This window comes from Genypterus blacodes, unplaced genomic scaffold, assembly GCF_046128005.1.
Source record: "Genypterus blacodes isolate CSIRO-AG114 ecotype Tasmania unplaced genomic scaffold, CSIRO-AGI_Gbla_v1 ptg000234l_1, whole genome shotgun sequence".
Lineage (NCBI taxonomy): Eukaryota > Metazoa > Chordata > Actinopteri > Ophidiiformes > Ophidiidae > Genypterus > Genypterus blacodes.
Window position 1 is genome coordinate 278,564 of NW_027467032.1, and position 143,672 is coordinate 422,235.

A 143,672-nucleotide genomic window follows, 5' to 3' on the forward strand; every position below is an offset into this window, starting at 1 on the left:
TCACCTGTAGCCGGCGGCTCCTCCTCCTCCTGTGCTATGCTAGCTGCTGCCGCTGCTCCTCGCTTATGGACGACGACGCGCAAACTAAGTCCGGAAACTTCTTTGCATTGTTTTCCTCTTCTGAGCGCCACTTTGACTTTAATAACGCAGCAGCAGCAGCAGCATCTTGGTAAACACGCTTCAGGCAGGCGTGTTAACCTACGAACCTCCTGGAACGCGACTGCGGAGGTGTTCGATTTGTTTCACTCAGCGTGCCTGCCGGGCGGTGCATCAGCATCAACTTTTATAATTATTTATAATAGCTACGACAATTATTCAGACATTTCTTTTTATATATAAACTTTACTGTACTCACATTATAACGTGTTATGATAAATTCACTCTATTTATTCCGCACACCCACTGACCATGTTGTTGTTTCAGCTCAGTTCCTAAAATGAGGAATTAATTGTGTGACATTAAGTGATTTGTTGTGTACAGGACTTTTGTTGTTTTGATAATCTGTCTCTAATTTTCGGACACCACATCTAAATCTACATTATTATGGTGTAGCTCATAAGATGCGTGAATGTGTAGGTTAAGAGAAAGATTTGAGATAAATTGAACCTCGCGGGTTTCTTCTCAGTGTGCGGGTGGAACTTGACCTTTCAAATCCATCTCATTGTTTAGAGAAATGCATTCAGCAAGACGTGTGGAATAATTGAGTATGGGTGTGTAGCCCACGGCTGTATGTGCCCCGCGTACAGTATGTATGTGTGTATGCGCAAATCAAACCGAATCTAGTGCTGTGCTGCACCACATCAGTTTGATTTGTTGGGGAAGCATCATTAACAAAACACCTATATGAACATGTGTATTCATATAGGTGTTTATGGTGATTTTGTAAGGTAATGAGTCCACTGAGAGAGAGAGAGAGAGAGAGAGAGAGAGTGTTTGTTTGTGTGTGTGTGTGTGTACGTACAGCTTCTGTGATTCCAGATGAATTATTACATACATTTCTCTCATGAATGAAAGGTGTGTCTGTAAGCCACTAATACTGCAATTCATTTCTGCTGGGCTGCTGTTAGAAGGGAACACTGTCCTCTTTGTTGACACCAAAACAACACACACTCAAGCCCACCCAGCAGACATGGACAAGACAAATGTTTCCCCTGATTCCATGTCGTTTCAACTCTGTCTCCAATCCAGAGCTCATCTCTATTTTCCAAAAGCCTACAAAGGTTCACCTGGGAGAGTTTCAAACCTGAATCTCGTCTTTCTAATGTCCCCACTGTGTCTCGTGTGCGTGGCCACTGCCTCTCTCTATTGTCCCCTGGATGACATGAATGTGTCATCTGGTGAAAAGCTGAGATCTGGCTTGAAATACAGCCTGTACTCTGCAGTATAGCATCTACAAAATCACATAGCCTTTCCCCATATCATTCCTAGTGATATAATGGTGTGTAACAAAATCTTTAAGACGTTTTTTAGTACTCTTCAAATTCACACATTCACAGTCAGTTGAACCAGTCCTGGTATTATGAGAACTGGATGAAATGGCTGCTGTACCCCTTTAATTATCATTGACACACCTCACCTCACTGTAGAGGGGAAGCATTGTCCTCACTAAATAGTGTCAGTGTGTGTGTGTGTGTGTGTGCATGAGAAAGTGAGTGCGTGTGAATGAGAGAGTGTGTGCGTGTGTGTGTGTGTGTGTGCTCAGTGTGACTTTACTCATCTCTTCAATTATAGCCATCAATTTATCTCTTAAATCATCACTATAATTAATAGAGCCACAGCTGGTTTGTGCAGATAAGCATCATTCTGTTATAACCGTGTGTGTGTGTGTGAGTGCGGCGTGTGTTCGTATGGGATGCATACAGTTCATCTGCTTAACCTGTGCGTGTTCTTCATTAACAGATGACCTGACCGCTGAAGGTAAGCGCTTTGCTTTTTGGTGCGTGGCTGGTGTGCGTGCGTATATGTGTCTGTGTGTGTGTGGGTGGGTGGGTGTGTGGGTGTGTGATATGGCAGCTTGTTACAAGAAATTATAGATGAATGAATCGGCATATATTTGTTGTAATCCATTCATAATCACTAAACACACACCTCTGTAGTCTGAGGAGACCTGATCAGCACTGCAGGTAATATCTACATTCGTCATCTACAGGACTTAATATTCAATACCAGTTACTTCTTTTCATTCAGAGAACAATGAACTTGGGGATGGTAAGGAAACACGATACACCATTTCTCAGCCTGTGTGTGGTTTCTGTTGTTGTGCTTCTACCTTGTGTGTTACTGGACATGGGTGTCTGTCTCAGAGACTGAACCTATACTTCACTGAAACGGTGGCTTGCTCCAGTGATGGATGTTGTCGTTTGAAATATCGTTTCACTCAGGAGACGGATTAATTGTTGGATATCAATGCCATGTAATAGTGAGAGATGTATGTGTGGCAAGGGTGTGCTCACAGCAGAAGTGCTTAGTCTGGGCCAGCGTTCCTCAATGTCAGCTGGTGCAGATTTTCTTCATTGTCCAAAATGTGAGCAGGGGCTGCAGAGGGGTTACAGTCAATTACACCCAGCAGGCGAATCCCCAGAATCCCCAAGTTCCATTTCCAGAGCCAAGGACGATGCGTGGAGTTAATTTCACTTAGCAACCCTCATCCCAAACACAGCAAGCGTCCAGTGTAACAGTGTAAGCGTGTAAACATTCAAAAGTGTCCCCTGGGTGCCATTCCAGTATCAGCCTTACCCACTTTGCATTCTAACCAAAACCTTTTAAATCATCCCGAACAGCTGAACTTGGATCTGTCCTCAGGGGCACTTTTGATTAAAAGATCAAATTAACTATGCCCATAAAAGCAGAGAGAGGAGGCGCTGACGGTGTGACTCTCTGAATTTATGGAGGCGCGTGACCTGATCTGACACGTGACCCTGGATCCATTCTCTGAACAACTGCTTTAGTCCAATGGATGTCTAACCGGGACTCTACTCACTCAGCTTGATTGGTCGTCCGACGTGTCTTTATCTTCTTCCTGGAGCACTTAGAGTACATCTGAGTCAGAATCTGACAGAAAAAGACAAACTGTTTGTGTACGCTGTGTACGGTTAACAACACTCTGGCTTCTTCACAAACGAAGCGAGTTCTGAACTTGACTGTTGATAACTCATTAACGGGTTTGTGTTTTGGGAGGAAAAAAAACCAACACATTTGTTAATTAGACTTGGAGAGAAACGAAATGTGTTTTTTGAGCGTGTGAGTGTTCCTCACCTGAAGTCAAGATTATCATTGGGCCAATTAACGCTTGTGTTTAACAGCACAGTACTGATACTGTATGGACTGACATGTTCCCCACTTTCTCTCTCTTGTTTTCCTCCCAATGCAGAATTGCCTCCTGATGGTAAGAGGAATGAATATGTTAGCGTCTTTGTAAAGCCAAATCACCCGACGAGTCAAACAAACACCTTACAGAGATTGCAATTAACTCGGGGAAGAAGCCAGTGAACTCGTAAGAGCGGCTGCTCATTTTCTCATCCCCTCCATAAAGAGTGCGTGCGCTGTGACGGCGAGACACGAGACTGCAGAGCCAAAGCTAGTGTGATGTCTTCAGACTTCTCATTATTCCCTGAGGCCAGTCACTTCCAGGCGGTCCTTGGTCTCCTGTCATTTATCATAGGGTCCCATATGGCTCAGGCACTACAGCAAACTGAAGGGTCTAGCCTCAGAAAGATTGTTGCTTACCTTCAGTTTTACACATTAAGAAATAAATCTCTGTAATCATCAGGTAGTCTGAATTTGGTTGATTTCCTAACTTGTGTATTTTTTCTAAAGTGATTCAGTGCAAAATCTCAGAGATGAAGCAGACTGCTGATGGCGGTTTGCTTGGACCCCTTGTCTCCTGTTATTGTCTACACTCTACGGTTGTGTTGTTTTGCATGGTGTGTGTGCTAACTTGCCCTCTGTGGTCTCTCTGATGCCCATCACAGACCCGGGACAGGGGTCTCATCCATCTGAACAGTGTGGTCTTATCCTGATGAGGCCAGAGAGCATCTCAACAGCAAAAGGTCTGGCAAAATGATTTGCCATAAAAAATTTGGAATTATTTTCAAAATGAAATTAGTGGCCCTGTAAATGCCCAACTGGAAAACAAACAGTTCATCTACTTTATTTCATTGCTGTCTTACGTCCTCATTCATGACAGGCAAGGACGTCACCTTTTTGGCGAAGGTTGACGGATCAAGTCTATTGAGGAAGCCGGCCCTGAAATGGCTGAAGGGGAAGTGGCTCGACCTGAGCAGCAAAGCAGGAAAGCACCTCCAGTTCAAAGAGGGCTACGACAGGAACGCCAAGGTACACATGCTCCCTTTTACACACAACATCCAGCTTCACCAAGTACTCACATTTATTAAGACATGAAGCTTATACAGGATTTACTCCACAGTGTCTCACAGGTACTTGAAATCAGACAACTATTGAACACACAAATGCACAACAGTTACTGATCTATTACTTGCAAACAACTTGCAAACATTCTATACACAAAAACCAAGCAACACCTTGATTCATTTTCCATTTGGAATTTTACAAATGTCTCTTTTGTCATTTTGTGGACAAAGTACAAATGGCCTTTGTCACATTGAAGAAAGGACCAAGACCAAGAGCGTCCAACATCTACAGACGAGTACAAGTACAAAATCAGACCAGAGGATTTATCATCAAACTACACTGGTGTCTCTGCACTGTGTAGCCTGTGAGCACGTGTGTGTCCTGCACAGGGTGCTAATTTAATTGGCCCTGTTTCTAGCATATCATTTCCTCTTTCTCTGTCAGATGTACACTTACGAGATGAGCATCATCAAAGTAGTGGATGCAGACGCAGGTGGCTACCGCTGCGAGGTCACCTCCAAAGACAAGTGCGACAGCTGCGCATTCGAAATCTCCGTGGAGGGTAAGTCTGGAGACAGACACTTAATCACATTATTGTCATCTTCCATTCAGCGGATCCAGTATTACTACGTAACTGGCTTTGTCAGCCAATAACTCAGTGAGTGCGATACACATTAGGTCCTATCATTTAGTGGCCTGGCGAGGTCATCAGTCCATTATTCCTTTGCCGGCTCAGCCTGCTGTGTAATGAATTAACCTAGCCAGGCTCTCACCAGTCTCCCTCCTTCTGTCTGGTTTCAGCTGTACAAGAGGAGCAGCAGGACAACATCTTGGAGGCGTTTAAGCGATCGTGAGTGTCAGCTTCGGCGAGGGTCTATTCAACATGTCACCCGTCACACTGTCTCCCATATGTCCCTCTGTAGATGGCTGCCTCTGGGCATCTGTCAGTCTCAACCAGTGTCTCTGCTCACTTCTGTCTGTGCCTCAGTTGTAGCTGACTTTGGAAGAGTCAGTTTGTCTGCCGTCTCTGTCTTTTCGTCACGTCTCGCTGTGTCTGCTACCTTTTGTTTCACGTAAAGTCCCTAATGCTTGAGCTTGCTATGGGTTTTGTCACAGTGAGAGACTGATATGTGTGTCAAGTGTATTTTTTTTAAATAATTACGTTTTGTTTCTGTTGTTCTCACCTCACATACTGTGTTTTTCTACATGTGTCGAGGGAGCCGAAACCAGCCGACACCTTCACGCTAACACCTTGAGTTTGATGTTTTTAATATCACTTTGAAAAGTAATTTCCTCCCGTTTGAGCTCAAGCTAAATAGCAAGGTAAGATGAGAAACACAACATGCAAAATGACAGCATCGTATTGTGTTTGAGACAGGATGTCAGTGGGTATATTCGCAGGATGTTGGGAGAGAATGTGGGAGGGAGAGAGGACGAGAGGCTGGTGTGATACATCAAAAGCGAAAAGTTGGTTAAAATTCCTGAGCGTTGCTGTTCAACACCTTATTATGTGGAGGTCATGAAGCTTAAGCATGCATAGAGCTCAGGAAGGTGATTTAGGTCACACGACTCTGAAATCCGAATGAAATCCGAAGGTACACTGTTGCTATGTGGATGTAACAGCAATAAGAAATGCAGTTTTAGACAACAAAAGTCACGATTGAGAGACATTGACACAGCTAATACGACCATTCTCATCACTGCAGGGACAGAAACGTAGAGAATGAAGGAAGGTTTCAGTTTTACTTCTTGGAAACCAAATCTGAGCAGCGTGGTGCTAAGAGGGAAGGTCACTCCCTATGTTTAGCAGGACAGCTGTGAACGCGCACATGATGTAGATTGCAGGAGAAGTTGTATCAGCATTTGTTCTCCTCAAACTCTGGTAACATTCCTAGATAGACTCACGTGGGGAAAGGGGTCAGGACATTTCAGGACAAGTCAGTGAGCCAGTGATGTCATTTGTCCTCCTACTTGTTCATGACAATACCGTGACCGTTATGGCAGCAGGCAGGATTTCCAGGAGAAACTGCACGTTTTTCAAAGAATCGTCTGGAAATTGAATTGATTCAGAGCTCAGGAGCTTGCGTCCATTACACCCAAAACAATTTGCCGAGTGAAAGGAACAGTCAGAGATTCTGTCCTTTATGATCAAATAACTGCAACCTCCTGGGGGAGTCAACCAGCAGTCCCATACCAGGTAGTCCTGCTGTGTTCAGGTACACACAGTATGTAGTGATTCTTTCTAAGCTTCAGTAATTGGTCCTTGTGTACTCCCACCTGTCTGGACTTCTCTCTTACAGCGTGCCAGGACTTAAATGTACACAACAATTTGCAATACACATACACAACTTACCCAATGAGACTATACTATTTGTGTGTTCCTCAACTGCACTGAAGTTGTTGGTGCAAACGCATAAAGTCCGCACTCACTCCTTTTGAATTTATTTATTTCTGTCTGCAATGAGTTCACAAACAGCCTGGGTTGTCCTTCAAACGCGCCAGTCCCCAGATCGGGTATATTATAGATATTTTTAGTTCTTCATGTTATCATTTCACAGACTGGATGTGCATCTTAGAGGGCTTCAAAGGGATCCAGTGAATATGCTTTGGATTCCATCCTCTGATGAGTCTGAGTGTGCCTCAGTGTGAGGCGTTCACAGTACGGCCCACCAGTGTTTGGGTAAGTGTACCGCGGGTGCCAGAATGGAGTAAATTCCAACATCACTTGTCAGTCAGGTGGGGCACGTGAAGCCTCAGTCAACCTTGGTGCAGGTGGTAAAATCATTCAAAGGCATTTTCATGTTTTAGCCAGTGGCCAGTTTGCTGACGGAAAATTCATCAGTGACACTCAGATCCGCTTTCATTTAAACATCAGTCTTGTTTAGCCGACAGTCTTATTTTGAGGACAGAATGAAAGCTACTCTACAGCCATCCTGCAAGTCCTCCAATGATCCCATCATTTGATGTTTGATGGTTCTCAGGCATTTGCTCCAGATTCCAGTGCTAGCAAACGTTGTCATCATGCTCAGCCAGCCGCTTGGTGATTACGTGTCTGCGCTTGACTGAGAGTCTCATCAGTCTGGAAGAATCTACTCTAGTGTCAGGAAGGCAAGGATAACACGGATGGATGTTATCCTTGGATGAACTGTTGTTCCATAGGATGGACATCACCGCTTTGGATTTATTGACGTTTATTTTATCTGGCTGTGGGTTTCAATAAGCCAGCCCATACCAGGAAGACATACTCCACCCCACAGAAGAGCTGCCAAAGCTATACATAGAGGACAACAACAAGCATTTGAGCCTGTGCACATGTACTGTATTGGCATGTGCCACTCACAGTGCATTTTGCCTTGTTGACTGGGTGACTGATAGCGACACAGCACGCGATTTTTTCCAACCATGCAAACATGCACTTTCATGTAACGTAATACAGGTTCCTGTCGCGTTTGTTCCTTATTCAAGAGATCAACTCCATCAAATCTATATTTTCTTTGAACTCTTTCAACGCTGGCAGCCAAAATAACAAATACTAGCTGGGGATTTTTGTACACAACCATAAACTTCCCATAGGAACAATATTGATGAATAAGCCCCTGATTTCAATCTTCTTTCTTCCCCTTAGCTTTGCATCTCATGTCTCCTGCGATATGCACGTACCTCTGTTTGTGTACCGATGAGGCTCATTTGCTTGCCGTCTGATGAAACACTCCTATTTTTACGTCTATCTGAAAACAGGGTGAAAAAGGGAATAAGCATTAACCACAGGCACTTAATCATTACAACTCCTGTGTGTGCTGCTGTATTTGCTAATGTCAGCTTTGTTGGCATATAATTGTGTTTTGTAATTCACGTGGTTATTTTTAACTCTGTGTAATGTGGATGGAAGGGGATGGATTATTGAATATGCCTTGCTAATAGTCCTTCTCACTATCTGCTGGCAGGTCACCAGTGTAATAAACAGTTCAGCTTTATGAAGTACTATGATGTCATTAATCCCCATGTTCATGACCTTTCTTTCTTTCTACACCAGTGGAGATGCCGGTGAGGATGCTGGTGATTTAGACTTCAGTGCCTTGCTCAAGAAAAGGTAACAACTGAGATATGCTTCAATAAGTCCAAATCCAATGGATAGTGCTCAATCAGTCACAATAACCAATTCAACCTCTAGGGAGAAGAAACAGCATGAACCGAAAATAGAAGTAAACGTGTGGGATATCTTGAAGGCAGCAAAGCCCTGCGACTATGAGAAGATCGCCTTCCAATACGGCATCACGGACCTCAGGGGCATGCTGACCATGCTGAAGAAGATGAAGGCAGAACCCAAGAAAAGTGACGGTGAGCGGTGAGACAGCAGAGAGCGAGCGCTGGGGTATAGTCGACTCCATCCATTAGGATCTCTGAGGTGGCAGGTGGGAAGTGAGAGTTCTGGAAAGCGGCAGGTTGTAAATAGCGGCAGAGTTAACAGGCCTCCAGGGAGAGCTTAGGCTGCCGAGATGACAGGTGGAATTTGTGTTCGCATATGCCTTCCTCGGGTTAGCACGTACAGATCATTTGGGTATTAAAGCAGTGATTGAACCAAACTGCTCTCTTGTCAGCTTTCCTGAAGAAGATGGATCCGGCCTATTCAGTGGATAGAGGCAAGAAGATGCATCTCAGTGTGGAGGTGGCCGACGCCAACGCCTCAGTCAAGTGGCTCAAAAACGGACAGGAAATGAAACCATCAACCAAGTGAGCCAATTATCATGGCGGTGCACTGTGTGTGTGTGTGTGTGTGTGTGTGTGTGTAAAGCATGCTGAAAAGTATAAGTCTGAAGGGGTAAAGAGCTTTGATTTGTATCTTGGGGGTCAGAAAATCCAAATTTGGGTCAACGATCGGTCGGACGATTAAACTCGGCCTCAGATTCACAGTCTGAAGAAAAATGAGCTAAATTTATTCACTTAGTATTACAGCAGTTAGAAATCGGAGGTTACAAAGGGGGGGCAGCTGAGGTGGCTCAGGCGTGGAAGCTCATCTGAGCACGTCCAATTATAAGGCCTCCACAGGACGGTGCCAGAACACTCCGGAGAGAGATTACATCTAGTTTGGGAATGCCTCGAAATCCCCCAGGAAGAGCAGGAGGACATGGCTGGGGACAAGAACGTCCATCCCGGGGCTGTTTTGCTTAGTGTGTGTGTTTGCCTCTGCGACACAGACCTGTAACCTCCACCTGAGTGAGGAGATGCAGCGTGAGTGGGGAGCTGGCTGTCCTTTGCTCTGCTGGCCTCCTCCATCAAAGGATTCTTCTGGTGTTTTATTGACGAGGGTGCAGCTGTTCAGAGGTACATCTCAGTGGCTCCATCTGTCTGTGGAGCTTCGTGCAGTTGATTGAACTCTTCCTGTTTTGATTAAGTCACAGTTATTTTAGCAAGAGTTTGCTTTAAATGAATCAATTACTCGATGACAGTCATTCAATCATTCAATCCATTTTCCACTGCTTATCCACTGAGGCAGCATGCTAAGCAAAGTAACCCAGATGTTCCTCTTTCTGGCGATGTTCTTCACCTGTTCCTCGGGGATCTCAGAACGTTCCCATGCCAGATGAGCTCTATAATCCCTCCAATCATGCTCTGGATCTGGCCCATGGTCTCCTCCCAGCTGGAAGGGGCTGGAACTCCCCCCTAGGGAGGCATCCAGGAGGCATCCTGATTAGAAGCCTGAATCATCTCGTTTCAATGCTTTCAACCTGGGCTTTGACTTCAGGCTCAGCTCTCTCTTCACCACCACAGCTCCATACAATAGTCTGTGTCTATAATGTAGAAGCACATGGATCAGACAATAGAAAAGGTTCAGCAGTTGCTATTTTACTTTTGCTAATTTGCTACTAATCAAAATCGAAGGAATTAGTGCAGCTCATGTTGTATATGTGTGGCTTCCTGGATGCAGTTATGTTGGTATGAACTTCACTCTATAACTCTCAAAACACTACAGATATGATGGAATATAAGACTCATTGAATGTCCCCTTTCAATTTGAACCTGCTGCTATATTTCACCCCAACACCTCACAACCACCCTGTGTGCCACTGCTCAGCATGTGAACACTTACAAATCGCACCTGTGGGAATATCTCCCATCTATACCATCTGCCTCACATGACTCCAATGTACCATCAGCTCTGTGGTGTGTGTGTGTGTGTGTGTGTGTCGCTGGGTGAGCATACAGCCCTGTAGCCCATTCAACAGTGTATGTCTTCTGCTAGTGTGACTCACTGTCTAATTGTGTCTGGATGCACTGAAAACACTTATTCATCACTCTTTCTCTCCTTGTTATCTGTCCTCATCTTAAACTTCCGTCCTGATCCCACCGTGTGTCCAGGTACGTGTTTGAGAGCGTGGGCAACAAGCGGACGCTCACCATCAACAAGTGCAACCTGTCGGATGACGCAGTCTATGAGTGTGTGGTGGGGGAGGAGAAGTCCTTCACGGAGGTTTTAGTCAAAGGTATTGTATATGACTCAGACTCAGTGGCTTTGGAGGAATCCCACTCTGTCTTCCTGCTCGGTTTAGCAGACGCTGTCATTTGCGCGTCGGGAGGTTTGACAGCTCTGTTCTCTCCTCGTGTTTGCATTTGTCAGCTCTTTATTTCTACGCTTTCATCTGTTGTCTGCTCGCTCATATTTAATGCGCAGGGTGAAATTTCGACGCTTTGTTTGTCGTGTATCTGTGTCATTGTGCTCTGCTACTGCATGAATGTTACATCCTATTTAGTAGAGTTTGAGTGGTGTGTGGATTTCTGTGCCAGTTTTCAGTATCTTATAATTTTGTGTGAATTAAATGTTTCATGCCAAGATAATGAATAAAGTAGAAGTATTCCTCGTTATGTACTTGAGTTTGGAACAGAATAAAGCATCGGAAGGGGGAATGGATCTGACAATGACAAATAGCTGAAGCTTGCAGAGCTTCAACCATCACACAGTGCAGATACGCAATGTGACTCTCACTGCCTCAGGAGACTTGAAGTGCCTCTCACACCAGCGCTGTGCTAAAGTGGCTTTGATGAGGACTTCAAGAAAGTGATTAAGCTGATGGTGATGTCATCGAATCCTTAAGAGGGCAGACACCGGTTACTTTTTCCACTCATTAGGGCTGGAAATAGTTTCACTCTGTGTTTTAGCCTTTAGTTGAAGTCGCGTAATTGACAACTGAGTGCTCAAGAGAAATTGAGAAAAGCGTTCTTGTAATTTCTGCACGCAGCAACAGAATATTAGAGCGGCTCATTCTCCGCTGTGTTCCTGCCTCTTGTACCGTCTTTTTTAGCCTTAATATGATTTATATTTGTTGAAAATCATGACAAATCTTTACTTTCTGTTTTCAGAGCCTCCAGTAACCATCACCAAGCTGCTGGATGACGTCCATACACTGGTGGGTGAGAAGGTGGAGTTTGAGGTGGAGGTGTCAGAGGAAGGAGCCAATGTGAAATGGTGAGCTGGTGTGTCGTTACCAAGATACCTCACGTATAAAATACCTGCGGGAATCATTGTGGCCAGCCTTCATCTCTTTTTTAAATGTGCGTCTTGTGTGTGTGTGTGTGTGAAGGATGAAAGATGGAGTTGAGCTAACCAGAGAAGTTGCAGGTTCAAAGTACAGGTTTAAGAAGGACGGAAAGAAGCACATACTGATCATAAACGAAGCCACTAGGGAGGATATGGGAGTGTATGAAGCGATCACCACCGGTGGAGCATCAAAGGCAGAACTGGATGTGGAAGGTTTGCTCTCCACACACACACACAAATACACACACACACACACACACACACACACACACACACACACACACACTCACACACTCACACACTCACACACAAAACAAGTCACCATGTTTTCGGCCAACCAACAATTGAAAGAGAAAACAGCCCATTGATGACTTAATGTGTTCTTCAGAGAAAGAGCTGGAGGTCCTGCAGAGCATCGCTGACCTGACGGTGAAGGCCGCCGAGCAGGCCATGTTCAAGTGTGAAGTGTCCGATGAAAAAGTGACAGGAAAATGGCTGAAGGACGGCGTGGAAGTGGAGGCCAGCGATCGCATCAAAATGACGCACGTTGGAAGGTAAACAAACTGCAAGCTCGCATACTGCAACAATGGCAAACATGTGGCAATCTGTAAAGTGCTAACATCAACACACTGATGCACACACTCAAAGCCAACACACACACACACACACATAAGGTATGCGGTTGCTTCCAGTAATCCCTCAGTCAAGGCTGCGTGTGACAGCAGACATGACAAGGTGACGGCGGCAGCACAAGGTGAAAGCCATTTACTGTGTTTCTCACTCCGCGCCACTGCATCATGGAGTGCGTTGCCAAGGGAGACCCATGGTTGTGTGTTTGCTCGACTACGGGTCACAACTACTAGTGCTGTCTCCTTGGTAACCTGTCTTCAGGACCCACAAACTGACAATTGATGGCGTGAAGCCTGCGGACGCCGGAGATTACACCTTCGTCCCTGACGGCTACGCGCTTTCTCTTTCCGCCAAACTCAACTTCCTGGGTAAGAAAGAACGACAGCAGAGAAAATATTACGACGCATTTAATGGCTCTTTAAAGTCAAAATCTGAATAATTCATGTTTTTTATCCCGTTTTTTTCCACAGAAATCAAGATTGACTACGTTCCCAGACAAGGTAAGTGTGGATTTTATGCATTATTGCTGTAATCCGACGGCTCACTGCACTGTTCTGCACGGCCGCTCTGCATTTGTTCTCCTCTTACATGACAGGTGAGGTCACAGCGATGTAATGGTGCTGCTATATAGGTCCAGTATCCGTCAAATATTGGATCAGCAAATCTGCGTTGGCTGCTGCCTGTATGACGGCGGTGGTTTGTTTCCTTCAGCCTCCAGCTTCTTCACTCCCAATCTGTCAACCACCAGTGTATGAAAAACTGCTTCAACCAGCTAACGAGGGAAACTTAGGCTATTCAGAATTAAAATGAAGCTGGCACAGAGAGGCACCAAACGGGAGCCCACTTTTGGGGGCGAGCACAGTGCCAGTCACTAATTGCTCAGTGTTGTTTACAAGATTTTCCACTGAAATAGCTGTTAAAGCCTTTTTGGCATGAGCAGGATCAATTTTAAAGATAGGGAATACTGGCAGAGACGCAGCCTAGCAGAGGATTTAAAGCAAGAAATAAATAAGCGTACCAATGTTTTCCCTTCACAAAATGTTATTGTGTTTGCGTTCTTACAAAGATCCTCCCAAGATCCACCTGGACTGTGGCGGCGCAGGCAATAAGAACACCATTATTGTCGTGGCTGGGAACAAACTCCGCTTCGACGTGGAGATCACAGGCGAGCCGGCCCCGACTGTGTGCTGGATGAGGAAAGACGTGGTGAGTGAGGAAACTGTCTCGCTGTTCCTCTCGAATCGCTCCATCGTTGTGTAGTCGTCACACTAAGCCTCTCCTGATCGGACAGGTGATAGCGGAGGCTGAGGGGCGTGTCCGGGTGGAGACGAGGAAGACCCTGAGCAGCTTTGTCATAGAGGGGGCGGAGAGGAGCGACGAGGGACTGTACTCCATCACTGTGAACAACCCAGCCGGAGAGGACAAGGCCGAAGTGTTTGTGAAGATTGTGGGTCAGTGGCTTTGACTCTTCCAGTCCCTTTCCTCTCTTACACCTTTCCTCTCCTTCCATCTCTAATTATAACCCGTCTCTCCAGATGTGCCCGACCCTCCCGAGAATGTCAAATGCACATCAGTGGGCGAGGACTGCGCAACGGTCACATGGGACCCGCCCGGGTTTGACGGTGGAGTTCCAGTGAAAGGTACAGCAGCAACAAACTACATTTCGGAAAGGACGACGGAGCCGACGAGCTCAATTTCACTCCTTTGTCAACGTTTGGCCTCTTCCAGGGTATCTGATGGAGAGGAAGAAGGTGGGCTCATCCAGGTGGACCAAGCTGAACTTTGATGTGTACGAATCCACTACATACGAGGCTAAGAAGATGATCGAGGGCGTGCAGTATGAGATGAGAGTGTTTGCGGTCAATGGCATCGGCATCTCTCAGCCCAGTGCAAACTCACAGCCCTTCATGCCCATCGGTGCGTCGCCGTTTGTTGTTCCCGTCCGTCCCATTGACACTTGTTACTAACGTATTAATGACCTCCTGTCTCTCAGCCACCACCGGTGAGCCCATTCGCCTTGTAGTAGACGATGTGACGGACACGACCTGTTTACTTAAGTGGCGTCCTCCGGAGAAAATCGGAGCGGCCGGCATCGACGGATACATCATCGAGTACTGCAAAGAAGGAAGTAAGTTTCTGCGTAACGACCACACCTGAATCTGGCCATTATTAAAAAACGAAAATAAATGTTCTGTTTACGTCCTCCAACTAGGTCACTGAAATCGTTTGTACGTTTAATGTTTGTATATTTTTGAGATGTTTAGCAGGGTGACATGCTGGAAAGCCTCTTCAACTTGATGAAGACAGACGCAGGTTGTTCGGACTCATGACCTTTGACTCCTCTCTCAGGCGATCAGTGGGTGCAGGCCAACAGCGAGCCAGTGGACAAGAACTTCCACAGGGTGAAGGGCCTCACGGCGGGCGAGAAGCTGCTGTTCCGAGTGGTCGCCGTCAACATCGCCGGCCGCAGCCCCCCCGCCACTCTGAAGCAGCCGGTCACCATCAGAGAGATCGTGGGTCAGAGATTTGTTCTATGTCTTTTTTGGTCGTACTCTCAATCGGGCTGTTGGAAGATGTAAAATATCTGCCAAACCCACATGAGTTAATTTAAATGTTGTTAAGTGAAGTAAGTGCTTTAATAGAGTAGCGCCATTCATACCTAAGTGCCACTTAGCAACCATGTTGTTTCGCTATTGTTCAAGAACAACACTGCCAGATCTAATTACCAGGCCTGACAATGGCTGCAGCTGCAACAACACCGTGAAGCTCAGAGGTTACTGCTTAATCACACACCAGGAGGAAGAATGCAGCTCCATCACTAGCACCCTGGTCATACACACTTCGTACCTGTCAAGACTTACACACATACTTCAGACACACATACTCCATACACACTCTGTACATGCCAGGGGTTTTTATATATGTTCCCTCCCCCCCACACTGCCCACTCATCCACATCCACAACACACTCATGCTTTCCTCCTCGGCCTCCTGTGTATTCATCACACAGAGAATCCAAAGATCCGCCTGCCTCGCGAGCTGAGAACGAGACTCATCAGGATTGTGGGCGAGAAGGTGAACCTGGTCATCCCCTTCCAGGTTAGTTCACGTCCATATTCACATCCACAGCCACGTCCGAGCTCGAGCGCTTCGCTTTATGCAATGAGCTCACAGCGTTTATAGGAACAGTAAATAGTACAGCAGCTCTGAGTTCTACTCCTCCTCCTCCCTGTTTTCTATCTCTGCCTTCTCTGCTCACGGCAGAGTAGCCAAAGTGCTTCAGTTTTTGGAGGCACCTAAACGCCAAACCCTAATGTGTCACTGTAGTTAAACACTGAAAGTACAACAAAACTGAGCAAACCAGCCAGGAAATGACAAATATAAAGAAGCTGATTAGCTGTTTATAATAAAGAAGTCTAACAAACAGGTCATGTAAAGGCCACATTCCAACAACCAATCGATTACAATCTCGGCTGAAATCCAAAGTGGAGCTGTGAACCTTCTGGGCAGCCAGGCAGCAAAAAGTTCAGTCAAAGCATTACAGCATTCGACAGCAACGTACAAGTTATGAAATCAGTAACATCGAGCGAAACATAAGTAATAAAAGTGAAAATGATAAAGTAAAAGTGAGCAGAAACTTTGGTTTGATATCCGATCCAGAATCTGGACCGAGCGCCTTTTTTATCACTGGTGGAACTTCTGACGTGGCTAAATTTCCACATTTAAGGAGAAGAAGAGCCACGTCTCCAAATGTTCCCAAAGAGTTACTATTCCTGTCACCACTTTGCAAGTAACTTAAAAAGGCTCCTGACACCCACCCCCCCTCCCCTCCCCCCATGCTGCCTGGATAATCAAATGTGTTACACGAGACTGTTGTTATCAGCGTGAAACAAAGACGAACTGCCACTTATGGCACCTTCGCAGTTTTTGCAGAGTTATTTCACTTCTGAGGTTGAATCACATCAAAGTCTCTCTCCATTGGATGTCTTTTCTTTGCCTCCTTCTCGTCATGGTAACCGCAGGGAAAGCCTCGCCCTGTGGTGACCTGGTACAAAGACGGTGTGCCCCTGGAGGACAGATCGGTGGGGATTCGGACTACAGACGTGGACACCATCTTCTTCATCCGTTCGACGGAGAGGGTCCACTCCGGCATTTACACGTTGTCCGTCCAGATTGAGAACATGTGCGACAGCGCCGACATAGACATCCAGGTCGTAGGTCAGTGGCATGTTGCACGTTCCTCTGGTTAAGATCAGAACACGGCTGCACGCTTCACACTTCACACACCCACGTTAATAACCTGCTTTAGAAGAGGATGATGGCTGGAGCCCGAATCTGTGACATGTCAAGAATTTTTTATAATTTGACGATAATTCCTCATTTCTTACTTTTTTTGGGATCAAAGCGCTCATTCCTCTCTCACACATAATCCTGACTCCTGCGCTGCCTCTGGTGCTGTGGCTCGTCTCAGGTCAGGGTTCTGGGTGGATTATTTGGTGGGGCTCTGGTGGGATTATATCTATGTAGACTGGGATTAGCCTTGGATTTCGTTGGGTTGGGGGTCGTGTTGGGCGGCTACTGTGTGGATTCCTCTACCGAGGGGACATCGAGCTAATGAAAAGTTCCAGCTTCTCTGATCAGCAACTCTGTCACAGCGCTGCTTCAGCATCAGACAGTGTAGCGGAGGATTAACTGCTCACTGGCTCTACTGTACCCGGCGCAGGAGAAGATTAATGACACGTATATTACTATGATGTACAGTACTTCTGCACGACCGCACGGGCAGTAGAAGGCACAGAGGTGAATCGATGATAAACTCTCTGTTGTGAAACGCAGGCGGGCTGTTTCTTCATTTGTCAGTTTCATGCCTGCACATTGTTTCTTCTGTCTCAACACGTCTCTGTTCCAGTTTCTGTGCAAAACATGTAGGCGAGCATTTCAAAAGACAGCCGCATACAACGGGAACTGGCAGCGTTTCTGTGAAACGATGTGAAGCGAGTAAAGCGAATCTTGCAAAGTTAAGATCAGAGGTCAACATCGAGCGCGCTGTTCACGACCTAGTGTCTCCCTCTGAGGCAATAATGAGCAAATCCTATAAAGCTGTACGTGTTTCTCACAAACCGGAAAAGGCGATCACGATAGCTCCGACTATAACCAGAGAAATGGCAAAGATCATCTATCAAAGACTTCAGTCACTTCTTCTCTTTGTTTGGGGGAAATCTCAGTCCCCCCTCTTCAGTCCAGCCACGCTTCCACAAAGATCCATCATCCCAAACCCGGAAATGAAACAGTACGACACCGACGCCATCCAGCCAACGGGAAAAACTTTCAGGGTTTTGATTCTAGCTTTGAGTGTTTCCAGAACCAATTTTTCAATTCTAAACGTCAGATTACTCCAGACACAGTCAATGGAAACCTTACTGCAGTTGCTCTGCTAATCTGTAGAATGACATCGATGCAAATCTCTCTCTCCTTCCCTTAATCTTCCTGCACGTCTTCCTAGTTGGCTCGGAAACTGAACTTTCCTGAACTCTCCGCTCTCTTGCTTCCCTTCTTAATTGAGCTCCTTCCGCGCTTGCAATCCTCTAGCAGTGCACCAAATCAAATGCAAAGTTTATCCCAATTCCTGTCTGCTCTGACAAGCCCACTCTCCCCCCCCTCCCCCTTAGAGAAGCCCGGCCCTCCCATCGCTGTGAACGTCAAGGAGGTCTGGGGGTTGAATGCATCACTGGAGTGGAAGCCGCCCAAAGACGACGGCAACTGTGAAATTATCGGCTACATGATTCAGAAGGCCGATCTGAAGACCAATGTAAGTCACACACACACACATCACACAGTATCAGTGATAATCAAGGTCCATACGTTTGGGGTATACATATTGACAGTATTTATCTTCTTAGTATACTCGCTTTATCAAAATTTTGTGACATAAGATCAAATATCAACCTAAATCTCTCTCTAGTATAGTATGGAGTCTCCTTTCTGGTCTCTAGTCTACCTGAGAACTTGGAATACAAGGTGCAGAGGGTTGGGGGCCCTGTTGGGACTGGGTTGGAGTCTAGTTTAAGGAAGGGGTGGATTTACCTGCAGGAGTGGGCGGGGCTTATCTCATATCTCTACCATGGCTCATGTTGTGGCTGTGTGGAGATCTGTCACGTAATTCCTGGTGATAACAGGTAACACACGGCACAGAGCAGGAGAACATGACCTCTGAGGGCAGGAGATGCTCCAGGTTATAGATCTCCCCCGCGGCTATAAGCCTCTTAAAATGACTCTCTCTCTCACACACGCACACACACACACATGTATCAGGAATGGTTCACGGTCTACGAGCACAACCGCCGGCCCAGCTGCACAGTGTCCGACCTGGTCATGGGGAACGAGTTTACCTTTCGAGTGTTCTGTGAGAACACCTGCGGTCTGAGCGACGAGGCCGGCGTCAGCAAGAACACCGCCATCATCTCCAAAGCAGGTAACGAGCCCCGCCGAACCATAACCACATCATACGACTTCCTGTGGCCAAAAACTGAGCTGCTGACAACATCATATTCAATTAGGAGCATAAAGTGAGCCCATAACCTCTGAATATTATGGTATATAACAGGAACACCACTGGCACAGACAAAAAACATGCTAATACGGTGGAGATGCGTCTGATTAATTGCTGGTTGTGGTTAATTACTCTCACATTTGTAAAGTGGAAGTGACTTTCCACTGTGATTATGCTAAACAGAAATATTTTGACACAGCGTTAAATAATATTTATTACTGCCGGTGGATTATGAAAGCAACCAGGCTGGTAAATTAACACCTGCCACCAGCCAAACGCTGCCACTGTTTACATGATGCTGCGTTTGCTTACTCGACCGCACAAACCTGGCAACCAACCAGAGAAGCTCTGCTGCGTTCCAAAACAGTTATCTGGCCCGTGAAAAGCTGCGAGAAGTGGCGGCTATGGGATCTGACCTGTAGAGGAGAGAAATGAGACGTTCCTGCTGAGTGGAACCTTACGAGCAAAACTATACATTTAACAATCAAGTATTCCAGTGGAGTGTTAAATGATAATCTTCAATCTTGAAAGTGTGATTCACAAAAGCCAAATGGTAGCATGAGCATTAATTTAAAGGGGACTTATTGTCTTTATATTTATCATCTTTAGAGTGTAATATGCTAGAGAGTGTGTGTAGAATATTGTGAAAGTTATAAATGTTATCAATGAAATGTATCCACTATGTCAAACTTTGAACATTTACCTGCTCACACACCTGGTTAGAGAGTGTGTGTTGGCCTCCAATAACAACCATCTGAATATATTGGTAATTTAACAAAAGTGTAACCATGGTGATTATCAGACAAACACATGTAGAGACAAGCCAAGTTCAAATGAAGTGATAATGTGATAAATACATACAACCAGAGATCAAACAATAACCAAAATGATATAAATGGAACCATGTATTCCAGGTTTAGATTAGGTTTGGACTGAGCAGCAGGTTGTGCGATGTTTAAAGTGTGTAACGTGTCTTCAGGTTCGGGCTACAACCGTCCCCCCTTTAAAGAGAAGGACATGAACTGCTCCCCCAAGTTCACCAGAGCCCTGGTGGATAAGACCGTGGTTGCAGGCTACCCCGCCGCCCTCAGCTGCTCCGTCCGCGGCAACCCCAAGGTATCTGGCTCTATAGATCTATACAGTGAAAAGGTTCATCTTAGTGACGTCGCTGTGGTGATGGAAAGGACTATTGGCGATGAGTGATGTAAGAGTAGAAGAAGGAGTAAAATGATTCAGTTAGAGAGAAGGTTAGACACATGGCGTGCTTTCATGTGTTGTTGTTGCTTGTTACTTCTGTGGGGGCGTGAAGCTTAAAGTCAAACATTAAGAGCAGAACAGTCTGGAGGACTTTTGATGTCTTAACAGCCGAATATTTCCCTGACTGGAGCTAAAAAAAGACGCAGAGCACAAAGATCTTATACCGCCAAATCGGCAAAGATTTGTTAAGCCAAACTGCTGACCTAATTATACCTCTTTCCATTCCTCCTCTTCCCTCCTCCTGCTCTACCCCCTCAACATCCCAAACACGCCCCTCCTCCTCCGTTACCCTCTCCACCTTTTAGCCGAAGATCATTTGGATGAAGAACAGCATGATCATTGGCGAAGACCCCAAGTTCCTGATGCAGAACAACCAGGGTGTGTTGACCCTGAACATCCGCAGGCCGAGCACGTTTGATGGGGGCAGATACGCGTGCAGGGCCGTCAACGAGCTCGGCCAGGACGAGGTGGAGTGCAGGCTGGAAGTTCGAGGTGAGATCCCTGGAGCGCAGTTCCCAGAATGCAACAGCGAGAGAGAAAGAGATCGGTCTGAGTCGGGGAAGGGTCTCTCTCTGATAGTAAACCTCCACAGCTCCACCGGTGCCTCTCACCGCGTAATCGTCACCTTGTTGTGTTTGAGCTTCTGGCCGTGATGTAAATTTCTCTTCTTCTCTCTCCACAGTCGCACAAGAAAAAGGAGAAGCGGCGAAGAAATGAGCGCCAGCGCGCAACAGCGAAGGATACAGTCGAACAGCAACAGTAATGGATTATGTGTAACGGCGTAGTCATGAATAAATATGATTAGAATAGATCACTGGCGAGGCTTTAAAGCCAAACCCCCCTGCGCCTTTTATGCTTTGCCTTTTCGCTGCCGCTATGACAAATGCCACATCAGTAATGTGCCATAAATTCTTACAGCAAGCCGCCACCTTGTCACATCCTGTGAAAAGCTTAAAAGACGTGTAAGAGCACCACCCCACGCACATGGATGGCTCTTATCTGTGAAGTGGACCCGTCAGTGAACACACTTATAAAACAGCCTTTCATCCATTATGGCTCCGCGTGTTGTCTGTTTGGTGTGGTGGACGTTTTTATAGGGTGAGATGAATTTACGGCGGTAATGCAGCCGTCCAAAGCCACGGCGGTGTGACCGACTGCGCGGTGCGGCGTGGCGTGGTGTTATATGTGTGTGTAAGGTGACCGAAAGCCCGTCTGCCTCTGTGGCGGCTGAACGAAGGGATCACGACTCACCCAGGCATGGCCGACTTCATCCAGCAACCAGGATTAGAAGGGTTCTCACACGCAGATATGGACTCGCTGTATCCTTTACACACACACACACACACACACACACACACACACACACACACACACACACACACACACACACACACACACACACACACACACACACACACACACACACACACTCCCTCGTCTGGCCCGCTCACACTACACTTCTCATGGCGTGACCCCTACACGCAGGCCTTTATGGATACATGGCTTGCACTTATGCACATGCAAACACAAACACACACTCCCGAATCAGGGTCTCATTAGCATGGCACACTAGAGACTAATTAATGCACCCATCAACACTGCCCTAATTAGCTCTCCCACGTCATTACTGAGCAAACGAATTACCGCTAATTTACACTCCCGCAAAACAAACACAGCACCATCTCAGCTGGGAGAGTCCGCCGCGGCTCGCATCGCAAACCAAATTAAAGCCTCGCTGATGTGCCGCGAACCCCAGCCGGGCGTCCCATGTGACCCCCCCAGCAACACCCCCCAAGGGCCCCCCACCCCTTATTGAACCATCTGACAGGAAGAAGATTTGGGACAGATCAAACTGGAGACAGAATAAAGGAGGGAAGTGTGTGTTTGGCTGTCGGGCTGCAGAGTAAATTCATCCCCCTCCTCTGGAGACATGGAGGTACTTTAGTCTCCAGGCCGACTGCACCAGGCCCCCATCTGCTGTCTGTCCAGCAGAGGGGGTAAAAGCACAGAGTCAAAGACCACAACTGACCATCATGAGGGTCCCCTGAGGGAGAGCGGCGGGTTCCTCAGAGTGATGATGTCACCGATGCATCTTTAAATAATACACTCCCCCTTCAAGGCTTCCAAACTGCTGCGTCCCTGTCCTCACACTCTGCCTTGGTTCTGTCGCTCAGCACTTCTGAGTACAAAGCATTTCCTCTATACATGGCAGGATGTTGTTAAAGTTGCCTTGAAATGGGGATGAGGGGACAAATACCCTGATAAAGCAGAGAGAATCCTGCTGATACCTGAAAGTAGGCCGCCATTGGCTGCTTAGTTACCAAAGCAGACCTGCAGTGCAGCAAAATCCTGAACTTTTGATCCCCCTTGAGCAGTAAATGCTTCTGTCAGTGTGTGTGTGTGTGTGTGTGTGTGTGTGAGGATGTGCGTGTGTGTGTGTGTGTGTGTGTGTGAGTATATGTGTGTGTGTGTGTGATTTGTAGATTACGTGCAGTGTTGATATAATCTTCTTTTCTGCTAACCTGAGACACAGCGTGGCGGCGCGTCGCTCCGCTGATTGACACATGAAACAGTGTTGAGAAGACTCCGCGTGCTACTTTGCATGGAAGTTTGGGGAGAAACAGATTGTTGAGAGAAGCAACGTGTAACCTCAACGCTCCACCTGAGCTTCATCCCGCTTGTCTGCCTCTCCAACGCCACGCTCAGTTGCTAAGCAATCAAACTAATTGTATCCACTGGCGTCGTCTGGGAGCCTTAAGAAACTTTCAAAAGACGTTACTGTCTGCGTCTGCCTCACTCTCTCGCTCTCTGTGTCACACACACACACACACACACACACACACACACACACACACACACACACACACACACACACACACACACACACACACACACACACACACACACACACACACACACACACAGGTAACAGTACAGTAACCTTTAAGTTGTAAACTGGTGAAAAATACTGGTGGCATTTTGTTTTCCGGTTACTGCATCTTATGTTCGCCATGTCTGCATGAATAATTGATGAGGGATGGTGTCGCAGACGGCCTGGAGTAAAGCACAGACGTGTTCACACTGTACACACTCCAATATTAGAACAGGCACTGCCTCAGCTGAAAGGAGACAAAAGAGAGTGACAAGACAGACTCACCACCAGGCAAACTGGAAGCAGACTCAGTAGGGTGCACCAGTGTCACTCCTCTCTCTCTGTGTGTGTGTGTGTGTGTGTGTGTGTGTGTGTGTGTGTGTGTGTGTGTGTGTGTGTGTGTGTGTGTGTGTGTGTGTGTGTGTGTGTGTGTGTGTGTGTGTGTGTGTGTGTGTGTGTGTGTGTGTGTGTGTGTCGGTCGCTGTCGAAGACAAGAGATACCAGGGAGACAGAAACAGACCTCCCAAAACAGTGGGATGGAGGGAACTATAATTATGCAAGTAATTATACATGAAATCACAGACAGAGAGTGAGAGGAAGAGCAGAGAGACGGAGAGAGAGAGAGAGAGAGAGAGAGAGGAAGAGCAGAAAGACAGAGAGAGAGAGAGGAAGAGCACTGGGGGGAAAAGCCTGCCAGTGAGTCTCATCCATGTAATTACAGTATAGGAACTACATGAAACAGAGGGAGAACACACACACACACACACACACACACCCACACCCACACACGGCTGGTATAGGAGGGTCCATCTACTGTATGTCCTAGTGTAAACAATGTCTGTCCACCTCCCTCACCTCCACCATGCTGCTCTCGCCTCCTCCTGCTCATCCTCCTCTTCCTCCTCCCCTGTTGTCTTTGTTGCCGCTCTCCGCTCTATTGAATACCAGTGTGACTTATACGCCGTGTCATCGTGTTCATTGATTAAAGAGCCCAAACCCTCCCCGAGCTCGACGCCCATATAATGAGCTCCATGTATCTGCCGGCGGTGCAGCCATTAAACAAAAAAAAAGGCCCAAACTGAGCTGCTCTCACATTTCACCCCGAGATGACAACTTCATGAGCGCTTGCGGCCCACAGACGCAGACAGCTTCCTGTGCGGCCAGCGCGTCAGTGTGCGCTCGGCAGACACAGTGCTTAGTTTGTTGCCGTTGCGACTCACACATGCACTTGTCTAGTTTGTCGCTACTGGAATAATGTAAGCGGTCTATGTGATGAGATCTCAGCTCAATGCAATGATGGAGAAACTGTTAAAGGTTTAAGTGCGGTCAGGGTCAGGGTTTGGAACAGGGTCAGGATCAGGATCAGGATCAGGATCAGGATCAGGATCAGGGTTAGGGTTAGGCTTAGGGTAAGGATCAGGGCTAGGATCAATATCAGGGTTAGGATCAGAGTTAGGATCAGGATCAGGATCAGGGTTAGGATCAGAGTTAGGATCAGAGTTAGGATCAGGGTTAGGATCAGGGTTAGGGTCAGAGTTAGGATCAGGGTCAGGATCAGAGTTAGGATCAGGGTTAGGATCAGGGTTAGGGTCAGAGTTAGGATCAGAGTTAGGATCAGGGTTAGGATCAGGGTTAGGGTCAGAGTTAGGATCAGGGTCAGGATCAGAGTTAGGATCAGGGTTAGGATCAGGGTTAGGGTCAGAGTTAGGATCAGGGTCAGGGTCAGGGTCAGGGTCAGGATCAGGGTTAGGATCAGAGTTAGGATCAGCGTTAGGATCAGGGATAAAGCCTTTGTAGTTGTGTGGGGGTGACGATAAGATTTGAGGGAACAAATAGAGGCGACAGAAGGGCCTCAGTAGCAATTTGTGTGGGTGCGCGCCTGCATGCATATGTGTGTAGGTGTTTAATGTGTTGGCACACACAAATGAGCTACATATTGTGTATGTAAATCCATCTGCGGAGTGTGAAAGGGAGAACAGTTTGGGAACGGATGACAACATATGCAGAACACTGACGAGCTGCAGCGTTAAAGTCCAAGAGCGATGCTGAGGAATGGAGAAGAGGGGAGGAGACACTTTAAGGTAGTAAAGATCTCTAACCTGGTGTGATAGTGTTTTCTCTCAGTGTGATTTCTACTGGTGAGCCAACAGCTGTGGCTCTGTAATGACACCAGATCCCATGATTGATCCACGTGGACCTACAACAAGGACTGTGTGGCCATTTGAGAGGACGGACGCAGCCGGGGACACAAACACAGCTCCATCACGTCCCTGCCAGGCGTGGACACTCGAGGAGACTCCTGCTGCATTTTTACACGACCCGCGTCTTATTTTTGTAGTTTTTGGCCAATTTCCTGCTGCTAAAAATAACATTTTTCCTCCCCAGATTTATCACTGATGATCAAGAAGAAGACGGCCAAATCCTGGTCTGTGCAGCTTCTGCTCATTGGATCAGTCGGAATTCCACAACCTGTCATTTGGAGAATCATCATAATAAAGCATCAAAGTGTTTCCTCACATAGAAAGTGGTTTGTAGAAATATGGCTGGAATTTTGACCTTTTTCTCTACTCTACATCCGTGTACACTTTTACTTTGGTGAACAGGAATTAGGAATAGAGCACAGAAAGAAGTAGTTTCCTGATCTATCCTATAGTAACTCCATATTGTTTAAAGGAAGCAGAGGATCCCACACAAGGGAACATAAATGTGCTGATGTATCACAACATTAACAATGAAAAATGTGGGTCACCTCACAGTATAACCCTGCAATTTACAAACAATTGTCCTTTCCTGACACAAGCATTCAGGCTTAACTGTGTCCAATCAGTGGAAATCTCTGCAGGTGTGTGATTTATTTCCCTTATTTAACCTCTAGAGGGCGCAGAAGAGGCCATTTTAGAAATCCGTCCATCCTCAATCCGCACTTTGAATCGATGTCAGCAGAGCCAAAATGACAACAGGTGTCAGAATCCACACTGTTTCCACGTGAGTAAAGGGAAACTCCATCCCTCCTGACGAATCCGTCGAACAAACCGACAGGAATGTCAGCAGGACTATAAAAACAAGAGCGGGAGTGATGGATTCTTCCCTTCCAGCCCTGTAATCCTCCATCACAGTGTGGTTCTTCAGTCTGCACGCGCTGCATGCAGAACATCAGAGCGTAAGAGGCTCGTCTGCGTCCTACACATTAGAATGCAGAACGTGAAGACTGAAGATCTTGTTCCCACCAAAAAAATGAAAGTTGTCTCGCGGCGTTTCTCATCTCTCTGCACAAATGACAGCGTCTGATGGTGGAAAGTGCAGGACAGGTTGAACATCTTTTTAATCTCCTTTTTTCCAACTCAAATGAAAATACGCGGTGAGACGGATCTCACCCCCTTCCTTCCTTCCTTCCAGCCTTACTTCCTCCTGGACGGCAACTTCCACGTCCCGCTACACACAGTTTGAGAACCAGAGCAACTAATATTCAGATAGCTAGGATTATGCACAATGATTATGAAACTAGAAATGTTGACGATCACATGTACTCATGTACTCACGATTGCATAACATAGTAACACCTGCATCCTGCGTGAGGATGGAGGGAAAGTACAAACGAGAAGTGAAGCTTACACAAGAAGGAGAGAGATCATTACTTCCCCAGAATCCTGCAACCGTGGGAAGTTTCCGTATCATACCACACACACCCCCACCCCTCACTCACACACACACACACACACACACACACACACACACACACACACGCGCAAACTGGCAGCAATACCAACTAATCTCTGCACTTTGGGAGATGTCGGGGAGTGTTTCTCTCCTCTCGTCTGCTCGGGCTGTTGAATTAGATTTGCTTACTCGCCTTCGCCACATCTTCAAAAGGACTCAAATAACTGAATACACCTTTAATTCATTTCACGGCGCTGTAATTGTTTTTTTATTTCTCCCCACTGAGCAAATCCCGGGCAGGTCCGGGGGGAGCACACTTGTGTATATTGCTGCGCTTTCATCTGCGTTATGTTTAGTAATAGTATTAGTATTTCAGGGTATTGTTTCTTTGTACTATTTGTTATATTTTTTCTGCTGTTTCCATGGTTTCTTTTCTTCCGATGTGGCGCTCATTTGCTATTAAAGGCCGGAGAAAAATGCCTTGTGCGTCTTTGAATTAAAGCGATGACACTGATTTTACTCTCTAAAGAAGGAGAAAATGGAAATGCTGAATTCTAGCGAGTAGAAAAATGCAAACACAGGACGAAAAAATCGTACATGTCAGATTTTCCCACAGCGCAAACGTGAAGGGGAGGAAGAGAGATTGTCATGATTCAAGCAGAATACTTATTAGCACTTATGTGTGTGTTTCCTTCCCTCTTTGATGACGGAAACACAAGCGACTTCACATGAAAGATCGGGCAGAGACGTGTTCCCACGCAGCCGCACGTTCCTCCTTCATCATTAATGAGGGAATGTATTCTATCTGCTGGGTTTTATGTGGGGGCGATGTTACTACTTCCCCCCCGTGCGGGCATGGCCGCAGCCTTTACATTACTTAGATCTCATAGTTAGAAATCAAAGCCTAGCAGAGCTGCAGCTGAGATATCAATTATTACCCACAGATTAAATAAGACAAATCAAATTTCACACTTGTAGCACTTTTTTCGTGTCCGCCCCTCCAACTCCACTTGGGCATTAGGGTGACGTCGCCCAAAGCGCCACCTCTCGCTGCTTTTTTGGCGAGCAGGAGGTAAACATTTAGTTTGGGGAAAAAGGATTCACGGCAGCCAAAACACAGAAACAACCGGTGCTGAATAAATTACAGACACCCCATCCTTCCCTGTCTCAAGCGAAGAGGCGGATCTATCAGAGCTGCTAAATGAGGCAGTAAATATGTTTGACTTCATAGACTGTGGTGAAAGTCGTTTGGACTAAAAAAAACGTTTCTTTGGCTTTATCACTCCTCTGTTGTAGTTAAGTGAGCGGCGCCCGTCGCTGGAGTGCAGCACACGGTTCCTAAAGCTCAGTGTTCACCATTATATATCAGCGGTGCAGGAGAGTCCTTAAAGCTGCACTGACGGAACTTGTTATCAACGCATCCTCATTAGATCCTGATTGGAACCTGCACATTGAGCGGCATGTGTCTCTGCAGTGCCCCCTACTGACGGGAATCCTACGAGAGAAGGCCGATCGCGTCGCTACTGCATCATATTTTGCAAAGAAAACGGGGATTCAGCAACGCTAAACTGCCTGATTCACTACTCCAATTGTCAATCATGAGATCTGCAGGCCGTTTGGAGGTTTATGGGGACGTCAGCTTCTACTGAGATCATTCAACCTGACATGAATCACCTTATCGTTACCTAAAACCGAGTGGAGCAAGTCGAGACCTTTGACCGAAGATTAGTGACGTTAGCGGCGTTTCTGCTCTCGCACTCTCGTCTGTTGCTCTCTGTCTGATGCATCTGTAGATCCCAACTCACACACACCCTGTCCTGCTTCTGTAAACATCTATCACGCCCAACCGGGAAACATAAACAATAGATTTAACCTCTTCACCCTGTTGTGCCATTTACTTCATCAACCTACAAACAAAATCAAACGCATCTAACAACTTCTTTCCAAGAGAGTTGAGATTTTATTCTAGATTTGACTGCTTCCTGTACAACTTTTAGCACAAAATGCAAATCAACTGAAACACAGCAACAGACTGCTGCCTTAACCAGACAGTCGCTCCATCATCATCATCATCCACCTTTATGCTGCAGGAAGCGTAGAAGGTTTGACAGACAGGCAAGGAGAAAAGCAGAGAGGACGACGGGCTCAAGGTAAGCAGTGCAGCAGAGGAAGCTTTGCATCGAGCTCTCACTCGTAATCGTGTTTGGTTCTTGCAGAGGGAACACAAGCGGGAGACGCACACATGCATGAACACGATGCACACGTGCACACGGAAGGACCCTCCACTCAAACGACAAAAGCTCAAATCCACACGTGTGCACTCGAGCAGGAGCTGCAACGCCACATCCATCTGTCACACGCACACACACACACACACACGCTTTACACACACGGGTTATGCAGGTTGACTGCGGCTGCAACAACATTGTTTAAGAGGAGGGAGGAAAGAGAGTAAAGCTAGTATGAGGGAGAAAAGAGGGAGAGCGAGGGGACGAGTGCAGCAGTTCTGAAAGCGCTTGGCTCCGTTCAAATAGTTGCCATGGTTTCGAGATGTTTCCATGGAAATGCTTGCTGCCAATAAAATGAATTTGAGGTGGATCTTTGCAGCAGGTTGGTAGAAAGGTGAGAGTGATGGGGTGGGGGGAGGGGGGCGTGACAGGAGAGTGAGGAAGAGGAGGAGGGAGGAAGGAGGAGAGGCCACTCCAGTAGTTTTCCCAATGCACCACTCACTTTCGTGAGAGGAGAGGAGAGGTCAAGGTAGGAATTCTGGGTAATCAGGGTGAGGAAAACTCGCCACACCAAAAGCAAAAGGCACGGAGGCAATTTAATTCCGGATGGCGTTGTCATAGTAACAATGGCCTCACAAACCAGCGCAGGTAAACACACGGAGGCCTGCTCGGCCACTGATTAACATGTGTGCGATCACAAGCACGTCTGTGTGTGTTTGTGTGTCAGCCAGGGAGAGAGAGAGGCTGTGTTTGTCAGCGACGATGTGCCCCGAGAAAGCGCGCACACACACACACACACACACACACACACACACACACACACACACACACACTCTAAACACTTCTCTTTCCACTAACTCTCTTTCATGGAACCAAAGCCGGCGCAGGGAGCTGAATGCATTAACGGGCGCTGACTCTGACGCACTTTTGTTTGTGTATGTGTGTGTCTGTTTGTGCATGTGTGCACGAGTGTGTAAGATCATGATGTTTCATACTTCAGCCGCTCCTTCTGGATCCAAACAAGCCTTTTAATATGAGCAAAGTCTTCTCCCCTGCATCCTCCCTTCCTTCCTTCCTTTCCTTCCTTGCGCCCTTTGTCTCACTCTGTCTCTTCCTTCTCTCTCCTTTTACTCTCTCTCTCTCTCTCTGAAGGACAGAGGTATTCCCACATTTCTCCGTCGCCATGGTAACGCTGCAGCAAGAAAGAAAGAGAGGCCGCAAGAGGAAGGGGGTGGGGGGGAGGCAGTGGGGGGAGGGGGGGTGGGGGGTGGGGGGGGGTTGGCGGGGTGGGGGGGCGAGGCTAGGGATGTGTGAACAATGCTAATGCTACTTCACTGATCATCGATTGTGTGTTTTTCCTCCCTCTCTGCCCCCAACGCCCACCCCCCATCACCCCCCCTCCCCCAGGACCCCCTCTGCCCCCCCTCTTCTCTTCCACATTTACTTCCCTCTTTTCATTTGTATCGGCCTCCTTCGATCCTCATTACTCGCTCGCTACGGCCGCCGTCCTTCTCCCTGTGGTTTTAAAACTCAATCTCCACACAGTGCTGTCATTGTTATCATCATTATTATTATTGGGTCATTTACCAGGCGATGTTGGTATCCACGGCAACCGGGAGAAGTGGCACCGGTTCCTCGGTGAATACCAATATAGACAAGCATCCATCAATATCCCAGTGACTCATTATCAGTCTAATGGTGAGGCCACTGCTGTCACACCGGACTATAAATAATGTCGTCTCATTAGGCGCCGCCGCCGCCACGGCTCCATGCATAAACAGGGCCGGACTGTGTGCGGGAGGTGCGGGGACGGTGGGATGCTGCGCAGTCAACAGTGCGCGTGTGTGTTACTGCAGGGGGGACATGGACATGGACACACACACACACACTCACTCACAGAGCCGCAAAGCCGGCCAACTTTTTTAGCAGTGGAAGCAGCTGAAGTGAAGGCGCACGCAGCTGCATCAGAGAAGGGGGAGGGGGGGGGAGCAGCTCTTCCTGTCAGTGCTCCTCTGTAGCTAATCGATGGGTTGAAGACATTGATAAGACCGAGAAGGAGAGAGAGAGAGAAAGAGAGAGAGAGATTCACCCCAATCATCACCTCCTTGCCTCAAGTCATTAATGCAACTACCTTAATCGGTTGATGCTGCAGTGTGGGGATGGAGATGGGTGGGAGAGGGGGAGGGGCGGCGGCGGCGGCGGCGGCGGCTGTGTGCACGAGCTGAGGTTGCACACAGCAAAGAACATGGATTTTAAAATGTACTACAAGTGCACCATCAACTCTCTGCGTGCATCAAGCCAGTCAATTCACCTTGAGGAAACAAACACAGGCGCCCTTACGTAACCACAGCGACGCGGAGTGAGGAGAGGAAAGTTGGGGCCTGCGCGTCAAACCTGACAGGACTGTTAATTCTGCGGGACGGCGTGACACGTCAGCGCTTGTTGATTGCCTGTTTGCGAGGCGGTAATGTGTTGGACGTTGCACGGTGCGGCGCTCGGCCGTACAGATCGTCTCCCTGTTGTTCTGCTGAGCATCAAAGATAATTATCCCAGGTAGCGGCCTTGCAATCCGGCTGAAACCCTCTCATCCCACATTCCCTCCGAGTCCTGTAGGGCGTCGCGGTTTGAGGAGCTACGCAGAAACGGATGTAAGCCTGTTTTGGTGTCATATCACAAGTCAACATCCTGCGTATATTGCTCTCAGAGGAAGCTCTGGCACCCCCTTAGAGGGCTGTGTTTGCTACACACACACTTTGGCTGGTGGTCTGGTGTTATGTTGATGCCTCCACCGGTGTCTGACAGAACATATGCCTGCTCTCAGGGAAAAAAAAGACATCTCTTCATGGATAGCTGGGCATGAAATGGTGTCCCTGGGTAAATCTGTGTTATAAATTACGTCTTGTGTTGTTTGCACAGTTTAGTTGACCTTCTCCGGGGATGACATATTCTCCGCTCTGTCTTACTGCAAATCTGCTGGTGTCACACGTGCCCCTGTGGTTTTTTTATCATGGTGTGATGCACAATAATGTTTGTCACCGTCAGCTGAAACTCTCGCATGTGTCAAACGGCGCCTCTATTTAAAGCGAGCTGAGGATCGTCCCAGTCGCCTCTTAGTTTAAGGAAAGTATCACTTAATAATGCAACATAGCTGCAAAATCAACAACAGCCTCATTTGCACCCTCACCGACGAAGGTTTGTGTGTTTGTGATTGACAAACGTGCCAGCTGGAGGTTTGAACAATTGGCTAAACTCATGATTCAACAACTGCAGGGCCAATCCGCTAACATTCATGCTAATCCACGCTCATTTGTGAATTACTTATTTTGGATGATAATGTGGGGGAATTTTGCCAACATGTCCACACCAGCCACCAGCCGTGTGTTCCAGGTTCGTTTAAACCTGGAACACATACAGACATAGACCATATTCAAAAATAAGGCCACAGGAGGCATCGACTACTGAAAGTGGATGACGCACAACTTTCTATTCCAGGCGAATCCATTCAACAATTGGCCACACGTGCTAAAGTTTCAAAGTGGGGTTGATTTCCTCTCTAAAGCATTTCGTTTTTCTAGCCATCATTGTGTCTGCGCTCGCTGGAGGGAAGTGAAACTGAAAGCGTGCGCTGTTATCCCCATTTCTAACACACACAGAGCACAGAAACATCCGCCCGTGTTACGTTTCTGCTGCTTTCCCCCCTGTCGACGTGATGAATCGTGAGACTACAAAAACAAAACACACACAAACACACACTTTCCAATGTTGGAGAAGGTCCAAACACGGTGACCTGACTGAAGAGCAGCGAGTGAAGGAGGACATTGGCCAATCAACTGTTGCAAGGGAAGAGAAATACTAATAATTTGGTGGAATCTCACTGGTGATGGTGACACAACCCAGTCACATAGCGACCATGGCAACTGAATTGCATGTTTTTCACACACTGATTTGTGTCACCTTTAATAATGTGTGTTTGTAACAGCATGTTCGTGCTAAATTGCACATATGCTACATTGGCAAGCGTGGGTTTGCTGTCTTGATACACTTTGCAGAATGTGTCATAGGTTGGACCTGTCATCCTGTCTTCACTCTCTCACTCTCTCGTCCTCCTTCCCTCCCTCCCTCCCTCCCTCCCTCTCTCTCCATCTCTCTCTCTCAGTCGCATTACCTCCCTTGCAACCTGCTCTCTAATCAATAACTCATCTCTCGCTGTCGATTCCCCTCTACCCCCACAGGAAAACAAACGTCCTTCCACAGGACAAACAAAGGGAGGGGGGGAGGAGGAGGAGAAAAAAGAGGGAGGAGAGGTAAAAAGCCGGGCGGATAATTGAGCAAATACTGTAAATGAAATACCCAAATTGGACCGTCGTGGAGAGGAGGAGGAGGGGAAGCGAAAGGTGGAGAGGACAGGGCAGAGGAGTGAGGTGAAGAAAAGGAGGAGAGGTGTAAGGAGGCAGAGGGAGGTGGATTGAAAGGAGAGCTGTGGGATGGATGATTAGCCCCTGTCGCCAAGGTTACACTTTACAACTGTATCACCGCGAAGTGGGAGAGCGGTGATGTAGAGGGTGGGTGGGGGCGGTGGGAGGGTGACACGCGCCGTTCATCACACCGGACTGAATTAAGGAAGACAGAGGCCTTTTTTCTGCCTCTGACCTTCACACGGTGGAATAATGCCAGCCTTGACCTCCAGACGAAGCAAACGCCATACACGCCACACCCGGGCTAACGCCGCCTGAGCGTCCAGCAGGAGACAAACAAACATCTCACAGGCCCGAGGAAGAGGAGACACATGGGGCGAAATCTCTTAGATCCCAACCAACTGCGAGAATTGCCCTTTTCATGAGATGGCAAGGCTAAAAAAAGGAAACTTGTGTGCCACTAATCGTTAGAACTCTCCTTCCTCCTCTTCCTCCTGCATCCAGACCTCCCCTTCAACCACAACTACTTCAACCTAACCAGAGCAGAGGGAGGAGTGGAGCCTAGAGGGGGTGTTGCATGCTTTGGCGTCAGTGTTTCATCTCATGTAAATCCCAGTGGATTTCACGCCGCCTCTCCCGGTCTTAAGTTCGTGTTCTCAGCTCTGCGCCCCGTGATTTGTTTAGACGCCACCGCCAGGGCTGTGAAACTGAAAATTGTTACGTGTTTCTGGCGTAATTTGTCCGGCGTGAGGATCTGTCCCCCCACATGGCCCCCGCAGAAACAGAGAAGTTGCGTTTCCCACTTACCTCCTGATAATCTCCCATCATGCATCACAAGTACACACATAAAAACGACATACGTGACATTGGCGCAGGTCCTAGTAAATGGATCGTGCAGAAACATCAGGCAAAACGGCGCAGCGCTTGCCTGCAGTGTTTGTTGCTCCCTTTCCTGTGGCACACACCCACACACAGGGAAGAGTAATACATTCTATGTAAGTGGATTACAATAATCTGATTACACAATGTGCTGAATTCCAGCTTTTTGGGAGGAAAGCTGCTCTATAATAGATCCTTCTGAAAAACAGTTGTCAGTTTACATGTAAAAGCTGATTTATGCAGCACAAATACTCCAACATAGATTATCTCTCTGAAATGAACTATGTGACTGTGTTCTCCCACATAGACTGAAGGAAATCAAGTGACTGACAGTAATCCAATTACATTTCACTCCAGATTGCTTTATTGAGTACAGTTTAAACCTGGTCATTAATAATACTGTACACTGTCAATGCAGCCTGAACAATTAGCCTGAACACACACCCACACACACACACACACATCTGTGCCACATTACTTGTGGGAAATTGATGTGGTTTCCATGGTGCAGTGTTGCTTTAACCGTAAACACAACCGCCTCCCGTCTAACCCCAGGCCTCAGCCTAATCACAGCCTGGAAGTGAAGACTAAACTAAGCCTGAACTAAGCGGAGGAGAAGCTGCAGGTCCCCACAATGCACCCTGAGTCCCTACAGTGGAGTGGAGTGAGGACATAGGTGTGTGTCCTCATTAAGTCATGACTATAGAACACACAACAACACATTCATCTTTCCCTTGGTGCAGTACTTCTCTGCACGTGGAGTGAAAACAGCCCATACTCCCAAAAAGCTGGCTGTGTTCAGACTACTTTCATTCTCTACAGGTGAGACTAACTTGCACTTCCCAAGTTGTGTAACACTACAGGGCAATAAGGTGTATGACATGTGGTCCACCTGATGGGCTTCGACGACATCGTTACACACACGGACAAAACCTCTTCTGTTGTGTTTGTGTGTTAATGTGATAGACGCTGATGTCACTATGTTGACCAAGTTCTCACCACCTACAGTTTTCTCTTACGTGATACATTTCTGCCACTAAATAGTTGATGTATAATCCTACACCCCTCATTTCTGCACCCACACCCACGTGCATGCACACACACACACACACATACACACACACGGGTAAGCCAATAATTGTAACCCTGAGTCAGTAGCATTCAGAAGCTGACCTCTTGGCAAACCCCCAGCCAGCATAAGCTAAGTGTTCACCGCAGGCGAAACATCATCCCACGAACAACACACACACACACAAAGAGAAATACAATGCACCCACATGATCACACACACACACACACACACACACACAGGCAGACGTGGGGCGCAGGCGTAGGTCAGCCGCTCGGGTCACCGTACACATCCTGCAGCCAGCCGGTCCACAGCCTCAGTGTCAACTCAGCTTTAACACACTGACATAATGCCTCGAGAAAACACACACACACACACACACACACACACACACACACACACACACACACACACACACACACACACACACACACACACACACACACACACACACACACACACACACACACACATTGCTGCAACATTTATGTGGTACACGCTGGAGAGAAGGGAAGAAAGAAAGCAGAGCCCTGAGGGGAAGTAGCAGTGACACAGAGGCACAGGCACAGTCTGTCACATTTGGGTGTGTAGATTATTTAAACCCTGCAGTCAAAAAAAACAACAAAACAACAAAATCTCACTTTGAATTCTGTGAAAAACATTATTTTTTATTTCATAAATTTCTCAGTATGGCACATGAACAGAAATTGAATGTTCTAATGTTCTGAAAAGGATTTGGCACAGAACCTTGAAGCAGAACAAATCCACCTTCCTCTCCACACACACACACACACACACACACACACACACACACACACACACCCCTGCAACATGTTTCTCCAGTGTTAATACACACATCTGTGGTTATAACAGGTTAAAACACAGTCTTAGGAAACAATCACAAGAACAACCATAGTCAATATTGCAGAAGAAAAGCTGAAAAGAGAAATGAAGGAGCAGATGGAGGCCATGTTTAATTGAACAGAGGGAAGGAAACATCAGAAGCCTTGGTTTGTTGTTGGTTTTGTTTTCCATTTTCCTGAGAGAGCGGGAAAGCAGAGGGGGGCGGCGGGGGGACGTGAGCATGTATGTGTGTGTGTGTGTGTGTGTGTTGTGTGTGAGCGAGTGGAGGAGCGCCGATGGAGGGGTTAATACGGAATCACAAGTTGACATGGAGCTGCGGGGGTGAAAAATGGCCGGAGGAGGGGCGAAACAGGAAGCATGAGGTAGATAGAGAGAGAGAGGCGGAGGCGGAGGAGGAGGAGGAGGAGGAGGAGAAGGAGGAGGAGGAGGAGGGGAGCGGGAGGCTTAAGGGGATGAGGGGCACGAGAGAGGAGGAAGAGGGGATAAAGCCAGAGAGGTGTGTGCTCCAGCGAGTGAGCAAACAAGTGTGTGAGTGAGTCAGAGAGAGAGAGAGAGAGAGAGAGAGAGAGAGAGAGAGAGAGAGAGAGAGAGAGAGAGAGAGAGAGAGAGAGAGAGAGACTGCGACAGACTGAGGCATTTTCTGAAGGAGAGAGGTGCAAGAAAAAGGCAAAGAAGGAGGCGAAGTCCACCTCCTCTTCCTCCTCCCCCCCTGTGTCGGGACAGAGGAGTCATTTCCCCCTCGGTGCTGGGTGACATATAAGCACCACAACGAGTCTTTCCTCCTTCATGTCTTTATCGCCGCAGCCACACACACCAACACAAACCCACATACACACATACACACATACACACAGCTACCGTGACCGCTCGAGTGAACACGAGTATGCGTGCAATCCGCTTGGACGTATGCATAAATCTGCATACTTGCGCTCCTCATGTGTAGTTCCTCAAACACGGCTCACATGCAGGCCTGTGAGTGTAACACACACACACACACACACACACACACACACGCACACACACACACACACACACACACAGTATAGACTCCCCTGACAGATATATGGAGTGACAGGATGTCTCTCAGCGTCCTCTGACAGTCATCCATTATTCCTCCTGCCCTCCTCTTCGCTATACATTATTCTGTCTGTCTGTGCATTGTGTCCTCCTTCCTCTTTCTCTGTCTCTCCATCTCGTCGTCCCTTGTCACTGTTCCTCCTCTGGGCTCAGAGGCTCAGGGAGGCCCGAGGGGACACAAGCCGCTGCGTGGTAAGCGGGTTCCACAGCCGGCTTAGCATGTTAAACGTGACAAAGCCGTGGGCATATATACTCTATACTGTAGAAACACCAGGCTGAGGCGCGTTAGATGCCACTGTTTTGCCAGCCGAACGGCGCTCAGGGGCCAAACCATGAAAGTCGGGGGGACAAATACAAATGATGAGGTGGGTGTCACGCAGACCGCCAACAGAAATGAAATGAGGATGCGGTAAATAAGTCAGCATCGATGAGAACAGGAGCTCGAGTGGGGGGCGGAGCCAAAAATAAGGGTATAGAAATATCTATAATAGCTCAGGTAAAACATTACTTCATATTGATGGATGTTGTTTTTGAAGCTCCTCTGATGTGAGGATGATGAGGCGAGGAGGATTTATTTGGGTCAGGGCTGATTCCTTCCTCTCTGACCCTCACTGCTGACCTCTGCCCTGGGCTTGATCTCACGTCGTCCCGGGCCTCAGTCGGCTGCTTCCGCTGTCACGCTACTGCTTGTATCCACACGGTTGTTGCTACCTCCCCGCTCCCCCTCCATACGGTGTTGAACCAGACCTGAATTTGCACTTCAAAGCGTTGTAATGTACTCTATTGCCCGCGCCCCCGCTTCAAACAAACATCACACACAGTAGAGTGTGATTATGATGCCGAGCCAAGGTGCCCATAAACAGTAAATCTGGGAGCAGAGCTGCTGTGGATGGAGGGAAACTTAGCTCTGAGTTTGTCCTCTGAGAGGAGCGCAGCTGCTGCCTCAGCACATCCTTTAATAGTTACGGATGGTTCAGGACATTCCTGTACATGTCCCCGAGTCCACACATCACAAAAGAGGAGGGGAGTTTTCCTCAGCGCTCCAGGGTGTGAGGTTGCTCCAGAAGAGTGTTTCTAAATCCCAACGCGAGCAGCAGCATCCAGGATTGTCCTAAAAACAAAAACCAAAGGTCTGTATTTGAAGGCGATGCCGGTGCGGTCGGGAGCAAATCTTGCGTCGTCAAAATGTCCAATTCTCACCGTCTAAGAGAAACAGCCCGGCCTGGGAGTGTTTTTATTTACTCCGTGGAGCTTTGAAGGCGTCTCGCAAGAACAAAGAACTTCTGTTAATGCAGCAAGAGAAACTCAATCATTCCGCTGCTCCATGCTCAAGAGTTGCTCGAGCTTACTTACTAAAAAAAAACAATATTGTTCTCATTTATGAAGCGTTCAGAAGAAGCGCCGTGTTAAGCAGCTCTCCGGCTTTGCTATTCTCATGAAACGTCGCTTTACAATTACACGGGCTGTGAGCGTGACCCATTTTGCAATTTCAGCGAGTGGATGTGGATTTGTCCCAATCTTCCTCTGAGCTTCAGCACGCAGGCCCGCTGACCCACTGCTGAGTGACACAGAGGAGACAGTCATTTGGGATGAGACATCGCTCATCACTCTCACGTCACAGCCCACACACACACACACTGACACGCCCCCTCAAGCTCGACATGCTTGAAGCCAGCAAGACACAACCAAAACAGACATCTTGAGACTGACGACACGGTTACCAAGGAAACAAGGACATAACCGACGTGCTAATGTCTCAGGCGTTCTCAAATTAAGGACACCTTCACAGGATATAAAGCAGACGCGCTTGAACCGAGGCACAATAGCAACGGCTGAGAGGTTTGTGTCAACCTCCAATGCACTCAGCGGTAAATTGTTTAAGAGAGCCCCCACCTCAGTCAATAAATCACTCAGTCAGTCAGTGTCAGAGTGTGTGTGGCCCTTGCATGTCCACGTGTCAGCGGCTGCGGGGAAGGCATTCGCAGTGATGACATCGTTCGCTTCTCAAGCTCTGGGAAAGAGCGACGCCGCAGCAACAAAGATGAGAGAATCGTTGGCAGAAGGCGCATGGACAGAGCGACCCAGGCGACAGAGCACCTAGGAACCGCTGCCAGGCTGCATGACGCTGAGATGGGGCGAGGCAGAGCGACACAAAACTCAGTCAGAGTGACAGTAACGCAGGCAGAGCGACACAAACCGAGGCAGAGCGACACTGACGCAGGCAGAGCGACACAAAACCGAGGCAGAGCGACACAAACTGAGTCAGAGTGACACTGACGCAGGCAGAGCGACACAAAACCGAGGCAGAGCAACACAAACTGAGTCAGGGTGACACAAAACCCAGGCAGAGCAACACAAACTGAGGCAGAGCCCAGGCAGAGCGACACAGTAAGCACACAAAAGCGCAGCTGAATGTGAAGCCGCGAGCGCCAACACCATAGAGCTGCTCTCAGGGAGCATCTGAAAAATAATGGCAATAATGATGCATATAAATTACACAGGTTTGATGCTCGTGGCCTCTGCGGCGGGGAGAGAATTAGCGGCGGCGCCTGAGCGCATGCATCACTGACATCGAACGTATCAATAATGCATCGAGCCCTGCCGCCGCTTCGTCGCCGCTTCCAAAGGGTGGGGTGACAGAAACGAAATTAGGCGGCGCGGGGCTCACACCAACCTTGGGGGGGCGAGGGGGCAGGGGGGTGCGGGGGTGACGCCACTGGTCAGTATGACCCCAGGAACACTTTATATCTATGATTAGACCAACCTCACCCTCTATCACAGAGCAGGACCCAGATCAGTTCATGTGCATCATTATGATCATAACTAAAAGTCACAGCCCTGTCAAGGCGATTAAACACAATAGCCTCTGGAAACGCACATTAAAATCCACTTAAGCTCACCAACAGGTGTTTGTCTGACCCAGGGTGAAACCATCACAACAAACGGCACCGCTAAAGATGTGAGGTAAACAAAAGCTGCCTGGAGACTTTGACCCTCCGACTGCTGACCCTTAACATGTGGCGCTGGATCGACAAAGGGAGGTGAGGGAGGCGCGTGTGTGTGTGTGTGGGGTGGGTGGGGGGTGGTCGCCATCACGAGGCAGATGCTGGCCTGAACGCAGAGACACGAAAGGAGGAGGAGGAAGCTGCTTAAGCCAGCAAGCGTACGTTTCAGAGAGATGCTAGCATTAGCAGGCTGAAGCGGAGAGAGGCAAAAGTGAAGTAAGACAGTAAACTGGGGGTTTAAAATGGAGGTCTGCCCCCCCTCTCTTCGATCCCACCTTAGCAGTGTTAGCCCACCTGAACAAACACACATAGACACACACTACACAGTATTACATCAACAATTGTGTAACGTCCTTCGCCATAAGCAGCGCAGCAGATGTTGCAATTTCAACAAGCGTTTTACAATCCCAGAGCCAAAACACATACACACATTCACATACACATATACACACACACACACACACCCACACACACACCCACACACACACACCCACACACACACACACAGGCACGTCCATGTTCCGGTGTTTTTCACCTATTCCCTGAAAGTATGAGCTAGCGGGTCCCTCTCCTTCACAGTAAACACCGCGTTTTCATTAGAGCGTTGGGAGTGTGTTCAGTGCTCTGTGACTCAGACACTGCAGTAGCGTGACTGTGTGTGTGTGTGTGTGTGTGTGTGTGTGTGTGTCTCCCGCTCCGCCGCTGCTCTCGCTAACGCCGAGTCTCAATAACACGGCCTCCGCTTTGTGCCGCTTTATAGCAGCTATAGGAGCTACAAGACGCTTTCCAAAATGGGGAGCTACTACAGGCAATATGCAGACGCGCAATATCTGAGGAATAAGTGGTAAATAGCTTTTTGTAACAGTCCTTGCTTTGTGCCACTGATGCACACAAACACACACACACACACACACATACCCACAAGCATGCCCCTGTGATGATTTCTGTTATTTGCACACACAGAGGCAGATGAATATGTAAATACGTTTCGAGGGGAATATGGATCCCTTGTGCTGGCAGAGGAATATATTAATGACTGCAGTGTGTGTGAGTGTTAATCACAAGTGCAGGGTGCAGAAATGCGTGCAGCGATGGCGTATGGGGGGGCCGATGCAAATGACATGTATAGGGGCGATGTAAGGCGCAGGACAGAAAGTCAGCCATGTAAGAAAGAGTTGCTGGTGTAAACAAATGACACACATTAGCTGGAGACATTATGGTGCAAATGGGTGGCAGGACGAGGGAGCTAATACTTTCAAGATGGATGGATGTATGTGCACACGCCAGCAACACGCCAGCAACACGCTATACCGCCCGCTCCCGTCTAGTTTGCATTTGAAACCCAAATCAAGACGCTGTGATAAGGGCTGTCGCAGCGGCAACAGTTGCTAGGGAAACCTGATTGCAGGATGCTGAAGGCTGTGGAGATGGAGGGAGGGAGGGAGGGCGAGGGGAGGCGAGGGGGATTACGCGAGCACATGGGGACAAAGCTCGGGTTGATTTGCTACCGTTGAAGGAACACTGGCCGGTTTGTCTCGATATGGCATCTTAAAGGAAACGTGACTGACGAGCAGCGGCGGACCGTTTAGCGCATGTGGTCTGTGCGTCGTCATAGCAACGAGGTGTTGACACGGCGCAGCCGCAGTGCGAGGGGGGGGGGGCGGGGGGTGGGATGGCGATGACATTCAGGAGAGCACAGAGCGAGCGTGAGGGAGCTTGTAAACCAGAGCAGCGCCTTTCCTGTCCCCCTGTGCAGAAAGGAAAGATAAAAAACAAAAAAGGAGCCCGGCGCCGCCCGCGTCTCATCTCAGGCAGAACCAAAGGGACCCAACAGTGACAGCACAGGCAAACGTGAGCAGAACTAAAGGAAAGGAAATAGCCACCAAGTTTCACAGACTTCCACTGCCAGTTTATGTGCAAGGTTTTTAATTTTCAAAGTGATCTCTGCTAACAGAACATCTCTCATAATTATAACCAGTGTAATTAGCTAATTATAATAGCAATAACAATATTACAATAAGATAAACACTTGATTAAAAAAACAGAAAGTAATCAAACTAGATAAAAACCCAAAATGAAAAACACTCATCATAATAGTTTTGTTTTTTTTAAAAGAGATCTATAACGTTCTATATTTTTTCATTTAATTGTCCTTTTTCTTTAGAAAAAAATTCACCCGCTGCTGTATACTGTAACATGTCACCTATATGTCTCTCTCTCTCTCTCTCTTTCTCTCTCTCTCTCTCACTGGGCGAGCTTCTCTTACCTTCAAAGCGCTTGGCATTGCGCCTGTGGTCCGTTTTTTGCTCCCTGCCGCCACCAAATCCACTCACACGCCTTAAACACTGAGACACAGTCGTGAAATAATCCTCTGAGAAAGTCCTCGTCAAAGGTCCGTGTCCTGTCCTGTCCTGTCCTGTCCTGTCTGTGACCGCTCCAGACGCTGCGGCCACCAGACGGGTCAGCCAGGGCCGGAGAGCGAAGGAAGCCATTTTGAGGGCCCAGAGTTGTCCTGCCTGATGCCAGTGTCGATCAATGCGCGGCACGCTGACTCTGTTCCGGCCGCCTCCATTTGCTGACCAGTCCAACAGGTAAAACAACGTCATTGTCATATACAAATGAAAAAAAAGACGTTTACCTCTCAGCTATTTGTTACACTAGTAGTATAATAATAGTCAAATGAATGATAATAATGATAACCTGACAGAATAATCATAATATATATCATTGTGGTGATAGATTTTAAGTGAACCAATCTAGACTTGTTGAAGGTTTGGAGAGCATGCTAGGCTAGCAGCTCGTCTGGAATATATACAGTAAAGTATTCTTGATGGTGAAAATGAAGCAAATAAAGCAAACCTGTGTTATCATTATTAGCACTCATTTCATTATCATTGCTACCACAGTACCAGAGGATGAGGAGCTGTAGTTGTGTTGCGTAGATCTCCCCTCTCCTCCTCCTCTTCCTCTTCGTGACCCTGTTTATGGAAATGCGACAGGAGAGGGAACACTTTGTGTGGCTACAAAAAAGTCGAGACCAAAATAAATTCACTCAAACACTTTGCCAGGTTTCTGCTGTAGCGGAACCCTCCTCCCCCTGAGCCAGACAGAGAGCCAGCCAGCCAGCCAGCGCCTCCTCCTGCAGCACGGCGGGAGCGGCCATCTTGTTCCAAGCTGAGGAAAGTTGTAACCGAGGGGCCATGACCACAACTCTGAACCTTTGTTTTGCTTTTTTTTTTTTTTTTTTTTTTTATACATCCTTCAGGTTGTAGGTTCTCAGTCAGGAGCTGGATAAAGATTCTTTATAATTTATTTCTTTGAATGAAAATATATTTATATATAATATGTACTTTCAGTCCTCTATATATCTCTCTTTGTCCTTTTCCGTCACAACTCACTCTGTGTCTTTCCTCCTTCAAAGAAGACAGTAGCCAGTAATGTATGAGTGGGAGCAAAGTGAGAAAGTGGGCGTAACACTTCGTCCTCCTCCTCCTCTCAGGCTGCAGACGTCTAGCCTAGACATCTGTGCCGGGACTCAGCCTCTGCACTGCACTGCTCTCCTTCCTCTTCCTCTGTGGTGATTTAATGCTTCCTGGAAGCCTGCGACCCAAACCATTGTTTGTTATTCAATGGCTGTGCCAAACACTAATCCAACAACACGTTCAATGCCAATATTATCCCTCCCTCCAAATATATACATGGCTGCTCTGAACGTGTCTGGTAATATATGAAGTCATCTATATCAGCCGAGAGAAGTTCATTGCCCATGTGCATTATTCATCGCCTGCCACTCCGATTGCAGATACTGATAGAAACGAGCGGGCTTGAGTTTGTACTTTGGCAAAGACGGTAAAAGCTTTGACAGGACATTCTCGAGGCGTTGTGATGTTTGTGGTCTAAATCATTTCTGTGTATGTCTGTGTCTGATTGAGTTGAGGTGAATGTGCAGATGCTACTGGTGCTGTTCAGATCCTCTGCTGTCTACTTCAGGCTTCCTCCCTATCTGCTGCTTTCTCTCAACACATGTGACAACACAAAGCAGTGGCTATGAGAAATGTCATGTTTTCTGGAATTTGTCCACGAGAACAATCGGCTACAATCAGTCTCCTGTCCTCTGTCTCATAGGTTTCCTGTCTCACTGTCTTCTCTAGCACCCACTTCTTATCTCTTACTTTCTTTCACTCTCAGATTTGAGTCTCTTGCACATTTTCCTTGGAGCCACTCTTGAATAGCAGTGGCTCATTCTGGCCTTTCCCCATAAGACCTTTCAGAGAACTGTGGATGCCCAACTGAGGCAGGGGCACCGGGGAGGGCAGGGGCAGGGTGCCGCCTGCTGTCATTCCTCCGCCGGTGGAGGATGGAACCTGGGAGCAGGAGATGCCCGTGTTTTGAGAGCAAGATGATGGGTTGTTGTTGTTGTTGAGGCCCATGCCGCCCAGGCCCAGGCTCATCATGTTGTTGTTGAAGTGATGGGGTTTGTAGTAGTGGTTGAGGTGCTCAGACCGGGCAAGGTTAGGCAGGTTGACCATCTCTGGGTGGTGCAGCCTCAGGCTCTGACCCCCTCCTATCCCACTGCTTCCACTCTGTGTCACAGTGGATCCTCCTGAGATGCCGCTCCCTCGTCCACTGGCCCCGGCTCCCAGCTCGTCCTCTACGTTGATGATCTCGATGGCGCGGGCGGGGCCGTGGTGTTTGTGGAGCTGGTGCTGCTTCCTAAGCTTGTAGAACACCACAAGCATTACAGCTGCCATGAAGGTAATAGCTACGAAGCAGCCAATGATGATCTTGGTGGTCTTCATCACGTCGTCCAGGCCCGAGTAGCCCGGCTCCGTGATGGGCACAGTGAAGGTCGGCCGAGTAGCCCGAGGAGATGAGGAGGACCAGCCGGCTGACAAGGAGGAGGCGGTGGTGGGAACCCCGTCGGGCCATATGTGCCCAGAGGGAGTGGGGCCAGGATGCACACGGATGAAGGTCTCATTGGTGGCAATCAACGCAGAGTCCTCCTCTCCTGTGGACTCCACTGTTTCCACGGTTACAGTTGTAAAGTATGTATAGTTCACGCTGGCATCAGCTGCGGTGACATTGAGGACAGCTGTTGCAGTGGTGTTGCCAGCAGCATTGGTGACCATGCAGGTGTACTGGCCCGTGTCACGCAGGGTGACATTTGTGAAGTTGAGCGTGCCGTCATGCAGGACAGATATCCGTACACGGTAAGAGCCATGGGTCATCAGGGTGCCATTAGGGGTGATCCAGTTGACAGATGTCATGGAGGTGCCCGTGCGACACTTAAGCTCGGCCGCCATTCCCTCAGTCACATTGAGGTCAGTTGGTGGCTCCACAATGACAGGGGCATAGCAGGTGAAATGGCTCTGGTCCAACTCTCCGATGTACTTGCCCTTCAAGGGTGGCGGGGCATGGCAGCGGGCGCAGCAGGTGGTGTTACTTGGCACCGTCTCCTTTAACCACCAACTGAGCCATAGCACGTCACAGTTGCACACCCAGGGGTTGTGGTTGAGGTGCACCCTTTCCAGCTGATGAAGCGGCGTGAAGAGGTCATGGGGCAACGAGTGCAGGGAGTTATGCGACAGGTTGAGCTCCTCAAGGTTTTTCAGGTCATCGAAAGCATTACGCTCAATAACAGACACCTGCGAATGCATGAGCCACAGCCTACGGAGAGACACCAGGCCCTGGAAAGAGCCCGGCCGGATGATCTCAAGCCGGTTCCCCGACAGCTCCAGCTCCTCCAGACGAACGAGGGCTGTAAGTTTAGGAATGTCCTTCAGTCCACACATGCCCAGGTTCAGGTACCGCAGATTGACGAGGCCCACAAAGGCTGCGTCAGAGATGAAATCCAACTTCTTGAGCTCGCCCAGGTCCAGTCGACGCAGCGATGGCACGCGGTGGAAGGCGTAGCCCGGCAGCGTCTCAATGGGGTTGTTGCGCAGCCACAGCTCCCGCAGCTTGCTGAGGTACTCAAAGGCATGTGATGGCACCAGGGTGAGGCGGTTGTCGAAGAGCTCCAGTGTGTTGAGGTTGGGGAGGCCATTGAACGCTCCCACTTCAATCTGACGGATCTGGTTTTTGGAGAGCTGGAGGATCTCAAGGTGCCTCAAATGCTTAAAAGTGTCCGATTTGATAACCTGGAGGACAGACAGAGGCAGAATGAGAGTCTAACACGTGAAAGAATCAGCATTCAAACAGAGGTGAGGGGATTTTAGTGAGAGGGAATATGTTTGGATGGAATGATTTGAATCATCTCTGGGATTATTTCATAACCTGGTCTATATGACTTATTGTTCCTTGTTTGCCTGCTTCCTTACTTGCTCCCTGAAAAATGTAAAAAGATGATAGAAAATAATTTAAGCTATAAATATCTTTTAATTAGGCTCTAAAAATATCCAAACATTGTCAGTTAAAGATGAAAGGGCCTAATTATGACTGAACGTATACCACATACTGTCTACAGTGTGCAGGGGAGCACGTGGCTCCACTGTCTGCTGACCACAGCTGCACTGATACACTCAGAGGTATAAACACAGTGGCTGTAATCCCCTAATTCCCTCATGTTGATCCTGCTCTGTTAACCGAGATCTTTAGTTAGTTACAGAAGCTGCACGGATCAGATTTAGTTTCACCTCCAGGGCCAAGACAAAATAAGAACCACAACCAGATATACAGACACACAGTACCAGTGGGTCATATGAAATTTGAACTCAACAATCACAATGAGACTATCCGGTGAAGCTCTAGGTTCTATTTTAGGTCACAGATCTCCACAGGTCACACAAGTTTGTACCTGATTTGTACCAGAATCTAACAAGCTGAGATTCATTTTCAGAAGGACACACGACCCAAATGGAACCCTAGCACATACACCAGGGTCTTTACACCTGATCAGAAATGCAAACCTAAGCAGAGAAAGGATATCAGCTCTAGCAGGAGCTCGGTGCTCCACGAATTAACAAGCAGCTTTTCCTCCAGTTTGCTCCCCAGAGGGCCACTCACCTTCTCACCTGAAAAAAGACGTTTCTCCTGCAGAGATCAGACCTGATAGGAAGGCCGCTTAGATACGCTCAAGTCTAAAACACGGTGACACATGGAGTCAAGGCCCGTGGCATCAGCACTACCGGACCTGACAGGAACTGAGTGAAGACGTTTACAATAAACCAACCCCTGATTCTAACCCCATCCTGTCCTCACATCCCCCTTCCTGTCAGGGTCCTGAAATAAACCTCACACGTCTACAACACTGAAATGCTCTTTGCACTTTGTCACCGCTTAAACTCTGTGGACTCTCTCCTGACACTTTACGGTCCCTTGATAATTAGCCGATTATCAGCGCTGGACAAGTCAAATCAAGCATGACCACAGATCACTACTCGAGACAAAAACTCACAGACCAAATGAACACAGTAATAAAAGTGTCTAAACATTCAAGCTGTGCTGCTGTTTTCATGCCATGAATAAAGAACCAGAGAAAATCATTTTTCCGCAAAGAGGACACGAAGCTGAAGAACACGAGTGCCACAGGCCCTGGACAGCACGCGCCGTCATTAGAGCCGTCCAACTGGAGCTCATTTGGAGAGAAGACACGCGGCAAGTGAGCGCGACTAAAAGCCCCTTAAATCTCTGACTGTTTGAGATATGTGGCCAAAAAGACACATGCGCACACACACATACACACACACACACACACACACACACAAACACACACACACGCACACACACAGAGGCTCCTGGAGTCAGGCCATTGCCTCCTCTGTATGTAGAGCAGGAGCAGGGGGGGTGATGGCAAAGGGGGGGATGTAAAGAGGGGGTGGGAGCTGTCAAGGCTTTACTCTCAGGGTACTCAGTGAAGGAAAAAATAAGCCAGAGAATCTAGGATGCCTTCAGGTGTTAAAACATTTTTAGATTTTTAATCATTTCAAGTGGGGCTGCAGGATACAACAAACCGAATCGTAATTTGAAGGCTAAAAACGAAAAAGCAATGAAAAGCGACATTATTTCTTCTCTTTTTTCTTCTTCTCCCTCTTTAAAAGCCCCCACACACACCAAACCGTGGGGATTGATGCCCCGTGTATTTGCTCTGCTAAGATCACATAAGCTTTAATAAGATGTTTTCTCCGAGGATCGGCGGATGTCAAATGACTCTGTTAAACGCGGCGAGCAGTTTGACACAATAAGAGATTCACTGGACAATTTTAACAACCTGGGGAAACTCGTTGCTTTTCATGAGAGGAGACGGAAGATGCGGGGAAGATGAATTTGAAATCACAAAAAAAAGAACAAAGCGCTGTCAGCAAGTTGAGATGGGATACAATTACTTTAAATGCTGTTGCAAAGAATAAAATCAGCCCGCTGTGTTTATAAATGTAAAGATTCATGCGCTTTGTATCGACGGTTTGCGGTTAAACGATCTTCCCTCGCAGCTGTAAAGCCACAAGCGCTGTCTTGGGACAGTAGACAAATTGGTAATGCATACAAAAGGCAGCACCGTCATGGGAATATGGTTTGCTTTCGATTCATAAAATATTCCTCCAATTCAGCAGAAGCTTAAACACCTTTTCTATCATTATTACCTCATAACTTTTATCTGTTACACAAGCTAAACTTTCTAAATGAAACCCCTCCATCACCACGCTAATCCTCTTTGAAATGCACCAGAACACAACACGGGCATAAGCATTGTGTGTGTGTGTGTGTGTGTGTGTGCACCCTGATGCAGTGCTTCACAGCAATGTGCCATTTCCAGCACATCAGTAACGATGTCAACAACTCCATTTCTTATAAACCAAATCAATACTCATATTAAGATGTGCCAAGTGTTGAAAAGCAATGCAAATTTGCGCTCGGTCAAAGGAGACACAAAGTGTGATCTATGCAGTGATGGTGGTAAATAAACGAGAGTAAATGAGTAAATGATGACCTCCGGTTCTTCATCATTATGTGAGAAAGTTGTTTTATCTGTTAAATAGAATATAACAATGAATTTAGTATAACAAAGCAGCTTAGATTGTCTTTACACACGATCACCGTATATAAGCATGTGCTGTACAGATTGTATGTTGATACCAGTGCTATTTTCTGTTTTAGTATTTTGGTATTGAAAAAGTATTTATAGTCACCATTTGTGATAAAATGAATAAAATGACTGCGATTGCAAATGTAGCATTACGTCACCTTTAATTGCTCAGCTTTTAATAAACTGACCCTTTCATCACAAAGTTTGAGAGAGTTTGTTTCCTCTCTCTCTCTCTGTGTGTGTGTGTGTGTGTGTGTGTGTGTGTGTGTGTGTCAGCAAGATCATTCTAAAAGTTTTAAAGAAATTCTGGCTGAACTTTGTGGAACATTTTAAGTTTAAAAACATTTTTTCAACATCTGCATTAAAACTGCTTTTTCCCACAACAAATATAAATATTATAGCCATTTCTTCATGTTTGAGTGTCTCAAAAATCCAGTAGTGATCAGTTAATACAAGTATTGTTTTGTTTGTCCTTGCCTGCTATATCTCAAGACATCTCTATCTGTCTGCGACATGTGTATATGTATTGAGTCGTACGTGTTTTGAGCGAGGCCTCACCTGTATGGAGTTCTCCTGCAGGTTGAGGTATCGCGTGTTGACTGATATGCTCTCGGGCACCGCCTCCAGGTTCTGCCTGGTGCAGATGACTCGGCTGGCTTGGTTGGAGCAGGTGCAGAGGGAGGGGCAGGGGGAGGCGGCTCCGACCAACTCCGGCCCAGGGAGGAGGAGCCGCAGTAGCAGCTGGGCCAATAGAAAGAGGAAGGGGGAGGGGCCGGAAAGGCAGGTCAGCGTGGCGATGCGCATGGCAACTGGGACATGACCCTGCTCTGTGATGCGGAGGTACAGGTGAGTTGGATCCACGCTGGTGGTTCGCAAGAAAAGGTTTGGTTTCCCTTTGGTCCTCCAGCGGCAATTTGTTCTCTTTAATTCTGCATCCTCTCTGATGGTTTCTGTCCTCTGTCGATCTCTGCGTTGCTCCCTTTTGCTTTTTGAACATAGAAATATGCAGATAAACAGATGTTACTCCCTTTTTTCTCGCGTTGTCTCGGGATTTGAGCAAGGCTTTTTGTGAAGCGAGAACCCAGGAGTTACTGTGGAAGAACAAAGAGAGAGAGAGAGAGAGCAGATATTAGAGACAGAATCCACACTGTGCTTCATATTTCCCCCAACACAGAATAACCAGGACAAATAATATAGTATCATTCAATTATCAATTTACGGAGACGGTTGAGAAGTCTTCTTCATGTATTCAGTCATACAGGAGAGATGTATCACAAGTCTCAGTGAATACATGCACTGAGTTATTCTGAGAGCAAACATGTATTTTATATCAGAGTGTCCCAGGGTGGATGCCTTTCTTGTAAACACCGCCTTACTATTGTTCTACTGTAACTCCTTGCTACCGTAGTAACCACGTCACAGTGACCTGCCAAGACATAAAGTTGCTTCCTCTCTAATAAGGATTCTTGTAAGACAATCAGTGAATGCCAAAGACATAATGTTCACTTACATAATAATAATAATAATGATATGGATATAGTACATTTCCCTCCACAATAACAGGTACACATCTCATCATGGGAGCGACTGTCAACATTAGAATTTCACTGTCACCGCTCCGATCAAATCCTACATAATCCCTGAACAGTCATTTTGTCAGAAATCAAATCCTTACACCCGGGGGCAGGTGGAAGCTGATTTCTTTCATTAAAGCGTCAAGCAGCAGGTACGGAAATACTGAAATACACAAAGGTAAGTAGGACAGCAAAGGAGGCAGCTCTGGCTTTAAGGTGCCACGTTTAATCACAAACACATTAACTCTGAGATATTAACGTGATTGTTGTGAACAAATAGGCATCATTACAAACAAACACCACACTAGAATAAGCAGCGCGTCCCTCTGCAGACCCTGAGGTTCAGCTGCACATTTGCATGCAAAGCACAGATTTATGGCGCTCGCATATTTTGTGCAACAACTTAATCCACACAAACCAACAGGCGTTTGAGCAAAGAGGAACCACGTATGCTAATAATATAAAGAGTTTAATGTCAAAGGCCACAGCGGATATATTGCAGCTTTTATTTATGTTGTAGAAGGAAAAATGAACGCTTTTGCAAGATGATTTTTTTCATACATAACAAGCTGTTTTGCAGGGTTCTTGCAGTGGAAAGTGGTGGGAGGAGTAAATATACTTGATGTACCATTTTGCCTCCAGGGGACACATACAAATATTCATGTTCTCATTGTAATGCCTTCCTGAAGCACCACTGGGCACCCTGAGGGAAAACTAACTTCATCCCAAACCCCCTCCTCTGTTGCGATTGGCCAGCTCCATCAGGCCTGCAGCATCCTTTCAAAGTTTGAGCTTTTCATGCTTCTTTAAAAGCAAAAAACAATGTTCTGATGCATTTTTATCCAAAAACAGCAGCATTTTATGAGTTTATCTTGTGTTGAATTCAACGCCTCGCGCTTTAATTAAACTGCAGTAACTTTTAATTAGAGGCATCAGATGAATGAAGGGGAGTTAAAAGCACAGTATTTCCCTCTGAGACGTAGAGGAGGATCAGTGGAAAACGGGAAAGACTTAAACTTACATGCTACACAGGAGCAAAGGCCACTGTCACACTGCGCTTCCACCTCACCAGCTTGTCCACCATCTTCTATAAAACAAGCGACATGTGGTCTCCCTTTGAAGAACCTCTAGCATTAATAATAACAGCTCTGTGAGATAAAGATGCTACCAATCATCTCCACCACGGTCTCATTTGTTAACACTAATTACACCAACCTATCCCAATTAACGTGACAATGACACATTGATGTTTGATCGCGTTTCCTTCAGCACCTTCACTTGCAAACCGGCAAGTGAAGGTTTGCAAGTGCGGCGGGATAGAAATGCAAATTCTGTTCCCGTACTATAGAGCAGCATTGCTTGACCTCGACGGTTGGAGAATGATGGTGAGTAGTGCAGTCAACATGAACACTAGGTGATCGGTTTAGGTCTGGACAAGCAGAGAACGGGTCACTTAGACCTGAATGACCTTAACTAAGGGCATCTTGCAATCTGTGTACGGTTATTAATGATGATGGTTGTAATGATTGGACTTTGACACGCAAACTCATTTGACACACCGAGCATTCTCTCTTGGCACAGTAAGAAAGAAGATGAGGGGGGGATGAGAAGGAGAGGAGGATTATTAATCTGATAGATGACTGTATGGCTGCAGGCAGAGAAGGGAATTATCAACACTACAGTAATAGATGAATACTGAACAGCTGCAGAGAGAAGGCCAGAGAGACGGAGAGAGAGAGAGAGAGAGAGGGAAGGAGTGAGGGAGAGGAGAGGGAGATGGATGGAGGGAAGGCTGAGTGAAAGGGGTGATGGGGGATAAAGAGCCAGGGAGGGGAATAAATAGTGGGAAGAGTGGAGAAAAGATCAGTGGTAGAGGAAAGATTAAAAAAGTAGAAGAGAGGAAATGGGGAGGGAGAGAAGAAGAGAGGCATTAATATTAATAATCTCTCGCTCAGTGAGAGAGAAAGAGAGAAGGAGGGGAGGAGGGGGAGGAGGGCTCAATAGAGAGATGAATTTAAAGCAGACAGAGATGGAGGGAGGTGGAATGACAACACAGAGCCGCGTATTAAACATAGAGAGCTGCGAAGGGATGAAGGCAAAAGACAATACAGCCGGATGAATATGAAACAGCTAGGGTGCAGAGGGAGAGAGGGAGAGGGAGAGAGGAGGAGAGAGCGAGAGAGGAGGAGAGGGAGGAGGAGAGAGGGAGGGAGGAAGAGAGAGGGAAAGGGGGAGAGAGAGAGAGAGAGGTGGGTGTGTGTGCAAGATTGATCAATAATGCGCGCGCAGCAGTGCAATGACATTAAAACACACACAAGGACACCGTGATAAATCATATCGGCGGCAGCATCTCAGGCAGCGAGGACGGCGGAGCGCGGCGCGGCGCTCAACAGGAGGGACGCGGCGGGACGCGGCGGGACGACCGCTCCGTCTGCCGCCGCGTCCCGCCTCTTTAACGCGCGGCAGGAAAGAAAAGCGCCCGCGTGTTATTTTTGGATCAACTCTCTGATTTTAATTTCCAGCCACCTCCTCCTCCTTCCTCTTCCTCTTTTTTTATACTTAAGCGCCGCCAGAGCTATTTCAGGTAGGCAACATCAGAGAGCAGCAGAGAGGTGCCGGAGGAAGAAAGGTTAAGATGGGAGCTGGAAATGAAGAGGAAGAGGAAGAGAAGGAGGAAGATGAGGAGGAGGAGGAGCTGGAGGTGTCAGCTGGTTAGCAGCTGGTTGATTGTGTCTGCTGTCACTGCCCACATGTTACTACAGTCTCTCTACCTGTAACTCTCCCTCCTCATCCTTGCTCTCCCTCCTCATCCTCGCTCTGCTCTGCTCTGCTCTCCCTTGACATCTTCCTCCTCCCTGCATCTCCTCCTACGAAATTAAAAGTCGGAACTGCCTCTTCCTCCCTCTAAACTGTTGTGCAGTCGTCGTCGTCCCCCTCTCCCTCTGGGCTCCTCCATTTTCTCCCTCTCCCTGGTGTGGTGTAATGTAGTGTCAGGTCTGGCAGGGCTAAACGCTGCGCTGACCTCGCAGTTTGATAAAAGATTAACCTGGTACACTGACGCATATTAACCTTTAACCCCCCCCCCCCTCTCTTATTCTCTCTCACATACACACACACACAAACACACACACTGCAGCTTCCTTTCCCCCTTTTTCCCCTCCTCTCTCCCTCTATCTCTCACTCTTTCTCTCGCCTCGCATTCAAATCTTAGCCAACAGAGTTACCATGGTTACCTATTCACCACAGTCTCCCACTCCGTCCAGCTGTATCCCACCAATTCCACATCCACCCCCTCCTCCTCCTCCTCCCTCATTAGCACCCTATACACACTACTAGCCAAATGCCGCAAAGCACACATGAGTGAGTGACATCAACACTCCAAAATCCATGACGCTGCATTACAGTGCAGTCTGCGTTTAACAGCGGCAATGATGCAGTGATCTGGAGTGATTTACAATAGAGCAGCATGGGCTCACATAGATCACCAGTTCAAAGGTCACGGCCCCCCTAGAGTGTTCCGGGGGGAGCGACGCCGCAGAGATTTATCGAGTGTCAGTCCGATTGATAGAAAATTAAAGCGGACAAATTGTTCCCCTGCATCTGGAACGTGCAAGAAGACGTTATTGCATTGGAGAAATTATAAATTCAATAATTGATGATGAGGATTAGCTGCAGCCTTAATAGCAGTAAACTGTGTGTAAGTTGTGATCTTCCAGCGATCAAATACTTCCTGCGGCATAATAAAAACATTCAAACAGGCTCTTTTCTCTTGAAACTCCACCAACAACATCCATAATATTCCCTTTAATATTCCCCGGGGTCGCTTCAAAGCCTGATAAAACGTTTTGGCACACTGTAGGACAACATGACGTAAACGCTATAATCTCTGGCCTGTGAAACGCTCAGAGGCCGCGTTTGAACCGTCGGGCTGTGAATTTTGCTTTACATTTTCTTCTCTCCATATTACATCTCCCTGTTATTTAGCCTGAAGGTACAAACGTGATATATTTGGAAATCTTGTCATCCTCAATAACTGTTCAATACCTTTTAATAGCGCCCAGGAGCAAATATGGGCTCTGAACTTGCAAACCCAAACGTCGGCTAACAAAGCCAGACGTGTAGGAGAAGCTACGAGTGCGTCGATTGACAGACGAGCTGAGCGGCAGATGGTTAAACAGAAACTTCAGGAGAGAGAGAGAGAGAGAGAGAGGGAGAGAGAGAGAGAGAGAGAGTGGCGGGCAGAGCGACGTGACAGATCGCCAGAGAGACGAGTTGACAGGCGGTCGAAGCAAACGGCCGGTGGAACAGACAGGGCTGCGCTCCTTCTCTCTGGTGTCCTGTCTCCGGATCAGCGTGGAGGCGCATCAATAATGACTTCGCATACAGCAAGATGGCAACTCCAAAAAAAAAAAATGAGAAGAAGAAGAAGAAGAAGAAGAAGAAAAAGAGAGCGCTGCGGCTTCCAGATCACAGTGACAAGAGGTGCCACAGTTTGATACTTTATGTTGGCCTCCTTTCATATGTGAATATTGACCAATAAGGAGGCAGTTTGGTCCGGTAACCCGCGGCAAAGCAAACCTGTAGATGCTAAACTGCCCCTGAACGCCTCATTTATGACCTCCACGTCCTCATCATGTTCACGCCAACGCGTAACACACCTGGTCAGACACATCAGGACGGTCGCGAGGAGCCGGCTGGTACTTTGGCACAAATTTGTCGTCTGTCAGCGGTAATTATTCTTGTGGTATTTAATGTCTTTAGACTTTTGCAGAAGTGTGATGAAGAGGAGGCGAGACAGAGCCCAGATCCACCTCCTGCCATGTTCCCCTCCAGCCCTTCTGTCTCTCCCACTTCAGTGCGAATGCCAAAAGCAAAGAGTTGATGTCTTTACGTGACGCGGCCTTGGCGCCTCTTAGGCACCACTAGGGGGCGACGTTTTCTCTGTCCAGCTTATGAGGTAAGACCAATCTAAATAACAACCTTCGATCCTCAACACAACAAACAAACTAAGAGGTGTTTGCGAACATTCAACCCACTAATGTTTCCAATACAACGCCTTCCAACACACACACTTCCTCTCAAAAAGCAACAGGAAGTGGAATCAACACCACAAATGCGAAGGTTTTGCTGAATGGGGCTGACTTTACAGGCCTGCCCGTATCATATCAGATCAGATCGCAGCGTTTATTGTGCGGGGTGTACACAATAAACTGGCTGCTGAGTGTATATTGAGTGCGAGAAGGTAATTATCTCAAAAGCAATTAGGAGTTAGCAGCTTTATAGGTGCACGTTTAGTTGAAGTGATTTTAAATGAGTTATATGTCATTCAAACAGGATACAAAACTTGCACGGCTGCTAAAATCACTGCGAGGAGGCAAACTCTATAGATTCCATCAATAAAGATAGTAAATTTGAAATATATCGGGCAATATCCAAAACATTAAAGGCAACATATTAGGCTTTCTTTGATTTTTCTTTATTTATAGTGTAATATAGAGGAGAGGAGGCGATGAGGATTGCAAAACTTTGAGCCAAGCCTAAAGGACCTAACACGTTGATGTCTAACGTTCAGAAGCTCAGTGATGCTGTTTAGGTTTAAAGTCGCCAGAATTTACAACCACGCAGCCGATACACACACAAAACTGACAAACAAGAGGGACATTTCGGCGTCAAGCGCAGACGGGAGAAGTCCTTCGCCGTGCACCCGTTTCACGGTGTGGTGGGCGTCCGCGGCAGCTGAGGAACTGACGCGGTTTACGACATCAGAACAGAACAGGGGGGGACCTTGAAGAGGCGGCACCCTAAAACAGCTCCCAGTCAGTGTGGGGGGCTGATTCCACGTTTTACACGCAACGGCCGACACGTATCCGCACATTTGTGGCGAAGGCCGCTCTCGTTGCTCAACAGGTGGATTCACCGAGCGGCCAGACCTCCGCCCCGCCTCTAAATACGGGATCAGCTCCGTCATTATTCACATTTCCAGCCCCTTCTAATGCATTTAAACACAAAGCACCAAACCAAATCAGTCTCATCTCACTGATTCTTATTAAAAGGGAATATGACAGACCACAATACAATCAAGTGGGAGGCTGTGATGAGGTCTTTCACTTTCCCAGACATTAATTTCTCCGGGCCTTCCCAGCAGAGCCTCGGCTGCTCTATCACAAGTGCGATCTCAGCGCGGCACAGCTCATAAGTAGCAGACAAATTTAAGATATGATAAATCAGGCACTAATATGATTACCCTCCGAGGCTGCTGGTTAACATGAAACCACCACTGTGTTTCACTTTGCAAGCTCCTCTTAGTCGCAACCGGGAAATCAGCAGCTGGTTCAGGATCACACCAAATACAAACTGCCGTTGCATAAGCAAAGACTAACCTGCGTTGACGTACGTAAAAATATAGATTTATGTTGTAATCAGACACAATTTTTGACGCAGCGACTTCCTCGTGGCCCAGTGGTCATCCGCAGATTTCACCAAAATCAACCAGTCTGCACCGATCTGCCACAGTCTGGGACAAACTGGCTCTCAGTTTTTCGAGCCAAATCTGCTTCATTTTGGGCTTCACGCTCGTCCTGGTCCTGTGGTCGTCCATCACACTTACAGCTCAACCACACACACACACACACACACACACACACACACACACACACACACACACACACACACACACACACACACACACACACACGCGCACACACACACACACACGCGCACACACACACACACGCGCACACACACACACACACACACACGCGCACACACACACACACACAACCATCAGGCAAAATTGACTTACAGAGATGAAAAACCTGGGGGGGCTTTAAAAAAAATGAAAAGGGAAATTCCGGATCAGATCACAGAATCTCTGATTAAATGGAGAACAGTGTTTTCTCTCTTTTTTTTTAATGATGGCGGAAGGGGGTTTGGGGGCGGGGGGATACATACTAGAGACAGAAGTACTTGTGAATAGTTGTTAAATGGGGATCAGTAGGGGTAGGGGCAAGGGGGGGGGGGGGCTGTTTCATATTGTGCTGTATGGGAGAGAGGAAGCCCAGTGCCCCCCACCCCCCCACCACCCCCCCACCCCCCTCACTTCCTTCCCTCTGTCTCCTCTCTCATCCTCTCACCCCCGGGGGCGCTGAAAGAAAGCTGGTCAAGCCGCGGCCTCGATGTGAATGGAAGCTCTGACGTCACTTGCCCACACACACACACACACAAACACACACACTTGAGGCACACACTGTAAGCACTGTGTGACTAATAGGGTACTAACATCTTTTGTGTTGCCTCAGTAATACCTGATTCATGTTCCGGATCCCAGGGGGCCCACTGGGAGCCCACTCACCCCCCTCCCCCCACAGGTTATTGAAATATTCCATGGCAGGTTCAAGACGTTAACATGTTAGCACAGGTGAATCGATGCTGCGGTTCGATAACGCCTGTGTGTGTCTGTGTGTGTGTGTGTGTGTGTGTCTGTGTCACGCCGCCACGTTACCAGATTCAGGTGAAAACACAACCATTGTACTTGACATCGATTGTTCCTCCCCGATGTGTCGCTCGTTTTTTTTTTTCCGCCACAGAGCACACGTGGAAACATCGCCCACTCCGCCAACGCGTCCTCTCCATCCATGCATGACAACCGCTGCCATTAGCTGTACTGAGTATTGATTAATGCGAAGGGGCTCAGGGTGGGGGACAGCGGCGGGGTGTTGATGATGATTTCAGCTAAGTTTCCATATTATTGCTGATGGAACGATGTGTGTAAAGCTTGACAGGGGGGAGACGCTTATTGACAAGAACGAAACACAAGCAGATGAAAGACAAGCAGACAAACGCGGCGCGGCGGCCGTAGGCATCCTGATTTGTTTAAGCAGAAACAGAGATGCAAGCTGATCTGTGCATGAACACCAAACTCTAAAGACCTCAGCATGCTTCATATACACTGTGTTTAGAGCTGTTCAGAGAGGGAGAGTGTGTGTCGGATAACGGGGATAACTACACACACTTTCACTTCTCTCCACAAGAGAACATTTCCGTAGATTACAGTTCATCCTGAGACTCAATTTCCAGCATGAGATTGAGAAGAAAGTAGGAAAACACAAGCTTATTCACACACATACACACACACACACACACACTTTCACGCCTGCTTCAACACTCAATTTCAAATGGAAATATGTCAAGTTACAGAAACAAGATGCCCTCAGTGGCATTTAATTGGAATTTCAAAGTGCATCACAGTGGATTACAGGCAGATTATAAACTCGTCAATATTTCTGTGCAATGAAATCATCTCTGCCAAACCAACTTCAGAAGATTACATCGACCTGACTTTGCCATCAGCTACACGGTGCAGAAGACAGAACCTATCACTCTAACTCCCCCCTCCCCTCCCCCTGACGCTGTCGTCATGATGTCATGCTTGACTTGTAGTAAATCTGTGTTGGAAACGATGGTTTTCACAGTGAAATTCAACCCTCCTGATCCCCGCTTCGACCCAGAGTTACTGCTGTGGTTTTGTTGTCCTAAGTGTACGTACAACGAGGTCAATGGACCGTATAATTGACTGATAAACTATTAATTAGAGCAAAATTCCTCCCCAGTTTTCCTCCCGTGTAATTTATTAATCCTGTTCTTACGGGCTCACGCTGGGATGTCTGCTATGGAACTCCCCCCGTCATGCCAGCGTTCCATTCATGCTGCCACAAATCATTCAACGTGTGTCAGTCGGGAGTTTTTTGGACCAAATGTTACAACTAAAAAACCCATCATCGGCATTCATCCTGAGGGTAAACAACAAAACATCTCCTGTACTCCAAACATGCAAATAGGCTGTAATCAAGGGAAATGTGTTGCTTCAAGGGGAGAAGAACAACAGTGTTCAAACCCTTTTTGAAATCTAAAAAGTCTAAAAATATGCCTGATCATTATTTGGCAAATCGAAATATAACAAGAAGATAAATTGTAGAGAATCCTATTCCGGCAGTAGGGGGCTCTACAGACGTGATCTACTTTTGGTTCGTTTCTGGTCTTCTTTACCTGAACAAAGCAAATCTGTTGCTACGAGAAATCACAATAAATCATCTGTGAGCGTCTAAACAGCGAATCATCCTGAAACAGGCAGCCAGACTTTGTTGTATTCCTGTAATTGATTTAGGTTTTTTGGGGGGGGATTTTTTTTTTGCAGTGTTTGCTGCAGCCCGGCTCACCGTCTCTGTCTCCTCCCTCGCCCTCCCACACAGAAAGTCTGAGCCGCCGCCCGTCGATCTCATTAGGATGCAGAGAAGAAGCCCTGAACTATTCAGAATGTCTCCTGCAGGAGCGGGGGACCTCCTCCCCTTCAGCGCGGCAGATTAAAAGTCACTGTGTTCACGGCCCTGCTGAAGCACTCCCATTAACAGACATTACATTACCTACCCCACATGTTCAAACCCCTCACCGCCCGCTTCGTACCACTTGTCATTGCATGCTGGGATGAAAGACTTTTAATGTTAACATCTTCACATTCACCACGCCGGCTTTCGACTTCAAATGAAATCCACTTATTACCGTCCGCTCTGTGGCGCCGCCTGGACGGGACGCCGGACAATTAATTTGTAAAGTTGTTAAGCGTGTTGATATTCTGGGTTTCCTGCGCACTGAGGGACGACACGGAAAACACGGTAGTTAATCAAAACGTCTCTCGGCCATTTACACGGCAATGTAAATGGCGCAATTTAGGTGCAGGGGAGTCTCAAATCTCTCCCAGCTGTTCCTCGTGGCTCCCAGGACAACATCGGCTTCGGACCGTTTCCGTAACTACTTTGTTGTGGTTGGGGAGACGCGCGCGAGTGTGTCTGTGTCTGTGTCTGTCCTCGGGTCAAACTCTTTGTCACGTCAACGCTGACTGCATGTGTCGTGCGCGTGTTGCCTGGCATTTCTCTGACGAGGTCACCGTGCGCTCAGAGCGAAGGATTGTGTCTTTGAGTGCTTAGTATCAGGGGGTTGGATAGGTTACTCTAAAATGTATCCCATTACACTTACGGGTGACCTTAACAGAACCGTCATCAGGGGTATAATTTAAGTCGCCTAGCTCATTAGGACAAACCTGATTACCTTCATTTTCTCTCAGATTACACGATTAGTTGGAGGTACAAAGGTAATGTTTGGGTTTTTTGGTGGTTTCAGCAGGAATCCTTTATGTTGGTACATCTGCTCAGGCAACAGAACACAATGCATTAGGGACGCTCTTACACGTTACAGGCATTTGTGTCACTTGTCGCCCCAATTCAACATTTTTCTCTCTTTCTTGTACAACAAATCACCAATTTGAATCCAAACAAATATGTATTTCAATGAAACATTCATGTTATTATTGGTAAGCAGCAGACTGTTGGTCAATGTTGGTCATTTCTCCATCACACTTGGGACACTGATGAGTTCAAATCATTGTTCCCCCAGCCAGCTTTCACACTGATGTCAGCCTAACAACGGCGGCTGCTGAAGCTCCGACTCTGATGCAACAAAGTGTCAGAGTTTGGTTCTGGTTGCGTGTCTGCCGGGTCTCAGTTTCCTGGATGTGATTCTGCTCAGCGGCACCTCAGATTTCGGAGCCTTTCACCAGCACGGGAACGCAACGCACCACCACAAGCCACGCTGTCAACTGCGTCGTGCCAATCAAACCACAAACACTCGCTGAAGTGCATTATGGGAGCTCGCATCAGTTTCAATTCTCTGCATTTTCTGATTTTCCTTTTGTGCTCAAATGAGTGAAAACTAAAGGGTGAAACTTACACGACACTAATGTATGTTTGGCAGCAGAGGATGTGTGATTCTTTAAAAACAAAACAAAAAAAGTGATTTGTAGTAAAATATGTGGCTTCCCAGAACAACAACACTCATAGATGTAAACACTAATTTGCATTTATGTAAATTGTTGAGCTATTTGTGTTTTTACTGAATATCAGATCTGAGCACATGTATAGAGTGCAGATATACATATTTAATGAACTCCAGGAGCTTGTGTGTGTTTGTTGGTTCACTCATTTGTGTGTTGTGCATCTTGCATTGTTCACTACTGAGGGGATTGATGCTGCGCACTCAAACGCCACATAGTACAAAGAACATGTAACACATAACACTATCAGCTGTGGCTACTTAAGTGCGATAAGAGAAGAACAACAACTTCTGTCTTTCTTTCATTTGCTTCTTCTCCTGATCTGAAAACAAGAAGATCTCCTAAACTGCTGAGACTTGTTTACTTTGAAGTAGTAAAGTGAATGTAGGACTTTTACTTCAAATCAAACACTTTTCTACTTTGGTATTGATACTTTGACTCACGTGACAGGTTTGATTCTTTCTTCCACCATTTCCAGTGCACTCAGATGTGACAATGCAGAGTTAAAGCCAACACACACACACACACACACACACACACACACACACACACACACACACACACACACACACACACACACACACACACACACACACACACACACACACACACACACACACACACACACACACACACGTTAGCTTAGCTGCTGGGCCCTGATACGCTTTAATCACCTGTACATGGATCTGCGGCGCTGTAAATGACCTCACTGTACACAAACCTTACAGTTCAATGTTGGGCCAAACAAAGCGTGTTTACATGCATGTGTGATCAGCAAACACGCCCCTGGCCTGCGTCCACTCCGGCTTGGCTCCCTGGGACTGACACACTGACTAATACGCGTGCAAATAAACACTCACGCTGACAAACACCATAAGCCTTTGCCCACCAAAACAGACACCGACTGACTGATGGACATCTCCATGGAGACCAATCTCAGAGACTGACACGGCGTCGTCTCCCGCAGACGAGCCCCTCGCCGACCGAACCGCAAGCGTGATGGAGAGAGGGAGGGAGGATGAAGAGGAGAGGATGAAGAGCCAGAGAAGCTGCCTGGTTGTTTGTGGAGGTGTTCCAGCACAGATCTGCTCCAACAGGTCACATGATCGCCGTCCCTGCCCTCCAATCTGCTCCTCTCGCGCCTCCGTCTCACCCCATCATTCACACTCCTCCATCACCTCCTCTCCTCTCACCCCCCCTCCTGTTCCAAGCCCCCCCACGGCACCTGGAACACATTTATCTCCACACCTCACCTCTTCTGCCGATTCCTCCACCCTTCTCCTCTCCGCAGGTTCTCCTCTCCACCCCTCTGCCTCTCTCTCTCTCTTTCCCTCACTCCTTTTCTCCCACGCTGTGCGAAATGGAAGCTCTCGCAGAGACCCGAGGTTGCCATAGTAACCTGCCATAGTAACCGCTCACCATCTTGCGCGTCTATGTCACGCCGGCGGGGGCTCGGGGCGTCCGTGGCCCCCGGCTCTGTGGCTCCTGAGGTGGGGCGTCAACCCGCCAAAACCCTGCGGCGCTGCGGTGAAATGGACTCCAGCGCCATCTTCGCCCACCAGAAACTTCCCAAACCTTCCTGTGCTGACCAGAATTCTACAGTTGGAGCTGAGCTGCAACTGACAACTGACGAGAACGCAGCGTGGCTTCAACAGTTTGATGCGTTTATGAGACAAGAGAGAAAGCTGAACGCCGCTTCTCTACAGTTCTGGCAGCTTTGACTCCATCTTTCTCGCTCGCTTTAGCCCCGGGAAGTACGACACCTGCCCTTTCCCAATTAACAGCCAATGTTCCGACTGCACACTGCGAAATCTGAGCTGGATCGCCTCGCTGCTGCGGCACCCAATCTGAACAGCGCCACCAGAGAAAAGTGCAAGAGGGGCAAAATATATAAATAATCCAGTACAACTGAGTCGACACTCTACGTACGCCGCCGAGCGCCCTGGGATTTGGAAAACAAACAGTGAAGGCATGTAGGGGGTTCACATGACGCCGTGGAGAGTAATCGTCCTAACCGTGCGGGGGAACCTGTGATTTATGGCAGCCGGCGGCGAGCAGCGACACTCACTGCCTCCTCTGCGGCTCCCGGGGGGCCACAGCTCGCCGTCTCCTGCCAGCCCCCTCCGGCCCCTCAGCACCCCACAACCTCCAACACCAAACTACAGAGGAGGCTCTGTGTGTGTGTGTGTGTGTGTGTGTGTGTGTGTGTGTGTGTGTGTGTGTGTGTGTGTGTGTGTGTGTGTGTGTGTGTGTGTTTGTGTGTGTGTGTGTGTGCGTGTGTGTCATCTCGTGCGACAGTGCGCCCACGCTGCACTCCAGGCGCCTCGTCATGAGCGCCATGGGTGCCGTGGGAGCCAACCTGTCTGTGTCGGGGGCTGAATCACGAGGAAGGCATAACAACAACAACAAAGAGAGCAGCATAAACCTGTTAAGCATCACACTTTGATCAGCGGGGTTATAATAATATCGAGTGTGATCTGTTTTCTTGCCATCGACATCATAAATATTTACATCACCATCATCCGCAGCATTAGCGAGGCAGACAGAGCCGAGGCCTCAGCCGCCGCGTGGAGCCCGAGCCTGACCCTGAGTCCCTCAGGACGCCCCCCCTGCATGCGGCCGAGCAGCTGCAGCTTGACCGCCTTCATTACCCCGTCGCATTTACTGATGCTTCATCTGACCGCAGAGAACCATCAGATCTTCTCTCTTTGCCAAACTCCAGATCAGACCCGCCGGGCTGGAGCGGCTCCTCTCGCCAGCTCATTTACAATCGACGACCCGGTCGCTCGCGTCTCTCCGGTGACGAGCAGCAGCCACGCTCCCTTTGGACCGTCTACGCTGACACGTGATCAAATACTTGGCTGCAACCGCTCTCTCCCACAATGCAACGCTGTGAGCCATGAAGGAAGGGATGGGATGAGGGAGGAATACTTCTCGGTCCATTTTCAGGCATCCCTCTCCACTTTAGGTCATGATGAGAAAGAACGCCTCGGGGGAAATCTGGCTATTCCTAATTATGTCAATTCAATGGATTATAGCATTCATTTTGTGTCATTAACCATTGCCATTCCTCCAACTATTACTCAATAATTAATGCGTGGACAGTCATCACAATCCCCGACGAGCCAACACCCAGGCGTGGACGGGAGACTCAATCAAACCAATCATGGCTAATTATAGCCGCCCCGCCATCATGCGCAGTTTAACATTTCTGCCGCGCTCATTTACCATCCAAGCCCCAAGCGCCTGATGCTGGAAAAAGCTCACACACACACTCACAGACACTCACACTCACACACCAACTCAGACCTGTTTGGACGCACGTGGCCGACCAGCTCTGACCCGCGTGACTCCATCTCAGCGTCTCAGGTGGGACAGACGGGGGGGACGTCCAGAGGTTGCTCGTACAGTCTTTCAGCCTCCCATAAGCTGATCAGCGACTCTCTCTCTCTCTCTCTCTCCCTCTCTCTCTCATTCTCCCTCTCTCTCTCTTTCACCCTTCAGCCCGAGCACATCAGCAAGTCCTGCCGGCATCAATCAATGACGCCCTCGCCCTATGAAGAGATCAGCGACCAGCTTGCCCTGATTAGAGGAGTTTTAGTGTCACCTATAATCTCTCTCTCTCTCTCACACACACGCACACACACACACACTCTCCTTCTCTCACACACGTGCACAAATACAGACACCAAATTTAGGGCAGCCATCTCCTCGCATCCTAATGTAGCAGCACAGACGTCCCTCAGAATTAATGCGGCCCTTTGTTGTCTCGGTTACAGTAATGGGACAAACAGACTGGAAGCGTTTTGGCTTTGATGGAAAATGTATAAATCGTGACAGCGGGCGATATTTGTTTGGGTTTTTCTTCCCTCCTGTGTGGTCATTGGTATGCTAAGCTCCTCTCCTGCCCTTTCCCACCTCACGTGTTTGCTTTTGGGAGGATTTGCGGTGACTTTTTTCCCGCCACATCCCTCTTGGAAGCCATCCACGGTGGCATTCTGCAAATCCGCCCGCCGTCATTATCTCAAAGTCACACCTTCCCTCCAGACCAGGTGTGCGGCTGTAGCCTAGCGTGTCCCCGTTAACCCCGGCGAGCACGCTCGTTCTAGAGCGAGCTCGGCGGCCATGCGTAAGCGCCGCGCCGGGGAAATTAAAGAGCAGCCTGGCCTGATTCCTCAAATGACTGGAATCGTTCAACCGGGGCTTAATTTGTGACGGATTCAACGCTTGGATTTGTGGGACGCGAGGAGCCCATGTGTTCAAATTAATGGTTGACAGCTAAAATTAGTGAGATGGCCCAAGTTATCAGGCAGAGGAGAGGGGAGGGGGCGAGGGGAGTAGGTTTCATCTAATCATACATTTTCTTCTTCTTCTGTGTTAATCGACACAATATGCAGTAAAGTTGCACCTTACTATGCTGCAACACATCAGAATCCATCAAATCCACTTTAACGTCCTTTAAAAATACTAAGCCCCGGTTGGGTGGCGTGAACGTAAACGTGGAGCCTGTTGCAGCGCGCCTAAAGGGGGAATAGACCGGACTAAAACATTCCCTCTGCATCCCGTTAGCTCATCAGCCTTCACCTTTCCCTGCCAATCGTGACATTGTTCAATTTTAATAACATGCACATCAGGTCAAGAGGTGTCGTGACTCTGCACCTTCAGGATTTGAGAGCAGAATCTGACCCGAGCTGTGCCTTCACCTCCCTCCCTCCCTCGTCCTCCTCCAGGCTCCTCGGCTAATTCGGTGCAGCTTGTCCCTGCATATGCTCGCTCCTTCCTTCCCGTCAAACACGGCAGCAGGCTTGTAGGGAATTTACACCCCCAGATGCTGAATAAACCCCTCTCTCTCTCTCTCTCTCTTGCCTTCCCCTCAGACGGCTGCGTTCTCCTAAATGGCAGCCGGCCTCACTTTGCATTCATTTCAGCCTGATGGGAGCTGGAGGGAGGCAGCGACAAAGTTCAGGATGAGCAAATTCCGCTGACATTTTGGCCTCGCGTTTGCCGCCGATGAGACGTCTTGATATTTCCAAGTGGCGCCCTGAGCTGGAGGACGGCGGCTTTAAATATGATATCATGTGACAGGCCTCTGGTGGAGCCAGCAGGGCCTCACGTTGACTGAAGGAGGAGGAGGAAGATGAGCAGGAGGAGGAAGAACCCCCTCACCATCAATATGAGAAGATAAAATACATACAGTACTTTCACAGGGTGCATAAAAACTTACCATCCTCTAAACTTTTATGTCTGTAGGCCTATTTTGACCTAATGGAGAGAAGATGGCGTGGAGCGTGGGCTCATAAATACTATGTGTGCGTGTTGCGGTCTCACACTTGCCGGTTTAGGTGTAAGATGGAGCAGAACTTTACAGCTACAGGAGGAACCGTTAAATCTATAAAGGCAGGTAAATGGGTAAAAATCCCAAGACATAAAAGCCAAGAGGTGAAACGGCTCAATCAAGAAGACAAGAAAGACGCCAACAACCTGAAGCCTCAAAGCTCTGTTACACTGACTCAATATGAAATGATGAAATCTCATTTAAGACTCTATTACACACAAGGAGCTGCACACAAACTTGGCTAATGCAGGCTCTAAGCTTGGGGGGGTCTTGGTACACCCCCCCACCCCCTTTTTAATCCTGCCCCAGTGCCCCACTTCACCCTCCAACACCCCGTTAATTACTTATTCCCTCCATCATATAAACTCGGGAGATCATCCAGGCGGGTCCGCAGCAGCAGCGACAACAAAAATCAAATCTCCATCCCGCCGTCCGGATTTCTCCCGAAACGGCGCAAATTTAAGTCCTCTCATAACCGTGTCATTGTGTTGCAGGAGGAGGCAGGAGATCTTCATTCATCAGCTCTAATCTATCTGCTCCTTGTTCTCCGATCCAGAGGGGGCCCCGGGCGCTCTGGATCGGAGCTTAAACCCACCGCGCACAAACCGCAAGGTGCCTGCGCATTTTCCTTCCAAATCTGGGGTCATCAGCCGGGGCCAGCGCGGGGGAACGGAGCGCAAAGGCGGGAATTAACACCGCCAACTCCGCGGATTTAAGAGGGTTTATTGTATATTTTTGGGCGAATACCGCGTCTGTCCGAATCAGACGTGAAACCGGATCAACAGCGTGTGTTCCAGTGGACGCCGCCGCGCGCTGGCAAGGTTAAACTAACTTGCACCTGTGTGATAAATGCGCGAAAACAACACGAGGGAACGCGAAGAATCAACGTCGAAAAACGCAGGGAGAAAAGTTTCATTAAAGGATGTTTCTATAGATACACAGAATTCCACGTTTTCTCGCTCTACCCGCGTGCGTCTCGTCATACATGTCATTCCTGGATAACAGCCACCCACAGAGGCGCGCGGCGACCAGGCCCCGCGCGCCGACAGACACACCGCGCGCGCAGCCACGCAGCGCAGCGGCTCGCGGGTGCGGATTGCAATTTCAGCGCATTAGTTGTTGTCTTTTTGTGTGTGTGAGTGTGTGTGTGTGTTGTGAGTAAACGGAAAAAAAATATCCGCACCAACACAGACACACAAGCACGCAACACACAGACACACATGCTCACGCACTCACACACACACACACACACACGGCACCGAGAAGAAGCAGAAACTGCGGCTCACCTGTGTGCGACGATGCGGCGGGTTTAAGTCCAGAAACGCATCCGCTGAGCGCGCGCCGAATCCCGCTACTCCCGAGGACTGAGCACCAATAACAGAGAGTCTGACACTGCAGAGCCGCCGACGCTGCTGCTGCTGCCTCCTCTCTCTCTCCCTCTCTCTCTCTCTCTCACCCTCTCCTTCTCTCTCCTCTGTCTCCCTCGCTGCTCTCTCTCTCTCTCTCTCTCTCTCTCTCTAGGCACACACGCTCCCTCACTCTAACGCACACACACACACACACGCGCAAATTGATTCAAAGTGCTGCGCTGCTACCGCCGGTAATCAGGATTGTTTCAGGAATCTTCAGGTGGATGGAGTAGCTGACCGAGGATGAAGAGATGATGAAGAGTTCACTGGCAACGACTGATAAATCTTTTTGAATAATAAAAACAATATAGTGAGATTATGATTGTGCATTCTATCAACGTGTAAACGTTATTTGTCTTTTTGTTTATTTATTTCGATTTTTCTTTCTTAGATTTGATTGATTTTTACTATATTATATACTTTATAAGACATTATTTGATTTCATTGTAGATCCTTGTTGTTATTATCATAGTCTCTAAACTACTTACTTGCTACATATTTTCTACCCCCCCCCCCCCCACACACACACACACACACACTCCTATAACCTCTATAATAAGTCGATGGTGTTTACACCTTGTTAAAGGGAACATTTGATGCTATGCCGGTTCCCTTGGCAACGCTCAGGCACATGCAGCGCAGCCCCACCTGCACAACGCTGCCTCATTTGGAGTCCTGGCTGCCATTACAGTTTCCATCATATACACAGGTACACTGATTGACGTGCTGGGGGATGGAGGGAAAAGAGCTGGATAGAGTGTGTGTGTGTGTGTGTGTGTGTGTGTGTGTGTGTGTGTGTGTGGGTTTCTCCCACCAGCCAAATTCCTCCTTGAGCGCTTCAAGAGAGCAGATCTCAAGTGAAAACGGTTTACCAGAGCCTCCCCAGGGATAAGGGGGGGTTAAATAATTAAGGGGGGAGGGAGGTGAGGTTTAAGGTCACTTTGAGGTTAAAGGTCGGATTGAGGTGGAGGCTCGTCAATCAGATTCCCTCTCCAGGATATTAACATGAGGAGAGTGAGAGAGGGGGGGGAGTGAGTGTGTCCATCAGATAGCAGAGGGAAAGAGGGAGGGAGTGAGAGATGGGTGTGTGCATGTGTGTGCATGTGCTCGTGTGTGTGCGTGTTCAGACGAGTGATTAGTGTTGGATTGATAGCGTTCTATATTGAGACTGGAGGCATCGCTCTTTCTCACATCTTTTTGCACCTCAGCGCCAGCTCTCCATCACAGGCACGTGTTCACACACACACACGGCTCTCACAGACACACACGTTCTGCTTCCAGCTCTGCGCTCCGTCATACACGGATACACGCGCACACACACACACACACACACACACACACACACACACACACACACACACACACACACAGGCATGATTTAGATGGGGAACAAGCTAATGACTGACCCCTATATATTCAGGCAGGGTTGCAGCAACAGGGCGTCCAACCTGTTTCTCTCTCTGTCGCTCTGAGTTTCCGTGCATGTGTGGCCTTGGTCACCCTTTTTACACTTTATGCACAACATGCGCACACACACTTGACCCCCCCTCCCCACCCTGCACCATGCAGTAAGGGTGTAGCACGCTTCACATCCTACCCTAGTCCTCCGTGATTCCAGTAACGACAGCGTTCGCTCTGGCTTGCAGTGCTTTTGCATTGCGTCGCTCCTTCTGCTCTCCTCTCCCTCCCTCCCTCTCTCCCTCTCTCTCTCTCCCTCTCTCTCTCCCTCTATTAAATTTCCAGTCACACAACAGTGCAGTGGATATCCCTCCCTCTCTCCAACTCTCACACACTCCCCGCCTCCCTCCCTCCCTCCCTCCCTCCCTCCGTCTCTCTTGCACACATACGTACATCAGTCGCCTGTGGAGGTGTTGTCGCCGTCGTCCTGGATTTCTCCGTCATCCGTCGACTGTTCTGTCCTCTCTCCTTCACTTTGAACCTCTCAGTCTCGCTCGCTCCTCACGCGAGGTGGCGCTCTTTTCACCCCCGCTTGTCTCTTCTCTCCCCCCTTCCTGTCTCGATCTCTGTCTCTTTCCGTTTCCCACCCATGCCTCGTTATTTAAAAGAACCCCTCGCAATTCCTCCTCTTCCTCCCCAGCCCCACTCTGTTTGTATCTCTGTACTGCAGTGTCTGCTCAGGCTGTGGTGAGGAGCGTAACCTCCTCTCCTTCCCCTCCTCGCCCCCTCCCGCACTGGGGTGTGTGTGGCTCTTTCCTTTAACTGACTGATTGAGTGGACACCACAGGCCGATAAATGAATAAAGATGGGAGCCACTGTGAGGATTAATGTGCCTCATATGAAGACGGAGCGCTCGCTGTCTAGTCTTCCTGCTTCTGCCCTATGGATGAGGTTTCGCTCTGCCTTGTGTCAGTGTGTGTTTATGCTGTGCTGGCATATTGGGGAGAGATCTGATGGCGCGTCCTCTGCCCTGGGTTGTGTTTAGGTCCCGGGGCCTCCGTGCGCGTCGCTGTGTCGGACTGAACCCTCTGCCATCTGCGTGCTGTGACAGAAGCGAGACGGTGTCTTTCCCCCCCCCCCCGCCATTTCTGCATCACGCTCTCGCATGCTATCTCAGCGCTGAACTCTCCACAGTCTCCCAGGGCCCAGACTGAGCCCTGATCCGTATCTGATGGCGAAACAGCACGCCACCGGCAGCAGAGATTCCAACCTGTGTGATACCAAATTGAACATTCGGCCTGTCGTGACTCGCAAGCAAGGGCTGAACGCTCCGACGCCTGTGTCTGTCCGTGCCCTGAAACGCTGTGTTCACCTGCAGAGAAACAAAGAGAAAGACGCTTTTGTAAACACAGAGGTAACCAAGCTTGTATCTCCACCACTGAAGCCAACACTGCTCCTTATCAGAGGCAGCTGCTATCTAGCAACCGCATCTATTAAGGCCGAGTGTCATTGATCTTCCCACACTCAGGCCGAGTGGACCTCAACCACCAGGCCCCTGAAGACAAATCCAATTTTAGGTGTTATGTGCTCCTCCAACCCCAACCCTCCTCCCCTCTTGTCTGTGCAGCCTAAACTCATACACCACCAGGTCCATCACCACGCGGTCCCTCTGCGCCCGGCCGAGCCTTAATAATAACGCTGTCTCATCCGCCGCCGCCGCTCGGCCCTGTCAACACCTCCTCCGGCCCGCCGCGAAACAACCTCAGCCCCCGGGCCTTAAAACCCCATTATGCTGAACAGCTTGATCTTCATCTCCCGCCCACAGAAATCCTGTACGTGGCCCTCACACACGTCCGCCGCTTCGTTCCCCATGAAGATGACAACGACAGGAAACTGAAATGTTACACAACGGACACACGCCGGCGGCATTTTCATTCTTAGCGCGCTGATGCTTCACTTCAGGCGTTGCTGTAAAACAAACAGCAATGACTTCATATCACATGTTTATGATGTCAAGGAGTCTAACGGGTGGGGTGTGTGTGTGTTTGTGTGTGTGGGGTGGCAAGTGCACTTCATCTGTTTAACCCCTCTTTAATGTAAAAACTGCTTAATCACCTTTCCAGACTGTCAGCGTTCAAAGTATATCAGATAAATTACAGGACAAATCCTTCTTCAGATGCTTTATATTGTGAACTTCACTGCACTAAAGGATTTAAATTGTGATTAAGGGTTATAATTTCCTTTTTTTTTACGTAACCAATTACTTACTACCTGTCTTGTTTACTTGACATTAGTTGTGGATTTCCATTTCTGTGTTTTCCAGTTGTGTGCAACATAAGGACGAGCCTTCTCTCACGGAAGGAGAAGCAAAGTGTAACAAATGAGATTAATAACGGACGCATTTTATTTAGAGTCGTGTCCCAAATATGCAATAAATAGAAATCCTAATTGATTTTTACTAAATAGAACGTAATGTTGTCGACTTCGTACAACGACTGGAGAGAAGAGAGGGAGGAGCGACTCAGGGATAGAAAACCTGGAGAGTTTCATTCTTTTCCTGTATTGGCAGTTTAGCAGGAATTGACCCACAAATCTATCCCCAGTTAATACACGGTAGAAAGTAAATTTTTGCACTATATTGCTTCAAATACTACACTATTGAATATTGTAATTGTGAATTGTAGTACTAATATCTAGTACACATTTGGTCCAAATTCTTCGTACCTACTGAAGACAATAAAGGTTATCCCGCTTTCAATTTGGGGTTAGTCTCTAAAAAGCACTTATCTGTCTCTTTAAACATCTGATTTCAAGGTAATGTGTGCAAAATCGATTCATTTTTTAGAAAGAAAAGGTGAAATCCGAGGTGTTTTGGGCCCTGGCAGAGTGAAACACGCCCAGGAATGCTGCGTATGTGGGACACGGGAACTTTTCTCAGCGTATCTCTGAAGAACCCCTAGAGTACTAGCCCGAATCTGTTGAATTCAGCTGCGGCGAGCGCGGAAGCTGTGGGCGAGGAGGAGAAGCAGCAGAGCGCGGCTGCATTGCATTCTGGTCTACAGAGCTGAAACATCAGCTTCTGGATGTAAAAATACAATTCACGGCCACTCCGGGGAATTTCATTATTAGCCGTAGATGTATCAACTCAACAACGCAGACGGCGAGTGTGAAAAGGCTGCGTGTGTGAAAAGGCTGTGTGTGCTCCAGCGGAGGCCATAAATCACTGATCACAACTTTCACCTCCAAACAATTACATTTAAATGCTGCACAACAATTGTTTAACTTACGAATCAGTGAACCACTCGGCTTGTGATCCAGAAAAAAACAACTGATACATTACATAACATACCTCCACCAAGACCCACAAAGCCAATACAACAAGTCTTCTTATTTTAACGAGCCTAAACAGAAAGGACTATAATTAAGATTTGTCCTGATCTGTCTCAGTAACAACTAAATATGCTTCACTTTTTCTGTCATGTTACACGTCATCTGCCATTAAAGCAGTGGTTCTCAAAGTGGGGGGCGCAGAGCTACTCCAGGGGGGGCGTGGGACCGGTAAAGGAGCGATATGAATAAGTACCGTTCCAGGAAAATGAATGAGGCGATAAGTTACGCTGCAGGAGAATGAGCATCCAGAGCGCCCCCAGTCAGACCGATCAGCAGTCCCGTAATGTTTTACATTGTCTCTGGGGTCCTACTTTCCGTGATTTTCTGTCCACAGTGTGTGTGTATGGGGGGGTGATTTTCACCCGCAAGGGCGCAAAACCGGTGGTAACAGGGAACGTCCGTTGCCGGCACACTTGCCAACACGGGTTACCAGGAGGTTATAGGGGGCTCCTGAAACACTGGTGGTTTCGGCCGGTGGCACCGGTGGCCGGAAATAATCTAAAAGCAAAAACGTGTTGTCCGTGACTTTCACTAGCAAGTGTGCCGGCAATGGACGTTCCTGATATATTAACGATATTAAACCCAGAACCAGTTTTTCGCGCGCAGGTGCCGGGAAAGTCACGGACAACACGTTTTTGCTTTTAGATCATTTCCGGCCACCGGGACCACCCCCGGTGACCCCCCCCCATTGGTCGGTCGCTTGGATTTATGATCTATAAAGGGGGGCGCGAAAGAAAAAGTTTGAGAACCACTGTATTAAAGCAACAATCTGAACGTGGGTGAACACACACACACACACAGCTCTACGTGTTTCTCAGTTATAGGTGCTACAGACACGTGATGTTCCTCACAGGGCGGATCAATGTATGGATTCCTCTAAAGATGTAACGAGGATTTCGAAAATTCTGCATAATTCAAAACTGTTTGCATGCTACTGATTGGTAAATTTGACATACATACCACAGAATGGCTTGTGTTGCATTGTGAAAACACAACTTCTTGGGTGGGCACCAGAATGTAAAGGGTTCCATCCTTGGATTATGTACCGCCCTATCACCATGTCTTCCTCAGAAAATCTGTTTGGAGTAATCCTGCAACAAAACAAATAAACCCGCAGACACAACCACAACAAAAGCACTTTACTTTTCGCAGAATAAAACTCATTAGTTACTGCATAAATCCCTCCCCCCCACCCCAGGTGTCCTCCTTGGTTCAGAGCAGTGCAGCATGTGTGCATAAGAAGTTGCTCATTGCCTCTTCAGAGACATTAAGCACACAGACTTTGACCCAAACTCTTTCTCAAATCCATTTTCTTTTTTTGCTTTGAATTGATTTTTTTTCACCGGGTCACAATTCATCTCACAGCTTGTTGGTTTGGTTCACAGCCCCCAGCTCTTTATCGGAGGATTCTACGAAACGTCTCCGATGGAAATGGGCTGAATGGGCAACTGCTAGATGTTTATCATTTCAGGGGGGAAATGTAGTTGTGTTGGAATGATTAAAAAGTCATATTTTCTAGAGGAGCGTCTTCAAATTGATTATTATTCTTTATTTGAATTGTAATTGTGTGCAAAGTTTTTGGACATCTTTTAAAGCACAAAAGGTGAAAGTGTAACCGTTCTGCACAAGCCAATTAGGTTCTGAAGCTATTTGCGTGGTGTGTGTGTGACTGCCAGAGCTCGAAGGCTTTGAGTGTGTGATGGATTCTGTTTGTTATATCTTTCTGTGAGTGTGTGCTGCAGCCGTGTGCGCATGCGCGAAACGCTGTTTGTATGTTCTGCCAGGGGAAACGCGGCCAACTGATGCCATCTGGTAGAATCACTTGGCACAAGTAGATCCTCCATGGTTTCATGGCATATTGGAGTAGTTAAAATTAACACTGTGACACTACTTGGCAGGAAAACACACCGAACGATCTATTACTGTGTCTATTTCAGTCTCGCTCGCACCTAAAGGATCCAAACAGTAATCAACATGGTTAACAACATCATCAGTCATCATGATCATCAATAACACAATGATTAATGACTCAAAGGCATTTTTTTAATTAAATCTTCATAAAACAACTTCATCTATAATACAAAGAAAAGTAAAGTAAAATCTCCGTTAAAAAGGAAAAAACTGATTTCGGTGCTTCAATGTCACTGAAGTTAGACGAAGCACGAGGTTATTGACCGTTTTTGTTGCGGTGTTCTCGGGCCTGCGTAGTCAAGTCCATGCGCCTGTCGCTTTGACTGCTTATACGAAGTACCAAGGCTCGCATTGTCTGCAGCTAACTAACATCTACGGCTCAGTCCTGTAAAAAAAAAATGACGTAAACCGTGATTCCTTTCGTAGTTCTGCTGAAAGTTGGTAGCAGTGAGGCAGCAGAGAGAATGTGTGTGTGTGTGTGTGTGTGTGAGTGTGAGTGTGTGCTGAGACAGAACTAAAAACGCCATCTTGGAAGTTTCTCCTCCAGTCCATGAGAAATCAATCAAATGAGGTCCATGAGGATTTCGTCGTCCATGACGCTGGAGACTTGAGCCATCCCGGGCTGAGGGACGGCGCCCCGCTGACCTCCAGACATCAGCATGGGACCTGCACACAGGTTTGGTGAGACAGATTTAAAATGGAGGCTGACGGTTCAGTTTTCAGGAATGATGCTGATGTGGGAAAAGGTGAACAGATCAAAACAGGATATACACCAGCAGACGCAGTCCCTAACCTATTCCTATAGATGTCAATAGCAGCATCGCTCTTTGTTTTGAGTGTTTCTGAACATTAAGTACAAAAGATAACAGAAGCACCGACAGATAAGGCCCCTTTCAAAGCGCGCCTGTCAGTCAGCGCTCAGGGCCTCGACTGAGACGGGTAATCGCAGTGATTTTGGATCTTAGCCTTCAAATGCTGGTTGGGAGCTCCTAAGTGTGACTTCCAAACCAAACCTGAAACAGTTTGCATTCCTCCAGGGCTCAGTCAACCATTTAGACGTTCATCAAACATGGACATCTTGAAAGGGATGATGTGGATTTGGCCACTTCTTTCACCCAAAAGTTTGGATAGGGAAACAATCCCTCCTCTCACCACCGAGGAGGGAGTCTTCTGTAGGATGCGAGCACCAGAAGGTCTGCAAGCTTTGCAAAATCAATGTGTACAATAATAAAGTTCAGTTTGACAAATATAAATTCCGGCAGGATGCTCGCTGGGATGGATTAACTAACCAAACCAAGTGTCTGTAAGTGGATTTTGTGCTGGAAACAGATGTCTGCAGGGGAAGCAGGGAAACACACACACTCGCAATGTAAGGAAGTAATGGTGTGTAGTAATGTAAAGGACACACGCAGGGCGGCAAATGAAGTAAGACGTGAACACACAGCTTGTATTTATTAGCTGCAAGGGTCCTTGCACCTAATTAACAAGAAACTCGAGTACAATCTCTCGGCTCGACTCTACTTCTGGGCTCACTTACCTGGATGTGGACGTGCAGTCACACCAGTGAAAAGGAAGCAGCTGCAATCCCTGGGCAGTGTCTGAAGTTTTCATTTACTCGTGCTTTTACTCTGCCACGAGTACATTGCCAGACTAACATTGCTTAATAATACCTCTACTTCAAATGTGTGTGTGTGCTGATTCCACCTTTGCAGGGGGTGCATGCTGACCTGCCAAAGGCTGCCTCCACTGGCCCTGCATTTGAGCCCCCCCTCCTGGAGCTTGATGGACCAGCTGCTGTCCTAAACCCTGATGAGGCATCATGCCGGACATGTGAGACACCCCTCCCTGCTGAGACACACACAGAGCCGCAGGAGCCACGTCAAGATTCACATCGACAGGTGAACAGTTAGAGCTGATAAGGGAGGAGACAGACTACAGGATGAGTCATTAATGCACCAGAGCTTCACGAAAAATGCAATTTTGTTGCCCTCTTACTGGCTGCTGTTGACTGAGCAGAAGACTGCGAAGCTGTGGGTTGGCTCCTGGATTGGAGAGGCGGAGGATGGAACCCTGGGCTTGTCCACCCTGATTGACCTGGTTGGGTGGAGCGCCGCTGGGCGGCTGCTGAGTCGCTGGTCCGGCCGCTCTCATGTTCATCTAAGGGGAACATCGCACAGTTCAAGAGGTTTTTAATGCAGGAATAAAAAGGTTGAGCTATTAGGCAAAACCACAAGAACAGCATGTTACAACATAAATGCAAACGATAAAATTCAATCTCCTCATCGTAGTATAAGAACTAAGAGTACGCTCACATAATATCGACAGGTTTCTACCTGGAAAACTGACAGTCGATTGCAGTTTCCTGTTAGTTCATATTCACAACAGTGCAGCATGTTCACTTATTTATATATTCTACTTGGGTACTTCTGCAAAAATAGAGTAGCACATAGTATACACGACATGTTTAATGTAGTGCAGTACGGAGGAGGGACGCAGCCTCAGTGTTGACAAGTTAGGGACGTCCATGGCATGCTACACAGGAAGCATTCAGCGGGAAAATCGATCAAGTTTCATGCTTACAGGAAGTGAGCACAGCATGACAGCTCTGATACTGAGCGGTGGAGAGAAAGCTGATGCTGTTTATGCTTGTGTATCAATAGTATTCCCAATAAGGCCAGAGTGTCTGCAAGTTTCAGATGATGTTAAAAGCCCAAATAAAGAATCAGAGCAGATGTTGCATGCTGTAAAATACAACTTCTAATAACTGGAGGGTGATTGACTGCCTTTTCTGAAACAGGAAATGCAGTAATTGTGGATCATTTCCTTGTTTGGAGCACCTGCAGACACCCTGAGCACGTTGTACTGGTGTGTAAGGAGGCTACAGTCGGTCTCACCATGTTCTGCATCTGCTGCTCCTCCATCATAGAGACCTGACTAACAGGGGGCATGCCCACCACCACAGACTGGACACAGGACAGACCAGAGAGAAGGAGGGTAGGGGGGAAGAGTGGTGGAGTTGTGAAAGGGTGAAAGTGGAGAAAAGGTTACCAGTGAGGCATGCTGCAACCAGAGAGGGGCAGAGGGAGCGGAAGAGGTAAACAACAGGCAGCGCGAGTGGGGCGGGGGGGACGCAGGCCACACATGCCCGGGGGAGCGGCGAGACAGCTCCTTTTACCTGCTGCTGGACGTTGCCGTGGGGGACGGGAATGGGACCAGGGGCTCGGTTGAGGAAGTTCTGGTTAGATGGTACCTGACCGGGCTGCATCGGACCCCCGCCGCCACCCAGCTGCTGCAGAGGGAGGGAGGGAGGGAGGGAGGGGGGCACACAAAGACAGCGATGTCACAGAGTGTTCCACCATATCTAAGCATACACCTGCACACATCCATCTTCCTAAATCTGAGTGAATCACCCCGTGACCACGCTTATGCACCGTGTGTGTGTATTCTGACCACCAGTAATGGTGTAAAAACACAGCTCTGGGCTCTCGCAGGGAACAAACAAAGCAGCTGCCCCCCATCTCTCCTCCAGCGTCTGTGATTTATCTTCTGTCATTTAACCCGGTAACCTGTAAAGAAATACCTAAAGAGAGATTTAGCACCCATATCGCTTTTCAGGGAGACGTTTCAATTTTGTCTTAGTGTGAATGAGGCGAGCTGCAATCTCTCTCTCTCTCTCTCACACACACACACACACACACACACACACACACACACACACACACACACACACACACACACACACACACACACACACACACACACACACACACACACACACACACACACACACACACACACACACACACACACACACACACACACACACACACACACACACACACACACACACACACACACACACACACCTTAGCTACTGGTCTAAATTGAAATTTTAATTACGTTAAGATTGCTGTAGCTCTTCTCCATTAGCGGTGCAGCGCTGAATGTGTGTGATGATACACAAGAGGCAAAATAAATAATGATTATAATTTCATGTCTTCTGTCGTCTTAAATTGCTTCTACACACTCACGGCGTCGTGTTACAGATGAAGCCCACGCCGTTTTCAGAAGGACATAAAATTAGCAGGGTGAGTAAAGGAGCGCGATCCACGCTGATGAGAGCAGACTGCAGTCTAACTGGAGCACACAGAGGCAACAGGCAACGCTGAGCCTGGGACGGGACGCTGCTGCACCGAGCTAAATCAGGAGACGCACGTGAAGACGAGCAGGCGTCCCGAGTGACGTCTCCTCGTCATGTGAGCGAGGCAGCAGACTGTGAGCTCAACGTTTGCCGCGGAAAGCTTTTCTTAAGACGTTCTCCTCCTGTGCTTCATGATTACACCATCATTTTCTTCTCCGGCGCGTCCGACATAGTAATGTGAATATTTGGGCAGCCGGAACACGAATGAATGCTGTGTTTAATGTAAGACGCTTAAATTGCAGCATCTTCAGCAAATGCGGGGTTAAGGCTGACAGCATATTTAATCGAATCGAGGCCGAAAAAAATATGTGGTCATAAAATCGTGGAAGGCTCAAAGGATGAAAAGATCCATATGCACTAACTGTTGATATTGTGGGAGAAAATATACTTTATCCATAGCATTATTATTATTATTGCGCAAGTACATGGTCTTTGGCATTCACCGATTGTCTTACAAGAATCATTATTAGAGAGGAAGTAGAACAGTTTGTTCGTGGTTACTACGGTAGCCAGGAGTTTCAATAGAACAATAGTAAGGAGATGTTTACAGAAAAGGCATCCACCCTGATACACTTATTAATAAGAATTTGGAGGTATAGGTTAGTTTAAACTTGTTTCTCTGTTTCTTGTTTCACATTCATGCATTCCCAGGCCTAAACAAAGAGCCAGGTGAGCTGAAATCACAATATTTCTCTGAATAATTGCAATCGTCAGCAAAACGATGCAGTCCTTCCCTAGCATGCAGGGGAGCATTTACATTCTTTAACCTTGACGATGTCATTAATGCATTATAGTATTGATCAGTGCAGATTACATTAGACGGAGTGGGCAGCAAAGTCCGCCATCCACCCAGCAGACATCTCTCTGTAGCAGAGTCTGGAGAACCACAGTCAAACCCCGATTTAGATATTTAATAAAACGCCATCACAGTAACAGACATAATAATATGACAGTAAAACAGATTTATGTCATGATTATTAGAGGATATTTGTCCTTCCTTCATTAAATATTCCAATAATGCCCAGACAGCGTCCGGCTCTACCGGCCTGTTAACACACTGCGGTGGACACGGTGTCGCTGAGGATGTAAGTGTCTTTAACTCAGCCATGCATATGTACATACTGCACTTAAGGAGAAATAATACAGTGTGTAATCAGCTCCCTTGCAGTGGACACTTAGCTAATGCTAGTCCCATTAGCTGCTGCTATGGTGAGAGACGACCGTGGCTGCTCTGAAGATACTGGGCCGGCTAAATGAAACGTCAATAACAATGCACCTTAATGCTTTAAACAATGCGCCCCAATTCCCCGGTGCGCCTCTGTAATGGCTTCTCATTATCACCTGCACTGGCTCTAGCCGTTCTCCTGTGATTTGGCTAAAACCCCTGCTCTGGCATCCTCCTGGTCTCCTCGCCGGTTCCCCTCTTTCCCCTGCAGTATCGCCCACTCACCGCTCTGTGCTGCTGGACCTGCTTGTGGTTGGTGATGACTTGTCGGATGCCGTTGACGAAGCCGCTCTGGTCGTTGGGGATGAGGCCCATGAATATCCGCTTCTTGGACGAGTAGAGTAGCATCAGCACCCGCACCTCACAGGGCGAGGTGGTGTGGGGGAAGTGCACGCAGCCAGCCTACAGCCAGGGTCACAGGGGGGGAGAAAGAAGGCTTTGATACAGAGCTATCTTGTCCCCTGTCTAAGTCTAAGTTATTGCTCGGGCCTCGGTACGCCACCTCGTCCCAAGCTCTGCTGCCTAATCACACAGATCGTTTTTTATAAATTCAATGCAAATGGTTAAACTTAATTCATACAGCGCGTCCCCTTGTTCATAAATCAAACTCAGGCAGAGCTCAGCTGGACTGAACACTTTTAATGCCTCTGCAATTCCTCAGCAGTATAACCTGATGCCCCATACTGACCTAATCCTGTTCAACTTCTTGGATCACAATCAAAACCAAACACTTACACTTCATTTTTTCCCTTTGAAGTGTTGAAAACCAAGCAGCCTGGCTAGAAAATGAAGAAATGAGTGGACTGGAGCGCCCTCTACAGTCTGCACTGCACCACTGCAACTAAGGTTGATATTCAGGGTCTGTCTATTGGAGGGAGGCGGGACCTGCGCTGCACGCTGAGGTAGATTAAATGATGGATAAAATTGGGAACACGAGGGGCATGCGTCTGAGGTCAGGGCGAGGCGGAGTACGTGGGAAACTTACAAATCCATTGGTCATGATGCGATACAGGCCTTTCAGTGACTCCACGTCCTTGTTGGTAAAGAGAAACTGAACCATGCGAGAGTTTCTGAAGAGGTGGCCTAAGGTCGTCTGCGGACGAATTGGGCAAGAGAGAGAAGTTAGTTATGCATCATTGATAAACTAGCTGCTCCTGAAAATGAAAGTCACCCCTTCGCTCCATCTCCACGGTAACACACACACATCGCACTCAAGCAAAAGCTGTGAAAATGGAATCTCACCAATAGCTGTTGCGGAATTAGCTGCATGATAAGCTTCTGTGGCCACTGGTCCGTGTTTCTGTACGGGGACACAAATTCCATAATGTGCATGAAACAAAGCAGACATTTCTACAGACGGTGAAGAGTCTAATTTCCTCTGCCGCAGCTTCGCAACTCACAGATTCTCTCCTTGGTTGACGTGCACCTGACACGGCAGAGAGCGAGTCAGCTTAGTGGTTGAATCCATGGACGAGGATTTAGGTTTCTGTAGGCACGAGACAAGAGGGAAAAGAGTGAGAGCAAAGTGAAAAGGCAGATTAGTCTTACAGGTTTCAGGGAGGCAGATTAAAGTATGATCTAGAACCGACTCTAAAACCAAATCAAAAAGAATCAAACGTCTTTCAGTGGAGTTAAACACGTTTGCAGTCATGTATGTACTCATCTCCATTTCTACACATGAAGGAGAAGGAGCGTTTCTGATCCAACTGCTTTAGAAATCACAGAATCTCAGGTTAAGCCGATGCCGAGGTGCTGCGGAGACGCCTCGAGTCAACTGCTTAACATCCGATTTACAGGAACAATGAAAGATTTCCTCCTGGCCGAGGACACGAAACGGTGGCACGGCTTTTTACACTCGGGCAGATAAGGGTGAGGCGTCATGGTAATGTGCTAATCCACTCTACAGACTTATCAACTCGCACCCCTGAGGTATTCAGCAAGAGACGCAGCCAGACTGTAGCAGTTTATAAGTCGCTGCTGCGAGCCGTCCCTTTTCCGCCACACTTGCTGTGAGAGTTGTGTTCGCATTAAGTCAAGCGTGTTCAATAGGGACTCCAACAAGGGTGCACCTTGTCACCTCTCTTGTTTGCGATAGTCATAGAAAATGCTACAAAGTCAAGCCAAGGCGGGCAGGGTGTCTGGTTTAGTGACACCGGGGTGGCATCTGGTGGTTGTGGATGTTTGTCCTTTTGGCTTCATCGGACTGTGACCTCTTATGTGCATTGGATCAGTTCGCAGCTGAGCGTGACATTGTTGGACTGGCGGTCGGCACCTCCAAGGGTGAGGATGTTGTTGTTTAGCCAAAATAATGTGACTTGCCATTTCTGAATAAGAGACAGCCGTCCTTAGGGAAGGGGTTTAGGTTCACTGGGGTCTTATACACAGGGAGGCTTTGAGTAAGGTGTTAGATGTTGTTGAAGTGAGTCGGACTGTACATCACTCTCTTGTCCAACCCTGACTAATGGTCACGGTCATTGGGGTAGTGACGAAAGAACGAGATAAGAGCCAGAAATAATACTTCAATGCAATGCTGGCCTGTGAGGCAGAGAGTGGGCTGCTCCTGCTTCACTTCAGCAGGAGACAATACCCTTGCATCCGTCCCTTTGGTGTTGCTCCGGGCACAAACTACAGAGGAGACCCAGAGGGCAGACCCGGGACATGTTGGAGGGATTACATCTCCCAGATGGTCCGGGAGTGCCTGATTGCCTCGCACCAGGGAGGATTTGAGGGATGTTGGTGGAATAAAGACATTCAGGCTGTTCTGTTTGCTCTTTTGCCTCTCTTTGACTCAAGACCAGGACAAGCAATTTCAAATGGGGCGGGTGGATGACTTTTAAAGACCTGCATATAGTTCTTTCCTGGGCAGAGGTTGAAGAATTAAGGAGAAAATACCACTTTCTGAGCACGTCAATGTACCGGTCCTACTGGGAAAACTGCCAGCACTGTTCATCATCAAGCCATCAATGTGGGATCAATGATTAATCAATCTCATATTGGTCAGGGCTGCTGTAGTCCCCGTGCTATCCATTACAAGTCTATTGTGCCGGGGTTTTCTGAGCAGACAAGTGGGTAATTTATGCCCTGGGCCGGCCCAAGCAGAAATTAGGTGAAGCCTGAGAGGTGGACAAAGCAAGAGGGTCTCGTTCACATCCCTGCTCCAATTAAGAAAGCCATGTAACCTCGGTAAAGCATTGTGAAAAGACAGATCACACGGTTAAGAACTAATGGACCGAATTTAAGCTAAAACAAAAAACACTGTGTTGATAATAATGGACTGGGCAGGCTCCAGCCAAGTGTGCTGGCATCCTCTACAAATGTTTTTATCATTTACCGTTTCTTCAGATAAGTTTTAGTCTCTGTAATGTAATTCTTTAGCAGCATTAAAGATATCTGCAGAGAAGAATCACTTAAGGAGCTGAAAGCCTAATGAGATGAATTAGAGGAGGAAGTTGCAGATTTAGGGCAATGCTTCATGGGTGTCCACTCGGGGTGGTTCGTGGCTGTGCATTTTTTAGAGGGGAGATTTAGGGATTCCTGGACTCCCTGCTCTCATTCACGTCCATCTGGGTTACTTAGATCATCGTGACACACAGGAGGAGCGGGGGGATGAGACTCCGGTCAATACAGGAAATTGATCGACTCTGTCCACCAAACACAAACACTCGCAGGCCTCATGAGTGTCGCATAAAAGCCATTAACATCCGTTCTCCTGGCTCAGCACGGCTACTGTCAACGCGATTGATTTGACCTTGAGCTAAACCAAAAGTAGTAGAGCGGTAAACTGATGTGCAATTAATCATACTGTGCAATAATCAATGACAGGTTCTTATTAAGACTTTGCCACAGTGAGGGGTCCAAGACAGTGCTGGAGGCTGGGCTGCTCATATTGCAGTACTCGGGCCCAACATTACTGCCAGATTTATTATTCTAATACAGAACTGATTTACAACTGGAACACCGGCACAGGGAGTTTAAGGTCCACTGGGCCCTAAAGACAGAAGTTGGGAAGCACGTAGCTCATCACACTAGTCCAGTCCACATCAGAATCAAACTTTCACCATTTCACACCAACAATTTGGTCAGAGAACGTCCAGTTAGCAGTCAAACATCGTACCTCTTGCCACTCCAGGACGCCGATCCAAGCTACAATCTTGCTCGCCACTCCTTGTTGCTGTCCGATTGGATTGGCAATGCCCTGACCTCCAGAAACACCAGGCTGTCAAAGAACACACACACACACACACACACACACACACACACACACACACACACACACACACACACACACACACACACACACACACACACACACACACGATTAAAAGCTTGGTTCTTTCACTTCCACTTGTTAACATCAAAAGGGATACACCAACATTCAAAGCGAAGCCATGTCATTTACCATGCCAGGCTGTACTGAAGCAGCCGCCTGCTGATTTGATGCCTGCTGCTGCTGTTGTTGCTGAATGGGTGCAGGCTGTCCGGGGGGCGGGAGCTGTGGCAGCTGCGGGAGTTGCTGCGGGAGTTGCTGCGGGAGTTGCTGCTGCTGCTGCTGCTGCTGCTGTTGCTGTTGCTGTTGCTGCTGCTGCTGCTGTTGCTGCTGCTGTTGCTGTTGCTGTTGTTGCTGCTGCTGCTGCTGCTGCTGTTGTTGTTGTTGCTGCTGCTGCTGACTTGGAGGACCCTGTTGCTGCGGCATCATCATAGGCGTCGCCGTGGTTACCGTTGATAAACTGGGCTGGCTGGATGGGGCGAGCTTCACCCCGGCTACGGATGGGAGGGTTTGCGGAGTGCTGAATGGCGGAGGACCTGGGAGGAGGAAGGCGAACATCCAGAGTGTGAACAAGACAACGGTGTATAAACGTCAAAGCAATATGTGGCGACATTGTGTCAGAAACTAAATCAAGCATTTCCTTCCTTAGCTGTGCTGTTTGATCTTATTTTTGGTCAGTAAGATTTGAGAGCATCTTGTCGATACCAGAGAAAGGTCACAAACAACAGTGCTGTCTATGGGAAGCTCTGTATCCAAACGTGTGAGCATAAGCTCTACTGTAAAACACACCGTCACACAGACAACAAAAAAAACCTCGGCGGACATAAACTGTTCATAGGCCCGCAGAGACCAATAGTAACTCACAGCGACTCTTCTGGCTGTTGGCTGCCTCCACGGCCATCTGTGCTGCCGCCTGAGCAGCAGTCATAGAGGGCGGATTCTGTCAGGAAGGAGATTAAGGAAGACAATGCTGGGTAAACCATTTTAGGGAAAGAACATACACACTACTGTCTGAAAGCGAGCCAAAGGCAGGCAACAGGAATGAGTCTCTGGGCGGCTTTATTCCGTGTGCCTGCTTGCTCATTACCTGATAATGGTGGGCTGTGCTAATGGGCGGCTGGGCCTGTGAAGCTCCCCCAAGAGGCTGACTGACAGGCAGGGGCTGAGGGGGGAGGACGGGCTTGAGCGGACCAGTGCCTCCACTTGCAGAAACTGGACACAGATACAGACAATGGGAAGAGCTTAGAGCCTTTTCACACACACACACAGGACAAAGAAGCAGGTCAGCTGAAATAGAACTCCATTTTCACACCGTCATGTCTTTTGAAAGTCTCCTGTGCTCTTCAGCTCTGAGCGATGTCATATCACTTTCTGCTCACATCCCTCACCAAACCAAACTCATTGAATAAAGAGTGCACAGAATTTGTCATTTTGTCAGAAATGCTTTCAATGTTCACATTAACTTTCTAACGCATAAGAAACAATATAACAAGACTATAAGCAGTGACACATATTAGTGGACCTGTTTCCACATGATCAAAGCTATCATCCCTTAAATTTGGTTCAAAATAACACTCCATTCCTTTCACAATACATTTTAAATAAGAGAAGTGCACACACTGGTCTCAGCACAGTGCTTCCACACGCATTTACCACTCCACCATCAACCATAACAGGCAGTCGAAACAGGTAGCAGAAAACTCAAAACAGCTCAGGCTCCTTAATGAGCCCTCCTGCAGCCTCCATGTTACCCCCCAGCTCTGATGTGGAGTTACAGTTGGAAAATGTGCGCCTCAGCTGCGGCAGGGCCCCCAATGGAGCTCCTGGGTCACAGACTGGAGGCACTGCAACCTCCCAGACCGAGACGCATCAATCAAACCTGAGCCATGTTTTCTTACCAGGAAGTGCGATGCCTCTAACCAGGACCATGTGGAAAGGGTCCTGGCTGTAGTCTTGGTGGGGTTCGCCCGGACCTCCTACTGGGGACGCCCGCTCGAACAAAGCCCTCAGAGCCGGCAGTTTGCGAGGAGCCACCACAGAGAAGTGGATCCCTCTCTAAGAAACATCACAGACTTCAGTTAGCAATGAAATACATGTTTGTTTCTTTAGGCTGTTTATCTGTTCTATCTCAATTTTCTTAACGTAAATTATGTTAATTTATTCATAACTAAGACAGCAGCCTCACTGATTACTTACGTCTCTGATGATCTTGACCAAGCTGTCTGCCGTGCAGCCCGTGTAGGTGACGCTCTCCACAGCAGGAAGCAGGTAAGGAGGAGAGTTGCACAGCAGCACACACACCTTGTGGGTCTGACCTCTGGCATTGGTAGACAGAGACAAATATTCTGGGGTTTACAACACTGCAAGTTAGAAACATGTATCCCCTCTGTGCAGGTGTTGCTTTACAAGATTAAAAGAATGATTTAACGGCTATCCTGTCAGGACATACTGCATGAAGTCAAAGGACATTGAGGAAGCAGCTCTCCTTACATTTGCTCCCTCATTTTCTTGAAGTCATCAAAGAGCTGCAGAGCTACAGAGAGTCCTTCAGCTATCAGACTACAGCTTTCTGCTCCACCTCCCATGAACCTGTGTGGGAACAACAAAGGGAATATGTCAAATAAACAAATGTATGCTGTGATGTGATGTCAAATAAAGAAGGCGATAATATAATAATGAGATGTAGAATATTACTGAATGCTGTCGATCCAGGAGACAAACTCGAAGGCGGAGCTGGTCGGAGCGTGGCACTGGACGTACGACTCCGGGGCACAGTCCACCGTGTTGAACACCACCAAACCGTACTGCGTTCCCCCATACTGGAGTGACAAAGACGCAGGAGTCGTTTAGTGTTACCACATCCTAAACACGGCAGACATTTACTGTCATAACAATGGCTTTGCTCCTTTTAGTGTGAGAAAGTTGTACCAGTCAACAGAACTAAATGGATGGGAAGACAACAGGAAGAGCACATTACAGATATACAGTTTAAAAACTCACATCGCCACCAAAATCTGTTTCCGCTGGGGGCCCGCCATTGAAGTATCTGTTCAATCAAAACACAGACACACATTCAGTCAGGACTTGGGTGTGAAATGACCAATAAAGGGCGAGTGTTTAGTGTGCTTACTCGATGGCTGGGAGGATGTAGTTCTTCCTTAGTGACTCAAAGTAAGGTCCGAGGTTGGCCGTCCCTTCGATTACAAACACCACATCAGCGACCTGGTTGGCCCCGGGCTTACTGGGCGGCTCCATGTGTGCCGAGCCCGCCAGCATGGACCTGGGACATGAATATGGATACCCTTTATGTTTATATTTCCATATTTAATAGATAGGTATGACAGAAATAATATGGAGCTCTTAGCCCCGGAATAAAGTTACAACAGCAACAAGAGGCTCAGCAGCGTCATCAGGCTGCTCGTGTTTCATAGCACAGAGAATGAATGCAGTGTATTGAAGCTAGGCTAACGCTGTACTCCATTAGCAATTACTCCCTCGCTAACAAGTATCTAATTATTCTGAGAACAAACCCCGTTGGGTAATCGCCTATTTATGTGATCCGTATGAGTTAGAAACCACGCAGAAGCAAACGAAAGCTAAAGCTAAACCAAAACAAACCGGGCTACTTCAGTGTTTGCTATCCTGGTTAGCATTAGCCTGGTTAACGCTAAGGGGGTAACTCAGCTAATGCTAACATCTATTCAGAACCGTCTCGTCCAGTCAGGCAGCGGTTCGCTCAGACACAATGCGGACTTACCTTTTTATATCGAGCTGCCAGGCGAAAGGTGTGGCGGGTTAAGTCCAAAATGGAACGTCAAATTACATGTCATTAACACACCGCACAGCGGTGCTAATTTCAATGCCTGGCTGTGTATTGACGGAAGTGCTTATAAAGTTGGAACCGCCCACAACCCTGACATATAGTTCATATCCGGTGACATCACATTTATTTATTTTATTTTTTTCATATTGCTATATACACATTTGAATTCATTTGTGTTCTATGTATATTTTGCTACCAATTTACTATAAATTATTTCACATTATAGATGTCCGCATAACGCGTCAATGAAGACCAAATAATGAGGTCATCAGTAAACCTGCCAGTGGTACAACAGAAGGTAGAAGAAATGTCAGTGATATGCATGAGGAAGGGTCATCTCTGTCCTGCCTTCACTGCTCGCCCCTTTGTCCAGACGACAGAAAAGAGGTCAAATGTGGCAGCTGTTCATTTGACCACTCACTATAAAATCACATATGTAAAATCTGAGGTTTGCAGGTTACAGTCACACATAGGCACACCGTGAACAGTTCTCAGTGACTGATGATGGCTTTGACTGATCTGATCGTCAGCCATGAGAGGATATGTATAGAATTTCAGATATAACCCATAACCCTAACCCATAACTCCGTCACATGGTGATGCTGTCTGCAATCAGAAATCAGTCACCATGGCAAGAAATGTTACTGCCGAGCCTGTGAGTGGCTGCTGGCCTGGACGATTAGATCCCTTCAAGCATGTTAGAATTTAGCAAGAGTCATTAGTTGAGAGAACACGAGTGTGGGCTGAACACATGTTCTTCGATTGAAATCAGAAGTAATGTTCCTCTCAGAGAGAGGAGCCTGAGGCTGCTGGAATAGCAATGCTTCAGAGATTGACTTTATGTGACTGTTGTGATAGTGCCTTCGGTTATTTTCATGGAGCTGACTGTTAAAGAGAACCAAGCACCTTGCACACCTTTATTGTACTTGTTTCTGTTTGATGGATGACATAATGGACTGTGACTTCACAGATTAAAGTCTTGCCTCAGCTCAGGAGCAGGTTGCTCATGTTTAAAAGCAAACTACCCATGTCCGTGGACTATAATAATATAGCACATGTCTATGTGAATTATTCCTTTATGATGGGAATAAAGCTCTGCCAAGTGCATTGAGGGAAGAAAGTGCTGTTAAACCAGATCGCCAGGAGATGTCAGCAAATATCTGAAGAAAACATGCAGGAGCTGGTCCACATGTGAGAGAGACAGAGTAACAGAGTGAGCTACTCCTCGCCAGGAGACAGAATGCATTGTTTTTGTGGATTTAATAGTCAAGTGAATTTAGTTATAGGAAAACCACCAATGACAAAAGGTTTATGCACTTCCTTTCCTCTGATATATTGCCGTATCCTTGTGTCCTCCCACTGAAAAAAATGCACAGAAAAAGCCAAATATTTCTAGGATTCATGCCTTTTCCAAACAAACCATTCCATCGATGCTGTAACATTCCTCCCTGAGACCCCTCAAAAGTGTTTTCCTGCAAAACAAGAGGGTAATTACCCGTGTGGCTCTCAGCATGCTACCCCCGCTGTCAGATCAACGCAATGTGCCAGCGGCTGACCTGTAGTCATAACACATCGCTGCACTGTTTCTTTGGGTCCAACAATAGCATCAACTCCCCCGCGGCAATGCCAGGCAGTTCAGCTCAGTATAGCGCTCAGCAAAGGGCTCAGAGTGCATCAAAGTTAAATCCTCCCTGATAAACAATGCTCCCCGCCCGTTTAAGCCAAATTTAGCGGGAGTGAGATTTTACATCTGCTAATTAATATACAGTTTCACTTAGGTGCTGGTTTACAGGGACCTTACAGCGATTCAGCCCAGGGAGGATGGAAGCCCAAGGACACAAACATTATACCCCCTGAATAGACTTTCATTCTAACTGAACACGGTGCACAAATACACTCTTGTGTGAGTGTGTGCGTGTGTGTGTGTGTGTTTTGCATAGGCACCCCTTTACTCTGCAAGTCTTGTGCTTTTTTTTGCCGCCCAGAGATGGATACACCATGTGCCTCAACGTTCTTAAGTCCAACACACAGAGTGCCAGCGGTTGCCAAGCAATTACAGAGAGCCGTGCTATTAGGGTGTAAGGTTCCATACGGCCTTTTCTCTATCTCTCTCTTTCTTTTTCTTTTTTTTTTCAGGTCAGAGAGTGATATAATAAAATATGAATGGGAAATATGGTCGCTGCCTTGCCCCCCCCCCCCGTGTTTGCGAGGTCCAGGTGGTGCGGTAAAGACAATTCGCTTCATGACCGCGGTACCCAGCTGGGATGCTGAGGGCCAGATGGTCCGCTCACAACAGGTAATCACAGCCAGCATGCTGATACACTGTCATCCGCACAAATGGGCTACCAGAAGTACCAAAGCATCGGGGACGATCATGAGGTAGCGCCATCCCCCGCCCCCCGCCACCACCCCCCCATGGCCGCCTCAGGGGGGTGGGGGGAGCCCGGCATCACTGGGAACCGAGCAGCAGAGATGGCAAAAGATGATGAAAAGTAGTTCCTAAAGACCTTTGCTCACATTTCTTACATAGCGAGATGCTTTGATTCACTTCTCTCCCTCATCTCCTCCCAGCATTGTTGAAAATCGAAACTTTGTTTGCCGAAAAGAAACTTGGTCACATCAACAATTTTTCTCATTCGACATTCTTTTCTTGGCTGTCAAAGCGAGGGGATATTTCAAATACATTTCTGTTTATAAGGTGAAAACCATTAATAAGTACGACCATGATGCTTGTGAAAGGTCAGGGCGACAGTATTAATACCATTGCCACACTGTTCCCTGCAGCAGCAACTTTATTGCTCCTACTGGTTGAGGTTTCCACTGGCATTCATTGAATTCATTATTTTGAAAGGTTTGGGTTATTATTTATTATGTTGGAATAAAATGCTGGAAAGTGTGTACGTGGCACAATAAATAGTCCCGGGGTCCCGCTTGGGCTGTGTTTTCAAGGTGAAGAAACTCACATCCTCAGAGGCCTTAGTCATGGTTTTCAGGGTGTTGTTAGTGCAGGTAATGACACGGTCTTAAGTGAGTTTTAATCTCTTCCACATGATGATGTAAATAGTGCCTGGGGTGCATGTGGGCCACGTGCATACACATGGTCGTGTCAGGAGAATTCTGATGCCATAGTCTCACCCAAAGCGAAGGCATTAATTTTTAATGATGCACAGCAATTCATTACCATTGTGTGTATAACCCATTATCATGATGTATGACATTCGGGTAATAAGGGCTGATACCTTGCTCAGCTGACTTGCGATAAACCCCACAAACAGCTCCATATTGCACACACCTCCCCTCGTCCCCCCCATTCCCTCTCTGCCTCTCACGGCTCACTGAACTGAGTGAAATGTCTTTCCGACTAAATTTTTTTTTTTTGCACGGTGGGAACGTTGCCATGGAGACAGCAGTCCCCCCTTTGGCCCCTCCTCCTTCTCCTCTCCCTCTCTCAACAGTCTACGGCATTAAAGCTGTGCTAACTGCCGTGCCGTCACGTGTGCGTGTGATGGCTGCATGTGTGTGTGTGTGTGTGTGTGCGTGTGTGTGTGTGTGTGTGTTTTTCGCTCCTCTTTAACTGTTAACACTGGCAGTATGCTGCAGGTGCCCCATGATGAGTGTTTCTAAATACGGAGCCATCCTCCTCCACCTCTGTCTCCACTTCCCCACATATTCACACATTCTGCATGCAGTTATCTCCTCTCCATTCCAGGCTTTCTCCCATTTGTGTCCTCCTCCTCCTCAACTGGCACGTACCCTCTCTTCATCCTCCTTCATTTGTTTAATCCTCTCCTACTCCTTCTGTCATTCCCTCACACTTCTGAGCTCGGGCTTCCTCCTTTTTACGCCTTTCCCCTTTATGCTGCCGTGCTGGAGTTGCAGATTGCTACTTTGTGCATTCACAGCGTGCAGCTATGCAGGCTGTAACAAGGGAGTAATCACCACATGACAAATAATATGAGCGTTTAAAGTAAGAGCCACCAAAACGGAAGAAGGGAGGGCAGATGGAGAGAAGCATACAGGCCAGGCGGCTGTGCTCCATTTTGCATTTGGGCAAAAAGCAGCTACAATAAAGAATTTATGACAAAGTGGCCGAATAATTACACATGACTTACAGCACAGCAGGGAGTCCGAGAGCAGGGTGATGAAAAAAGAAGAAGTTCACGCTGCTCCTGGCCAGGTACAGCGCCTTACCTTAGATGTCTGAGACAAATATAGCACATGTACATTTGAAACGCCCAGGGCAGCTTTCATTTTATATATAGCACACAGCCTGGTGTGTGTGTGTGTGTGTGTGTGTGTGTGAGACACGAACTTCACCACCTTTTTTTTTTTTGGCAAGAACTGTGGATCCCAGCGGGGCCATTAAAAGGATTCAGAGGCAGGAGGCTGGATGATACATATCCTTTATTTCCGTTATCATTGCTTCAGCCACACCTTTACGTACACATTCACCAACATCCTGCATCCTGGTACAATAGTCCCGACTGAAACAATCGCCCTGACTAAACCCGTCAGTCCAATTCTTAGCTTTAACCAATAAAAAAGTAAACCTCTTGAATAAATTATACACATATATATATATCTATATATATATAAAAACAATTCAAAAATCAAAAAAGAAAAATACCAATTTGGGAAAGATAAATACAGCATAAACAATGTTATTTCATCATTGTTGTTTTTGACCACAGAGATAAAGAATTGCGAGGTGTCCGTTTAGTCATCATTAGTAGTATTAGTATCAAGTTCATTGTCAGATTTTGCTTAAAGCATCACTTATATAATTTTTCATTGCATCAAGTTGACATCATTCATGTTAATATAAGCATGCAAACACGTTTCCCCCATGACCATTCAGAACTGCACTAACACGAGAAGAGAGAGACGGCGAGGGGTTGGGGGGTGTCATACACAGAAAAGAGAAAGAAGGAGGGCAAGATGGAGGGAGGCGAGAGAGCTCGAGGAGCCGAGAGGAGGAAGAGGAGGAGGGGGTAGAGGGGAAAACATGGCAAGGTATGGGAGGGGAAAGGTAAGGTTTGCTGGAAGAGAGAGAAGAGACAGACAGAGAGAGAGAGAGAGAAAGAGAGAGGTGTAGACAGAAAAGGAGAGAGAATGAGGGGGGAGAGAGAATTAGCGAGGGCGGCCGTTCCGCTATGAGTTTTGTAATCCATCTTCAGCCACTGCTTAAGAGGCGGTAACACACGGGCTAAATAGGGCAGACAACCAGCAGAGAGGGAGGGAGAGAGAGAGAAAGAGAGAGAGTGGGCGGGAGGGGGGGGTGTTAGAGAGAGAGCGAGTTATGGGGTCTGGAGACCGATGGATCAATAGCATATCTACTTATACAAGCTGATCGATGGGCTCCTGAGCTCACTGAATGCTTTGCCGAGGGGACGTGTCGCCCAGAACCACCAGTACGCCCGAGCAAGCACACCAGTAAGTCTGACTGCACCCCTAAACTGGATCACACACACACACACACACACTCCTCTCCTCCATCACTAGTGTGTGTGAGAGAACGAGAGAGAGAGAGAGAGAGAGGGGGAGAGAGAGAGAGAGAGAGAGAGAGGGGGAGAGAGAGAGAGAGGGGGAGAGGGAGAGAGAGGGAGGGAGAGGTGGACGGGGACATGGCAACAATAGCAATACAAGTAGCTGTAGTGAGGTGTGGTACTGTTGTTTTGCTGAGGTTACAGTAGTAGTAGTTGTAGTAGTAGCAGTGACAGACGTGGCATTAAAAGTCCATATCAGGTTACGCAGGAAGTGCAGATATTCTGGGCGTTTGTTTTCGCACACCTCCTTCCTGTTTTCTTGCTCTAAGGGGCGGCGAGAGAAATTTGTCACGATCTGCAGGCTGCAACCAATGAGCCTTGAGATTTTTTTGTCCTTCTTCAGTTTCTTCTGTTATAATTAATCAAAACACACCCAACAATTTATTTTTCAATCACTGTGCCATCTGTTTTTCCCCCCTCAAACATACAGTACACAAATTACTGAAAGAAGTACACGATCAACACAGTTACTTACATCAGGCAAAGGGACTGAGTGGGGGAGGGGAGACGGGGAGACGGGGGGACGAATGCTTGGCAGCTGATTTCAGAGACGACAGAGACGATACAAACGAATGCCTATGAAAGACAAAGTGTTTCCCCACCTAGTGCAATGAGGCCCGTACAGTACACACACATACACACTATCACACTCCTACTCACACACACACACACAAACACACACACACACACAAAATGGCTCCTTGCAAAGACACGTGACAGAAGACACATTTGGTTCCGAGACGTTTTGTTTTCTTGTTTTTTTTTTCCAGTCCATGGATGCCGCGATTCGGGCAGGACGAGGCGAGGACAGATGAAGATGGGAGGCGATGGGCACGGAAACGTGTCACACACAAGGTCACAGTGACACACACAGGCATACGCACACTCAAGGACGCCGCACGAATACAAAACACACATCGACACAGAAACACACACTAATAAAAGCAACACGGACGTGTGTGTCCTTCTAAAAGTCTTGTCGAGGACTCGGAGATGAGATTTTTCTTGATGGAAACTGGATGACGACTTCTTGGAGAAAAAAAAGAAAAATTCCTTTGAATGATAGAAAAATCAAATAGAATAGAGTACAATAGAATGGAGACGTCCTTCTGGGGATTCATCCTCTGACTAATGCGTTCAAAAGAGATGCTGGTCCGATCCTAAACACAGGCCTGGACCCGCGTAGTCCTGGAAAAAGTCAGAGACCGTCAAGTAATCCAACGTCTCTCAGAAGCTCGCAACATCTCATCCTCAGCACGCAAAACATGGCAGAGTTAAAGATGGATGTTACACAAACTGAAGAGCGAAAGAATCACAAGAAGACATTAAAAAAATGATGAACTGATACCGATGAGCACCGTGAAGACCAAAAAAAGGATGAGGAAGAGGGACACGTTTCAAGGTTGCGTAGACATGCTTAGACCGGTGAGTCTCATTTCTCGCTCTTCTGACATCAATAACGACCGCTGGATGCTGGGTCGTCTTTCCTCTGGGGAAAATAAAGCGAGATCAGTCTGAAACCAGAGGACCGGGGCGGAGCCTCGAGGCGGCGGGGGGAGTGGGGGAGGACGGGGGGGGCAGGCGAGGCCTCCACAGCTCGGGACCATCCGCCGTGGGTTCGTTTTGTCCTGCTGAAAGTACTACGTGAGATGTTTTCCTATACAGTACACCGTATACTGTACACCAGTGTTGCAAAGAAAAAATATCGACATAGTGATTTTCTTCTTTTTGAGTCTGTACAAGGGCATGAACCTTTGGTCCTGGTTGAAACGACCATACGAGGATGGCTTTCTTTTTTCTTTTTTTGTCGTTTTCTTCGAGAGAAAAGTTTGTCACATCACACTCCTTCTAGATGAAACACGACACTAATCTCGAAGCACACATGGACTACGCACATACTACAAATTCCGTGTGTGTTGTTCGTGCGTGTGTGTATGAATGCGTGAGTGAGTGATGTGTGCGCGCGTGCGTCGCTTTGCTATCTTTCCCAGCCCCCAAATTTACACCTGATATCACGCCGGCCCCGCTCGTCCACACGCGCGGTTGTAAATGTGTCGTCTGATGCTCAAAGTGTGGCTTGTGATGGATGTGTGTGTTTTACAAACCTCCCCCCCCCCCCACACGCTGCCGCCGCCCCCGGCTCGGTTTAACTGACAGCGCCGGACTGGGGGAAGATTCATTAGCGGGGGAGCGAAACAGAACGAGCGGGTGGATCGCGTCTCCTTATCTCCCGTTCTTTGATGGAGAGAATTATTCACAGATGAGAGGAAAGAAAGGAAAAGTCTGGAGCCGGAGAGATGATAATGACCTGAGGAGAGAGGGAAGAAGGGAGAAGAGCAGATTAAGCAAGAGCGAGGCGGCGGGGGGGCAGAGAATATATAAACAGTATGCAGTACTGTAAATTTGGCAGAGGGAGGAGGGGCTGCGTTACATAACCCATAACATCTAGATTATACAGATGCTTCTGCCTTCCAGCTCAAACATCTGACATCTCCTCTGCTCCTCCACTTTATCACACACTCTCAGTCAGGTCGTGCTGTTAAAGAGCCGCCGTGTTTCCCCTCTTCTAATCTGATTTGTGTGTCTACTGCGCGGTATGTGGTGTGCACTTTAAGTCTTAAGTGTCCAATACCGTAAATCACCTTTAAAAGCAGACAATAACAGGGTTTGGGGTTTGTTTGTAGAATAATATACAGTCCAATACACTGTTGGCACCAAGACAATGTCGAGAGCGAGGTCGTGTAGGTGTGTGAACGAGGGAGAGGGAGAGGGAGAAAGAGAGAGCGTGTGCGTGTGTGTGTACGGAGAGGCTTACGGATTTAGTCGGAGTGAGGGCTGTCCACCACGATGTGCGGCTTGGGGGAGGATGACGTGGCGCTCTTCGACACAAACGTACTGATTGCTTTTTCCTACAGCCACAAAAGAGGAGAGAGGTACAGACGATAAATCGCCGGCTGAGGTGGGTGGACTCATAATACTACTATAATAATGATACAATACGAAATAATACTAATTGAAATTAAAAATAATAATGACATCACCACCATCATCATCATCATCATCATCTTCATCACCAACATACTGTATCTGCTATCCAGCCAAGCAGAATAGTACAGAAATAGTACAGAAAGGACATGGCAGGAAAATGACAAACACGTATACGCACGCGCGCACACACACACACACACACACACACACGCACGCACACACACACACACACACACATTACATGCACATTACCTCCACGAGCTGGTGCCAGTGCTCGATGGGTTTGCGTGGGTTGGCGAGCATGGCCGTCCAGTGCTCCCTCCCCGGACCCTCGGCATCACTGCCCACACGACACATCCCTATGACCTCATTATGACCAATACTGACACGCAGCGAGGCGGCCGCGGACACAAGGAGCAGAGAGGGAGGAGGGGAGGGAGGAGAGAGAGAGAGAGAGAGAGATGGAGAGAGCGAGAGCGAGAGAGAGAGAGAGAGAGGCGGCTTGTGAGAAACAGGCTGGGAGAGTCTCATTTATCAACCTTGAGTTCTGGGGAAAAGAATATAGCAGCTCAGGAAGGATATTAAATAGCAGCTCACAAACACACATGGGCTTCATGTAAGGGAAGGAGCAAACACGAGTACAAACACACTCACACACTCACACACACACACACCCCCGGAGATGCCAAATGGAGGGCAGAGTACATAGCAGGGAGGCGGTGCGTCCGTACACAAACACACGGGCCGAGCCAAACACTGCTGCGTGCGGCAGACAGACAAACACTGGCAGGGTTACACACTGGCGCTACCTTTAGCATTTGCATGATGCCATGTTTATTCATGAGGTGCCTGTCTATGTAAAACAGGGGAGCGTCCACCAGGAGGCCGATTAAAAAAGGGACCCTCGCCGTGTTCGACACCGCAGCGACACCATCCAAAAAATGCAACCAGACAAAAAGCGGGCGGGCGAATACGCAAACACCCCTTCAATAAGCAGCACACGCCATCAGATCGATAGTAAACTCTGATAGGAATCACAACAGCAGCACGTTACAGTGAATCAGCGTTGGCTCACCAGTCGTAATCCATCACTGCGATGATGATGGATACGCTCTCTATGTTTTCATTGGGAATGTCAAAGACCAGCGCCTCGTTGTACGTGGGATTCAGCGTGTTCTTCTTAATGGACGTCTTCCTCTTTTTTAGCCTGCGGCCGTCGCAGATCAGAGAGGCCTTCACGTACGGGTCTGAGGAGACACAAAGGAGGGGGGGGGGGATACAAAGGGGGAGAAAGTGAGAGACGGAGGGGAGAAAATGAGGAGGATGGGAGTAGGACAAGTTAAAAAATATGGAAAAGAGGGATGACAGGAATGAGAAGCAGAGAAGGAGAGAGGGGGAAGGGGGGTGGGGGGGACTCCTGAAACGCTATTAAGCATTACGCTCACAGGTCTGAGTCTGCAACACATGAAAGGCACGGAAAATCCAGTCACCTTGGCAAAGCTGGATTAAGAACACAGAGGGAGGAAAGCAGCACGGGTTGATTCACCTCACTTATCTATTCAACATGTGCAGCTCTGTGACAGCAGCCAGGGAAGACACACACTCGCACACACACTCGCACACACACTCGCACACACACTCACACACACGCACACAAACACGCCACTACGTTTAGCGGTGCATTTTTAAGCATCTTTCAGGCGCGACAATCATCTTGGGATCATTATTACAGCAATAATAAGCGTATGCGGCCATTATCATTCGGGATCTCATTTAATCCGCGAGGGCTCTGCTGCTGCAATCATCCGTAAAAACGAAAAGAATAAAACCTTATTTTTATAACGCTGTGTTTAAATCCAACATTACAATTAGTGATCGCGGCTCCTCAAATCAGACCCATGGGTGAACACACGTAGCAGTGTGTGTGTGTGATTTACTGCACTCTCGCTGCAATGTAATTGGTTCTACATTTGTGATTTGGTATAGCTGATTTCGCTCACAGCCATACATTTTTTTCCCAAGTAAATATTGTGGCTTCGGGTTCATTTATTTATAATTTATAAAGCTTAATTCAATCCTGCCTTGCTGTAGTTACTCCTGCCTGGTGCCGCGCGATGTCTGCGCACAACAAAACACTTAACGGTACATCAGAAGAATCCATCCTCTGATCCTTTTAATTTGCTCGACATGATCCACACGGGGAGTTTAATGCATTCCAGGAACTACTTTGTGATAAAGTGTTGTAATTAACTTTTTTTGGGGGTGCAAGCACTTTCTCTCACTGCGCTTTGTCTCCCACCGCTTGGTTTCATGACTCCTCACCAAGTTTCCCAGAATTCCTTTCAGGAACCTGGTAAAATATGTGTGCGGGCTTGATTAACTCGGGCGTTGATCTGTCGTCTTGCATTTATTATTCAGCCTCAGTCTGAGTCGGTCTATGAGTCCACGCTCGGCTGCTGAAGCACCAGTATGCACACTGAGTGAGAACATGTACTTTTTAGGCATGATTATGGCGTGTCTAACCAGATGCACGTCTACACTTTACACACTCACTACAACATTGAAGGAAAGTAATAATAATAGTAATAATAAATATAAGAGCATATTTGACCTTTAAGATATCAAATATTTGCAAACTGTGTCTCACACACCTATGGCTGACTTTAAGCGCAGTCTCTTAAGGCGCCTTCCTGCTGTGTTCCGATTGGCCGGCTGCATCAGGCCTGAGCTAGCACCACCCACCCACAGTCTGCGGCGCACAGCTGGCGCCCGAACACTCGCTCGCTACCCTTGTGTTTCATGGGTGAGTAGGCGGGAAAATTCAACCAACAGACCCAAAGCTGTCAGGGCTCTGTGCACCTCAGGGTGAGCCCGACCCGAGGCGCCTCTGTAGGTGTGAACCTCAAGTTGGGCTAAGTTGTTATAAGTCCCCTTTAAAAGGTATTCCAGCGTGTTCAACATGAGGTTGCAGGCCCCTTGATGTGCGTGTGTGTGTGTTAATCCGTTACCTGAGAAGCCAGTCAGGTCCATGGCTTTGAGGTTGGTGGCCTTGATGACTGTGGCGGTGAGCCTGCCTGCAGTGGGCAGGTAACACAGCGAGAAATTAAGCTCCCCGAGATCAGCCTTCTCCTGTAGGTCATGACACACACACACACACGCAGAGCAGCGATCAGGAGAGAGACAGGGACACGCACACAAACACACACACGCATAATAAACTCATTAACGCCTAAGTTTCTCTTTGATTTGCCGTGATCGTCTGTGGCTAGAAAAGAGCGACATCTGTGACAGACGCCTGGTGACAGCGTGCGCTCTAATGTGAGCGGGCAGAGTGTTTAGGCAGAGAGACAGAGAGGGAGAGAGAGAGGAGCGCCGTCACTGTAAATGAATCATATGTCAATCTGTCTCTGTCCCCGAGTGAGGGAATGTGTTAAGTAGAGGTGACAATTCCTGGGGCTTTTTATATCTCTCCCTACTCCCATCTACTGATCTTCTGGCCGCCCGTGGTCTCGGTGGCACCGCAGTAATGACACCGGTGGTATTCAGGTCACACTGAGGGGCGATGACTCCTCGCCGCCTCCCAGCCTCAGTAATCGATACTTCCCAGAGTGAGACATTGGAAGACGCTGAGAAGCCGACACTTAAACTTATTTAATATATTAAAACATCCCTGCCAAATTTTCTTTTGAAAGACTTTGCGTCGTCTAATTTGCTAACAGCCTTTAGCCTTCCATGAATATTTCATCAAAAATCAACTCGATCAATGAATAAAAAGAATTTAAAAAAATTAAAAGTTTGTGGAGCAAAGGCTTTCCTTTTCAGTAATCTATCTGAATTATCACAAATTTTCACAGGAGAGTATTCCATATTTGAAAGTAAAAGTGTGATCTCGTTATATATTAAACTCTGTGTATACACATTCTGAATAGATGATGAATGACTCGTCTTTTTTCAGAGGTTTGGCTGCAGATTAGTGGAATCAGGAATGTTTAATGTGGTTTGTTTACATAGCAGACGTCGTCCAAACACATATTTATGATTATCAGATTTATCATTTATTTAAAGACTATCCATCAGTCCTAATAAGTGTCTCATTCCTCCCTGCATGCTTGTTTGGTCATGTGTTCATATCTGCCCTTCACTCTGACACATTTCCTCACACGTCATTGTCTATTCATGTTCTCTTTCCTCCTTCCTGTAAGTCAGATTTATGTTCATTCCATTTCCATTTCTACATTCCACTTCTGCTGCGTTTAACACCCTCTGATTCTATTCCCTTCCTGTTGTTCACTGCTTCGGTCCCGTACGACATCGACCTGAGGGATCATTCAGATTGCATCCCGTCTTAATCAAACCGTGGGAGCCGTTGCTTAGCTCTGTGGTGGTTCCCTCTCTTACCGCGGTGCCCTCCACGATGTCCCTCCAGACAGGTTTGTCCCCGCTGCCTTCGCTGAAGTCCAGCAGGTTGTCCACCACCACCTGGCCGATCAGGTCGTGTCTGGAGAAGCGGTCGAAGTCGTAGACGGAGAAATGCAGCTTCCTGGAATGTAGTTCATTCAGCGGCACGCCGAACTGAAACGTCTCGTTGAACACTGGGTTCAGGGTCTTTCTGTGGACCTGCAGGAGAGACACACACACACGCCCTGAAGTCATTATTGGTCCTTAATATTCTTTCCTTCTCAGTGATAATCTGACAGATTTAATTTGCTAACATCTTTGAGGCTTTGTACTTCCTAATTATTTCCAGGCTGAATCATGTTGAGTCTGCTGGGACATTTCTTCCTTGGATTTTCTTTGGTTGATGTTTGTTCTGCTCCATTTCTCATCGCCTGTTTGCCGGGCCTGCCTACAACTGGGTTTTCTTGTTCTGTCTTAACAAATTGGCAACATGAAACAATCCAACTCCTTGTCTTTTCCTCACAAAAGCGCAGTGAGAGAGCGGCTGTCAAGTACAACAAACCTGAGCCTGTGCGTTCACTGCTTACAGACTGAAACAAAATTTGTCCAATGTGTGTAATGTTGCTGTCAGAAGTGGGATTCGAACCCACGCCTCCAGGGGAGACTGCAACCTGAACGCAGCGCCTTAGACCGCAGGAATAGTTACCAAAATATACAAATACAGTCAAACAACAACAGGGTTTCTAAAATATTCTGTAAGAGATTTTTATGTTTACGTTAAGAAAATCCGAGCCTCTTATGTCAAACAGCAATCAAACATATAAGCAAAATAATGGTTTGTTTCCTCTCACTCTACATTTGATATACAAGCGGAGGAAGGCGAGGATAACAGCTCTGTTTGTACTTGTCGTAAAGATTGACTGTAAATAACCTTTAAAAGGTCGCAATGTGACCTTTGTGTCAGGCTTTATGAGCCAGGACTCGTTCATAAAATGCGGGGCGATAAACTGTTATTGGAGGCTGAGACTTCGTTGAGTCAAAGCAGAAGATCCGGAACATTCCAGAAGGTTTTCGTTGCGTCCGTAACGTCCTTGAGAACGATAATGAGCTTCTCCCACACTGACTCGCCTTGATGTGCGTAGAAATTCACCTTGGCTTATGGGGTTTAGAATCAAATCAATCAGCCTGAATGAAATAAAATGCCTTAAAAACTCAATATTTCTTTCTGCGACACATCAGTATGGAATTTGAAATTCTCACGACACATTTCCCAAAGGTAAGTGTGTTCATCCCGGATCGCTTTGCTCTCTGTCACCTCCACAGCGACTAATAGGATGAGTTTCATTCACTGGAGAGCAGTCTGACGGAAAGTGCCTTCATTCAACGTTCAATGAAAGCAACTGTCATTTCCTCCATATTTTAACACACACGGCGAGCCACAATTATTACTGTATCTCCAATCTCATTCGCTCTTTAATTTGAAATTGTGCCGTTTGTTGATCTACTCACGGGACTTATTTGCCATGCGAGCGTTTGATAGGAACGCCATCACGCAATGAAGCCTGACGATAATCAAAAAGCGCTCACACACTCAATTCCAAATCTGTCTTTTGTCACCGCATGAGCGTGTTTGTCACTCCGGCTTATTAGCACTTGATGATTACTTGTTAGCTTTGGATTAAACGTGCAGCTGATGGGAGTCGAACGGCACACAAAAGCCACAACAGGAACTCCTGGGTAGCTTCTGCTCCTCTTTATAAAAGTAGATTGAGGGATAAAAGCGGCAAATTTCCCTGATGATGAGGGCGCGATTGAAATTAAACAACCATCAGAGCCGCAGTCAAAAGAGGAGCAGATTTATGCAAATGAGTGAATTCAATCTTTTCAGTAGCTGAGGGCTCCTTTGTGATATACAGCAGACAGCTCCACAAAGGGAAACCAAAAGGGAGAAATTTCAAAACACTACAGCTTCATTGTCACTGAAAGCTTCTTCTTCTTCTTCACACTTCCCCCTTGCCTCTGCCTCGCTGCTAAACCGGCATCCATCATGTCAGGCCGCTATTCAAATCCCAAAGTTTCTCCCTGTGTTTTATTCCAGCGCTGTCGGGCGGCGCCGGCCATATTTACGAAGGCGAGGCCCTGAAAATAAGAAATGTGGCCGTGGAGCTCGTAAGTCTGGAGCCGCTCCGCTGAGAGTAAATTAGGAGCAGGAGGAGGAGGACTGAGGGTCTTAGGGTGCAGAAAGAAACGTACTCAAATATTGACCGTCCTCAAACATCGGGAGCAAACGTGTGACGGAGTGAAGTGCTGCGATGTTACTGAAGAGATAAATAACGCCGCAGATTAGATTTGGTGAGAATGGATTGAGTTTGGGTCATAGAAGGAGCCTGGAAAATAGACCGATTACACCCAGAGACTAAAGGTCTCCAAAGAGGATAAGAGGGTGTATGTGTGTTTGTGTGTGTGTGTGTGATATGTACCTTGGTCTGGAATTTCTTCTTCCTGTCTGGCAGTAGGTAGATTTTCACATACGGGTCAGAGAAGCCGTTGGCATCCTTAGCTGGCAGGTCCAGAGCTTTCAGGATCTTCACGACCAGCTGCTCCGTGCTGCCACACACACACACACACACACACACACACACAGGAACAGAAGTACATACCAAGCTTTATTATATTCACACACACACCTTCCTCCTAATTAAAACAACAGACAGGACTCATAGTTAAGTCACACAAAAACCTACGTATATTACACGCCCACACACACACACACACACACACACACACACACACACACACACACCTGGACAGGCTTTGTACACATAAAATAACATGGCGTGGGCGGTTCAACAACTTTGGAGCAAATGATAATAGGGATAACAGCGTGTGTGTGCGTGTGTGTGTGTGTGATCCCTGCAGCTGTTTCATGGTTGCAGTATCAGCGTTATGAAATGTGAGCACCGTAAGCAAAGATGTGGGCCATTAATAAATCCTACCATGTTTCCCTTTATGAGACCCTGAATCTGATCCTCACCTACGCCTCTGTTTGCATACAGATTCCCCCGTTTTCATTAATCCATCCCACTCCCCTCCACTTGCTGCAGCACCACTGTGCAAACGGAGTGGAAAAGCCCACTTAAGTCCCTTAAAGCTGCCTTTCCAAAAAAAGACTTAAAATGATGTAAACTAATCAAAACATGAGCTCTCAGAGGAGTTCAGGACCTTCTGTATGGATTTGGCTTCTTGGCTGTGTTTCTATAGGGCCCAGCCTCATTTCATCTCAATCAAAGGAAAAGAAATACATGTAAATTATGCTCTCATATTGGAAGGATTCATTACCAGCAGCTTTAATCCAAGAACACGATGACCGGGCCTTCAAAATCCAGTCCACACACACACACACACACACACACACACACACAGGCCTTATAGCTGGACTGCACTGCTGCCAAGATATTCCCCCATCCCGTGCAGAAACACACACACACACACACACACACACACACACACACACACACACACACACACACACATGCCCGTCTTTACATCCAAATGTGCCGTCCGCCGTCATGGCTGCGTCCCACGTGCTGCTTATTATGTATTTAATCACCAGATGAGGATGAAGACGGCTCGGAGGGCTTTAATCAGACCTCGTTAGGCCGCGTCGCCGCGCATTAAGCAGCATGTCAGCACTTCATTAGCTGCCTTAGCGGAGCAGTGTGAACTTTGGGCGGCGGGACCACAGCCGGCGGTGACCCCGGCAGTTACGCCTCTGGTCGTTTCTGTACAAATCAGGAGCCAGATGATGCGTGTTGACAATGAAGGCCATGGCCAATGAGGACACGTGTTTTACCTACGGATCACATCCAATTAGGGCGAATCGGATAAACAAGCACCCCTGCAATCGCATCAAATCAGAGATAGGTTACACAGAACGAATTACTGGAAGGAATTATGTTTCCAGCTCAGGCAGACCGACGTTTTAACGAGGAAACCCTGACCAATCCCCGTGTGCATCTAATGATCCATAATCCGGTGCGATTCTGGGGATGCAGGCGGCAGGACGGCTCTGATCAAGCAGCTGAGCTTAATGCAACGCTCCTATGTACAGTAATAGAATATGACAGCAACATTTGTACACAAATAGCTCTGGCTGACCATCCTGTAATTTGCCCGCGTTTGTTGTACGTAGCGAAGCAAACGGCTGCTGGTTTCTCCTGCAGTCACGTGTCCAATTACAGAACAAGACATGAGGCAGAACAAAAACCAAGGTTTTTACACAATCCCCCAAGGCGCCGCCGCGGAGAATATACCTATTACCGCTGGAGCAGAGAGGGAAATTCACGGCCTTATTCCTGGCAGACAATGCCTGAGAGCGAGCTGTTATTCCCACAGTGGAAATGTGTCAGCTTTTAATGGGATTGTCAATAGAAATGCCGTGCCCAAAGGATCACGGTAAGATTGACATTGTTGTTCTGACTGTTACACCCCAAACACGGGAGGGTCTGCGCATTAACATACTGATTCTATTGCGATTCCGGCAGCTGACACACCTCCACATGTGTGTATCCACAGACACACACACACACACTCTCCTGCAGCTCCATCTCTACAGCTCTCCGCTCGCTCCTCAGCTCCTTCCCTCTCTGTTGCTAGTATCACTAAACCGATTTCCCAGTAGAGTAACGACGGGCACCTCCAGCACTACATAAATTATCAGGTGACTTTACAAATGGGGAAGAAGGGACACATGAACGGTTTTCATCATTAACCTCCCTCTCCATCCCGCTCCCTTGGTAATTCCCTGTATCTGTGATTCCAGCTATAACACAGCCCGGTGTTGTTATGTGATGAGAGTGGCTGCCGTTTAAAGTGGGCCGGCATATTTAATTCATGAGCCAAACGGCCTCTCGCTGCCTCCATTTTCTGACCATCAGCACTTTTGCTTCGTAGTTATGTTTCCACGTCAGGGACGGCAGAAACATGGAGGGCGGGGTGGGGGGCGAGCAGACAGCCGGCGAGCTGACCCGACCCCTCCCACTACAGCAAACCACAGCAACATACAGACAAAATAACACACACACAGACACAAACACAGCCTGTCCAGACTGCTTGGAACCCAGCAATTACTTAAATACAAACTCTCACAACAGAGAATATCGACGTCATGCAGTCAAACACACACAAAAGGAGCAGAAATGGAAGTAATTAAAGCGATCCCATGCCCAACAAGTACATAACACATCAATCAGTTTATAATCACGTCATCCGGCTCTGTTACTCGAACATAAAAGCTTTATGTGATGACGACTACATCTCAAAAACAAGAATCGCACTTATAAAATGATGATTGGATTCTATTTCATCTCCACTGAAGAAGAAATGTTGGTTGATTTTTGGTTTGGAGAGGAAATTTTCAGAATTAAATTATTTAAAAATATCAAAACAGGACATTTTGAATCTGTATTTTTATGAGTTGTCTGAGATGAATACGATTTCTACCCGACAACAACGACATCAAATGTGTTGATCCGCAGAAATAACTCATAACTACATCAGACAAAACAAACAAACACATTGCCCTGTCATACGTTGTGTGAAATAAAAGGTTTTCAAGACAGGAACACCAAAGTAAATCACCTTAATGTCCAATTCAACTGCCATCATTTGCCGAATAACATCCATCTCTCTCTGCAGGACATCCCGCCTGATGTCCCGCCTGATGTCCCGCCTGATGTCAACACGCTGTAACGCCTCTAACGTGCTGTTTACACTCTCGCCGATTGTTTATTCACGTCTGAGCCGACTTACTTGAAGGCGTAGCGCAGGAGGAAGCTGATCTTGCCGCAGTTGTCGCCCTGCTTGCCCTCGCCCAGGTCGCCCTTGGGCCTGTAGAGCTCCGGCTTGATCTGGCCGATGCTGGTCACCTGCTCCTTCTCCTCCCCGTGAAAGTCGGGGCTGGAGAGCTGGTGGGTCATGGGCTTGGGCCTGCGGGGACACACAAGAGCGCGGAGGGTGAGGATTAGGCATGTAAACACACACACACACAACAGAGAGGTGATGCTACGCGACGGTGTGACTCAGCAGCAGAGTCGGGGGATGAGCTTCTAAACTGTTTTCACCCACTGTTTTTATTTTTGTAAGCGTTTACACACCTTTTTTTTTTTTAGGTTACAGCGCCACAGTCTGAGCTATTACACTCATATATGAGCAGCAAGCTGCCGCCTGTGTATGAACGTCGTCTGCTTGGTGGGAAAGCAGCGTCTCTCGAAAATATAAAGGTTTATGTTGAGTTCAAAGTGAGCCCCTGAAAGCAAAGTCAGAGACACTTTGTTATTATTAGTCTCTAAAAGCCTTCGCTAAGAGCAGTCAGATTAAAGAGTCCGCTCCGGTTCCAGCGCGGTCTTCATCAAAGTGCTCGGAAAACCAGGTAGGCTCGCTCCGGCTCCTGATTGGAGATACAGTCATGTTTCTCTTTCAATCGATTTCCCCTTTCATTTCAAGTTGTTTGCCCAATGATGATCGATAGCTTGAGGTCACAGTTCGACCTCATTTTAATTCACCGTCTCGGCGTACGACAATAAAGAGACCAGGGAGACAAATGACAAATGCACAAAACGCATTTGGGGATTGTAAACACACACACGCATACACACGCACACACACGCACACACACGCACACAGACACACACGCACACACTGACCGTGGGGTGACCTGCTGCTGGGAGTGAGCGTTGGGCAGCTCTTTGACCGGCTGGGCTCCTCCCTCAGAGTTGGGAACATCTGGAGACGTCTGGCTCAGTTTCAGAGTTCCTGCAGGAGCGAGAAAAAAATCAAGAACAGGATCCATAAAGCGCCTGTTTCATGTGTGTGTGGGTGTGTGGGTGTGTGTGTGTGTGTGTGTGTCTCCTTTGTTTGTGCTGTCAGTCGTTACAGTGGCTCTGAGAGCGATGCTTTTTTGCAACGCAGCGTCTGGGCCATCGATCGCATTGATTGCATTACATTGATTTAACAGCCGGTGATTTAACAGCTAAGAGGAGGGAAAGGAACAAGCGGAGATATTTACACCGGCACAGGATGAGCCAGCATCCAGACCAATGCTTCTGAAGTGAAGCATCAAGGTCACAGCCGAGCGTTTTACCTGATTTCACCCCCTCAGTGGGACGATGAGTTACGTTCACAATCACAGGAGCCATCTCAGAAAACTCAGACTTTAATCAGGCTAAGCTACGTGCAGGCTGATATTAGCTTGTTTGGCCTCGAAAGGGACATGTAAACATATAAATTATACATGAATAGAGTTTACATCCACTTACAGCAAAGTCTGATAACTTAGCCTTCATCTTTAATGTAAGATAACCTTTAGCTCATGAGGGAGCTAGCAGTTAGGAAAGTTCAGATTAAGATGGTCGCCAACACTCAACACTCAGGTATCCTTCGTTTAAATGGGATTATAAATGGACGACTTACACACCCAAAGCTCATGTCAACAACCTGAGTCAGAGTTCTTTGTTCATGTAAACGTAGCTAATGAGTAGCGTCCCCATGCTAACAACAATAACAGATTTCCTCATAAAAGGTAATATTCCTTCAACGTAGCGCGACTGGAAGAAAAGCTGTGTGTATATTCAGTACTGGTCTGTATTCATCATATTTATTCCACAAAGTCATTTCTACTTGATGTACTCACTTAAACTTAGCAGTCTGTGTAAATATTAAAATAAAGGCTTATTGACCAAAGCGACTCAGATTCACTCTCACCTGCGTTGTTGGGGTAGGAGTCCATGTCCAGGTACGAGGGCTCCTGGGTCTCGTGCGGCCCCCCGACCACGGCCCCGACCTCGCCCCTCTCCAGGCCCACCAGGTCGGCGAAGTGGGGGTGGTGCTGGCCCTGCTGGCCCAGCGAGGGGTACAGCGAGGAGGAGGAGTGGCCCTCCTTCCTCTGCAGCAGCGGGGGTATCAGCGACCCCGTGCCTCCCAGGCCGCCCACGCCGGCGCTTCCGGGCAGCAGGCCCGACGTCAGGCTCAGGCCGCCGCCCTCCTTGTCCCGCCACGGCAGCCAGCAGAGCTTCCATGAGACGAAGAGGGAGACGGAGAGGAGGACGATGCCACAGAACGTCACGATGACAGACAAAAGGCTGACGGAGATCTCTACGGAGGAGGAAGAGGAGGGGGAAGAGGAGGAAGAGGAGGGTTCAGCAAATAGACAGCGCCAAAACCCATCAGTGCATCTACTACATGTTGTCTTACATTAAAAAGACAAAAAGGATTCACAACCTTATGATTACTTCCCCTCAAACGTGCTCAAGGCCACCTCAAGTACAAATGTGAAGTACCTGTACTTCAATATGAGTCGGGAATACTTAAGTAATCCCATTTCGTACTACCCCCTACCTCTTACACTACAATTACACTCATAATTGTCCTTTCATCCCTCTCTAAATAACCTTAAACATCTCTTTTGAGGATTTCCAATTGTGATGCCTTAGAATGTAGCAGACAGATTGTGGCACGAGTACTTTTATTTACTGTGAGTAAAGGATTTGAGTATGTCCTCTACCACTCTTATGTCCTAACTCACTGCATGATTAACCAAGCAACCCCCCACCGCCGCCATTACCACCACAACATCTACAAATCACGTATCATTGAGCAGCAGAGGGAAGCCGCTGTGGGCGTGCATTAATATGCATCCCCTGAAGCTCGCAGCCCACATTTAAATCCCCAGCTTAAAAGTGGGGCAAATGCTGGCGGAGGGGATATTTTAGGGAGGAGGAAGAGGATGAGGAGGAGGAGGAGGAGGAGGAGGAGGAGGAAACAACATTCCAATACCCTCAGTGATGTCTCCATGCAATGTCACCATGCATTTCCTCACAGTTATGAGGATTTTAATCTGTGACGACACGGGGATTTGGGTCTGGCGGACGGGACGGGACTGGCTGGAGGGTTGAGGAAGAGGAAGTGGGGTATAGGGAGGGGTGGGGGGGTGGGGAGGAGGAGGAGGAAGATGACTCATCCAAAGTGAAAAAGTGTCCGGAAAAAGAGGGAAAAGCGCCGTTTCAGCACCAGACTGCCGGACAGCTCCAGAAACAGAGCGTCTGACAGAGGGACAGAGGACAGAACGGCTCTCACATCATCACCATGAATTCATACATTTGTAAACACGGCGTCAATATTCAGCCGGTGTTTATGATTACAAACACAGGTGCGGACGAAACAATGAATATTTATCACAATCCTGCAGCATTTGATGTGCGTTTATAAATAGAATGTTTTGCTCCCGGCCCAATCAGAGCCCACAACAAAACTACCTGAACCCCTGAACGTGAATGTTTCATTATGATGACGCGGTGCGGGTTTGTGCCGACTCAGCTCTCCCTTGCCACATCGCTGCCCGGCCTAGCACCATATTGGGCTCTGGCCAGACCCGAGAGCCGCCGCTTAACCAACCTTCCTGTCTCCAAGGAAGTCAGGACAGTCTCACCACAGGAGAATGATGAACCCCATTACACACACAGACACACACACACATTCCTCCAGCTGTGCTCTCTTTTACCTCAATTTGCTCCATGTTTCAAGGGGATTTGTGAGCAACAAACACGACAATGAACTGAATTTCATCTGTAGCGAGACTGGGGTACAGACAGTAGGAGTCACCTCCCTCTGTGCTCCTATATATATCTGTGGATATATTTCTCCTCATATATGCCTCGTTCAATGACGTCTGTAACTGCCTTATTCGTCTCCTTGGCGACTGTATGTATACGCCACCCCCACCTTCTCTCCGTTTACTGCCTGTCGTCACTCTCATTCTCGCTTTGGTGAATTATTCATCAGTCTGTGTATGTCATTAATCAGCACTTGTTCAAAGATATGATGGAGGGGAAGGGGGGCGCAAAGGTGCTGGGGGTGGGGGGGCTGTCGAGGGGAGATCGATCTGTCTCTGTGAACAAGATGTGTGGGAGCGAGGAACAAGGAAAGGGGGAGGAGAGGAAAAAGGAGAGAGAAAGAGAGAGAAAGAGAGAGAGAGAGGGAGAGAGAGAGAGAGAGAGAGAGAGTGAGGTAACAGGGCAGTGACAGAAATCAGGTGACAGGGAAGAGGAAGAAAAGAGGGCAAAGGAAGGTAGGACAAGGTAGAGAACAACAAGAAAAAAGAGAAGGCGAGAGCGAGAGAGAGAGAAAGTGATCTAGACCACAGAATGGCCTGCAGGAGGGGAGTAGACAGAGTTGGAGGTGTTGCAAACAGATTGGTGCACATGTTGAAACAGACACATAAGATGAGTGGCTCCATCCACACCCTCCTCTTAACACGAGAAGGAGGGAGAGGAGGCGAGGGCGACAGGTCGATGAAGTCCACACAAGTGCCACGACGTGTGTGAAAGAGTGGCGACTAAAGAGGCAGTGATGGGGAGAGCAATGGCCAGGGAGAGGGAGAGAGAGAGAGAGACAGAGCGAGAGAAAGCGAGTGAGCGAGAGGAACCAAGGGACAGATGGAAACAAGGTGACAATGATTTAGATGAAGCCTACAGATGGGAGGGGTTTAAGGATGAGAAAGGTTAATGTATTGATCCGACAAGGAGGAAGAAAACAAAGAGGGGAGGCCGAGGAGCAGGTTGTGTTCGGCTGGCAGATCAGGGCGCACTGATAAGACACAGCTGTGATCAAACGTGTGGGTGTGCGCGGGGACGGTCGGGGGCGAAACCACTCGCTTCCATTTGTCTCTCTTTAGGGCTAACTTCTTCCCTTCCCCGGCACTGATCCTGCCAAAGATCTGCTGCTAATCCACTGAGCGTAAAGAGTCCGTGGGTGGGTCTGAAGGCCTCTGGAGCGCAGAGTGACGAGCCACTGAGACGCCCTGTCAATCAGCCACGGATGCAAACCCACTGGGACCCGCTCATCGCTCCACATCAAAGGCATCTTCGCCGCTTACACGAGGTTCCGGCGGCAGTCACGGCCCTCTGAGGGCTCAGCGACTTCCGTCAGCGAGAGACGGAGAATCACAGCTGGTGAGCGACGCCTAAAACCACGGCGTGACATTTCTCCACACAGCGCTCCAAATCTCCAGGGGCAACACGGAGCCAATCTGGGCTAATCTACACTGAGCCACAGATATTCACGCTAATCTGCATAACTGCCCATGCACTTCTGAATGCCTCATTGAGAACCCCCCACACACACTCACACACACACACACACACTCGGCCATGCTCCACAGTGCAGCAAGATGCACCTACACAGCTAAGTAAAAAAATAAATATATTTGTAATACAGCTCGGAGATAACAATCTCAGAAATCTGCCGAGACTCTTTTGGGCCTCGTAAAAGAAATGGGATGGACTTGTACCAAAGCCATTTCAATCTAGCAGATGAATATTTCATGCTTCATCGTGCTGAGTGCACAGCACCTCAGACCACCTCTAAAAATGAGCTCGCTTTAGAGCATTCGCCTCATCATACCTGGAAGTATAACATATGCGCCTGTTGCCTTAGTTACTGTGTCACTGGCATTCTTTAGTAGCTTGCGGAAGACAACGTTCACTATGCAGTATCTCAATTTGAGCAATTTTAAGGCGAAAACTGAGAATCTCTGAATCTCTGTGCAAAGTGTTTATCTTGTCGCTGCGTAAAACCTGAGAAACACTAAAACTCACACTCAGCAAAAAGCCTGAAAATGTGAATGTAAAGTGTGTAATTAGACAGGATGAGGTCATTCAATCATTGATAGTGGAGAGGACTCTGCCAGGCCGGTACTGGCAGTAAATAAAGAGATATCGGTTTATTATTTATTATACATAATAATACAAAGCCGAAAGGAACAAAATAGATTCATGCCAAGAAAAGTTTAGTGTTTTGTTTTTCCCTGAATTGCAAAGAAAATGTTGTACTTTTTTACCTTTGATGAACTCTAACTATCAACTGAAAACACAAACATCCCTAAAACTGGGAACTTTTCAAATTAAAACACTAATTATTTGATTCCAAACATCTAAAAGTGGACCCATGACATCACTGTTCACACTGAGAGGTGAGAGACGTTGCAGGGGAGAGGATCAATACGGATCAGTACCAGAGCAGGAATGAACACATTTGATACCTATGATACCTATGTAATATTAAGAATTTTCCAAGGAGAGCCCCGGCGTCCCTCATGTCCTACCTGTGTCCAGCTGTCTGTTGCGTCCTCTCATCAGGTAGCTGAACTCCTGGCACCGCTCACTCTGGCTGTAGCCTCTCGGAGAGTTGAAGCACAGCTCCTCCACCAGCACCAGTGCCTTCTTACACAGATCTTCATCCCAGTCTCCCGACATCCTCCAATCCGCATCGCACTCTCACCAGCAGTCAGCCAATGACAGCGCAGCCCTCGCCGCCCTCGCCTATCGGACGGCGCTCGGGTAAGTAGAGCGTTGACCCGTCCACCTTTTACAAGGCGCGACCTGAGGGAGAGGAGGCAGGGGGGAAGCTGACGGAGGTGAAGAGAGCGAGGGGGCGCTGTTGGGTGTCCTGGTCTGGGATCAAAGAGACCAGACGGAGGCGCCCGTGTATGACCCAGCGACACCCGGCCCTCTCACGTTTTCCTAAAAGACATAAAAGAAGAGAAACTGGCAGCATTAGTGAAAGGACATAAAAGTGTACAAATCACGTTTTATGGCTGATTGGTCATCGTAGCCATTAAGTTAAAACATTGATGCCAAATCCATCAGAGTGTCCCTGGTGTCTCATTGACTGTAGTGCGCCCGGCTTATGCCTCGCATACGTTGATCCATCGCAACGGAAAATCCGATCTCCCGGCTGCTAACGCTAAAAAAATCTTCCTGATGTTAAAGATACGCGAGCGAGTCTGACAGATTTATGCAGATAATGCTCCAATATAATGGTCCTCCTATAATCCTATCGAATATGATGTAAAGATCCTTTACTGCTGCCTGGTGATGGAAGGCTCCAAATTGCTTTCGTCAAAGTGTTCCAAACAACCCTGGATGGAGTTTGTGTTTCAATCCCAGAAGCAATAAATGAAAATACTGCAGAATTAAAAAAAAAACAACACTTAAATTTTTTACGTCTTAAAAGGGGACATAAACTTTTTGTTATTTTGTTGTTAATTATGCTATTCTGTGGTTTAATTAAGTCGTAAAATTCTTTCATGCCAATGTTATTATTACTGTTACTGCATCCGAACTGCCAATAAACTTGGTCGGGCCTTCAGATCTGTAACATGTTCACGTCAACATGTAACACGTGTGAATATCCCAGCCCACACACCTGCTCACACACACACCAATGAAGGGGAAATGTATATAACAGTGACGCCTGCCTCTATCTTCTGCAGTGTGTGGGTGTTGCCAGCTCTGGCCAATCAGAACAAAGTGAGAATTCCGGAGGGTAATCTTAAAGAGACAGCGCCTAAAAAAAAATAAAAAATGACCTGTTTTCACTCTTTGTCCCATGTGCATAGCGGTGCTGCAGTACGGGTCAGTAGAAGCAGCATAGATGTAAAGGTAGACCCCAAAGATTAAATGTCATTGTTGTTGCTCAGTATTCAATATGTTGTAAACCTTAAGTGCTCGGCTCCTTCAGTCGATGATCTCGTGGGGATACATGAATGATTTTTGTTTCTAAAATTGACCAGCACACAAATCTTCCAAACTCGGAACCATCTTGTAAATTAAAGGACTGTTTTCATTAACCAGCATGTAATTAAGTCATTACAAGCTCTCTGAAGGAAGACACACACAGAGACAGATGGACGCTGGGTCCTGGCGTCTTTTTGTAAAGGTCTGTCCAATCTGGAAATGCAACAAACACCTACACCAATCTGCCAAGGTTAGATGAAGGTCAGTGTGCTTCCTTTCATGCAGCTCCACTGTACTGAGGGGAAATCAGCGACACATTCAATCATCACTTTTGCTTTAATGATGACATAAAGGTTTTGTTTTGTGTGTTTTACCTTTATTGAACTTGAATCTTGAGGTAATGGACCATGACGAATCTGTTAGCCGGAGCGAGGTCAGTCTTCAAGTTAAGTTTTGTTTGCAGACAGATTTGGCTGAGGTATGCAGAATTATGCCTGGAGTGCATACATAACCTTTAACTCCTGATGCTTTAGAGACTGCAAACAAGTGGCTCGTTTTTCTCCACTCCGAGTTGAGAAAAGAAGCTTCGCTCTTAGTCATCTGGCTCCGAGAGCAATCGGCGGAATGAATTGGTTTCCTTTCTCTTGCCGATACATCAGCGGGGTTTGCGATTCACTGTCAGACTTCTGGAGCGTCTTTCACAGGGCTCCAACATCACCTGGAAAACAACAGGAATCGATCAATGCAGCAGGCGCACTATGCAAAGGGAAACAAACCAAAGGTGCCGATGAACTGAAACGCAAGCGTGGGGAGGACTACCTTGAGAGGTAAGTAGACTCAGACGTGTTAAGCGCTAAAGCTTGTGCTTTGATCCAAAAGAAACTAGATTTCTTCAGCATATCATCTTTATTTTTGAACTCATTCTGTCTAAACAAAAGCAGGTCAATGCCCAAATTCCAGTTTCTCAGAGTCACGGTGTGTCTGCAGGGACTACCGCTGAGGGAGTTTATGCAAAGTTGTGTCTAATAATACATATGTTTTGGTATTGAATTGTCCTGGTAAGACTCCTGTTTAGGCCGCAGTGCAAAACAAATCAAAACGACGCTGGTGGTGAGAGGTGGGGCATCTCGTCGCTTCTCAGCCCCTGCTTGGCGGCCCTATTTTCTCGAGCGCAGTGCCTCGTCAGGCAGAGGAAGAACTATTGATCATTTGATGTATGTTGTTCTGTGAAATGTCAGCGTCAGTCTTTGTGCATTGAGTGGCACCTCTCCGGGAAAAGTGCTCCTTATGTGTCCATCTGTCTCCCAGCCATCAATCAATCACCGCATTAGGCAAAGGCATATTCCACTCTGAACCGAGACCCCAAACAAGAGGGGGGCTGGTTGTCCCTCTCTGGTCTTCTCTTCCCGACTTTTCGTGGACAGAAGCACTCTTGTTGGCGCTCGGTCTAGCATGAAGAGTTGATGGTCACTTTAAAATAGCCTGTCAGTCCAAAGACAGCTCGGATAGCATAAAGTGAATATATCTGCCCGTCTCACTTACGCCTGTTGCATGAACGAGTCAGAAATTAGTGAATCAAAACACCATCCAGACTCAACATCCAAACGTAGGCTCTCCTCTGCCTCCTCCACTCCCACCCATTAAGATAGTAAATCTGTCTGAGTGACTTTAAAACCCAGGATGTCTCAATCTGAGGAATGGCTGTCTGGCACAAAAGTGGCTGCCTAAAATGCCAGTGAGAGCATGGGGAGGGAGGGAGGGAGGGAGGGAAGGAAGGGAGGGAGAGGGGGGGAGGGAGGGAGGGAGGGAGGGGGAGGGACGGGGAGAGGGGAGTGAGGAAGGAATGGGGAGGACGGCCAGACGGAGAGAGGGATTGTGTATGCGTAGACAGGGAAAGATGGAGGGAGAGGACTGAGGGAGATGCTGACATTAACGTGGATGCCAGACGGATAAGGAAGGAGGGAAAAATGGAGCAGAAAAGGGCAGGAAAGAATGATGGTGACACAGCACAACACAACAATGGTAATCAACGGGTCTGAGGATGCCATTTACTGAAAGCTAAATATTTACAGGAGCTGGTTACGCAGAGATAAATGCGTCTCCTGAGACAAGAAGGTAAATAATCCACCTCAATGTTCCAAAAATGCACAAAGCAACACACAACCTCCCAGAGAGGCTCCATTGACCGCTGCTCTCCCTGGAATCAATATTCCAAAGGAGCAAACGCGCCACAACACAGACCAGTGAGCGAGTAAGGTCACTAAGTGGCAAACAGAGGCGTTCAAGGTCACAGTCCCATCACCCCACTCAGAACAGAGGACGAGAACCGTGTCATCCCCATCCAATCACAGGTCAGACACCAGAGGGATCGGGCGAGGGGGAGAGGTCAGCGACCAATCACAGGAGGAGGAGCTGGAGATCTGGTGCTAAATCTCGGTGGGCTAAAAAACCTCCAGCAGACATCCAGGAGTCGAGCCGACCCCAGGCGCAGTGGGCGACGGGGGCATGAGTGAAGTGGAAGCCAGCGAGGCCACCTGCTAGTTCAGTCCTGCAAGGATGAACAAGCAAGAGAGACACTCGTCGGGTTTCCACTGACCTGCTTTTGCACAATTTAAAGTTGGCAGTTGAAAAATGGATCATGGAAACTGGCACATTTAGAAAATACTGCAATAAAACTGAGGTGAATTATGGATTTTGTGGCCAGTTTAATAAACCCAATAGATAATAATGCGTAGGATAATGACGTGTCGTGTTTCAGCTCCTATATGGGGGAGGGGCTGATGTTTACAAAAGCATGACGTGTTACGTTGAGACAGGAGACAGAGGCCGAGACAGAGATGTTCTCGAATTTCATCACAGAGAAAGAAGTCAGAGCGATACGAGACAGAGAGCGTAGCAGGAGGACACGCATACCAGTGGCCTAGAGCGGGAAGCCTCATGGTACATAACGTACATGAAACACAAGACGGAGCAGAGGACGAGATAACAGAGCGCTGGCGTAATGTGGACGTCTGATCTTAATGTCACAGAGAGGAGAGAGAAGCAGCCGTGAACGCCTAACATTTAACAGAATCCACGGCAGGCGATTCGCATTTAAACCGACAAGTCGACTTTCGCCTTCAGAAACTTGACTACTCTACCTTGACCTTCCATCACTGTGGGCACAAGCGGCGGCAGCCTAATATCTCATTTGTAATCGCTCAGTCCAGCCATTAAATCCTCAATCTAGCTTAAAGGCGATAAAGCAGATGAGGCATTTATGTTTGTATCCTCTCATAATGAAGGGATCATTCTTGTGTTTGCACGGGATGGAGCGAGTCGGGGACGCCCAAAGGTGCAAGGCGCTAAAGAAATGCAACAAATCCAATACGGATTAAAGCGAGGAAGCCCGACCGAAGTGTGAGGAGAATAACAACGACTCCGTGCTGCCGGGACACACACCAATAAATATTTATTCGATATCGGATGCTCCCTCTCTCATTTTTTTGGGGATGCGGTTTTATTGGATCTCATGTTGTTCAGCTCAGCACTCCTCATTCAAGAAGTCCGATGGTGAATTTGCTTCCTCGCTCCAAAATTCAGACAAAAACAACTGTAAATGAGGAGAAATCCCAGAAGCATGGATAAGATTTTTGATTTTGGAAAACCCAAAAGGGGTTGAAGGAAATCTGAAATCTGTGCACGAAATCTGTATCTAGCGGTTGAATCGCTGAGGAATGGCGACTTTAAGGCGACCTTCAGGCACTTCAGACCTTCAACACAAACCTGCCATTTACTTGGATCCCATCATCATCATCATCATCCCTTGGCCTTCAAGTTTCATTCTGCACAGCCTTCTGCATGACGTTAAACGAAAGTCAAACGTGAGCTCCACTTCACTTCCTACAGCTCTGATTGTTATTATTAGCCATGAGGAAGTTTCGGTATTCATTTGGGGTTTTTCCACACACAACAAACAAACCTAACGACTGGTTAGGTTTGAGCTCATCACTACACTTCTCCTCCACTCTCCTCCTATCCACTTAATCTATCACAGAACTATTTATTACTGATAATCGTGTGCTAGTTTCATGGGGAAACGAGCACATTAACGCGTCAGATTCCCGCCGCGCTCGACTACAAATGTGTCTGAAGTCAACAGCGGCTAATCCTTTAGATTTACCTAATAAGATGTTTCACTGGGATTTCACGGAATCTTCCCATCTGCCGTTGTGCTGCTTTGTTTTCTGTTTGTACCTGGAAGACATCTTTAGCTGAAACCTCTCATCTTTGCCCTGAATGCTTCCTGACGCTGTTTTTTTGTTCAGCGAATTAGCCTCGGCGTTTCAATGGATTTCACACGCCCCCGCGTCTACACCTCAACAACATTTGCCCACAAACTTGTCATCTCCGCTCTGCCTCTCAGCCTCTCTGTTGCTCTGTGACTCGACTCGGCTACCTGCTCCTCTCTCTGCTGGATACTTTGATGCCGTCTGCTCTGTTGTACCCCGCTGTGGCGTATCGTGTTTTGCACCACCTCAAATCAATGTACTCCTGTACCTGCACCCGCCGTAGATCATCCGCCATTCGACGGGGACAATCCCTGATTCATAGAGGTCGTGACCTTTCCGCGCCGCCGCTGGCACATCCTCTCCTTTTTTTTTTGCATCACTTCCTTTCGAGGCCACAGCGATGTCTGTCTGAGACGGTGCTATCATTTCTGCCCGCTGCTCATTGGCCTGTGACGGATTGATGCGTGCGGGGAAACAGATAGGGCGACTACAACACATCTTTTTGGTTACTAGAGAGGAGAGGTGCTGTGTTTCGCTGGGACAGACACGCTGCCGTATGAGGCCAAGATTGAGCACGGGGGTATTAATGTCTATTGACTAGAGGTAATAGCTTTGCTGAGCCTCAGCCTCGAGGTTGTTCCAATTTAGCCCGTCCTATAATAGCTCCTGGACACTCTTTCAGCAAATAAATAACAGGAGGAGGTAGAGCTCGGGCTGTAATATCTGCTCAGGACCATATATCTCCATAAACATGCAATCAAACCCCCCGCGGACATGCACCCTCGCCACAAACTGGCCGGCTCCCTTCAGCTCGCCTATTTCCAGCTCAGTCTCCCACACACACACACCATCGATGGCTGCCACGGCGTCCCACCACTCGGCCATGGTGTAGAGCTGGAAGTGTCTAAATTATCCATAACATGGGGGAAGGAGAGCGAGGAGCGGGAGGATGGCCAGGAACACCGGTGTGCTGGTGCTGCTCTTCCTGTCTCCTGCACAGGCAGTGGAGCTACCTATTTACAGACAGCCACACACACACACACACACACACACACAAACACACACACATACACACAGAGACAACAACCGCCATCACTTCATTCTTCACCTCCTGCTATGAGAGAGTGGGTGAGTCAGTGTGTGTATGTGTGTGTGTGTGTGTGTCTGTGTGTGTGTGTGTGTGTGTGTGTGTGTGTGTGTGTGTGTGTGTGTGTGTTTGTCAGTGGGGTTTTGCTGTTTGCATGAACGTGTCCTATGGTGCCGGAGAGGCGGGCTAGATTTGGGATGGGGTGGGATGGTCGGGGTGTGGATGAGGGTGGAGAGGCATTACGCACGTCTTACGTACGCCAACCTGTCTTCTGTGTGTACGTGCGTGCGTGTGCGCGCCCGCCACCGCCACAGTCTAGTACTGTATATCTCATAGCGTTTTCACGGAGGAAAGTTAAATCAAAGATGAGGCTTTGACGGCTTTCATCCACGGCCACGTTCAACCACTCAAAATGTGCACACACACACACCCGACCGGTATGTGTGCCGTAGTGCCGCCTGCACACACACACACATACACACATATACACACACACACACACATCATGCAGCCCGCTATATGCTCCAAACACAGACCGAGCGACGGAAACACAAACACCAGGCTGCTGCACAAATCATCCGTAGGTGGACCGCGGGCAGAGAGCCGCCGGGGCTCGGGGATGCTCGGCTCTGGCCGGTGCGGGATGCGGGATGAAAGGAGCCGGATGCGAATAACGCGAACACCGCCGCTCGCTGCCCCGCATGCATACAGGCTACAGTAACAAAAGGGACGTCCTCCTACCTTGGCGATGCAGGATCCACTGTCTGCCTCCGTCCGTAGCTCAGATTTACGATCTGCTCCCGTGTTTTAGTCAGCGGCGGCGCCTGTAAAGGGACATTCCGCCCTCTTTCTCTGCCCTCCTCCCCCTCCAAGACGAGCAGTAAGCCCCGCAAACCGGGATGCAGCCAGAGAGGGAGAAATGAACAATATGATCTCTCTCTCCTCCCCTCTTTCCCTCCTGTTTCCTGTGTTCTTCTCTTATATTTCCCCCCTCCTTGTGCTCTCTCTCTCTCTCTCTCTCTCTCTCTCTCTCTCTCTCTCTCTCTCTCTCTCTCTCTCTCTCTGTCTGTGCTCTGAATACTAATACTCTCTCTCCTCTCACTGCCTGTGCAGCCCGGCCAGTGCTAAAGACATACTGATGTATGTGGGCTGTGTATAGAGACTGAGGGACAGGAGGAGACGGAGTGTACCAGTGTTTGTATTTGGGGGATAGGGTATGATGGGGCTAAGGTGGTTAAAGCCTGGGTACATAGGTTACAGAGCCCGGGATCTTGTTTCATCTTATTGAAGTTCTGATCGCATAATAATACTCCTTGGCCTTGGTGTTGGCGGTTTGTGGGTGGAGGGGGACATAAAATGTTACTCCTTTTTATGGTCGTATCCCTGAGATTGGAACGAGTAGGTGTGAAGGGGGTGTGAGGTGGAGGAGGAGGAGGTGTTGCTTGGACGTCATACAGCTGAGAGCAGAGATGGAATAGAGGGCCAATGTGTTTCGGCTCTGAGCCAAAACAGGACATGGCTCTTCGCCTGTTGTTGTTTGTGCGTGTGTGCGTGTGTGTGTGTGTGTGAGTGTGTGTGTGTGTGTGTGTGAGTGTTTGAGTGTGAGTGTGAGTGTGAGTGTGTGTGTGTGTGTTTACCAGGAAAATCTGAAAGAGAAGAGTATCTGAGGTATACAGGGGCCATGATCTCGTTAGAGTGAGACATGGTGCTATTGGACCAATGATTAGATTATGATATTCCTCCAGGCCTCGTATGAGGAGAGAGGGGGCACATAAAAATGTTCCTCAGCTTTATGGTAACATCACTTGCAGGATAATTAGGAGCTTCCATGTTCAGGCCAGAAAAGGTCCAGATCTGGTTTAAAGAGCGCACCTATTTCGTGTGGTGTCCCTCAGGGTGCCTTTTTGGGTCCTCAACTCCTTCCCAGGGGGCGGGTAGGGAGCTAAAATGAGTACTTCGGTGATTGATTGAATAGAGAGAGCAGTGAGAAAATTTACCAGGGGTGTGTGTGTCTAACATCCACAGTTACGGTAGAAACAGATGCCCAAGTCTGTTTAAAATCACATCCATCAACAAGATGCAGCCTATCAGCTTAAACCTGATTAAATGATACACTGTGGCCTGTGTGGGGAGGGTTGATGGGTTGAAGACGTGGGAACTCCCATTAACATTAGGGTTTCTGCTCTATTTGCGGCTGAATCAGTGCCAAGTTGAGCAATTACATAAGAAAAGTCATTCCTCTGCCCCTCAAGATGTTCACTGCACACGGGCTTCCTGCCATAATGAATGGACCCTCTGAACAGTCTGTTCTTTTGCTCAAACGCCTTGTGAGTTCTTCCAGGTCCACAGCGACCGTCTCTGCATGGCCATTATACTTCGATAAATGTTATGTATTGAATTCCTACACCGTCTGTCTCTGCCTGATATGTTCTTCATGTTGTTGTATGAACTGTCATGTCACTGAGACAAATGGCCTTTTCATACGATGAGCAGCTTCACACTGGCAGCTTTTACCAAGCTGCCAGTGTGATTCCTTCTCCTTCTCCACTAGACTGAAAGCTGACAGGAGCCGAGCTGCAGCCACTTGAAAAGAGCACTAGGTTCTCTTATATAATACACTGATAATCCACAAGTTACTGTATGAGTGAAAATGTGATGATTATTGGAAAAGACTTAATCTGCAGCAGTCTTCATCCTCCCCCCTCCTCTTCACTGGATCACTCTCATGTGGGGTTAAACTGGGAGTTTGCGGCTTTTTCTTTTTTTCTTCACATTGTGTGTTCTCCGTCGTAATCGCTCCGAACGAAACAGCGCCGGCTTGTGATTTTGAGACAAACTGGTTTTGTTCCGAAGCTCCCAATCAAAGTGAATGGGACTCAATTGAACACATTTACGAGGCTCTAAAGCTTCTAATAACCCATTTTAAACTTTATACATTCACAACTTCCTTCTTCTGATTTATGAGTAGATGGAATGCGTTTAGTTTATGATATTTATGATTGTCTCCTCAACAACACAGACCCAACAGCTGCGCAATCTACATAAATGAGAGTTACTTCCTGCTTAGATGGCATATGCAGGGGCAAGAATAAACAGATCAGAGGATCAAAAATAAGCAATAACATCCAAATGTTTGTTGATATTTCTTTTCATGGTCCTTCTTTACCACCAATCTACACACCAACACGTGAGCATCCTGTGTTTAAATCCTCCCAACCCTAACCCAGATGAATCCCATTGAGTTTGACTGGGAACTTCACAGGTGAAACATGCAGCAGCGGTTTGTGTTGGAAGAGTTAGAACAGGGGTCAGAAATTGCTGTAACAGGGATTTAGGTATGAAAAAAAGTAATCCATTAAACATGTTCAGGTGAAAATAGATGCTCTCCTTTTGAAGCTCACAGAGATGGGACCTTAATGTTTGAAAACAGCAGACTGATGAATGATAAATAACTCATTGGCTCAGACTGTAGCAAAATAACACCTAGGACAGCAGAGAACATCCAGACCTTAACAAGCAGGTTGGTATGGAAATTTGAGATGCATCTACCTCAAAATATTGGTAATTTCATGTTTTAGGCAGCAGGCTGAGACTATTTATTCATAGAAATCCTCATTACAGGCATCAGATAAGTTCGGCATGGCGACGCACTTGGTACTGCCTGGGCTTAAGTGAATCCAAATTTGATAATGGAAGGCAAAGATCAAAAGAAAAGATTTGGAGATGTCTTTCTGAGCCCTTTCCACATAAGGTCACATGGAGGGGAGAGGCGGTTTCCTGTAAGCAGATAGTTCACTGATCTATATCGCTAAATTTATGACACTGACAAAATAATGGAATCTATGCGATCCTTGTATCCAACAAAGTAGCAGTCAGACAACAGAATATGTAGGAGGCCCGTCTCCCTCAGGATGAATCACACTGGCCGGATGTTATATCGCCTATGTTGGTGAAATAATATATTTTTAGACGTCCCTTATTTGCTTTTAGAAACGCATAGGATTTGATGTCAAGGCAGTAAATCTAATTAAATAGGGGGTAAATGTCAAACCCAGTTTAATGAATGTGCACATTGCCATCATATTATCATATTTTGTTGCCCACTTCATCATCATAGGAGCGGCGATAGTCAGAGGAGAGGGTAGGATGGAAAAACGGCTGTGTTTGGAACCCTGTGGTGAGCGATGATTGACTGATAAATGAGAGTAAACAGTGACCTCTGTTCACTGTCACAGCAGAGCACAGAGAGAGGCTGAGACGCACAACACAAGAGGACAGGGACACACGGGGAGGGGACAGAGAGGAGAGGAAGGGAGAGGAGAGGAGAGGAGAGGAGAGACTGAAAGCTCCTTTACTTTGGACGATGAAAATCACAATCAGTACACACTACTAAACATGTACACAATCACACATCCGATTGTCCCCATTGCGGTCAAACTCAATCAAACCCCTGATAGATCGTCAACAGATCGCATACGCTTGTTCTAGAAAGTTGCTATTGAAATGAACTTGAGCTCATCTTAGATTCTATGACCCTTCAGGGAGCAAAGACATTGTGCGGCACCAAATCAGCCACAGTCTCCCTGCACTCTAATTCTATTATCTCCCAGGCTTATTGAACTTTTTACCAAACTAACAATTTGGAGATGGTACAGTCATGTGTGTAATTGGTTTACCTGCAGGAGGCATCAGGAGGCAGTGGTGCGTGGCGTCAGAGGGGTCTGCTGGGACTTTCTTGGCTATTGCTAAACTTGCAATTGTTTCTTTGTTGTTACTCTGGGAATTGCCTCTGGGTGGAGAGCGGTGAGCTACACGATCATCAAGATGTAATGGTGTCTTTTAGTCAGTAGCTACGTTTAAGTTTTACGTGCACAGCGATGGTTCCGATAGTAGCCCGACAACGAGCATTAGTCGGGCCGAGATATGATCATGTAACTGCGCCCCAAAGTCTGACTGATCTTAATCCATTTAAGCTTAGTCTGGTTAAAGACGAGGTCATTTCTTGTGACATTCTGCTGCACTTTCTGACAACATATGAACATAAACCTGCTACCTCTCAAGAGTCCAGCGAGGTGCCAAAGCTGTGATAAAGATCTTTCAGTGAAGAATGCAGACCAATATGAGCGATTCAGTTGAGTCAGTGGAGTCGCAGTTCATATATATTTATCCTGGTTCAGTCTAGAGTCTTAGATGAACTGCAGACCTCAGCCAGGCTACTATGCGCATGCAAACGTAGCTGCTGTCTTCAGCGTCGCATCAGGACTCACCGGCTGACAACAAAGCAGCAGCAGATGAGAACCTGCAGCCATTCGTGCTGACACCTGTGGTTGACTTTCAAGAGCAGCTTCTGTGATCACTGCAGGATGAAGATTTGTGCCCTTTCATAAAGGTTAAGTCCATAAGAAAGCTTAAACTGGAGCTGGGTGTCCTGATGCGTCAGGGCGACTCACTTTGGTTCATTAGCAGCAGTCCACTTCACCAAATTCAACGGAAAATGCGTCCCGGTGGTTCTTCCTTCCTTCTTCGTGTCCTTTGTGCATCAGGATCGTGCCTCTGCTCCTACAGTTGCGTTGCCGTGACCGATGGCTTCTCATTAAATTGCCGCTGCACTTTCTGAAACATGCTGTAGTTCCTGGCTGCACCCCAGCCGGTGATGTTGGAGCAGGTGTTAATGGAAAACCAATGACATAATTGAATTAATGTCACCAGGAATGTAGCTTCAGCAACAGTTTCATGCTGTACTGAGCAGTAAAGCAGCGTTTGTTTATTACTGCAGAGAATGAATCTGTCCCGCTTGCAAAGTTCACGTACCAAATCGTTAAAACCTAAACGGTGATCCATGAAGCAGGATGAACCCGGGGGGGCGTCCCTGGTTTTCCTCTCATGTTGACCCGTTAACACTGAGGCAATACTTCACAGAAGCTTGTCTCTTTGAACTTTGCAGTTACCTAAAGTAAGTCAAGACACGTTTGTTGTGTTTACTTCATCATCAAAGGAGCCGGGGACCAATTCCATCCATCTCTGTCCCTGCATGGCTCTGCCCTCTGAAAAGTGTCAAGGAAAGCTGCAGGTCATCGGCTCCCGCTGCGCATATGCAGCTCAAAATTGTCGAGACAGCGATTTTGTCAGAGAAGCTTCCTCTGCCGCTGTGGAGGAAAATTCCATAAATTTCCTGCAGTATTTGTTTTCGGATGTAAGCCATGTCGGCAACTTTAAGGCTAAAGAGGAGGAGGACTTGTCCCCTTTGGCAAAGTAAGAGAGACACAGACATTACTTACTGACTCGTCTCTGTATCTGTCCACTGTGTCTTCGCGTGCCAGAGGGGACAGACACCTCGTTTTCAAAGTTCCCTATATCTCGCCAAGTTTTTTGTCCCATCTGTACCAACAAGACACAACATAGAGAAGTCGTGAACGTCTCCAGCAAAACACAACGTGTCCCCTGGTAAAATAACTGTTGTTGTCTGTCTAACTAAGAGTAAAAAGACCCTCAGGTGTGATGGATCAGGGATCCTCTCTGAGTTAGAACTCCTCAGAGCTCGACTGAAGAGGGACAAAAATAGAGACGTCAGCACACTTCAAAGTGCAGACTGAGTCAGGAGCCATGACACTCTGTTTCCAAATACTCTCATCACAGCGATTGCTTTCAGCGGTGTCTCCTTAATTAGGGTGAATGCTTTCAGCTGTTCCAGTGCCACCAGAGTAGGTGGGCGACGGCCGGCTGGCTTCGGTTTGACATTGAGTTTAAGTCTAATGGTTTCCGTCAAGGTTTTGTGGGACGAGAACACAGGAATTTAGTTGATTTTAGTCCTGGCGAAGGCTTAAATGGAGCCGATGAGGCCTCGCCTGGGGCTCCAACATGGAGCAGAGTCGATTTGGCCGGTTCATCCTGGCAGTTTGGATGTTAGATTGTCAGATACAAGGGAAGAATCCCTAACATTGGTTGATATGAACTTTGACCTTTCATCAGGACAACCTTTTGGAGATATGGTGTCTGCTTCTATATTTAAAGCGAAGCTGAACAAACATCTTCATGTAACAGCTAAGGAATACAAGGCGACTTCACACTATGGTGCAAACATGATGCTGCCATATACAGCGGACATAATACAGATACACACTGCTGAACAAATTCCAAAGCGGCTTCATGAATATAAGGATTAAGTCATATATCTGCAACGTTCCCTCCAGGCGCCGACTCTTACCGTCTTTGAACATTTGGAAAGCTCTAAAAATGCAGAGCGCAAAGTCGATCTGTAGCTTCGCCATCTGTCAAAGAACTCCAGGCTTTTCTTGGTCACACCTCAGTAGTTTGACACCATTCCAAAGTCCCTTCGCACTCCGTCCTGAGGTAGCCGTGTTATCCTGTTGGCTCCGTATCGAGCACGAGACATCTCGGTTGCGTTTGCGCAGATTTGCATTTGTGGCTTCAGATTCAGAGTTCTCGATGGCTCTTGTGTGCACGGGAGGACGAGGCACAGCAGGAGATTAAGGATCGGAGTCGGGCTTCAGCCGCCTTCTCACCTCCGTGGATGAGATGTTCAGCGAGCCAACAGTTATAATTGAGTTTGTTTTATATACTTTGGGTGTTTAAAGCAGCTAATGGAACATTATGTATAACTCTTCATCCTCCGTCAGTTTACTTTAAAGCCAAACTTCTGGATGACCGAACGCCGACTCCACGCATTCTGAAGGAGTCCTGATGCAACATTTCATGTCAAAACCAATTATGTATCTTCTCTATGTGTTTGCTTTCCTCTCTGATCATTCTTCACCCCGTCATGATCACTTGTTGCCATGACAACTGTCTCATAGGACCAGTCGCCTACACCTCTCTCTCTCTCTCTCTCTCTCTGTCTGTCTGTCTCTCTATCGCTCTCATCCGTTGCTTCTCTTTGCTTTCTTTTGCTGTGACTCCTCCTCACCTGTCACCCACTGCCTCTACTTTCACTCTTATCTCATGAAGCTGTTCCTTCTCTACCCAACTTTCTTTCTTTCTTTCTTTCTTTCTTTCTTTCTTTCTTTCGTCGCCCACTACCGTCAAAGGAAATAAGAGAAGAGAACTCAGCATCCCTTCCTCTCTGTGCTGTTGTGAGCCAGTTGGTCGCAGCATCTGGCGGTAAAAAACCCTCCAGCGAACTCAGCGAGGTCCAGCCGCTGTGCCAGCAGAGGCTCATGGGTTGAGTCGTTTCTTGCACATGCACTGAATGTAGTTTGTGTTCAGGTCAGGACCCTCAGAGTCCTCCGGTGAGTCACATGGAGGTGGGGGGGGGGGGGGGGGGGGAGAGAGAGAGAGAGTCATCTTAACCAGGTGCCACTTGGTCGTTTCAGCAAGCGCGGCGTTGAATCTTCTGCTGAATTTGGCCTTTAAGGGACAAATAAGTACAGAGATGAAGCATTTATTTGAAGGTCAGAATGAGGCTGAAAGTCTTGTTATATTTAAGTGTCAAGTCAGACCTAACTTTCTCTCTCTCTCTCTCTCCCTCTCTTCCTTCTTTCTCTCTCTCTCTCTCATATTTATTCGTGCGTCGTCTCCGGTGTTCCATCCCTAAGTTATGTTTCATCCCATCCCGTCTCTCTCTACAGGAGCCGTGGAGCCAGGAGACTAATCTAATCATTTAGGACCTGCTCTTGAACAGTAAATAATTTTCTTGGCATGTCACAAGGTTTGAGAGTGTGTATTCACCCTGTGTGTGTATTCACCCTGTGTGTGTATGTGTGTGTGTGTGTGTGTGTGTGTGTGTGTGTGTACTCCACTCCATCTTGAGTGTTTCTCACCACAGTTCACCACTTCCCCCTGAGGACAGCAGGAATCCTAGACGATTTTTGTTGTTGTTTTTTTCCCCATCCCACGATGATGCACTATGGTTTATATATCACGTCACTTTGGCTAAACTGCTCCGCTGTTGAGATGTCCACTTTAAAGCTTGATGCACTCCTTGTGTATGGATTTGGCTGCCATGCCAGCAAAGCACTTTGGCTAGAGAGAGGAATTAAACCCCTGAGGTTTTTCTGAGATAGATTAAATAGGGAGGGGAGCTGAGCAGGCCGGGTGGTAGAGAGGGACACAACCCAAATATAGAGAAGCTGCCAAATGCCAACTGGAGGTGGCCGGGGGAGGGGGTGGCCTTTGGATACTTGTGTGTGTGTGTGTGTGTGTGTGTGTGTGTGTGTGTGTGTGTGTGTGTGTGTGTGTGAGTACAGGTGGGTGGGTAGTTGCATGCATAATTAGTTCGCATAAGCATTTTTAGACTTGTGTGTCTGTGCTTGTGTGCAGATTAATGTGCACTCAGTTGCCGGTACAATCCAATCAGCAGCCGATAAAGCGAATCAATTTCTGTTTACATTGAATCAGAAAAGGGTTTGATTATCACCTGACACTTTTGTTTCCGGTCCTTTTGGAGGCGACAGCACGGGGCGTCATGTGATCGCTCGTCTCAGCTCGTCAGCCCCGGTCGCAGCTGTCTGAACCTCCGAGTCTCCAGCTCTTCAGAGGATAAACAAAAAGAAGGTGAGACAAAAGCTTCTGTCCCAATACTCTGACTTGCTGACTCCACTGTTCTGTGGTGTGCACTTGGAGGCAGACTACAGAGCTTACACTCCAGGGCACCAGTGAGGGAGTGTGTGGAGCCTCTTTTTTTGCATCACAAGTGGTGAAGGTGATTGTGTACAGATGAAACTGGGCTGTTGGTCAGTGAATGGATGAGCGTGCAAAAGTACAATCATCTGCTCTAGTCTACTGAACCGGCTCACAATAGAGTCTGATTTCCTTTGTGAAACTTGACAGCTGCTCTGATGTGAATTCTAACCGTGACTTCATTATATCGGGAACATTTTGTGTTCGTTTGAGTCGGCATTGAACCTTTGCTTCCTCTCGCTCGTCCCCGTCTTCCTCGTGCGTTTCATTTTCGCCCGAGCGCTACAAAGTGAAAGCCTCAGAGGAAGCCAGGAGGCTTTGGAGTGGGAATTTTTACAACTCAGAGCAGGAGGAAGGTTTTTGTTTCTCTGCTGCGTCTCACATGTTTGGTTACTCGAGCTAACGAGCGGCAATTAGACAGCAGCCAATTAATGCTGGCCATCAGACTGAGACCGAGGGAGATGAAGAGGGAGGAAGTGAGCTGACGAGGAGAGGATGTTGAGGGAAGGGGGGGGGGGGTTGGGGGGGGGGGGGGCGGCTAAATGACCTGGGAATCACAGCCACTGTTATCTGCCAGGGATGTGTGTGTGTGTGTGGTTGTGTGTGTGTTTGAATGCAAATGAGTATGTGTGTGTGTGTGTGTGTGTGTGTGTTCCAGCAGGGGGAGCTGTGTAGGTCGATGTCACTGTAAGTGCTCTACATGACCATCTGGCTCTCACTGTCAGACTGGGATGCTGAACTTACGCTTAACTCTCTCACTGCCAGCCTCTCCCACACACACCCATGCAACAAACGCCACATGAATGCACACACACACATACACGCACACACACACACTACGTCCGACTCACTGGTGCGTATCGGTTTTACGTTTCGGGTTTCTATTAACAAGTAAACAAAACCTTCATCCTGCGCTGTCGTGTGTGTGACTGAGGTGGTGCAGCCCTCCGAGCGTGTGTGTGTGTGTCTGTGATATAAATGATCGATGGTGGAAAGATGGAGAAGCTGTGCGACTGCCTGATCTGCTCTGGCAGCCCGGTCGGATGGACAGATTGTGTTGTGTCATCCGCTTCAGGCTGTGAAAAGAAAAAGGGCAGGAAGCAAAGGGTTAATTCCTCACTCTGACTGCTGATGCAGTGTTCCAGCTGAAGCCCTTGGAGAGTCTTCCTATCTCTCTCTCTCTCTCACACACACTCGCACACACACCTACAAACACACACTGTCCCGTAGCACTTGCCATCCTTCTGAGTAGCCCACTGCCCTCTCTTTAATTAGGCTAATTGAAACGCTAGAATAACCATTATCTTGATTGCTCATTATTTTGGGGCGTTTTAAAATGAAACGTACACATGCAAACCTCCATTTCTCCTTTGACGACCCCGCCGCTGGCTGACGGGCTAGGCCCTCCTGCAGGTCGTGGCTCCCTGCGGTTGACTGTGACGAGGCCTCTCCGCTGTTGTGTGATGGCGTTGACATGCCGGCCGTCGCTTCGCCTCCATTTCCAATCCGGAGGGAGGCGACACACTGGCGGCCGTTGTTTAAGGGAGCGAGTCTAGTGGGATTTTCCAGACATCTTCCAGACGTATTGCAAGAGACAGTTTAGGTCTAAGTGCTCTTGGCAGGTGGCTGGGCCGGCTTTTTTTTTCTTTAATTTTTTTTTCTTTACCTGTGTTCTTGGCCGCTTGGTAAACTCCCCTGTGATGGACCTCAGACGGCCCTTAACTGTGACAGGAGCTTCCCCAGGGCAGCACTGTGCTCACAGAGAGGAAGAAAACTGGAAAGAGGTGGCGGTGGCGAGAGAGAGAGAGAGAGAGAGAGAGAGAGAGAGAGAGAGTGTGCATCTGGAGCAAGGAGCAGGGGAGTGTGTGTGACAGCCTGAGAAAATGTTCATATGTTTTATGTCTGCCTGACAAGGAGGTGACTCATTCCTTCAACACAATGTTATTCACACAAACACACACACACTCGCCCCAGCATTTGCACACACACACACACACACACAAACACACACACGCTCCCTAGCATCTGTACACACACACACGCACACACACACGCACACACTCGCCCCACACTCACACACAGAGTCATCCAGGTACACACGCTGGGTTCTCCGATCACGCTCTCATCATGAGCTCTGCACTGTAACGTCTCGTGCATTCATCATGCGTTACACACATTACACACATACCAGGAGTCGTTTGCCTTCGAGGAGCTGTGTGATTTCCTCATTAACTTCTCCAAATGTAATGAGTCATTGAAGCAAGTTCTGTGGCGCCGTTAATTATGGTCCTGTTGCAGCAGCGCTCGCCATGGCAACCCAAAGTTCTGCCTGTCACCACATGAGAGATGGGGGAATAAAGACATTTTCCCATTATGCTGCCATCCCCGCGTGCATATTTCTCCCTGACACAGGCCTGCTGAGAGCCTGAGTACACTGATCTCCTAGCGCCCTCTGCTGGTGCACAGGGTAACATTAATAACGCATTACTTGCTTCACTAAATAGGAGAATACCATGTGACCTGAGCAGGATGCAGGATTGAAACGAGCGGCATCAACACAAACACTAATTTGCTGTGAGTTCATGAACAAACTCTCTCCTCCACTGTGTCTCCTCTCACGGCTCACACGGCTCAGTCTGAGGGGTCACGCACATGTCGACCTCACAAAGATCAATAGGCCGCACCGCTGCCCGCTTTGCGTTTGGCGGCTCAGTCCGCACGGCGTCAAATTGAATATCGTTTCGGATCATTAACATGCAAATGAGCTTCCACTCATAATTATCCTGACAAACAAGCCACTGTTAATGCTGGTGCGTCCGCATTGTACCTACAGAATAAAAGGAGCCGGCCCGGATGAATGCAAATGAGCGCTCCACACTCAGCCGCGACCTAGGAAAGGGGCAATCAATTCACTCTGAGAGTTGTTGTGTTGAGGTCCAAATGGAAGTAAATAGCTTATTCAGAGGAGAGTAAGCGAGGGGGGAGTGAGTGGATGAAGCGGGGCGGCGGGAGGGGAAGGGGGGGTCACATGGGGACTGTGCTGTGATGAAGGGCAGAGGGAAGAGACCCCTCCTCCCCTCCTCCCCTCCGCCCCTTCCTCCCTCCCATGGGAAAGAGAAAGGAGAATGGAAGAGTCTGTGGGAGCGACGTGAGCGCCGAGACAAAGCGTAGAGGAAGCCGTTAAAATGCGACGGGAGAGGAAATTGGATGAGCATGTGGTCTTTGTTCCAGAACCGAAGATATAATAACTTCATTTAACAAAGTCTCTCTTCCGGTGTTTCTCTTACCTTTCTGTCGTTTTCCTCGGGAGTGTTTGGGGGGGCAGAAAAAACAAAGACCCGGCCATTATTGATAACAACTTTGACGCCACCAAATACCTCAAGCGCCTACACAAAGCGCCCCTAATGGAGGCTCATGACTTTCCCATCATGCATTGTTTGCGTCGTTTCCACGCATATCAAAGTGTGATTGAGGGTCAGTGACACCTGGCGAGGGTCCTCTCCCACTCAAGAGCAAAATACTTCAACCAAGATTAGTGTGGGCACTCAGGATGGCGGCGTCTTTATTGGTAATAACCTTTCCCTCTAAGGGCTTTGATGGAGCCGAGCCAGGATAAGATACAGTGCGCGGCGTGACAGAGCTGGCAGGACGCTCCGGCGCAGGAAACAAGCAGTCGGGTCATGTACTCGCTTTGTCATTCCACATAAATGTGCTCCAAACAAGATGAGGGATGAGTCATGACAGCGCCGGCGGCCTTTGCCTCACTTTGCCACACTAAAGTGCAGTTTGAGGCGGCAAAGTATGAAGTCGTTTAACTCGAATACAGTGGAGACATCTTGCACTTTTACTTCAGTGTCTTTTTCTTCTTCTTCATGTACCCTGTCTGTGTTTTCCTCTTCGCATCTTCAAATGTTAAGGTTCCCACTAATCTTTGATCTCATACACGTGTGTGGATCTTTGTCCTTTTCTCCACAATCTTGGATTTGCAGTTTTCTCTTTATTTGCCTGTTTATTTTGTTTGCTGCATCCTTTGAAAGAAGCACATTTCCATTTCCATGCCTTCGGAAGGTAAATGAAGTCGTTAGTTCTCATATTTACAGTGAGGGATATGGTTTCAGGATGAGAAACGTTTCTGTCTTTCATCCTAAGGGTTTCCTTCCTCACACTGCATCTCCTTCCTGTCACATAAGTGCGCTGTACTCCACCTGTTTGCAGTCTAAGGTGTATTATGTTCTTATTTACTCTTCAAGTGACAGATGCTGACAGAAGGAGGGATCACAGTGACGGGTTTAAAGCCCGGCTGAGACGTCCTTTGTGATCACACTCGGGTCTGTTTCCCCTATAAGCTGGAAAAAACTGTCATCAGGTGAGTAAATTCCTTCCAGGGTGACATCATTATCTCCGCTGCTGCCGTGGAAACAGACATTCCTGCGTCCCTCCGTCTGTTTTCCTCGACAGCGCGTTTGTGTTCTTTCACACTTTTCTCTCCGCCGGCTGCTTTTAACACAAACACCGTTGTGGATCTGCTGGCTTGGCTGGTGGCCACGTGATGATGTCAGACGGCGATGAGGAGCAGCGTTTGACCCCGGGCGCTGCTCTTTTGACACGCCACACACTGACAGCGTGAGCGTGTGTAAACATGTGTGTGTGTGTGTGTGGCAGCTGACAGCTTTGTAGATGTAACAGCACATGTACACACACACACACACACACACACACACACACACACACACACACACACACACACACACACGCACACAGGCAGGCAGGCACCGTTCTTACATCTCGGGCCAGGATGATGTAGTGATACACCAGCTCAAACACACACATGATTCATTCCATCCCGTAATCAATAACAGGTATTTTGATGATGTAACAGTTTCAGGTTTTATTTTAAAAGTCAGAGAGTTTGCAAAAACAAGGCTTCTGAGAGTGAATGTGACATATAGAGCCGGAGCACATACACATACAGAGAAAAGAGTGCAGAAGAAGAAGAAGAAGAAGAAGAAGAAGAAGGAGAAGAAGAAGAAGAAGAGCTTTGGCATCATACATGTGGTGAAAAGTGATTAGATATTTCAGACGGACAGTACATGAACGTATCTTAAAGGGGCAGTCTGACATTTTACAAATACGGAGGTTTCAGATTTCACAGCGCCATGGTGACGAAATTGGCCTTTTAATCCAGGGACAACTGCTAAATCCTACTTTGTTACTCTTTACTGCTGACGTTTAAACATTTCCGGATGTGTCACCGGCCTCACGGAGCTCTATTAAACAGTTTGGTGTAAACGTTGAAGGCCGTGACGGCTGACAAGAGTGCTGAGCAGCATCAAGGTGGACTGAGCCTCGGGATTAAAGCCCTGCATCAAGGTCCACGAGGCAGTAAGCTCCGGTAAAATTTGCTGGTTCTGGACCAAGTTTCTGACAGTTTTATGCAGCCTAAGCATAGAAGAAAAAGGCCCGAGTGTGAATTAAAGTGAAGTTCATCATCCACTCGCTCACTGTCCGTTCCTCACCTCATACATCCTAAATCATTGTCATGTTGCCAGTACATCACTAAATATACTCCTTTTGTGCGCCGTCACCGCCGCCGCCACCGCGCTCAAACCCGTAAAATCCGGCCGGAAGTCGTTCTCATTTAACTCCGCGCTGCTGTGCAAACTACGGCGTTGGATCCATGGTAACAACAGGAGTTCAAGCTGCTGTTCCCCACTAATGAGGAAACTATAAAAGGTTTATGTGGCCCCTTTCAAGCCTGCAGGGACCGTCTGATTCACAAAACATTCAGATTGGGTGGCGTGTAACTTATAAACCCCCTCAGATCAGTGATATTAGTTTGATCTGTCCGCCTCATAGCGTCGGGCCACATACATATTAAACAGGTTTAAATCGGATTTATTGAATCGATGGCAGGCAACCTACACATTTCCGCAAATATAAAAAGCCAGACTGAGCCTATAAGCAACAAAACAGGCGAGAGATACGAGTCGTTCGGCGGTCAATATGGAGCCGAGCGCGTTTAAGGCCTCTCTGGATTAATCATGGTCACAGTATAAGCGTCACGTTCTTCATATGCTTTGTGAGGCTTTGCGAGCGGTTTAATAGCGGCAAATACGTCCGACAGCGATAACAGATTGCGTAGCAGGCAGATTGCAGCACCGTGTCTCATCGTTTGTTTCTTTACACTTAAGCATTGTTCATCATATGGCTTCGATACGAGTGTGTATACACGTGGTATATATTAAACATTTGTCGAAATCCTTCAACAGTTTCCACCTTCCAACGATCACAGACAGGAAGACGATCCAGACGCTTCAACAATAAACCAACGTCCAATCTAAAACTTACATACGTAGGAGATTTTAGCGAGGTCACTTTGATTCGACACACATTGATCAGACTACCTCCACATAGTTGGCGGGATAAAGACCCTCCCAACCTCCGTCCTTCATCCCCCGACACCAGCCCTGGTCATCCTCATCCTCGATCTTCAAGAACTCCTCACCTGCAGGGAGGAAGAGAGAAAGGCAGAGGATGAAGGGTAATAACAGGTGACGTGTTGATTAGCTAGTTGCCAGGGTTATCGACTCCGATGACCTCATTAGAACTCTTGGTATAAAATGTTAATGATTAAAAAATATGTAGATTCACTTTAAGAGCGGAAATCTAAGGTGAAACACGAGCCGTGGAGTCGGATTGTAACGGGAGGTTTCAAAGCCAGGAGCTGGATTTACTGCTCTGTGCAAAGTTTTCTGGCAACTAAAGACAGAAAATCCAGAGGAAGGGAGCGAGGCCCGAGAGGAGCTTAGGTGGGATGAGCGAGCAGCAGACACACAGCCCACAATCCAGCCAACGCACTGACAAAGTCACTGCTAAAACACACACACACACACACACACACACACACACACACACACACACACACACACCTTTGACAACACACTCGTTTATAAAATGCCTGCAGACGTTTCAATGAAAGTGGGATTTCCTTGAAACGACATCTTGTGGCCATAAAAGGAAGTGCAGTCAGAAGCGTTGCCGCTCGGCCAAAAACAGGGATCAGCAAGAGATGACGTCACCATCGGGTCTGTTTGAACTACTGTAACCTGGCCGCTGCATCATAAGTGGATATAAATAAGCAAAGTGTAAACAGTGCATGAAAACACTATTTACTGCTTTAATCGCTGCAGAACCTTATTTTGGGGATTTTTTTTGGCATTCTTCCAACTTTACACCGTTTCATAAGAGGCAATGAACATGATGTCATCGTTTGGAGTCAAACATGTTCAAGCAAATGCGTAAAGGCCTTCGGGGGCCGAATCAGGTGAGTATGTGAGGTGCATTCCACACACACACACACACACACACACACACACACACACACACACACACACACACACACACACACACACACACACACCCTCTGACTGGATACTGAATTTCATTTCATTGGTAATAATTCACGTTAATAAAATCTACAAAGTACACTTTCATGTCACTGAGCAGATATGAATACACTCAAGTGAGGCATGAAGTACGCTCCACTGCTGCAGTTATGTAATGAACACACAGATACACACACAACACAAAGCACACACACAGTGTACAGTTAATTGCAGGTTTATGGTGCTGGAAGTGTGTGTTCACCTGCTTTGAAGGACAGCTCATCTGTCTCCTGGCCAATGTAGTCATACAGAGCTCTGACCCTCACACCGCCAATCATCACACTGCAGAGAGAGAGAGAGAGAGAGAGAGTGTGTGACATCGGTCAGGCAGCATCAGATTCACGTGAGAATACACACACTCAGCAGTCTCTCCTCTCACCTCCTCTCTATTGTTGCTTTCTGCTCCGCCTCTTTCTTCCCTTTCTTGGGTTTCTTTTCAGGTGTCCATTCCTAAAACACACAGGACGGCCTCACCTTTAACTCCAGACTCAGAACTTGACACTTTAAATGGACGAATGGACGGACAGACAGACAGACAGACAGACAGACAGACAGACAGACCTGGAAGTGAGGCCAGTCTGTGGGCATGCCGGGCCCGTGGGTGTTCTTCCACCAGCGCAGGTCGTCCTGCTCGTCGATGGCCATCAGCGTGTTGTGCAGCTCGTTGTAGACGGCCTTCACGCTGAGAGAGGCGTTTGGATCGGGTAAAGAATTCAAAAATGAAGTTCATGTTCTTTAATTACTGCGCAAAGTACATCTCCACCTTTATTTCCTTACAGCTTCTTCTCTCTCCGAAGGACTCCAACTCATCTTACTCTTCACTCATCTTTATTATCTTCATAAAATGAACTTGAAGTGTAAAAAAAAAATCCCATTTTAATTCAACGTTCTCTTTTAATCATGATGTGCTGTTTTGGATCGTTTAGCTTCGGTCTGCGATGTAAAGCAGAGAGTAGTAGTGATTGATAAGTATTGATCCTTCAGACTGAGCATTAGAGGTCAAATCTGTCAGCACAAAACACAAAATGGCGCCACAGTCCCCGGGAGGCTTTGGAACGCGGCGTCGCCACATTATGGATGTTTGACAAGTATTATTTAGAGCGCAGGAGCAACATAAAGCACGTTGCGGGCCGCTGCACACTTAATGACGTGACATTCATCTGAGTTCCTTATGTTTGTCTGCTGAGTTTAGAGTCGTTAAAGTTTATCTACACTTCTAATGGGCTCGTAATCTGTTTGTAACGCCAACCGGAGCACGCTGAGCAAAGTGTTCAACGCATTAATAGAGGACGTAAGTTATCTGGCCTGTCTGCAGCCCCCCGTGGCCCCCGCACACACTCTTCTTCATGGGATTTAATTGCCGTTTTATTTTCTTTATTAGAGGATGAAGTGAGTCCCGTGTGTGTGTGTTTCTGTGTATGTATGGTTAGATACACCCACAGTCACAACATTAGAAAATAAAAAATGATCTGTTTTCATTCAGTGTACACAGCAGGTGAGAGCAGAAGTGGACAACAAGGTCTCAGAATACTTAAGTATAAATCTGTACAGCATAACATCATATAAATACTTCTTATTAAAGAATTGGACCTTTAAGTGAACGTCACTCATACTGATTCAGTGTTCTGGTGCTGTTTCAACCTTTTAAGACTCAGTTAAGGATCAAACTGAGGGGAAACGCTGCTATAAATCCTTCAATTTGATCTCTAAAGGATCTAAATCTAACTTTTTATTTATCACACACACACACACACACAGGCTCACCTCTCATTGTTGGTGACGTCCAGGTGCTTGTGGATGGAGAGCAGCGCCTGTTTGAGGAAGACGATCCTCTTGCGCTCCTCCTCCTGTGATTGGTCAAAGATGGACTCCATCTCCTCCATGTAGCGAGGAGCGTAGCGGTTCACCTCCTCTAGGACTTTCTCGTAGCGCGTGCGAACCTGACCACACAAAAGCTCTGCCGTTACCATGGAAACAACACCTCCGTCTTGCGGCGTGACGGCGCGCGGGATGCGTGGGAGCTCCTCACCTTGTCGGCCTCCTGCTGTGCGATCTCCCTCTCCTCCTGGATCTTCTTCTGCTTCTCGATGGCCACGTCGGGGTTCCCCTGTGTGTGGGCCTCGCGCTCTCGGGCCGCCTGCTCCTTGCGGCTCACCTTGTGATACGCCCGCCTGGCTTTATCCAGCTGAGCACCAAACAAACCACAGGCAGCACCGCAAACACGCATGTCAGCTTACTGGAAGAACACATATGAGGTGCAGATGTGGAGGCATCAAAGTCTCCAAACTCATTATCCAACCCAGCTAAATGAGTTTTCCGTGATAATGTGACGTTGTTCTATCGTGTTTTGAGGAGTTAAATCCTGTCTGGTTACTGGATCAAATCTCTGGACCAAAGGAAGCGTGCAAAATGCCCTTGAGCTAGGCACTAAACTAGCAACTGCTGCAGCTGTTGATTGGCTGTCAGCTGTAAACAGCAGCTCCTACTTCAGGGTGTAAAACAGGGGTGTGGAGAGGATAAAACGCATTTAAAATGTCAACAAATAGCTTTGAAAGCGTTTAACAAGAGATGACATCACCCAAACCTTTTTCAGGCGCTTGGCCCAGGGCTTCTGAGCACGCGCAAAGCCTGTGTCAAAGTCCTGCGACTCCTTGAAGCCTCCGAACAACTTCTTGTGGAACGTGTCCTTCTGCCAGGTCTTGACCCGGTCTCCATCCTCCGACACCAGGGAGCGGCAGATGGAGGCGTGGAGGGAGGCCAGGCGGTCGGCGGAGGACAGGAAACACTGCCAAGCCTTTAAAAGCGATCCGTACAGCGGACCTGAGGAACGACAGGAAGGTGAGAGTGCTGTGTGTGTGTGTGTGTGTGTGTGTGTGTGTGTGTGTGTGTGTGTGTGTGTGTGTGTGTGTGTGTGTATGGCACCAGGGGACTTACTGGAGTCCACCACCGGCTTCCACTTGTTGCTCCACTCGCTGAGCTGCTGGGCGTACTGCCGCTCCACGCGCGCCCTCTCCTGGAAACACATCACGATGTCATTGCAGGCCTGGAAGGAGTCCTCGGTCCTCTTCACCGTGTCTTGATAGTTACCAGGCTGCAGGGACACAAAGAGAGATGAAGATCTACTGTTGAGGTGATATATAAAGAGGAAGAAGAGGAGGGACACTGGCAATGATACTTAAAATATCAGCAGCTTCAGTTTCTCCAGTGAAGCCAAATCATACATTCGAATTGTACTTGAAGCCAAATCCTCCACTACTAATATATATACACAACTACAACAACAGCTACAATCACTACTACAGCCCTGACACTAACCAATAACAGCTCTACTACAGATACTTTAGCTGTAACAAGTACTCCCACTGCTGCTAATATTACCACATCTATTTCTACCTCAACACTTCCATTACTGGCCCAGGTACTACATCTATTACTGCTACATGTACTCTAGTAGCTACATCAGCAGCAGTACACACTCAGTACAGGTTAGTGTATTGGTTTGTATCAGAGCTTTAACAGTCATATGCTGGCGTCCTATCAGCTGTGACGCAGGGGGGTGGTCAGTGGTCGTACCATAAAAAAGCCAGATGGGAGAAGAAGAAGAAGAAGGAGAAGAAGAAGGAGGACAAGAGGGCAGCAGAGACGAAGGCCCTGAGTGTAATAACATATCTGAGGCTGAAGTGTTTTGTTTGTGGATGTGGAATCTGGAAATCTCTGCAATTTTCCTGGCAGCGTCACACACGCACACACACACACACACTCCTACGCTCCTTTTCACTTTCGGCTCGTCTCCCTCTGTTAGTCACCGACTCGTTCACAACTCAAAGCTTCTTTTGAGAGGAAAGTATCAGTGTTAAATCTCCTGCGTACTCATCGACGGATTGAGGTCAAAGGTCATCTGATCAAATAAACAGGACATTAAACAATAAGTAACCGGTCCTTCATTGACTTTACATTCTATTTTACTCTCTCATTACCTTCTAGGTATATCATCTCCTATATATGACATCATTTTTGTTGTGCTTGAGTCCAGCTGAGGCGTTTTCTTTCTTTGTTCCCTCTTCCTGTCCCCTGGTGACCTGTGCGGGGGGCAGGCTGCCTCTTGCCTAATAAACGCTGGGAGAAACTCCAAACCCCCCACGACCTCAGGATGAGCACAGATACAGACAGAATGGAAAGATAGAAGAGGAATCGTGGAATCGTATCGGTTGTCACACTGGTCGCGGTCGCAGAAACCAATCTGGGCCTACACTTGCTATCCTGTCTTCATCAGCCTCCCCTCCTCTTCCTCTTTTGTTCTTTCTCTCCCTCTTCCTCTGTTGTGCTTTTGCATCGACTCTCCTCTCTCTGGTCTCCACATTAAACAGAAACAGCTGAGGAATCCAGCTGGAGGCCAGAGGCGACGCTGCAGAGACCCAGTTGGCTGATATGTGAGGCAGATCCAGAGCAGCCAAACGTTCTGCTGCAGCAGGAAAATGGCCTCCATCCTGCGCTCAGAAATCTGGTTTCATGTACGGACGCGATCGTATGCGGAGGACGAGCGAGTGTTGTTTTGTAAGTACAGACGCTAAGCTGATGATGATGAGATGATGTCATCACAGCAGCCATAGAAGTGCTCGTAGTATCAGCTGTAGTATTCACAGTAGCAGGATGTGGAAGCAAAATGGAAATAAACTTTATTAATGCCACGTTTTGTAGCAGTATTGCTTCAAAAAGCATTTTAATCCACAGATACAATAGATCAACTGCATAACTCCTTGGATGAGACTCAACGGCGCACTGAACCACAGAAGAAGAGAACGCCTGCCAGTTTCGTGCTTTTGTCTAGAGGAGACATGGCCGACGTTTACAGAGAAGTCTGTCACAGATTCAAAGGCAACAATATGATTCCAATTACTGCTGGACCTCGAAATAGCCAACAGGATGTACTTAGAGGACCTGATTGAAGACACGAGAGCCCCATTGGTGATCGATGGAATTACATTTAAAGTCTGAAAGGCAGTTAAATAAGAGAGTGATCTGAGTGCTGCATATCCACTGTATGGCTCAGTGTGTGTGTGTGTGTGTAGCCTGCTTGTGTAAATGTGCCATGGGGCTTTTTAAACACAGAACAGAAGCGCTTACAGTAGGTTGGCAGCGTAATGACAGACAGCCCTTGAGCAATGGCGGCAGGATGACACAGACAGGAACTGGCCGGGAGACGCATCCAGCAGCGACGAGGGGAGGCTGCTGCCAAAATTACAGGAGGACAGAGATGAAAGTGGGGCCGACGGGAGACAAAGCCGCCATGAAAGTGTCAGCGAGCGCAAATTAGACTGTCAAAGAGCTCAGAACGTCACAAATGTTTACAGCTTTTTACTCGGCGGGGGAAGAAAAAACAAACACAGAGCTGCGACCGAAAGCCAAAGCCAAGTCCTGTGATCTGAGGCGTCCTAAGCTGTTAGGTTTGATTCACTTGTTGGGCCGGAGCGAGCGGCATGGAGCCATAACACGCCTGCATGAGAGCCGCTCTCTGGTGTACAGAGCGCCGAGGCCCTGAGTCCTGCTTATGAAAACATACCAAGACGTCTCCTTATCCACCAGCAACTGCTCATGATACCATCAGACAGTCGTGAGCACAGAAAATGGAGGACACACACACACACAATGAAGTGAGCACCTAAGCGCAGACGTGTTTAGTCTCTGAGCTGCAAGGTCATTGAGACGAGAGGAGAGAAGAGAAAAGCAATCTCGTCTTACCATCCAGAAGCTGCTGCTGTAAGCGCCTTCAGTGCCGTTTTCTGATGTGAGCGTCGACATCCTTGAATCTGAGAGAGTAAATGTGAGAATATAGCATTAGTTTAGACAGAATCAGTGAGCCAGGGACGGGGAAACGTCTGAATGTA

At 47.7% G+C, this 143,672-nt stretch overlaps 5 protein-coding genes across 9 annotated transcripts in view; 1 reads left to right on the top strand and 4 right to left on the bottom strand.

Moving 5' to 3' along the window:
• Positions 1-3,958: 3,958 nt before the first annotated feature.
• On the top strand, positions 3,959-21,059 carry mybpc2a (myosin binding protein Ca). The gene is made up of 26 exons (XM_076170965.1): positions 3,959-4,049; positions 4,187-4,335; positions 4,816-4,933; positions 5,173-5,221; positions 8,405-8,461; positions 8,543-8,709; positions 8,970-9,102; positions 10,729-10,853; positions 11,728-11,833; positions 11,949-12,118; positions 12,294-12,459; positions 12,797-12,903; positions 13,006-13,035; positions 13,602-13,741; positions 13,827-13,986; positions 14,071-14,175; positions 14,264-14,452; positions 14,529-14,663; positions 14,885-15,052; positions 15,546-15,634; positions 16,558-16,753; positions 18,205-18,344; positions 18,848-19,007; positions 20,065-20,201; positions 20,648-20,834; positions 21,025-21,059. Exons 1-26 carry the CDS (start codon positions 3,959-3,961, stop codon positions 21,057-21,059), a joined length of 3,309 nt encoding a protein of 1,102 aa, XP_076027080.1.
• Positions 21,060-42,482: 21,423 nt separating this feature from the next.
• lrrc4ba (leucine rich repeat containing 4Ba) lies at positions 42,483-68,586 on the bottom strand. The gene is made up of 3 exons (XM_076170932.1): positions 68,508-68,586; positions 49,989-50,521; positions 42,483-46,548 (listed from the first exon to the last, which is right to left on the bottom strand). The coding sequence occupies exons 2-3, from the start codon at positions 50,232-50,234 to the stop codon at positions 44,593-44,595; spliced, it is 2,202 nt and encodes a 733-aa protein (XP_076027047.1). The 5' UTR covers positions 50,235-50,521; positions 68,508-68,586; the 3' UTR covers positions 42,483-44,592.
• A 6,380-nt stretch (positions 68,587-74,966) lies between these two features.
• On the bottom strand, positions 74,967-88,897 carry med25 (mediator complex subunit 25). Of its 4 annotated transcripts, none has more exons than XM_076170971.1 (20): positions 88,780-88,897; positions 88,153-88,302; positions 88,023-88,068; positions 87,717-87,841; positions 87,513-87,611; positions 87,219-87,339; positions 86,921-87,077; positions 86,110-86,234; positions 85,887-85,962; positions 85,155-85,558; positions 84,870-84,971; positions 82,156-82,241; positions 81,998-82,055; positions 81,741-81,848; positions 80,981-81,157; positions 78,505-78,615; positions 78,224-78,292; positions 77,325-77,486; positions 77,057-77,177; positions 74,967-75,995 (listed from the first exon to the last, which is right to left on the bottom strand). In XM_076170971.1, exons 2-20 carry the CDS (start codon positions 88,296-88,298, stop codon positions 75,892-75,894), a joined length of 2,397 nt encoding a protein of 798 aa, XP_076027086.1. In that variant the 5' UTR covers positions 88,299-88,302; positions 88,780-88,897; the 3' UTR covers positions 74,967-75,891. The 4 variants fall into 4 exon arrangements, with proteins under 4 accessions (XP_076027086.1, XP_076027089.1, XP_076027085.1 ...); XM_076170970.1 differs by having other exon boundaries at positions 74,968-75,995; positions 78,505-78,618; XM_076170974.1 differs by lacking the exon at positions 78,224-78,292.
• An 8,313-nt stretch (positions 88,898-97,210) lies between these two features.
• On the bottom strand, positions 97,211-114,085 carry syt3 (synaptotagmin III). Its single transcript, XM_076170969.1, has 10 exons — positions 113,935-114,085; positions 109,539-109,928; positions 108,482-108,590; positions 107,589-107,765; positions 104,258-104,384; positions 101,778-101,996; positions 100,388-100,508; positions 98,455-98,626; positions 97,632-97,761; positions 97,211-97,300 (listed from the first exon to the last, which is right to left on the bottom strand). The coding sequence occupies exons 1-10, from the start codon at positions 114,083-114,085 to the stop codon at positions 97,211-97,213; spliced, it is 1,686 nt and encodes a 561-aa protein (XP_076027084.1).
• Positions 114,086-135,216: 21,131 nt separating this feature from the next.
• LOC143016538 (protein kinase C and casein kinase substrate in neurons protein 3) overlaps positions 135,217-143,672 on the bottom strand; it is a 10,690-nt gene continuing 2,234 nt past the window's right edge. For both annotated transcript variants that reach the window (XM_076170918.1, XM_076170919.1), the window contains exons 2-10: positions 143,527-143,594; positions 140,722-140,878; positions 140,372-140,607; positions 139,817-139,972; positions 139,552-139,727; positions 138,349-138,469; positions 138,167-138,237; positions 137,990-138,069; positions 135,217-136,847 (exon numbers count right to left, since the gene is read on the bottom strand). In XM_076170918.1, the coding sequence (XP_076027033.1) occupies positions 136,738-136,847; positions 137,990-138,069; positions 138,167-138,237; positions 138,349-138,469; positions 139,552-139,727; positions 139,817-139,972; positions 140,372-140,607; positions 140,722-140,878; positions 143,527-143,586 (1,167 nt within the window). In that variant the 5' untranslated portion in view covers positions 143,587-143,594 and the 3' untranslated portion in view covers positions 135,217-136,737. The remainder of the gene's footprint in view (positions 136,848-137,989; positions 138,070-138,166; positions 138,238-138,348; positions 138,470-139,551; positions 139,728-139,816; positions 139,973-140,371; positions 140,608-140,721; positions 140,879-143,526; positions 143,595-143,672) is intronic.

What these genes read in the sequence shown, in the direction of transcription:
- mybpc2a (XM_076170965.1), top strand. Translation starts at nt 3,959, where the DNA reads ATGCCCATCACAGACCCGGGACAGGGGTCTCATCCATCTGAACAGTGT. An exon ending in TGACTACGTTCCCAGACAAG is followed by an intron (nt 13,036 to 13,601) that starts GTAAGTGTGGAT and finishes GTTCTTACAAAG; the next exon opens with ATCCTCCCAAGATCCACCTG. An exon ending in ACCTGGTCATCCCCTTCCAG is followed by an intron (nt 15,635 to 16,557) that starts GTTAGTTCACGT and finishes TGGTAACCGCAG; the next exon opens with GGAAAGCCTCGCCCTGTGGT.
- lrrc4ba (XM_076170932.1), bottom strand. Translation starts at nt 50,234, where the DNA reads ATGCGCATCGCCACGCTGACCTGCCTTTCCGGCCCCTCCCCCTTCCTC. An exon ending in TGCAGGAGAACTCCATACAG is followed by an intron (nt 46,549 to 49,988) that starts GTGAGGCCTCGC and finishes TCTGTCCTCCAG; the next exon opens with GTTATCAAATCGGACACTTT.
- med25 (XM_076170970.1), bottom strand. Translation starts at nt 88,298, where the DNA reads ATGCTGGCGGGCTCGGCACACATGGAGCCGCCCAGTAAGCCCGGGGCC. An exon ending in AGGTCCAGCAGCACAGAGCG is followed by an intron (nt 78,619 to 80,980) that starts GTGAGTGGGCGA and finishes CTCCCTCTGCAG; the next exon opens with CAGCTGGGTGGCGGCGGGGG. An exon ending in TGCTCAGTCAACAGCAGCCA is followed by an intron (nt 77,178 to 77,324) that starts GTAAGAGGGCAA and finishes TGTGTGTCTCAG; the next exon opens with CAGGGAGGGGTGTCTCACAT.
- syt3 (XM_076170969.1), bottom strand. Translation starts at nt 114,085, where the DNA reads ATGTCGGGAGACTGGGATGAAGATCTGTGTAAGAAGGCACTGGTGCTG. An exon ending in CTCCTACCCCAACAACGCAG is followed by an intron (nt 108,591 to 109,538) that starts GTGAGAGTGAAT and finishes TCGCTCCTGCAG; the next exon opens with GAACTCTGAAACTGAGCCAG. An exon ending in GCAGTGATGGATTACGACTG is followed by an intron (nt 97,762 to 98,454) that starts GTGAGCCAACGC and finishes GCTGCGTGTCAG; the next exon opens with TATTGGTCATAATGAGGTCA.